Here is a 117,830-nt window from a genome sequence, read left to right on the forward strand (position 1 = left end):
CATGCATAATGCTTTAGGTTAATAGACTATATCAATTAGGCTATGTCTGCTTCAAAAGAAAAAAATCCACAATCCCCCTTTTTTTATAATTACCATTATCCATAAAGGCCATATTTACAGAATCCACAACAAATAAATGTGTAGATTAAATCTTCCAACTGACCTGTTGGCCTCTTTAGCTCCTCTAGAGTAACCATCAGACTCTGCTTTACTCTCTTCATTAGTTTAGGTGGACATCCATGTTTTAATAGCTTGACACCTTTGCTATAGATTTGACAATCTCTCCCTGACCTGTTTTTGCTTTATGTTCTCCAACAAGGTTCTGAGGGAGAAATGGAGCAACCTGCACTGTTATACGCTCACTTTTCATGAAGGGTCTCTTTTAGCAGCTGATGTTCCCAGGGCAGCAACTTTTGCCTTTTTAGCCGATGTGTAATTTATGAAAATCAGTTTCTTGGCTCTGCCTTTGTTCAGAAATGGTGATACAAAGGCATAGTGAAATGGGGGGAGTGGCTTGATGAGTGGAGGTCGTTTTTTTTTTTTAAAGGCAAACATCTTTTTGAAGGGGAAATAATACATACACATGCTTTTTGAAAACGTTGAGATTTGTATTTGAAGAATTATTGTGATCTATTGTGAAATGATCTATCCTATTTTTTTATTTTTTTTGCTATGCTATCAAATAAAATCCTTAATAAAGCAGTCTAAAACAATGTTTAATGTGATAAAACAAAATATTTTTTTAAAAACTACGTGTGCACAGCCTGTATTAAACAAACTGTTTATGATGCCAACTTCATTAGTACCCATAAGGCATGCACCTCATTAATGAATGTCATTACAGCAGGCGGCGAAGCGCTGGGAGGCTGCCAACCAAACAACTGCTGGGTGGCACGCGGTAGAGGCGGCGAACCCCAGTTGGTGCTGAACAGAGTTGCAGCTGCTTCTCCTGCAGCTTGTTCCCCATGAGAACAGGGGGAGGTAAGAAATAAAATGATGAGATGTTGGATTATGTGATGGAGGCTTTTAAGTTTGCCAAAGAGCGATTGTTCCACGTGTCATGGATGCGTGCGCTCGAGGTAAACCCCTGGATGGAGGATGGGCGGCAGCGGATGCCATTTCGTGAAGCGTTGATCCAAGTCGCCATTTTAAAAAATAACTTTAGTTTGAGGTTAGCAAGGCTGAATGGTAAAATGTCAAAAGGTTTTTTCCCCCCATCATTAAACAGCTTGATAGTCTTTTTATGCAAAGAATGTGCTATTAAATCAGTAATGAAACCTATGTCAGCTAACCTTCTCAATACTTTGCTGCCCTTTCAGATTCTGCACTCCCATGTCTTCATGATGCCTATGCATCCTTGCATGTACCCTGTGGTGCGGTGTCTATTGTGGAGCTTACAACTCCTTCCTGCACACCTCACCTACTGAGGAACTCATGCCCTCAAGTAATTAGTGCTAATCAGCTATGCACTGACCATGCGGAGAGCCATATTGATCCCAGAAGGTAATCAAAGAAGGGCTTAATGACAACTTAAGTGCTCAAATGAGTGAATTACACCTGCGATTAAATGCTACAGGGATTCGGTGTAGCAGAAAACGATCTAAAACATGGTATTTTATTAGAAACAAAGCCTCCCTCGCTGTGAGATGAATTAATGAGAGAAAATTAAAGCTTAACCAGGACTACAAACATGATATAATGCAGCTGACATCTTAAACATTTAAAACTTCAATCTTTATTTCTTTAAAATAAGATAAAGAAAACTTTGTTATCAATAATACAACTAAAAAACTGTATCACAGAACACAGAGGAATATACAATAGAGCATGGCAATGACAGGACATTAGATATGCATGACAGGAAAAGATTCTTGGTACATTATGATCAACAGAACAGAAGGTTGTCTGGTCAATGGAAGATAAAACGACAAGAGGACTAAAGGATGTTAAATGATATTTTAAAAGGTGGAATCAAAAAACATGCTTTTCTTTCCAGTTTCGGCCGACAAAATCGCAAATCATCCCCCAATAAATAAGGCACTGAGGAGGACCCAATAAGAGCAGGAAAAACTTTTGAGAGCATGTTGCTGTTACCGTTCCTGAATAAGTGGAAGAAAAGCTGTGAGAAATGTTCACATTTTAAAGCGTGCATAAATACTTTTTTTGTATCTTAAATCACTCTTTAAGATATTCCAACTAAATAATGCTGATGGTTAAAGAGAGTTGACATTTATATTTAACAGGATATGAACATAGAAGAATAAACCCAAAAGACAGGATGTGATGCAGAGAGAGAAAAATCTAAGGCACATCATGTGCTTTACTTCAACCTGTAGCTGTAGTTAGTGTTGGTTGGTTGGTTGAAGGTCAGACATGTTGAGAAAGAGCTCCCCTACTCTCCTCAAACACATTCTGGTTACATAATGATCACCTTAAAACATGATCTTTATCAGTTTTCATGCATATTGGTGTTCTAGATGAAACTGTGCTTCTAATGCTGCACAAAGGCTTACCATTGAAATGAAACAACAAACTTGTTTAACCTATTAAAGCAAATCAGATAACTGGTCAGTTTGGTAGAGAGAAACACTTTGGCACCAAAAATATGAACGATAAGATTTGTAAGACAGGAGAGGAATATAAAAACCAAGCTGCAGCAAAACTTGAAGGCAGAACCCTTTGTTCTCTGTTTGTCATCAATAAGGATATGGTTAAAAAAAAAAGCAATAAACAAAGAGTCCTGGAAGCTGCAGATGATAAAGTCCCTCTGGCAGACTTTACGTTGGACCCCACCTGTGAGATCAGGGCTGGAGTGGAGGGAAGATCAAGATCAAGTCTTGTAGTTGGTGTTTTACTCTACAGACGACGGCCTACATCTCGTGAGCGGTCAGGTGATGTTCGGGGATGCCGTTGGCGTGAGCCACCGCAGTGTTGTTCTCATTGAGGCGCCTCACGCGGTACATCTCATAGTGGATGCTGCTGGTGATGTCCTTAATGTTCTGCATGTGGGTCCTTAGAAAAAAAAAAAAACACATAAAGGCACTAAATAAGAAAAGAAATTAACCATTTATCACCCTCTATACCACAATAAACATATTAACATATAACTGAGGCAACCACAACCTGACATTTAAGGATGACGAATACACTGTTTCCTACTGTATATAGAGAGTAATTTCACTCAAAAAGGTGCTTCCTTGCTTTTCTTTATGGGAGCTGAAAGCCTTGAAAACCTTTGCACGTCATCAGCCTTCAGATCAGCTCAGCTATTCCTGCATCTGCTTTTTTAAAATCTTCTTATTCAAGCAGGATCAATTGTTAAACAATTGCCTGACTAAGAATTAATATTGGTACTAAATATTAAAACCTCCAGGAAATACTCTCTTTACAAAAAAAAAAAAAAAAAATTAAAACCAATCCTTTAATGTCTCCAAAGCTCTTTGTGCTCCTACAGACTCTAAAGCTTTCAATTTATTTCAAGAACATATGTTAAACCTTAGATTTTAAACACAGAGCACTGTGGCTATTTGTATGTTAAAGTGCAGCATATACTGTAATGTTATCCTACACTGTGAATCCTCCTTAATAGGAAAATTACACAAATATATGTTGCATTTCTAAAAAGACTTAAGCCCCTTTTTAAACATTGTCCTCCTTCATGACTTCTTATGTTTCATTTTGTGGTGTACATTTTGCGCACATCAAATCAGCAAAAGGAATAAAAAGATTAGCTCAAAATGACAGTATAGTTCAGGAAAAATATCTGTCAAGTGTATTTTATGAAAACTACTTTCTTTAATATTTTATTTTTTTGTTCACTCCTGGGAATATGGGGTCTTGTTACAATTTTTAAAACTCAAGGCAACAAATAGCTGATGGGAAACAAAGCTCCTTCTGAAGGCATTTTCAAAACTGAAAGATAATTTTGCTCATATTTGAAACAGAAATGTCTAATTCATTATTCCAAAGTAAAATAAATGCTACTGTTATTAAAATACAGTTAATTCAATTTAATCACTTCAGAGTAATATAATAAAGCACATTAAATAAATTTTGTATTAAACTGCTGCAATTCTTTAGAAGGAGTTTGCCATATTATGCAGTTTTGTTTCCAAGTTTAATTTGACAAAATATTCCAAAAAGAAAGTGTAATTTAAAGTAGTGTTGATACTTTTTTTTAACCTTTTGGAAGCTTTTGAAATTGTTTAGCAGTAAAAGACATAGTTCTTCATGGCATATGTGTTATATTTAGATAGAACATAAGTCGGTAAAAGATGCACACAATAAAGAGATATTGTCCTAAATGCTCCTTATGTTTCCCTCAGCAGCTAGAATTTAACTTAAGGAAAGTTATTATTTAAATTCCTGTAAAACAATAAATACATTTTTTTTCCATCTTATCTGAACAAAATCCCTGTCCATGACTGAAAAACAAACATTTTCGAAATGCTGAAAACTGCTACAAATGATACCTTTAAAAGAGAATTTTTTTTTTTTTTTAAACAATGGATAGTCTGGGTTAAGTTGATAACAGGGTTAAACATAGAAGTGCTCATAAATTTTATGTGCACATAAAACTATTCAACATGGAAATAAAAATCATGAAGCAAAAGTATTTGACATAAATTCAAGGTTTCCACCTTTTACCAGCACCTTTCTCTCCAAAAACCCCACTTATATGGAGCCAATTAATGCTCTATAAATAATTTCACCTGGATGACGATTTTTAAATTTAAAAAGGAAATGTACTTAGCTATGCTTCAGTGTTTCTAATATTGAGACAAAATCCACTCACCTGATAAGAAGATCTCGTAAGTAGGCAAACTCACAGTGGGCGATGTTCTCAACTGCATGAGAGAGAATAAAGGAAGACTTCAGCTTTTGGATTAAATGAACCAAACAATAAAGCTAACAAAGAATCAAAACAACATAGAGGGTGTAAAGTTGAGTTCCAGAACAGTCCACTAGGTGGAGAGGTAGATCATGGTGTCATTTTCAATATAGCTACAGTTAGCCATCTCCTATGTACACAGATCTCTGCAGCTATTTAAATCTGAAGAGATAAGAACCACTTTGAGAAACCTCAGAGCAGACATATGCTTGTGTTTCTGCACAGCATGCTGCAGGAAATGAAACTTCCTTAATGAGACATTTGATAAAGAGGCTGAACCTTCTATCTGGAGAGGCTACCTTTGTCTAATATTGTCGCAAAGCTGCAATAAATTTAAAACTGATTGAATCATTTAATACAAAGCAATGTTAATGTAGTATATATCTAGAAAACGGCAACATCCATGTAAAGTCTAAGTCTATGTACAGCTGGCAGTAACAGAAACCTGAAAATAAAATACACCATTTTCAGAAACAAATTTAAAATTTATTTTGTGATCAGCTGTAAATGTGCAGCTTTGATGATTAAATCGTCATAGAAAATCACCTTCAATCGTGCCCCACTTGGTCTTCCTCCCCAGCAACCTTCTTCCGTTCACTTGGTACTCCTGATCACTGCCCACTACTGCGAACGGGATCATCTCCTGCTCCAACCATCAAAGAGCCACAGTGAGTGGATTTACAAAAATCATACCAGCAGCCATTCTTTTGCAAAAGTACTCATGCTTCTAAATCTTTATCAGGTTTTGCTTCTCTACGACTGTCAACTTCAACATATTTTACGTGGTAAGTCAACACAATGTGGACATTCACGAGTGGATGAAAAAAGTTTTTAGGATGTCTTTAAGTACAATTTTAGAAAAGTGAGGCATATAACTATAAGCAACACTTTATAAAACCCTATTGACATCTATTTTTACATTTGCAAGACACATTTGAGCAAAGTAGCTAAATTAATCAAAATAGCAATCAAAATTCTCAAAAAAAAAAACAAAACTATGCCCTCATCTAAACCAATCAAATGTTGCCTAGACAAAAAAATAAAAAAGTATGAAATTTTTTTTCTTTTTTGCAATTCTGTGTTGCTTGTGACAGCTTGAAGCACAACATTCCAGTAAAATTAAGTTTGTGGTAATAATGTAACCAAAACCATAATGTTCATGGAATGCACTACTTGAATGCAAAAAGAAAAGCTCTCACCCTGATCTTTTCATTAATCATTCTGTCCTCTGCATCTTCATCAAATTCTTTCTGGGGGTATACATCAATCCCATTGGCTCGCAGCTCTTCCCTGATCTAGTGAGTGAAAAGGCAAACATGTCAGGACAAACTGTAACCTGTTAAAAATGGGAAATTATAGACTAGAACTTCCTTCATTTTAACCAGATACGTACGTGCACATAAATCTGCACATATTAGTAAAATCAAATGTTCAAACAATATGTTAGATTTTTTTATGTAATTCTAATAAATAAATAAACTTGTTAACATTCTGCTGACTTTTAGAGAGAGGAAGAAATAAAACAAAACCAACATTTAAAGAAAACTGTTACCTTCTTTTTGAAGAAGTCTCTCTCCTCCAGTGTGAGAGTATCTGCCTTAGCAATGACCGGGACGATGTTGACCACCTTACTGAGACGCCTCATAAATTCTACATCAAGGGGCCGCAAACTGAGAGGGAAGGAAATGACAGAGCAAATTCAGAAAACTGCAATAACACATTCAACCAGCAGAGAGCAGTGTTCCCCAGCATCTCTCTCAAACAAAGCATTACATTTTTTTTTTTGCTTTCCTTGAAGCTTCATGTTATTTATGATCTACAACCTCAAAGATTGTTTAAGCTTCTACATATTGTAAGATTCTGTCCAGCCAGACTTCTGCATTTGAAAAGAAAATAAACTGAAGTGCAAAAATGATTGCTTGCACTTAGAAACATACTCCATGTCTTTGCTATTGTTCCTGCAAGCTCACATTAGGCGTTTTCAAAGTGAATTCTGCAGTACTAGATCAACATTAAAGACTGTTTGACTCAGGATGACCCTTTCACAAGCGTCCCCTTCCTGAGCAAAGACAGGCTACGATAAAGAAATATAAATACATAAATTACAGGGATGAGGTGCAGCACTGGAACACGTCTTTATCAAGTGCGCCTTTATAAAGAGTCCACTGTTACATGATCTTTCCCAAGGCACACAGCCAGATTTTCAGAGAATGCAAGAAAACGTGTTCTGAGTCTATCACTAGATGGACACATGAGAATATGTGAAAGCTCCTGCTAATTCCGCCTCTGAGTAAACCCTAGTCCCCAGAGCTGCAGGAACTACAGGCTGAGCCAAGAAAGTAGATTAGTCTGTTTGATAAAAGCCAGATGTTTGCATCTGTAAGAAATCCAGGGGGAGACTTGGCATATTGGGAAGAGCAGCCTGTGTTTGCAAAGCAGTGGAATGGTGTTCTGCAGTATGACGTCTGGTTTTTAAGTGCAATGACAGGACTCTGTGTGTTTTTAAATGATGAAGAGCAACGAAGCTCAGCTTCACGTTTTCAAAGGTGAGAAGAAACTAAATGTCTGGATGAACACATGCAGACACTCATCAGACCGCAGAGCCTGTAACAACAGCCGTCTGTCACTCCGCCACAAGGTCAGCCCTAAATACTAATTACAACAGCCGTCTGTCACTTCGTCACAAGGTCAGCCCTAAATACTAATTATTTAGACTTTCTGTTGTGATGCTTTGCAGGACTTTATTTGTCTTATCTGATGTAAACTGGCCTCATTGAAACATAAAAGTTGCATTTTCTATGGATCTTTTATGTTAAACAATTCACTAATGGCACAGGGGCAATGTCTATTCTCTCTAAAAGAGCTATTTTATTTAATTTCTTTATTCAAGTTAATATTTTGTATAAACCAATTAAAACCTGAAGATTTGCACTTTAAAATACAATTAAAATGCCACCAACAGTGAAAGAATAACATTAAAATCCCCTCATATTCAAATCTCGCTATTTTTCACAATTTTCAATAAGATTTCAATAAGATTTTAGTTGGTGGGGTTACCAGTGACCAGTTGGGGGGATGAAATAAATGCAGCAGTGGACTCTGGAGTCTGGGATCCTTTTCTTCCTGTTGATGTTAATTTCCTCCTGGAGGTATGCTTCATACTGGTCGTTAATAAACTTCATGATGGGCTGCCAGCTATGTTTATGGAAAAACAGGAAAGTCAGTTGAGAAAAAAAAAACCCATGAAAATAAAAGTTTCCAAGATCTTGGTTTGTCTAAACACTCATTGAATACATGTTTGCAGCAGTAGAAAAACTTTTACCAGTTCTCATTGTTGATCTGGTCTCCAAATCCTGGTGTGTCAATGACAGTCAGCTTCATTCGGACTCCTTTCTCCTCAATGTCTGCCCACAAAAAGAGCCATATGGAAATGCAACCTGATTCCCTTTAAAATGTAGCTGCTTCATAAGATGACATGCAATAAAACAACAATAAGGACAGCAGAAAGAAAAAAAAAAAAAAACATACCATGACTGATGGACTTAATTTCTATGGTTTTAGGGATCTTCTCCTGGCCTGTGCCCAGTACAGACTTCCTGCTGACTTTAGACTTGAAGAGAGTGTTCATCAGAGTCGACTTTCCGAGGCCGCTCTGTCCTGTAAGCCAAAGGTAGAAAATGAAAGAAATCTGTTATATTGGCTGCATACTAATACAGTAATAAATCCACACATAATTAAAAAATAACTTTAAAGAAAGTCTGTAAACTTGGATTAAATGAGGACAACGGATCCTGTGCTGCTGAACTTTAAAGAAACAGCAACTCCCTGCTCATTTGCTCACATTACTATACACATTAAAATGAGGAAGGGGCATTACTTTACATAATCTGGCAGCTGAATAATTAGCTACAGCCAGACTTCTACAGAGATATAACCATTAAAAGTTTGAATTCAGGTTAAGTCAACAAGAACTGCTCTGATTTATGGAGCTGACCTCAAAAAAAAAAGTCACCTAAGCAAGCAGGCAGCAGAACATGATTGATGAAGAGGTTTAAAAACTGCACAGCTGGAACTCGTACAAGAAGGTTATATTAATGCCAACAGTGTTTACACCAATTGAAATAATGTTGAAGTGGCGTAATTACATACAACTTTCACAGAAAAAGACTGTTTCCTGATAAAGACTGGTTCAGGGACTAACTATATTGTTTAAAAACAGTTATAAGCAGTAGATTCCAAAAGTTCACATAAGCAATGCAGGTTTTTATATTTCATCATGTTAGAACCTCATTATTTCATTTATGTTTTGATATTTAGGGGGAAAAATGAAAGAGAAAATTATGCAATATAGTATTTTGTGTTACTTTTCTACCTAAGTAATAGAAAGTTTAAACAAAAGTAGTTTGTGTAACAGATTTTATCTTTAAAGCATAGAAGCAAACAAAAGAAAAAATGGAAACCAGATTACTTTTATTTCAAACAACCTTTAAGTCCAATTCTTTTTAACTTTGCATGCAGAAAAAGCAACTTTCACAGAAAAGCTGTTGCGACATCATCCTCACGAGACGCCAATTAGAAGTGGAGAGTTTTATGACGGCGTGGTTACAGCTGAGCTGTGTGTATAATAAACGTGTTTGATCGCAGGACTCAAGAGGAGAGTGTTGGGCTTCCAACAGAGATGGCTGCTTGTTATACATTGAATCTAGCCCTCTTCTTTCAGTCAAGACTAATTAGAGGAAAAGAATGCAATAAAACAGGAAAAAATAAAAAATACAATTTTTTTTTGAGGGATGCATCTTTGTAGAGTGCTGCAATAAGAGTAAAATGTAAAATACCAAAAGCATTTATAATTTACTTTTACATATTATTTGGATTAATATAATGCAAGAGGATACATAATATAAGGAGAGATACGTCAACCATGGCAGAGGTGTATGTTTGTTTTTTAGTCCAAGAATCTCAAAGTTTACGTTTAAAAAAATGCATGCCTTACCTACTACCATGATGTTGAGCTCAAAGCCCTGCTTCATGGCTTTTCTCCTCATCTGCTCCAGAATGGCATCAATGCCCACATAGCTGAAGTCCACCACAGCTCCAGCGGCCTTCTCCCCGTACAGACTGCCCACTGCTGGGGGTACCATGGCGTCGGGCACCACCGCCTCAGACATGGCACTGCTGCTGTTGGTGGGGAACACCTCTGGTCCTACGATGACACAAATAGAGGGAGCAACAAGGTTACAAGGAAGCTGTTCATGTAAAGTCTAAGCGGAAAAAAGGTATGGATGGGAAGGAAAGGGGGGTCGCATGAGGTCAAAAAAATGACCCCCAGCAATGCAGAAAATGTGCAAAACCGGTACGGCATGAAAGATAAGGACGTGGAAAAGATGTACACAGCTGAGCTCTTTTACAAAGCTTCCTCACAGCAAGAATCTCAAGAACTTGAAAAATCTCACAAGGTAAGAGAAAAAACTAATCTTAGAGTGAACTGAAAGGAAGTAAAACAGTTTTATTGAATCCGATGACAACAATCCAAACAGGTTAGTTTGTCAAGCAGCCTAAAGCTTCATAGTCATCTGAATACCTACATGCTGATATCACAGGGGGATAATCATTACAGAGCAAATTAGTCACTGCACTTTGACCTAGACTCTAGAAATGCCCCAACTGGTTGGCAAATGGTAGATAATAAAGTCCAGCATCCAGAATATCACAAATCATTATCCTGACCAACAAAGACTCCCCCAGTCAGGGAGAGTCTTTGTTGAACCTCTTGTTTTCTTTAACACAAATTAAGAATTCCTTTCAGTGACAAACTTTTATATCCTACATTTAATGGAAACAAAACAGGCAAAAATCAAAACAGATGTGGAAAAACCCATAAAAAAGCCTCTCTGTTGTTGTGGTTTCCAGCACAGCTAGTTAGACTTTGCATGCTTAAAGTGGGCCGATATATATGGTAACTTTTAACCAACTCCAGACATCCATTCCACGTGTATAAACCACAGGCAGAGTTCATAAAAACATGCAGGTTAGCTTAACTGGTGTCAGGTCTCTAAATGACCCCTGAGGAGTGAGTGTGTGACTTCATGATGCTTTATCCTTTGTGTTTCCGTCTTTCCCTGTAATGGATGGGTGACCTGTACAGGGCGTGCCCCCTCTCTGGCTACTTTGCAATCGACACAAGAAACAGCCTTTCTTGGCCTCTATAGGCGTGGATACAGACAAGAGGAAGGTGATTATTGGATGGTTTCCTGAACATGAAAAAAAAATCCCAAAAAGAATTATAGGCAGACCAATTTCTAAAAAGTGTTCAGTCTGATTTAAAGCAGAGAGTAAAGAGCATGCCCAGAGGTCACTTTCGGCATCAGTCTGCCATATAAATTATGTATTAAAATTCCAAAACATTAAAGGGATGAAATACTTTAGAAAGCGAGCAGCAGCAAAGCTTTAGGCGTCTTAAATGTCCGCATTTCATTTCCACCCAAATTCTCTTCATATTTAATGGGATCCTTTAATTAGGGGCAAAAGTGATGATCAGACAGATTTGACCATCCCTTCACCAACTCTGTTAAAACAGGGGGAATTTTAAACAGATGTAGCCGTCGTCCCAGTAGACTGAACCTATTAGAAAATATTTGATCTAGTTTTAAAGCACTTCAGGTCTTGGCAGGAAGTCATTGAAACGGTCCGCTCCAATCACTCGATTTCCTTGTGTGGATTAATAAGTTATATATTCAATGTTTAGTCTGTTTATTAAACCCTGAGCATGTAGAAACACGACTGCCCCACTGTAACAGTGTAGCTGTCAGTATAGGTTTGAAATGTTGTGTTTATATCTTTGTTTCTCTGGTGATACAGCCCTACATTAGGCCTCTGTCCTGTTAATGTGAGACGGGAAAAGCAGCTGAAACATGATCTGCTCCCAGCTGGCCTGCCTCACACACACATTTACAGCATAGATATTTGGCTTTGTGCATTGGAGCCCTGTCCTGGCTATGAACCTTTCATGTTTGATCATTCAGCTGACAAGTAGGCACATACGTGGACTTAATGATACAGAATCCTGCAAATAATCCAACATAAAATCTTTACTTGTCTAAATCGGCATGGATCGGCATTACTGCTGGTGGAAACTTGAACAGTTCAAACTGACCTTGTAGTGAGTTATGAAAAGAAAAAAAAAGAAATGAGCAAAGAATAATATCGCAGTGGAAACTCTAAAGTCTAGTCTGACTTCCATAATGTAGCTCATTGTGTGAATCCATGTGTCATAGAGACTCACCTATGGAAGCTGCTCCGGTCTCGTCCACCACTTCCCCATCCTGTTCCAGTCAGTCAGTCAGCAACTTGCTGCGACTCAATGCCCTCCACCTCCCCTCTGTACCAACCTTCCACACATACCTCTGCCTCTGAACTCTTCCTCCCTTTCCTGGCCTTTTATCCCTTCTGTATTTATCTCTTTAAGCATTAATGCAGACGTAAGGGATTAACATGGTCCAATATCCCTAATATCCTTAGAGTTTTTATATCTACATGTTCATATACCCAATAGTTAAATACTTCAAGTTTTAGTTAAAAAATAACAATCAAAAAACAACAAAAATATTAAGATATTTCTGAATATAAAACGTAACATATATGAAAATGTTTGCTACAGTGTATTATTTCAAACACGTAAGAACCGCTGAACAACTTGTGAGCTTTTAAGGTCCAGAAATTAATAGATTTTTTTCAGTGTTCTGCTCTTGATAATATGAGTATTAAGCTAAAAGTGGCTGATTAAGTAGCCATCTCTTTTGATAGCTGGCTGCTTAAAAGCAATACTGTGTAACTTAGAGCAACATGACTCATTCAGTGACAGATACGACCCTGTAAAGGAAGGGTATCAAAGTCTTTATATCGGGCAACCTCAGCATGATCAAAGCTTTAACAGGGTCTTTGTACATTTTAAAAGCCCAGATATGTCTCTACTCAATGACTTTGTATGGTTTTTCTTTTTGGCTACTAGGGGACGGATTAAATGTTGTGGTGGGTCAGCTTCAGCTCGTAGGCCTCAAGTTTCATACATATACTCTAAAGTTACATAGTGGAGTTTTTCATAAGGGAATTCGAAATGAAGCATCAATAAGTCCCAAGTGCTGCATACCAACCTCAACAATCATTTTAATCATATCCCTGAATAAGCAAATACTTGGATTAAAAATAAATTTTCTTAAATCAGACCTTTCAGCAAAAAGTAGGTTACCGTTGTTTAGTGAAAGATGGGGAAGGAGCTACTCTACCTTTCATAAAACAAGTCCTTTCAGACAGCCTGAACAATACGAGATATTTTAAAAGTTTTCTCAAGCGTTAAAGACATTTTCCAATCATGCTGAGCTAATCAGCTATAAAAGTATGATTCATGCAAAAACAATTTCTTCTCCTTTTTTTGATACTTTTCAGCCAATTTATATTCCCATTATTTGTATATTGCCTGTTTTACTGTTTGATTGAAATTAAGCCTTTGACCAATCTGTTATTGCTAGTACAATAAAGATAAATCACAATATTATTGATTTTCAGCTCTTCTCAGATTAAAACAGAGACCAACCACAACTAAGTTTAAAACCCAATCCTGAAAGTTTAGAGTGTGATTCAACATTTTGCAGCCAATCCTGCACAGGGTTTTCTGGTATTTCTGTAATTTATTGACTGATCACATTTGAATTAGGTTGTAAATATTTAGTTTGAAATTTCTTCAATTTAAAAAGTAATCTGTTATTCTAATGGTGCTGCTCACCTCATCAGGCAAGTTTGTAAACAAAGATTTCCACTTCAAACACCATAAGAGCAAAACAGAAAAAACTGCAACACAATGCAAGTCAGCATGTAGCATCTATATAATATGTATAATCTAAAAGCAACTAAAAAAAACTAAAACAACAAGGAAAATCTAAACTGTTACAATGTTGTTTTGCTTAAACTTGTGATCAGTTACTAGATTCATACTATTCAGTTTAAGCCTTTTGGATGCAACTCTACCTCCAGATGGAGTCTCAGCATTATTTACACTTGAGTTGAAAAATATTTATGCAAAAATAAAAATACACTCATTTTTGTTGGGTAACGAAATACGGGATATAATGAACCACTGACCTGCAATGCTTAGAATTATGTAACAGCGACAGATTCTAAAACACACTCATCTCCTTAGGAAATAAAAAAAATAAAAGCGACAGTAAATCAAGGCAAGAAAGGAGCAGTAGTATAAAGCTTTATCCCCTGGTCTTCATAACTGCAACCGGCCCAGATCCGTGTCAGAAACTTAAAAAAAGTCGATCTATGAACACAAAACCACAGCTTTTCCACTTTCAATTAACAAATTGTTTCTTAAGGGTAAACTCAAAATCTCTGATATATTTCATATATAAAGAAAGCTGGGAGATTTAGTAAGATACCTAAATGGAATCAGGCTTTGTATGGCTAAACGTATCTTTTATGCGACTGTTTAGAGACTTTCAGCAGATAACAGGAAGGCTGAACAGAGTAAAGCAGAGTTGCTCAGTTTCGCCCTTTTGCTCTGTTATAGAGCATGGTGTATTTGGTAATATTGGAGGCCTTAATCTTAAAAGTTAAGATGGGGATCAACGTTTAAAGATTTATCAACAAGTCTGCTTTCTCTTCTTCATTTTCTGTAATGTAATTTATTGATAAAATAGTTGATTTGAAGGTTTCAGGAGAAGAGTACTAATCCCAGCGAGTGGAAAACACAAAGAAACTCATTGGACTCATTGCATTTATGTTTTCTATTAGAGTCACTAAAGTTTTTCTTGTTTGCCTCCAGCAGTATCAGATTTCTCTGCTTTTTGCAAATACAGCCGGCGGTCGGCTGAACCACAAAGCTTTTCTTTAAGAGAAGGCAAACAAAGGCAGGGAGGGGGGAGCATGAAGAAAGAAGTATGGGGACGACGGTGAGATCAAGTTAAGAAGAAAAAGGAAGTGGACCTTTAATTCTTGGGGTTGAGGAAGAGAAAGATAAAGGCCAGGGAAGGAGGAGGACACAGGAAAACATTTAAGACAGAGGAGGGGAGCAGAAAAAGGGAAAAGACTGTGGACAGCCATGTTAGTGATTTATTCCACTTTCGGGCCTGAGGCATTCCTCACTAACTAACTACAGACCTCCAAACTGAGATGCAACTTTATTTCAAACAAACATTTCAGCTCACGTCCAAATCTTTTTAAGCTACCAAATACCTGATCAAGCAGTCTCTTCAATATAAGTACAGAGGCAATGCGGATCACCAAGCTGCAATGCAGCTGCTCAGAGTGTTGATCTTGACAGCATAGCAAGCAGGTCAGAGGTCGTGTCCCAGTTTAGGATGGAAAAGAGCCCGCTGAGTTTATTCCCCTTCATGACTAACCAGTGCTCTGACCTGCTCTACAAACTGGCTTGAGTCACAAGAGAGGAATTCAGTGTAAGAAACAGACTGGAAACTTGGAACGCACAGAGATTTTGTAAATCACAGGGTCACCCACTGGATCCTTAAAACTCTCATCCCATAAAGTGTCTGCTTTGTTTGGAAACCTTTACAACAGCAGGATGCAATTTGTGGGCCTCTTAGATTTTATTTAGATGGACATAATGGATCTAAATGTTTTATTCTGAGAACAAAGCAGAGGTTTCATAGAGAGGATGGGTCAGGAAAACGCCTGATTATTTTTGTCCATCAAAAAGTGTCAACATTCCTCAAACATTTCCACATTTTGTCACAGCAAACCCACAGGCCTCAATGGTTTTATTGAGATTCTTTGAGAAAAACAACCCAGTGTGTAATTCTGAGGAGAAAACAGGATCCTTCATGGAGTTAACTGGTTTTACAACAGAAAAGGCATGATTTGTAAAAGGACACAATCAATAGCTGTCCCTCATGTTCTCCCACCTGAGCTGTAGAGCTTTACAGCTCCTGTAGAGACATCGCTGTGCCCCTGAAGGCCTTTTTGATCATTTCTCTGCTTGCATGAAAATGTGCCATATTCTTTCCAATTTTAAATGAAAGACTGACCACATTTTGGTAAAATGTTCTGGGATAAGAATATTTTTAACCAAACTTTTCCCCAACATCATGCTTCTTCTGCTGTGTTCTCTGGTGTATGATAGTGCTGTAGTCCAGTTGTTTTTTTTTAATTAATAGCGTAAACACATTTATCATTAATGAAGACCAGTGAAAACTTTCCTTTGCAATAAAAACATCAAATAATCTGTTATGAGATGATGACGACATGTCCAGGGTGTACTCTTGAGTTTCACCCAATTACTGTGGAAGAAAGGAAGCAGCTCCCCAATAAGACTGCAAAAAGAAGGGGGTGTAGACTATAGATGGATGGATGGATGGATGGATGGATGGATGGATGGATGGATGGATGGATGGATGGATGGATGGATGGATGGATGGATGGATGGATGGATGGATGGATGGAAAATATTCAAAAGTTTAAGGTGAAATAGAATTTTTTCAAGACACTTTTAGAAAAAACAAAAAAGTGTTTTGGGGACACTGCTGTCTAAAAAGATAAGATCTTAAATCGGAAGGGTTTCCTAGTTGAATAAAAAAAAAAAAAAGTAAAAATTACATAAAACGCAAACAAAAATATTTTACAACATATAAAGAATACAATAATTGTATTAACCCTAAATACATGCATCATGGAGCGTTATCACGGATCCTTTCTCCCAGCAGCTCTAAGACTCTATAACCACCACTGTTCCCAACAACCTCAATAAGTTGTTACATTCATGCTGATTCATCAACACATTTCTGCTGTTGCTATTTTCATATATCCAATGCCGTAAAAATGTCCACAGTTGTATATTGATTATTTATCCTCCAGAAACAGAGTGTTTATATTTGAAAAAAACTCTGCATAGTAGAGTATTCTTTTATTTTATTTTTTTAACTGCGTCACTTATTCTGTTATTTCTATTCACTTTAAAGGCACACTATGCAACATTTTTCAGTTAATTAATGTGTTCCATAACGTTATGGATGATTAAATGAGTCATTTCAGGTTGAACAAAGGTATTCTCGGCCGCCCTGGTGGTCTGTGGGGGAAATACTGCACTTGCAACTGCAGGAGCACCGACCCGCACCCACAGGCTCAGAAGTCTCGTGAGAGTCAGTCTTGCTTTACGGCGAGAACTGCTACACGCCCCCAGTTAAAAGCATTCTCGTTGCTGGCACAGTGGCAATCTTTGTGCAGTTATGCTACGTTCACGCAGCAAAATCGCGTCTGCTGCTTCCTTTTTGCTGCTTGTACCAGTTAGTTCTGACACGCGGCTGAAGCAGCTTTGCTGCTCTGGCTGCGCGGTGCAAAAGTGTGTCTGAGGCGCATTGGGCGGAGCTTCACTATATTTGCTGTGATCAGTGGGAATAAAGTAGTTTTAATATGTGTTTAAGTGAGAAAATACACCTGAAAACGTAATCAGTGCAGTCAGTTCATTCAGATTATTATCCTGCCTTCAATATTTTTTCTGTCGGAGCCGCTCAGACCCCCACATACCAGGGATGCGCCGACAGTATGGATCCCTTCATCAGCAGCGGTTCACCGCGGCAGCTGGTAGGTGTTTTTCATCTAAATAATCCAAACTGCATATTCTGCCGGCAGATTTTTGCATTTTAAGTTAATTTAGGCGTCAATAAACTGTTTAAGAGGAGTGATCATCAGCGCTGTGTCTCTCTCCCTGCGTTAAACGCACCCGACGCGCTGCTTCAGCTGCTCAGACGTGCTGCGCCTGCTACTCAAAACGCGCCGCGGGACCTTTTGCTGCGCCTTGACGCGCGTCAACCATTGACTTTGCATGTAAACTCGCTGCTTCTGTCGCGCCAGCTACGTCCAGTGTGAACGCAGCATTAGTCATTCGCTGCTAAGCTCAAAACAACCGCGCCTGGCTTGACGGAGAAACCAGGAGAACAGCTGAGCATATTTACGACAGTGCACTTTTACTTTCGCCCTCTGGGGGGAGCCTCGCTGGAAAATCAACACCGGTTGCATAGTGTACCTTTAAGCTACACAGTGTGTGACCACTTTTGCTATAATCCAATACTGTTTTAACACCACAATTTCCCCATTTTGGGACAGTAAAGGGATTTTCTATTCTATTTTTCTATAACCTAAAACTTTTTTTTCTTATAAGAAATTTTTTTTAAATCCTGTCTAACGGCCATGCCTTTACAGATTGAGCATTGAAAATGTCATCATTTGAATTTATTTGTTAAACTTCTCTTTTATAATGATGATTACAGTGGCATTAGTGGTTGATTTCACTTTTTTCATGCTGTGGACATCTATGTTTCAAAGCTCCATATGGAAGACGACTCATTTATCAACCATTTATCTAGCCACAGATCTTAGTTTGGATGTTTGCTCATTGTCATTCATAACTAAAATTACCTTGGCATAAAGAGAGATACTGGGGGATCTAATCCTCCACAAAATGATGGCCGGGGAGAGCAAATGCATGACTGTAACAATCTCATACTTTCAAAAATAGATGTCATAAAAATTCCTTATATGCATCTTTGACACTTTAGGTTTTCAGCTTTAATCCACTGCTAAAAATAGTTACAATAATCTACACATCAGGTATTCTTCAAACAAGTGACTTCTATTTATTTTGCATATGCATCCATCAATATTTTTAATTTCAAAGAGAGTAACCCAGAAGGATTTTCCACTTATTGTATGGAGCTCTTAGTCAAAAACAAAAGATAACTTATCTGCTAAAATATTTTTTATGTGCCTAATTGAAAACCCTTTGCCTTTTTCCCATTTTCAAACATGACAAAAGAGGACAGTATGAAATCATGGAATGGGTCTGACGAGGATCCCAAAGCTAACCTTGAAAATATAGTGGGCTGCTGTTAATTACGATCAAAGAAAAAAATCCAAAACATTCAAGTTCTGGACTTTTCCTGCACTTCTGATAAAAAGAGAAGCTGCTGCAAACCCAGCAGATGCCCTTATCAGTTTTATACTCCACAACATTGGGTTTAGGACAGGCAAACATGCACACTTAAACACTTTCTATCCTCGACAGTATCTCCTTTAATGAAAGAAGGAAATTGAAGCAGTGATGGTGCAAACAGGGTCTGTTGAGTTATTATAGTCAGTGTGTTTGTGCAGCAAAGCTGAGTTCCCATAGTCCTCATCGTTCAGCACAAGGAAGACATGTCCTCTTTGCCCTGCAGCAGGATCTAAGCCGGACATCATGTCATCCAATACTGGACCCTGGATCACATATAAAATCTGTTTTGTTCTACTTCAATGCATTTCAATTGTAGCTATTTAGCACGCAAACAACTACTGCAATGCTTTAAAAGAGGTGCTAATTTCTGTAATGACAGCTGGATCCTAAAAGTTTGTCTGGACTGCCAGAGGAATGTGTTCGGTCTCCAAACTGTGGTGGTACACAAGAGTTGTTGTCTTTCTAGTCTCCTCAGCTCCCTCTGACATTAAGATGCTCACAAGGAATGGATTTCTCAGCATTTTTTAGGTTTAACGAGCACATTATGAAACTTCAGTAAGCATCAATGTACGAAGCTGCACGAGTGCATGCAGGAACTTCATGGACTGACAAACCAATCCAAAACTTGTTTGTTTAATTTCTATCTCAACATCTATAATTATGGAAAGCAATTCCACTGCAGAACGACATTCCTCACATAAATGCAGTGGAGTGAATTTCTATACTTTGCAAAAGTATGTAACCTAAAGAAATGTTTTAGCAGAATAACTTAAATTGAAGGTTTTCTGATGCTCTTGCAATAAATATAAACCACCATAACATTTTTGTTTACAAAAAACAGTCAAAAGCAGATATAAAGTGAGTCTCATAGCTTTCTAATGATAATTATCCCACTTAAACTATTAAATAACCTTTACATTGTTTTATAACAGAGCTACAAAAAGGGAAGTTTTTGATTTAGCTGTAAATAATAAAACTATGTAAAACATAAAAAAACTTTTTTACAAAAGATAATGAGTTAATGTCTACCAGCTTCTATTTAATTACAGCTGATAAACAGATATTGAGCAAAATATGTTACTAGGAATCTTATTTTTGAAATCCAATTTCTAGGTTTTAAAAGTCTTAGATGCATTAATATTTTTTTCCATGGTAGGCATTCCTTTACATTTACATGCCTCTGGATATTTTGTTCATCATCTCTTTCATCATCGTAAATGTTTTAGTTCTCTTAGTGTTAGCTGAGTATTTTGGGTACCATTTTATGTTGTGACAAAATGAGAAGATTAGATATTGACCTTCAGGCACAGACCATCGAACATGTCTGCTCCGGAAACTGTGTTTTTTCTTAGGAAACTAATGCAAATGTTTAATTTCAAGGTAGTTTCTTTATAAAAATTAAAGGACATTTGAAATTTAACTCAATGAAGTTTTCGGAAACATTAATATCCTGTTAGAAACTTGGGGATTTCTAATGTTATTGACCTTCTTCCTGCCCCAAGCTACTGAAAAGGCAAGTTGCGCTAAACTTCTACTCAAACATCTTTCTTTGTTACCATATATGTAGTTCTGGATGTTTCTGCATTATATCAAAATTGGACTGGCAAAGAGGACTTGAAGACAACTTGATAAAAGTGAAAACACTTTGGCAATTTGAAGTGCTAACAAACTCTTGCAAAGTTTTCATCAAACAAGTACTAAACTCAAACTGTCAGTAAGGCTTCTTTAATGAACACAGGCTTATGAGAGTTTATCTCCAAGACTACTCTTCCCAACACACTAGGCTAGCCTCTGGGAAAAGCGGGTCTGCACATCAACATACAGCAGGTGGTTTGAGGAAGATAAAAGGTACCCTTGGCGTTAACCAAGTTAAGATTTCCTTTACAACATCCAACACAAAAACCTATGCAGGTGTAAAATTATTTTAGTCTCAGTGGTTTTCATTCTAAAAAGCCTTTGAAATTTCAGAGAATCAGATATTATTTTGAGAAATTGCTTTATTAAACAGTTTATTTTGACTAAATTATACAACAGAGGTGGCGAGCTGAAATAAGCAGGATAAGCAAAAAAATATATAATAATTAAAACCCAAAAGCTGGTTTATCCAACATCCCCTGTATGACAAGCTAAATTAAAACAACAGCATGCCAATATCTGATAGTTGCTCAGTGGATGTTATTGTCATTAGCCTGGCTGGGGTAATGTTTATCTTAATAATTGAGTCAAATTGTATTGGTGAAATGGTGGCCTGAGGAAGTATGGATCCATGGGGCCTGGGGGATTAGAAACCTGACCTCTGTCCTCACACACAGCAGACCTCAACTACAGTAAAAGAATGACAAATGCGTCTGCGTGGTGACAGAGTGGCTTTGAACAACTCCATGTAAATGAATGGGAATTAAAATGGAGAAGGCGTTTGTTCTCAAACACTGTTGCGGTGAGGAAGGTGAGGTTAGGTTATTTTAAAGAGCTTCCTAAGAGCTGTTTTTTTCACTAATGTGCACAACAGATAAAACAAAAAAAAAAACAAAAAACAAACAAAAAAAAACCCAAACAGGAATGTGTTTATCAACCTAGGATAGATAACTCAATCACAGCACATACCTTCTAGTTTGTGAACTATGTAATCTGTAAAGTCTCTAGGCTCTGCAGCTCACAACCATCTAGATACGGGAGCCGACGGTTGTTATCAAAGTCCTGTACAGCTAGCAGGACCAGTATTTATGGACTGTGACTGACCCACATGCAAAAGTCAGGAGTGCGTTCAGACAACATCCAGAGTTTTCCAACACAGAGCTATTTATCATGTAAGTCGTATTACTACGCAATTAAACAGAAAAATCTCTGGGTCATCATATGCTGTTCAAATGTTTTTAACCTATTTAGAATCAGATTTGTGCAAATTAAAGTTTCAATCTGGACACCTTGAAAGATGGTATACTATAAAAGGTTTTTTTCAATTTCCAGACCACATCATTTATACTGTACCTAGCATGGGTAATTACTAATAAGTATTCCTGTTATAACACAGAGTACAAACATGGCAGCTTAAGGTTTTATTGTATTTATACAAAACATTCAAAAAAAAAAAAAAAAAAACATAATCTAAATTCTAAGACAAAATAGGAAAAGCATTAAGGATTTCTGCTATTGCTAAATCAAGACTGATTACAGTCATAATCATTATATTGACTTTGATACAAAGCCTGCTAAATGTAGAAATAGTTTAGTAAAAGTAATTTATCATTAAGAATATTAGCCCTTTTAAACGCTTCTGCTCCTTATAGTGAAATAACTAACCTGCTTCAACTTCATAGTTGAAGTAGTAACAGACTGCAGATATGCTGTGCAGCCAGTTTTATTATTATGAATGATGAGCTGTGTGTTCTTTAGTTTCTAAACAATGCCAGTCTATATTTTTCATTTTTTTAAAAGATTTCTTACAGATCGAATCAAATTATTCCTGTAGGCAGAGCTTTCAGCCAGCTGAATAACAGTGTGCAGCAACAAGCAAGGGCTTTGCTGTTCTATGCTTTAAACACAAAATGAATGTGCCAGTCAATCAGTTATTTTGTTTGCCAACTATTAAAAGGGCTTTATTAATTAGATCAATATACCTTTGCATCAAACACCAACCTATGCCTGGTTGACATTGTTTGCATATTTATACATTTGATGCAGTTTTTGATGTACTTTGCTAAAGGTCTGCATCCTAGTCATAACCAAAAACTTTTTTACAGACACGTGACCTATGTTGGTAATGCTACTATACTAATATCTGTATTTCTTAATGCAGTCTTACTATAAAAAAAAAAAAAAAACTGTTTAAATTTCACATAGAACGTACACTGAGAGGACATAAAATCTAAACGTTATCAGTTTATCATTTCAGACTGCAGGTTGTATTCAGGAAATGTTTTGCATTGCTAATTCATGACTAAATTCCAGGAAGGCAGCATTATCCAACTCCACTCACCCACTGTCTTGCTCACAAAGACACAGAAGGTAAAAATCAACCTTTTTCGGGTCCTATTAACTGCTGGTAAAAGGCCACGGTCTGTTCTTGCCTGGCAATGCTTGGAGGCCACAACAGAGCTCCTTTCAACAGTCCTGTGTGTGTAAAAGTGTGCGCACTGCATGCCTTTGAGGCAAAGCAGAGGCTGACGACTCTCTAGAAAGGTTAGGGGCGGTTGGCCTTTTCCAGCGGTTGGATTTTATGACAGGGCCATATTTGAGTAGTGAACAATAAAAGCCTGGGATGACAAAGCTGATGCCCAGAAACCACTGCCACAACAATGGCAGAAAGGTGAGGCAGATAAGCAACAATGAATGTAAAGGGAAACTTAATCTGACAGAGGGTCAACAAATCAACTCAGAACAAAAAATAAAGAAACTGTTTCAACTTTAAAGCAGATACTAGTACTTTTTTCTGTAAGGAAAATATCAATAATTGTCTATTCTTTATTACCATTATTATTATGAAACTAAACTGATCAACTCTGCTGTTTACTTTGCAAAACTGTTTGTAGGAGTTTAAAAAAGAAAGTATAAAGAAGCAAGCCTTAGAAAGGAATATAGATTTGTCCAAGTCTGTTTTTAAAAACAAGTTTTCCCATAAAGCTGATGTGAATGGACCTTAGGGCTGCAGGCATGAAAACTGCCTCAAAAGCCATGTTTCTAAACATGCAAACCAACAGAGAGTCATCAGGAAAGCAGAGGCTGAGATGGCAATGCTTCTAGCAACATTATTAAATCACTCATCACCTGGTAACCAAAACAGACGTCAACTTCAGTGGCAGAAGAAAAACAGAGCAGGAGAAAAACTCAGTTCCAACAGAATTCTTAGAAACCCCCACACACACTCCCATACATGTACACAAGCAATCCCCTGCCAGCGTGTGAAGCACTTACCGTGTGTAAAATGTGTGTGCGCAAGTGTGAGAAAGACTTGTCCCCTGCTGAAGTGAAGAGCAGCAGTGAGAGGCTGGACTCTGCTGTGGCAGATCTCTGCCTGGCCCTCCCACTCAAGTCTGCCATGTGACTCAGCATGCAAAGCATCAAGATCCACCCATTTCCTTCAACCCCCCCTCTCCAGAGAAACAAAAAAATAAATCGGAGTGGACTGAAACAAAGAGTCATTATCTATTTCTCAGGAGCAGAGTCTAGGCAGGAGCAGAGACAATGTAGGTGTGTCTACACAGTCCTGTAATAACTATTATTCCTCTTCTAAACTCTCAGGATTATCCAATACCTTATCTAATATGGTCTGCTTCAGTTTATTCCACTCATTTAATAAACAGATCAAACAATACTGTAAGCTCTGTCACTACCCGATCCGTACTAGAAAGCACGATCTGTACCAAAACTGAGACTATTTCCAATTATTGAAAGCCACTAAACATCCATTAAAAAAAAAAAATTAATGCTTTACTGCATGGGAAAAAAATCAAAGTTGACTTTTTTTTAGAATCGGTGACAAAATTAAGGCCAATGAAAATAAGGTGTGTCCAAATATAAACTTAATTTCACATATGATACCGATATTGCAGCTTTGATTATTGACCAATACTGATATTGACCAGATACAATACCAGCATGAATCATAAAAACTTCACTTATTTTATACTGTGGAATGATAGAAAAGGCTTGTTCAATTGAAATTTCTTGAACAGACAATATTTATGGAGCAAAAAATGTTCTCAATTTTCACCAATACACACATGTGAAGGTGTTTGTGAAATTCTTTTTTGTTATTTTATGCACAAAGTACGACAAAAACCTGACTAAATCGCGAAATAAATTGTCTGTTTGGATGTAAGGAGAGCAGAGACAGAGGAAACTATGTAATGCACATTACTAAGGGTATGCTGGCCTGACGCGGCATGCTGAGCTGACAGAACACCGGATTGGTTGCAAACCATCCCCTGTATAAAAAAAAATGCATTTGTGTATGGAGACACGTCAGCAGAGTCTCAAAAATCCTCAAACAAACGCAGTAAGTTTAAAGACCACTGATACTTTGTAAATTGATTTATTATTGTTTATGGACCAGAAATATTTTGGCGAATCATCTGCTGTGCATGTGTGAATTTAGTATGCTGGCGTGAATCTTGCTGCGTGTCTGCGGAGCTTATCCTGTGCATATATGAATCACATATGTGTATTTGTGAAAATTGAGACCGATTTAGCTCCATAAATGTTAGAAATAAGAACAACTGACTAATTTCTTATCAAAGGCTTACATTAACTTTAAAACAAAGTGAATAGAAACTATATGTTTCTAGGAGCCAATATTGAGGTCAATATATTCCAAAATTTCCAAAAAAAGTCTACATCAGGGGCAACCAAACCGTGGCCCGGGAGCTATAGCACATCCCTGGAATAAGTTTCCCTCAAAATTTAGTAAAATTCAAGAAAAGCTTCTTTCTTGGCTAAACACAAGTATTACTACTAAAGCTTCAAAAGTCCTTTTACTTGCTTCCCATATCCCCAAGAATAGACCAAAAAAACATCTGTTAACCTATAAATCACTTAATGGCTTGCCTCCACAATACATTACAGACTTGTTTTCAATGGATTAACCACCAAGACCTTTCAGGCCATCTGGTTCGAGTCTACTTTCCATGCTCAGAACCAAATATTAGTTCTTTAGATACACTAATCTGGTAGAAATGCTCAGAAATCTGTAAACCCTAAAGCTGGGGTACCACTGGATGTGAAAATGGTGCACAAGTGCCGAGATACGGCTTCACCATGCTTTCCGTCTGGCACCATATTCCACAGGGAGCCTTGTCAGAGTGAAGCAACTCGGTGCGGTTGGACTCGGATCATGTCAGGATCCGAAAAAGCAGAAAAGGGCAAAGCTCTCAATATGGTCATGATATCTGGACCATGCCCAAAAGAACAACCTCCTGGATACAAGTGACTGAAACTAGCATTCTATGCAGGATGGCCCGGCACTTTATTAGACATAGGCTGAGGAACTGGGACATGTCCCTTTGGGAGGAGGCCCAGGGGACAATCCAAGACAGTCTGGAGGGATTATGTCTCTGGGCTGGCCCTAAAATGCTGAAGGCTTTCCGCAGAGGACCTGAAGGAGATGTCTGCTGAGATTGATACCCATACAACCCAGTCCTGGATGAAGCAGAAGACAAGCACAAGGACAAGAATTTCTAATTTTTTTTAATAATTTTAATTATTCCCTTTATTATCTTTAATTATTAATATTTATTAATTATTTAATTACCTTTAAGCCACTGTATTGTATTTCTCTGTGTATGATGAAGTTTCTGTTTTTTGTGAATTTGGGTTGAAAGACTGCCAAAAATCAACAATTGCGATTTATTTTACTTCTTTTTTACTTTGTACTAACCATAAGCATGTCGATTTTTCAATCCAGGTTTACATTGTTTCATGACCTTAAAAGCAGGTCTTTACTGTTACTGTTGTTTGGAAAAATGCTTACTTCTACTCTCATGCATGCTAATTGTCTTGACCTACTCTCAATTAACCTGCTACTATGGATGGAAATTTATGATATGGTATCGTTCTCATGATAAGTTTCTAGTCGTAATAAGAATTCTGATATATTGTCCAAACAAATTAGAATCAATGTTGATTAAAAACTAAAAACTGGGTGAATCTTTATTGCTACTTTTTTCCTGTTCTTCTCATAATTTTTTAATTGGGGATTTAAACTTAAAAACACATGATTACTTGCGGTTACAGTAAGATGTTTAGTGTTAACAATCATAATTCTTTATGCAACTAGTGTCCTGAAGAATCTGATTTGTGATTTCTTTGAAAATATTATTTAATATTGGGGGGCTATGATGGCTGTGGTATGCAGTCACAAGCATACAGATACCTAAGAAAGACCGTGAAGAAGTAATGGGCTTTTTTAAGTATCACTTTTTTCGTAATTATCTTAGTATCACAAAATATTGTGATAAGATTTGGGGTTGAACCGTACTTGCCCCCCAAATGTGCTACATAAATACACCTGCCTTTACTTGCCTTAATCAAGTGAATGCTGTGAATGCTTTCAGGTAGAAGAAAAGAGAGATCAACGGACCTAAATAAGAAAACAGTTTTTTTTTAAAGATCTAATTTGAACTAAAAATACACCCCTGTATTTCAACATGTGCACCACTGCACATTTATAATAGAAAACATTTTGTTGGAAGCAATAATTCAGATTTACAGAAAGAAAACAAGAAAATAAAAAGCTGGGGGAAAAAATTACATGAACTACATACTTTCTGTCATCTAACAGGAACTTTACATTGTTTGAACAAACTATTATATTTCCTTAGGTGCATCTTTGTGTAATTAAAGGTAAGGGAGACATCCGTATACCTCCAAAGTATAATTATACTTCCAACTATGCATAAGTATGAATGTAACCATAGTTCTAAACATGCAGAAACATACATTACAGGGCAGTACTTGCACTGCAAATGGCATGCTCCTGAAAAACAAAAAAAAAAAATAGTTAAAAAGAAGAATGTGCATACCTGTTATAACAAATAAAGCTCCTCTAATCTACATTGAATGCTTGATGTATGCTGTACAGCCCACACAAGTCAACACCAACACAGGTGATTTGTTCCAGGTAAGAAACCTGGAACAGATCACCCGCGGCAACCAGCTCCTGATGTTACACAATATAGAAAACAACTCAATTTTCCCAATAGTGAAGCCTCCCTACTTGAAAAATGTTTTGCTCTCTGTCTTTTAGTCTTTCCTCTTTGAAGTTAAACTTCACCTTAACACAAACACACTAATAAAACATTTAACTGGAGGCACTAAAACTGTAGATGAGACCTGACAGTTTTACAAGTTGCTCTCCTTCTTTTAAGGTTTGAAAAGTGAAGGGGGAAATCCTGTTGGATTTTTAAACCTTGTTCTGACAGAAATTTTTCTGCAGACATGGCTAAATAAGCACTATTCAATTATAAGACTAGTTGCACCTTTTTTTTTGTTAATGAAATTTCTTGCTTTGTGCAATCTTTGTGTGCATGCAAACTATTATCTTAATGCCGATAGTTATCCTAGTTATCTTAATGCCGATATCTACAAAGATTATTTAGATTAATCCAACTAATCCCTCATATGTGCTGCTTTTTTTTTGCCTGATTTCTAAAGGATTTATTGTTTTCTTCTTCCACTTACTTTATTAATATCACAACAGTTTTAGTTAAACCAACAAAAACTATTGCCAAATCAAAACATTAACTATTAAAAGGAAACAGAGCGGTTAAGCATGTGCTTTTTGTGATCACAAGGCATGGCTGTTGAAAGCATGAATGAATCAAAATCAGGTTGCTTATGGTCCCGACTCTAATGTAGACTCTGTTTTAAATACTAGTCTTATATCACAGCCTCAATTTGACCCTGTTGTTAAAGTCACAACAACTCGGTCCAGTTACTTCAGGATTAAACCAAAGCCTGCAAATATTGACAGATTATTTTATTTTCCAAATATGTTCAATTAAACCGTTAAATTGCAGTCTTCTGTGTGAATCTGCATGCATGCAGAGAGAGCGATTTGTCCTTTGTCCAACCCAAAACTTGCGCACTCCTTGTTAAACACTCTTCTGGTGTGAATTTTCTGTTTAAGGACTTAAAATCCCCATTCTGAGGGCAAAAGGATACAGTAACAGAAAGTCAGTGTCATGGGTTGACGAGTTTGGACATGTCTGAGCCAAGATGTTGTCATGTGTAGGCAGGCAGAGCATAGGACTGCCTGGCAGACCCCTAACAGAGCTCATTGCAGTGTTCAAGGCCTTTCACACAAGCAGTTCTGTTTTCCTGTGCAGGAAAATCAAGGCATGTTCTGGCTCTGGCTGTTTTTGTTTATATTTTCAATCCCTAGCAACTCACTTTTCAAATTTTGTCCCTCTAAAATCATACTATATTTATTGTTCTATTTGAGGGTTTTGTTGTAGACCAACATAAATTAGTTCATAAAAGAGACATGGAAATTACATATTAACATTTTCTTCAAAGAAAAAAAAACTGCTACATGCATTTGTATTTATCCAAGGCTAGTCAATAATGTGCAGAGGGAAATTTGTTTGCAATTACATGTACTTTGGGGTAATTCACATCTATGGACTGAAAGCTTTGTTCTTTCCTCTTTGCAAGAATAGCTGATATCCAAATAAATTCAATCAAGAGCTTCTAAATGTGAATTTATTCTAGCTACAGACCATCATTAGGATTTAGCTCCAAACCTAAACTGGGAATCTGTGTTTAAATCCAATCTCATTGTGGTTCTGACTGTAGCTTTTGGGTTGTTTCCCTGCAAGAAGGTGAACCTTCACCCAAATCTATAGACTGTTGGCGCCTCTAACCTTTTTTCGCTTTCAAACCAGTCCAATATTCATCTCCATTTTTATATCAACTCTGACCAGTCGCACTGTCCTTTCAAAAGAAAAGCAATGCTGTGTTATGCTTGAGCCACCTTCATGTTTTATAATAAGATGGTGTAATCAGGATTATTGGCATCAGTTTTTCAACTTGCAACCAAATTAATCTTACCTTCTCCATGTTTGCTTTGTGTTCACAAAATGTGTAGCAGACTGTACTTCTCCCTTTAACACTGGCTCTCTGCTTTCATGAAGGAGAGATTTTTGGTTTGGATTGATCAGCTCTACATAGCATGTTGACATGTTGATTATTGCTATTTTATAGACTATATTATTACTATATTATATTATTACTATATTATATCATTACTAATTATATTATTGACATTGCATTGAGTATATGAGAGGCACATTTTCTAAACAGTTTTACTACATGACACTCATCTCATGGATGTTTTTCTGGGGCTCCCCATGTGAAACCTGTGGGTGGTGATGACAGAGAAACTAAATATTTCCTTTATGTGTGTTATTTTACACTTTTTCTGCCCTGCCCCAGGGGAATAGCTAGCCTCCATTCAGGAAATTAACTGAAATTTAACTGCGCCTGTATCTCAGTGTATTTGTGTGTCTAACCTACCTAACAGCCTAATAAGGCTGAACTTGTTTCTCCTTGAGAAAAAAAAAAGAAAAAAACAGTATCATCCCAAATTAACCAGTTAACTGTTTGGGTTTAAAATTTGGGTAAAACATTTAGAAATTAGTCAAGGTAATGCAGAAGACCAAGTTTCTGTTTGTGTTGTTCTGGAGGCGTTACATGCCTTCATTTCTTGTGAAATTCAAAAGTTCTTCTTCATTTTAGAGTATTTTAAGAGGGACCAGTCAAAAGAAAATGATTGATCAACTTCAAAACTAAAAAAAGGCTATAAACATGAACTAGGTTTCAGAAAGACGATTCCTTTGTCTGTTTTAAACTGTGCATGATTGCCATTGACAAGTTAAATACCCTAAAGGGATCAGAAAAGCGACCTGTGTGAGAGCACCCCCTGCTGACATCTAGAGGAGTTGCTGCAGGGCTGTAAACTGTAAAAGAGGCTGCAAAGAGCTTTATGAATTCCCGCCCACAACGACCTCCCCGTCCCGACTCAAAAACAAATAACACACCAGCCAAACACTACAATCAGTAAAAGTGGGGGAATCGGTAAACTTCAGCATAACGTTGATCTAATCCAATGAGAAGAATGATATTTGAATATCTGATAAAACCATGTGATACATAGTTAATCATTTCAAAGGTCTAAGAGCAAACCTTTGGAAAACACAGGGGCGTGGCTTTAAAGCAGCCCGATCTCCTATCAAAACAAGCAATATTGCCACATTTCCCATTACAGCTTTCATCTAAAACCTAAGATCTGGTTTCATTAGCCAGGAAACAGAAACTCAAGAGGAAGTCACATCAGCTGCACACAAACACAGAGCTCAGACGGAGATCGTAAACAGCCCTGTGCAGGTAAGAGCTCTTATTTTATTAAGGAAAAAAATTTGTTATTTTAGAAGAGGCAATACTCTTAAATACTGTAACTCTAAAGATATACCAAACATTTGATTCCATTGGAATAGCCCGTCCTTTATGGTGTAGATTAAGCAACATTTTGTTTATGTCTAACTGGTAAGTGCAATTTTATGATTTATAAATTGATCTATAGTTGATTGAACTTATTGATCCTTTTGTTAAAAACGAGAATTTTATCTTCTAACAAGAGGCTCTTTCTTTGACAGGGCAAAATTTTTTAAACAAAATGCTGAATTGAAAGAGGAATATTATTGGATTGCATCACTATTTCTGCAAGACACAAAAAAAAAATCCTGTTTTTTTTTCTTCAAATCATCAAGTTTAGAAATTTTTATTTTCAAATACCTATACAATTAACATCTTTTTCTATGCAATTAATGCAAAGAAAAACACATTGAAACTTTGAAAACAGTATTTCTTTTGTCCGAGAAATTTCTTATCTTGTAAGATTACTGTTTACTGTAAGATTACTGTATTTTTTAGATTATATAAATAAAGTAACAGAATAGATACCACTGCTACAGCAAGATCATTTGATTATTTAAATTTGGTTACTTAATCCAGATTCTTAAAAATCTAAATGTTTTCACAGGATGAAGTTCACAGGAGGATTTCAGAGTTCATGTTTGGCTCTACTACTGATCTTGAGCTCGGCATCAGCGGTGCAAGTGCTTCAGAACATCAATGATCTTAAAAAACTCAACTTTGGTTCAACTGTGCCCAAACACAGTCTTTTGCTCCTGCACTGGTTTGCCAATGAAGTCAACATTGACAATAACAACATCATAAGCCTAACCTTCAACCCAGATCAAGGCGATTATGGATCACATCACTATGGAAACTACGAGAGGATGTTGGATCAATTACCTCTTGGAAACATCAGATATCGATATTTCACTGTGGGTAATCTCAATCAAGAGGCGTCGTCTGATCTCCCACCTTATGTGGTTCATCCACGAATTGAATATGAAGGCAGAAACAGGGATCGGATCATATTTAGAGTCAGGGAGCAGAATGTGGGTCGGCAAGTTAGGAACGTAATAGATAGAGTTTACATCACCCAGCATTTTGAGACATCTGATAATCAGGGGACAAGGTATGATCCAGTTAATACATATCAGGTTGCTTCTAGGCTTCTGAGACAGATCCGGCAATTTTCTGTGAATGAAAATGACTTGAACACCCTGACAAACCTCAGAGATCAGTTCAGAAGCAATGCTGATTATTCCCAACTTAGGATGATTAGAAACTCATGGGGTGACCTTGCTTGTCTAGGCTTATTCTTGTTCATTGTAATCCAGGAGAAGTACTCCTCTAACCAGCAACCTGACAACAGACGTCAGCCTTCTACGAAAAGAAACACACAACCTGATTATGTTGTCAATATCCCAGAGGTTAGACCTAACCGACACTCTGAGGTGTCCATTAGAATCCCCCAGATTCAATGTGATGATATAACACTTAAGGTGGTGACAGGTTCAGGAGGAAAAGCCAGAATCATTTGGAAAAAAGCTCCAGTAGATGATTATAGAGGAGGCATGATGATTGCACTTTATAGCAATAATGTAGGGGAGAAACCACTGACTTATAAGTCTACTGGAAATGCAAGATCAGGCTTTTACGATACATCAGTACCGCTGAATGAGGGCCTGCAGGTCCGGCTTCATGAAAGGACAAAACTATGTTGTTTCTGGTCCCGACTTGGTGAGGAGATAAACAGAGGTCCAGAGTTTAAGAACTCCACAGCAGCAGTCAGCATAACAGGCTACAAAGCAAGCCTGCAACTGTTTGTAAAGGACGGCAAGGCTTGTGCTCGCTTATATGTGAAAACCTCTTTCATTGATTGGATGTTGAAATTCAAAGACTCCTGGGTTGGCTTCTACAGCTCTGAAGATAAAGGTACAAGAAACTATGAATGGTGGCAGTGGCAATGGGCACAGAAATTTGAACGAGCAGATTCGCGTGACTGTCCAGATAGTTTTGTTTTTGAGTATCACTCAAGTATGAAGATTGCTCCAGGAGTCCAAGCAAGATTCATATTGAATGGTGATGTAGAGAAAGCACGCACACCATGCTGGAAAGAATAAGACTGCAACAAAAGAGCAAAAGACAATCATATTGCACTGAATTTTTTTTTATACAAAGCTGTTATTTGTGCTGTATTCTGAATCATTTTGTACAGGATAATCATTTACAAGAAGCAGAAATAAAATTTTCTGTAAAGATAATCTCATGCTGTAAAAACATTCACTCACTGATTGCAAAATACTAGTTTAAGTTCTGCATATGCATGTGTGCACAGAAGTGCTGAAGCGCAGTGTGTGGAAGATCCAGCCACAAGATAAGTTACATTTTGTGCAAATATGTGCACATGAACTGGGTTTCATGATTGTCCTTTTTTGTGTGAAGTGCTTTTGTCAACACAGAAATAAAGTCAGAATCTGGTTGAAAAATATATCTTTTGTAACACAAACAAATACCTTCTCTACTATAATACAGAGTTAATTGCTTAATGCATTTGCCCAATTTGAACATAAAAGTAACAAAACATTTCTGAATGTTTTAGGATTTTAACAGAACTCATGATCATACATTAAGAAATGCATGGGCTATGAAACGCTTTGCGTATGGCTGGTATTAAAACATTTTTAATAATTTTAGCAAAGAGCCCACACAAAGAAACAAAGCCACTTTCAAACACCTGATTTTCTGACAAAATTTAAATGAAGCCAAACACCAACACACACATTTTAACAAGGAAAAAAGGCCTAATTCCTGGTTACCACTCCTTTAACTCCAACTCAAACACAACTGTGATGGAAACTCTTTACGTTGTATAAGCAGAAACCTATTATAAAATAGTTTAAACTGCAGAATACTTGTTTGTTGTAGCATAATGGGCAAGTCTAGCAATAAAAATTAAGTAGTATTCATCAAGGTAAAGTATGTTTTGTTACTTTACAGAAAGTCTAAATACCTGGACTCGCATCAACAGATATTTTTTTCATCCACACTTTATTCTATAAAAAAATAAAATCTAAAATTCACATCCTTTTTTGTAAAGCATAGGGTTCAGGTTGTTTTATCAGGGCAGTTTGAGCCTCCTTAGGTTGACCAACCCATTTGCAGGACTGGCTATGCTAATGTTAGCTTCTTTTTTAATATTTGAAAAGATAATACTCCCCAGCATTAATTTACAGAACCTTGCTGCCAGTTTTATGGCCATTAAGTTAGCTATAATTACATTTACTGGAGACAACACCTACAATTCCAGTTTCTTACTCAACCACTTAGAAAAACATGCCAACTATTCATACATACATGTACAGTCAAGTAATCAGATCTCTGAGGAGTCTTATCATAAAATGATAATTTGCAAAAAATCTCTAAGCAGGTATAAGACATACTTTTCAATGAGCCCACATTTTTTCAGTTATTAATTTAAATAATATGCTTAGAGATGCATTACTGAAACAAACTAATGTAATGAAACGTTCTAATTTATCTAATAGGACCTAAAGAACAGAGCAACATTCCTTTCCTGGATGTTGTTTTCCTCTTTAGGTGTTGCGCTGTCCAACCAACCACATTGGCATCTTTAGTTTTCTTTTCTAAGAATGACGTCAAAAATAATGAGACAAACTGCTACAACAAGTATAACAGATACTAACACAGACACATCAGTGATCAGAAAGGAGCTGACTATACAGGTAAACTCCTTTAGTTATTGACTCATTAAGATTTAACACTTTTTCTGATAAATATTATAGTAGATAAACATTTCTTTTATCCTCTCTGTATTGGTTTTAAACAAGCACACGTGTTTATCTGTCAATTAAATTAAGCAGAATTAAGATTTGTACCCAGTCCAGGCAAGGCTATCACCTGGTATTCTAAGGGTTAATAATTTTTCATTGTTGTTTTGCAACATTAAACTTTTTTACATTAATGTTGTTTGCGACATTATTAATAAAAATACATTGGTGTGACACCATATCTGCAATATATTGAACAGCCACAAATTCAAGGGACTATGCATGTAAAGTACAGACACAGACAAACTGAATCTAAACATAAAATGCATGGTGGATGGAAACTAATGTTTTGAATTGTTTTTTTAAAGGCATGAAGATGCTGAAAAAAATCTCAAGCCTTTGTGTAGCCTTGTTGCTCACTCTGAGCTCAGTGTACGCCGTACAAAGAGATTTGAACTCCAGAAGAGAGCTGGAAGAATGTCCCCTCTATGAACAGACAAACATTTTAGCACTGCTTGAATGGTTTGCCAATGCAGGTAACATTCAGAACAACAACATCATAGAGCTGACTTTTGATCCAGAGTCAGACTATGGATCACATCATTATGGAAACTTTGAAAGACTGTTGAAGCCACTGCCTGAAGGATACCAGTACTACACAGTCGGTAACATTAATAAGGAAACTTCAACACCTCTACCATCTTGTGTAGCTGATGACCAGGGATGGAGTCCTCAATGGAATAAAGCTCGGATAATATTTAGAGTCAGAGAAGGCTACAGACAGATTGACCAAGTCTACATCACTCGGCATAATGATAGTAAGGGATCAGCTTATGATCCAGATCATACATATCAAGTGACTGTCAACCTTTTAAGAGATTTAAGGAGGCATTCAACTAATGACATGGACTCTTCTGATGAGAGCACTGGAACAGGACCTTTGGGAAATGCATCGACTCCTTTGCAGATATTTTCTAACAGACAAGGATACAGGCCTCTTAATACTACACATTATTCAAATCAAGATGAATGCAACTGGTGTTTATGTGGTACAGTATGTTGTATTGTTATGTTCTTCCTCATCATCATCATCGCATTAGGAATTTACTTTGGTCATGGTGGAAAATAACCAATGGAGTGAAACACCTGACAACTAATGCAAATTGTAGATATGGGGCTTTACAATGAGGAAAACAAATCCAGCAGGATGATAATTAAAAAATCTTAAAATTATTGATCATAATCTGTCTACTCCTAATCCATCACCCAATAACTTTTCCGCGTTCATAAAATATTTTCAGAACTTTAGAGATTTTGCGTCGACTTACAAATGTCGTGCCTGAAGTGGTCAGATTTACAAATGCAAAAATAAACTAGATGGGTGATGGACCAAAACTATAGACAAGACAGTGATTTGACCTAAAAACTGTAGTAATGCTCATATATAATCTAGAATGCTATGTTTTACTGTATTAAGATTTGTTGTGTGGAAGATGAATAGCTGATATGGTGTTAATTTAAACATTAAAAAGGAAGAAAGTGTGTGCACAGTACTGTTAAGGTAATAGTTAAGTCTCTATGGTTTTATTATTCTTCTTGGGGTGAATGAGGTCTTTATTGATCCATTCTGGATCATTTAAGTTACTGTCTATTGAAATAAACTGATATAAAGAAATAAAAACATTGATTAAATCTTCTAGTTTTTTCCTTTAGCACAATAATGCCGAGAATTGTTACTCATCACATGCAGAAAAAAAAAACTGTCATGATGTTGTTTTATTGTTTGTAGCTATAAAAGCCTGAACTCTAGCTAAAAAAAACCCTTCTAAAAGGTTTATGAGTGTTTTTTGGGGATTTTATAAACCAGTGTGTGCAAATATTCAATCTTCTAGGACATGGCAACCACAAAATAGGTCAATTCTGTTGGCTCTAAGTAAAGCAATCTGTAGTTGAGTGCTGATGTTTTTGAGCCCCTGAAGGTCGATCCTTTTGCATAAAGTCCATTGAGTACTATTGTGTCAGTCTCCAATTGCTTATCTTCTATATATTACCACTTAACGACAAAATTTGCTCTAGAGGTTTCATCCAATCAGTGAATACACTAAGCTCCTAAGCATTACCCAATAATCACACATTTGTAGAGGCAGTCTGCTCCCTGTTTGGTTGATTTTATACAACTGTAGCCATAAAAATGATAGGAATAACTGACATCCTTTCGCAATATATCGTGAAATGATTCATACAAAAAGAGTTAGGTGAACAGTGTGCAAATTTTTACAGATATATGTTTTTTTTTTTTTTTTTTAATTCAAGGTTTTCACACCTTGCAAAAAAAAAAAAATCCTTACTTGGAAAGACAATTACTGAATGGTAAAAAGGAAAACAAAATGGGATAACATTTTGAAAAGAAAATATTAAATTCATTGTTCTTCAAGTCGTTTTGCCTGGTTGACCAAGAGTTACAGGAAATAAGGACAGGCAGAGAGAAGTCCACTGTAAATGAGTTTTATTGCATTTTTATCCTGAACTTTACTCTAAGATTATTTTTTTACAACCGTTATAAGAGGTCAACAGGCTTAGTGGCACTTATGTAGACCAAGTCTAACGTTTTTGCTCTTTAAAATTCTCATTAAAACAGCAGATTAATAAGTTTATCCAGTTTCTCTGACTAAAGGAAGTATTTTTTTTGCAAAGCTATTACCCCACTGGCTGCACGTCACTATAGCTCACTAGGTTTCATTTTGTATGAAACGGAAAGAAGGAAAAAATAGAGAAACTATCACTCTCAGACACCAACTACAGACCTTACGAAAGTTGACTTCGAAGGTAAGCTCTACTGATTTCTGATAAGAAAAGTTTCTTAATACTTCTTCTAGAAGTACAAGTAATCTAGAAATGAAAATCTTTTTTTTTACTATACGTAGTGAAGTTTTAGACCAGCAGTGTTATAAATCAGCATGTTTTCCTTTCTGAAAGTTCCTCTTCCATTATAGATACACTTCTTTGTACTGTAGTCACTTGGTTTAAACAAAGATTAAAATTTCACTTCTGTTTAAGAGCTTTATAACAAATTGCTTTATTCACATATTTATTAAATTAAGGTATTTTGAAATATCTTTTAGTGCACACCATGCAGCAGGTCTTAATCTAAATAAAGAAAATAGTTAACTAAACTAACTGAATACAGCATGGATAAATAATGAGAAATATTTCTCCACAGGAGTAAGGATGTCAAGAATAAACACTTTCTGTGTTGCTGTGTCCTTCATTCTGACCTCGGTGTTTGCTGCACAGAGAAGTCTGAACTCCATCACAGATCTGATTGGCTGCCCCCTCTCTGAGGACACAAATGTTCTGGAGCTGCTATACTGGTTTGCCAATCAAGTTCACATTGATAATCGCATCCTGCTTACCTTCGACCCCAACTCTGATTATGGCTCACATTACTTTGGAAATGGTGAGAATCTGCTGGATTCAGCACCCCAGGGCTACGAGTACTTCACAGTGGGTAATCTTTATAAAGATGGTTCACAATCACTTCCAAACTACGTGAGAAATCCTCGGAGGAGAAATGTAAACCATACCAGAGCTCGGGTCATATTTAGAGTGCATGTGGGCAGCAATAGGCCTCGACATGGACAGACAATAGACCAAGTTTACATCACTCAGCACCCTGTAGAGGGAGGAAAACATTATGATGAAGGCAATACCTACAGAATCACAACAGACCTTCTATTGGAAATCAGGCAGACAAACATGAACGATATCCAATATGTCTTTAGGATCCACCGAGAAAATGAATCTGCTCGTCGACATGGATCCTCCCATCATTTCATCGAACAGTCTCTAAAAAGGCCAAGTACAAACCACAATGGCGACAGTTTTCTGTGGATGATCTGCAAGGCAATTTTTTTTATCATTATTTTTTTTGTTTTGTCTTTTTTAGGTATAATGATAAATATGAAATAAGAACATAAACATGAAAATAACCCCTGTGTTCTAAAATGTGCACACACATTTTACTTTACAATTTTGTTTTAAACTTTCCTTTTTGATACAAGAATCAACACAATCTATGTAAATGAGTTGCAGATGTAATTATGAGCCCTTTATGTTGTAATATCTTTTCAAAATGTGTGATGTTCTCAAAATGTCCACCCTTTCCTTATTTGTACTATATCGAATGAATTCACTGAACCACTAATAAAGGATTAGTGACATTTATAAGAAGTACTGGAGTTGTATGAAGCAAGGTACGTAGAGGCTGCAGACACTGCTCTATTACAGTCAGACGAAAATATTTAAAAGATTAATTGTACTTCACAAAACGAATAATTTCCTTGTGTAAATTATAATGATTTTTCCAAATATTACAATGAACCACATTAAGCAATATCCAGTTAAATCCAGCAGCTAGACAGCTGTGTTTGAACCCTATAAAAACATTGCAGAACAAAACACATAACAGCTAACAGACCAGTGGCGGCCGGCCCATAGGGGGCGCTGGGGCACCGCCCTCCCTGATAAGAAGAGAGAAACGTAAAATATATTTTTAGAAATTAACTCATAAATGTCAGTTTTACTCTCTAGACTGTGTACCTATAAGCAAAACAAATTATATAAACTACATTTCCCTATCTACTGTCATTAATTTGTGGATTTCCACAGACAGACTCCTACCGTCTCTGTTCTGGGGGCTGTGATCAGACTGACCCACATTTGCAGAGAATCTGTAAATCATGTACTATTGCTAGGTGAATTTAATGGCCAATCAGCGTCTCGGAACTTTATGGTCTTGGGGCGCTGAAAATACTGCGCTCTAACAGGCTTGTGAACCCAAGCGCAGGTGCAGACAATTAGAGGGAAGATGGCGAATGTAACGACCGAGATGCAGCTTCCACTAAATTCGGTGAGATCCTTATTTATCTACCCGTTTGCCAGAAGAACATCCCTGTTGTAGGATATGAACATTTCATGTCATGGTTATTGTGACTGTGATGAATCCACCTCGTCGCTTAAAACAACCTCTCTAACTTTGCGCGCCACACACACATTCCTGTTATACTGTGTTTGTGAGGACCAATACACTCGCGCTGAGACCAGTAGCTCCATGAACTTAAAACACACAAGCTGTTCCTGGTTACCTGCTGGCATATTGAGGGTGCACACTTAATATTTCAGTGGGGTTAGCCGTGTGTGTGTGTGTGTGTGTGGGTGTGTGTGTGTGTGGGTGTGTGGGGGGTGTGGGTGTGTACATGTTTATGCTATGGGGACTTGTCATCTTCAGTCTGGCTGCGTCTTTGCTGGGTTCAAACCCAGTTTGGTGTAATTGAATAAGTCAATGAATCTGTGTAAAAGAATTAAGTTGTAAAAATTATTTGTTTTTGTACATCAATTGTTTGTGGAGGTAATATATGGACAAAACTGATTTATGAGAAGAAATCAGAAATAAGAGAGCCTGATGTGAGGGGCTTAAACTATTTAATGAGGGCTGTGGGAAGAAAAGCGGCAATTTTTTTTTTCTGTTTCTTTGTTCCATTGCTGGTAACTGGAGGGAGGCTGAGGCCCAGAGTATCTTGTATATGTTTAGTTTCTTTTGCACCCTGTTTTGAGTTTTTGAGCACAATAAATCACCAACACCGGTAACCCGACTGAGACTGGATTCTTGGAGGCCAAAGAACCCCGTCACAGTGACCCAAATCATCACTGTTACTGTTATTATATAGTAAATTAAATCATTACTGTTAAATTGTATGTATTGTCCAATTGTTTAGTTGAATTCTTATTCCGGATTAGTTGGAGACATACACTAGGCTATATCAGCCCCACCAAAAATATTTTTCACCAGCCGCCACTGTAACAGACGTTTTTGTTTTCTGACCATTTGTTTAACTGTAGTGAAAGTGAACAAAAATAAGAAGGAAGACTACAGACTAAGAAATCACAATTGGCCGACCAAGCTCATATTACATTACATTGTTCATACACCTGTTGCAAAAAGCTATCCCATGTTATGGATCACATTTCCACTTCAATCAACTGAAATCCAGCATCACCTGAAGGACTACTGGAAACGCCCGTTTGTTAGAATGGACGAGTAGACCACATTTGTTACGTTAAAAAATCCTATAATCCTATAATGACTTTTAGATTCCCCATTTAGACTGTAAAATAACAAGTTAAACCAGTTATTGTTCTTGAGTATGACTGATGCCTGTAGTATAGAATAAAGGGTGTGTTTATGAAAACTGATTAAGCAAAGTTACGAGCCATGAATTCATTTAATCTAGTAGGGTTTCAACGGATGACATTTTGCCTAGCTTTAAAGGTACTTAAATATACATTTTGCTGTAATCTATTTACAAAATGGACCTTAAGCATGGTAGCTGTGATATAGTTCATGCACCTCAAACCTCAAAAAGATCAATTGCTCAATCCAGTGGTGTTCAATTACAGAAAGTTATTAACCAGCATTCAGAGTTGTTTTCGTCAACAATGACGATGATGAAATGATTTCCTCAATGTTATTTTTTTTCAAGTCGTCAGAAACCTGATGAGCTAAAGATGAATCTTTGATGACTGAAATATGACTAGTCATGGGTTTAAGTTTTAGTCAAGTTTTTAGTTTAAGACGAGACTGGACAAAAAAAAAGTAGCAGATCGTCGGTCAGACTTTTAAGCTGAATCATTGTGCAGTAATCAGTTAATAAACTTTGTGTGGCTGATAATCCTCTTCCAAGAGTAAATAATCCCTTTAATATCATTGTTTTTTTATTTCAGTCCAGCTCACAAGGGGTGATACTGAACCTTCTTTAATTTCTACCAAAAAGAATCCCTACATTATATTCAAAGCAAATATTTCATTGGATTCTGTTTATTTTTGGATAAAGAGCCAGATGAAAAGGTACATAGACATTTGAATATTTCTCTCCGATTGTTCTCATATCTATTTGAATATGATGTAAAGGTTTCCTTGTATTGCCATTAAAATCTTTTCTCCGTTTCCTTTAAATATGTCAGCATTCTAGTTAGCATATTGATTCAATTTAGGTCTGGATTGCCATGGCATTACAAGGTAATTACGCAGGTTCTCTCTGTATTTTTATATCAAAACCCTGTAAATTCAAATATACTTTGACCCCTGAGCAGCGGTAACAAAGGTGGAATTTCTTTGAAATAAAGCCAAAATGGTCAAAGCAAACAAAATGTTTTTGTTCTTTGCTTCTTCTTTTTTTTTGGAGCAAGGAAGTTTTTATTGATCTGTGTCTAATGCATAATTCATAGTAGATCAAGAAGTATTTGCTTTGGGATGGAAACCTTATATGTCTAAAACATTCCTTAATAGTACATTTTGTTAGCTTGTTTGTTGCTATATTAACCAATATGATGTTTTGAACTACATCTGCTATTTTCACAAGTTTTGTGAGTCACTTTTGTATAAAGTAGGGCATTAATTCTTAAGAAAGTTTATTTGAATTCTATAAATCAGTTTTCTGCCCAACAGCAATGATGAACTGCATGGCAACATTCTATACCCAGCAATTGCAGTATCTAGGCAAGAGCTGTCAGTCTGGTAAAGAATCTGGTTGTTATTCGAAAGTGTAAAGGTTAACTTTTTTTGCAACATAAAACTGACTAAAACCTTTTAAATTTAATTTAAATTTTAACTTTAAACAGATTTGTTTGCTGTCAGATAAAGAATTTAACTATTCCGATCAATCATTAATAGGAACTTATGAGCCTTCCCTTAAAAATATTACAATATGACCAGTGCAAAAAGCAAAGTCCATAAAGATATGGATGGCAGAGTCTGATATGGATGAACTTGACTGGGCCTTCATCACCTTTGGGATGAACTAAAGTGGAGACTGAGAACCAGACCTTCTTGTCCAAAATCTCTGTGTGGCCTCATTTCTCATCAGGAAGCGAGAGTTTCAGAAAGCATACTGTGAGATAACTAAAAGTAGTTGTAAAAATGCCTACAAGCAGGATCTATTCCTCAGCTCAGCTAAATTAAAAGAATAGCCATCTATAAATATCTTCACATTTTGATTTAGTTAATTGACATTACCTAAGTCGATCATCAGATATAATTCTATAGGTACAGTTTTATAAATGCATCATATGATAAACTCTTAGGTCAGATAATTTACCAAGTAAACAAGCTAAACAACTAAAAACAAATAAATGAGTAATAGGTAACAGCCTTGTTATGGTACTTGAATAAGTCTTTGGTTTGTTGATTATTTTCCACAATTTCTTACTTTTCTCAACATCTGCTATGCAGCAGTCAATGGTCAGTGTGCTTGTGAGACATTTACTTGAACAAACGATGCAAAACTGAGACTTAATATAAGTGAGCAAAGATAAACTGTCAACATAAAATAATACATAAAAAATAACATGCTACATGATAACTCAAAGTATATAAAACTTTCGATGATATATGGGACAGGCCATATAATCTCTCCACCAGCTCTTGTAAAAGAGGAACTTAATTTTACACTACCTGTACAAAGCCTTCACACCTTTTACTGAAAATGGATGTTTAAAATTCTTTAAGACAGTTTAGGCACAAACTGAACTCACAACATTCCAGAAAACAAAGACAAAAACATATTCATGCTCCCAAAGTGTACATTTTAGAATTACTACATTTATCTGAAGTCTGACACACTAACTAAATGTAAATGTATCAAGCTTGCAAATGTCAGCAGCCTTGACCAATGGTGTAGCAACTTCCTTCAAACAGATGAGGAAGATTTTTTTTTTTTCTTACGAGTCGGTCCAACCCACCATCACCAAATATGTTTTGTTGCTTTACAAGTTTTCCAGGAAACAAAGCTCTTTTCAGACCATAGCTTAGTCTCACGTACACAGACTGACACAGATCAGCCACCTGGCAGCATCTGACTAATAAGCAGGTAAGCTATTTTAACACCTAACTTAAAGAGGCAGATTTAGTTTCTACTTATACATACAAATGTTTGGAACATGGATATTTGTATTTACGGTATTAACTGCTACTATACATTTCTTCTTTGAAAAGTTCATAATCAATTTCACAAATTACACTTCATCCCATTGAAATTCGTACAGGGAAATATTTAGGATTTACTTTACAGGTGTCATTCATTAGTTGTGTTAGACTTGGAGAACAAGTTTGAATATTAATCTTATCAGGGCCTAACTTGTAGATGCAGGAAAGAAAACATGTTGAAAGTATTGAGCCTAAATGACATCAAACATATTTTCTTTTTTACAGTCATTTTTTTTCTGATCTAAATAGTTTTTCTTTCTCTTTGAAGCATATCTACATAAATCCAAATATTAAGATATAAAAAAAAAAATGATGAAAAAAGGAATTCCACAAGTTCAAAGCCGTCTATTTTAGACTATATCAGTCATACAGAACTACAAGCTAAACCAGTTTGTTGTTTTTAAGTCTTGTGCCTACGGTATAGCTTAAAAAGGTGTGGTATTTCACGATGAAACCAATTAACTGACATGTAACTGCTCTAGGTCATTTACTGGAAGATGCATAGGAAGCACAAATGGAGAAATAACACGCAGCAAGAAATACCAATAACACATCTGAATTGTCTTGACAGGAACCGAAGATGCCAAGAAAAATGCCCGGTTTCTGTGCAGCTCTGCTCTTAACTCTCCTAACCTCAGCGTACGCAGTACGAGAAACTCTCAATTCCATCAACGATGTTAAAAAATCTGTTCCTCAGCCCACCAACATCTTAGAGCTACTACACTGGTTTGCCAATACAGTTAACATCGACAATCATGGTACCATCCAGGTCACCTTTGACCCAGATTCCGATTTTGGTTCTCATCATTACGGCAATTTCGATAACATGTTGGAGCGACCTTCTTGGGGGTACAAATACTACACATTTGGCAACGTTGAAAAAGACTCATTCAGAAGGCTCCCCTCTTATGTAACTAATGCCAGAAGAGGAACCATTGGATGGAACAGAGGTCGGATCATTTTTAGTGCCACTGGAGGGAACGGGGTATGGAATATAGATCAAGTCTACATCACACAGCCTTATAACCAAGCCTACACATTTGAGGTCACCACCAACCTTTTACGACAATTCATAGGACGGCCAATTTCGGAAATCCAACAAAGCATCACATTATCCCCGAGAAACAACTTTAGGAATGCATCTACTATTCAACAAGATAAATTCTTCACAAATTCACTTCAGTCAAGAACAACTGATCGAGCGTTCTACTACAGTAAGGAGAACAACTACATACCTCAACCTCATTTAAGAACAACCAATGAAGATAATTTCTTGGGAAAAGTTTGTATCGTCTTTGCAATACTTGTTATTCTAGCCATGTTTTTTCTCGTTATTGCAGTTAAAAAATAAAATGTGCTGTCATGTTCCCACTAGTGTTGCACTGATACCAGTATCGGCCTGGCCCCGATACTGCACTAAAATAGTGGTATCGGTTTTGGCAAGTACCAAAAAATTGGGCACTGATACCATTTTGAGAACCAAAAGTTTATCCAATATTGTCACCCATTCCAGGTAGGCAATAAAATGTTCTACTGGATTCACTTTTTATTAGTCTTTTTCCTGCTTCACAAAGGCAGGCAGCAGCTTGACGAAGCCTTTATTTACAATTATTTTACATTGAAGTAGTATGCACTTCTTTATATATACACATACACATACATTTTAAACAGATGGTATCGGCCAATACTGCACAGACAGGTATCGGTATTGGGGCCACAAAATGGCATCGGCGCAACATTAGTTCCCAGACACTGTTCAAGGGAAACATAAAAATGGTGCTTTTAAATAGTCGGGGTAAAAACAGTTGAAGGGTGAACAAAATATGGGAAGCATGTATGTATGCTTATGAGTAAATATATTTTCCATTTTAAAAAATGTTATTTGACTCTTTGATGTATTCCTCTGCCTCATAATGGAGCAATACATGTCTGACATTTGATGCAGACTTGAGTCATTTTGGGTGGGATAAACATTACAAGTATTAAGATTGAAATGGTGAATGTTGAAAGTTTGCATTTATTTGTTTTTACTGTGTTGTAATATTCAACACCGTTTTGTTAGTGACTTAGGTGCCCCCCCTCAAATGTAAACTGGATGAAGCTGGATACAATAAATAAAATCAATGTGTCATATGAGCTTTTGCTTGGTGTGTATGCTTTGAGCAATATTCAAACAATCTGTACAAAACACATATTTGACCAACAGCAGACTAGTATTTGCTATGATTTGCTTGACAAACAGTGTCTTGCAAAAGTATTCCTTCGAGCTGATCATTCACACTTTGTCACAATTCAAACATATTCATTAGGGATTGAATTTGACAAATCAAAAGGTAGAAGATAACTGTGTTGAAAGAAGCAAATAGAAAAGGTTAAACAGCATTGTATGCTTTAAAAATTACTGGGATTTTTTAATCCGTCATCTGATAAAATAAACCCATACAAAGACACATTTTAAGTTTCCAAAAAGCTTTGCAAGACATCCAGACTTGAAGTTTTGGTGGGGAGGCAGGTATAAAATATAATGATTCAGAGAAAATGAATAGAAGTTTTTAGATTATCATTTCTGAAAAAAAAAAAAAAAGATTTCAAAAAGTTTTATTTTCCTTCTGCTTCACAATTATGGACTATTTTATGTCCCACTTTCAATTCGATAGAAAATGAAACCAAGTCATGACTAACTCCCTCCCTCCCTCCCTCATGCCGTTCTCCCACACAAACGCAGCGTACAGACCAGGAAGCAGCTAGCCAACTCTTCTATATCGCCTTGTTTATATCTGTTCTAAATAGTTATTAAAAAGGGCAAGATAGCATTTCTGGTTACAGTTCGGTTTTACTTCTTTTTACATAATACACAGATAAAGTTGCTTTTCTATTTAAACATTGCCTCAAATTGTGAATAACATAAGTGAAAGAAATAAGATTGACTTCAAAACTTAAAAGGTTCCCAGTTTAAGGTCAATATCCATAATATCAAAGAATTTGAGATGTTATGAAAATAGTTTAACCTCCCAGGTTTTCATAGATTTTCATGTTTGCTAAGAAAATACGTTTTTAATTGTTCTTTTGTATACCCTAAAACAGGCAATGCCCAAAGTCGCTGCTTGAGGGCCGCTGTCCTGCATGTTTTAGAGGTTTCTCCCCTCCAGCACAGCTGATTTCCATTGATAGCTGATTACCAGGATTTTGCTGAACTGCAATTATCAGAATCAGCTGTGCTAAAGCAGGGAACCCTGTAAAACCTGTAGGACAGCAGCCCTTGAGGACCGACTTTAGGCATGCCTGCCCTAAAACTTGACAACAATAAAAAAAAAAGAAGAAAAAAAACACTTCTTTTTTGTACAAAAAAATCTTTAAACAGCAATGTATAGTAAGAAGGAGCTGAAACTTTTTAAATATCTCTTACAGAGATTAAAGATGTCAACAAACATCAGAGGAGTCTGTGTCGCTCTGCTGCTAACTCTGACCTCAGTGTACGCTGCACGGAGAAGTCTGAACTGCATCAATGACCTGATCAACTGCCACCAGTCTGAGCGCACAAACGTTTTAGAGCTCCTTCACTGGTTTGCTTGTGAAATTGGCATTGATCAGTACAACAACATCCGCCTGACTTTTGATCCAAATTCTGGTGCTTACGGCTCCCATCGATACATAAACCAGGAGGGAGTGCTGGATCAACTGCCTCCGGGGTACCAATACTACACTATTGGTAATATTCATCGAGATAGATCAGGAACACTACCATCCTATGTGGTAAATTCCCAGAGGGAGAACATTGCCTGGAACAGCCCCCGAATCCTAGTTAGAGTGAACGAATACAGTCAGACCACAGACCAAGTCTACATCACTCAGCATTATGACCCATCTGATAACCAGGGCTCTGTCTATGATTCAGACCATACATACAGGATCACTACAAGCTTTTTGAGGCAACTTAAGAAGTATTCGATTAATAAAATCCAACAACTAGCTATTCCCCAACCTGGTCCCTTTAGAAACTCCTCAAGTGATAATTGCCAGGAAGATCACAACCCTGAAGAAAACATCCACATAGAAATGCATTATACCCCAACTACCCAAGGTGACTGTCCAGACTGTCAATCCATTTGTATATGTTTTGTTATTGTCATCATCATCATCATCTTTTTGATCATTTTAGGCTCTTACTTTTATTCAAGGAAATAGCATAATATCGAATAAGTGGAAGGGAAACTTCTCAGATTAACCTAAAAAAATACAGCTAACTATTACTCCATTTACACTAGCCTTTTGAAACGATCCAAACACGGTAACAGAGGTAACTGTAGAGTTTTAATGAACTGGACTGTGCCAGACACAACCGCATCATGCTAAATCTAGTACCAATTCAGCAGTAGGGCTCGGCGCAGTTCAGTTGTGGCTCGATTCACTGGTAACAAAGAGTGTATGAGCAGACATCTCCTATATATATATATATATATATATATATATATATATATATATATATATATATATATATATATATATATATAGATTAAGGGACATGTTTGATAAGAAAATGTTTTTTTTATGTTATAAAAAAATGGAATTAGAAAATGTATTTAAAAAAATGGATAAAGGCTTTTCTTGTGCAATGTCTGTTGGGTCAGTACAGTCAGTGGTGTGTCATTTTTGGTTAAATAAAGGAATTCATTTTCAGATTTGCTGTCTACAAATAAGCCGTCTACTCTATGACAGCTTAGACATTTGACATTCAGGATGATTAACATCATCAATCCTTTTGTAGTGCTTGAATTAAAATAGTTAAGCAAACATTTTTTAACCGAGTATTAAGCTTAATGACACCAGGTACATTTAATAGTGGGGTGTTATTGTGAGAAACTTAGGGTTTATCCAGATGAAGATGAGATCAAGTGTAATTGAAAAGATTTTGTCATTCAAGTTGTGTATCCAAATTTTTTTTTTTGTAGAGTATAAATTATCCTTTTTTTAAAACTGGGTCCCCAAGTAGAAGGCTTAGTGTTTACAAAGGGCCCGGCATTGGAACAGCAGCGTCATCATTGGTGCAGTGAACACTTGTGTCGATGCAACTTTTTTAAGCCGTTTATGAAAATATACTTAGTTCCACTTAACTGTCCAAGCTAAGGTTATTTCCTTTACATAAGAAAAACAAAACAAAAATATCCTACATAGAGCATACAAGGACCAACCCAATCATTGTCTCCTATTCTTATTTATTTTCTGGTTCCTCATCTAACTTCCTCCAATGCCGTCTCATTGTGTCTTCCTTGTCGTGATTGTTTTCCCCTGATGTCTCCATGGTTTCTGGTACCAGTGTGAATTTCATTGGCTTCCTGCTTCCTGTTTGGACCTGTTCACTTCCTGTTTGGATTAACTGAGTGTGCAGCTGTTCAGAGGATCTCCATCTGAAGTTAAGTTATTTTCTCTGTGATATCTCTGTATCTAAGTAACTCTAACTGACTACTTTAAAACATAGCACCTTCTGCTGCACTTTTCTACTGAGCACTTGTCAGTTTCACACGGTTTTATTTCTGATAGCAAGGAGTAGCTAGCCTAGGCTAGCGCTAGCTTAGCATTGCTATGGCTTCTCTCTCTCCCTCCCTTGACTCTTTTCCAACTCTTCCTTCTTCCTCTCCTCTCTCCTGCTCTCTGTGTCAGATGTTCAGTTATTCCTCTGCCTCCTTTAGTGATAATGGGATGTGTAATAAGTGTAGTATTTTTGTAGCTTTGGAGGCGAGGGTGTCAGAGTTAGAATCCAGGCTTCAGGCTGTTGAACATCCAGGAGTTAAAGTAGGCCCCCCACGTAGCTGTCCTCCAAATGTGCCTGAGCAGCCAGGCGATTGGGTAACTGTACGCAGAAAGCGTAGTCGTGGATCTCTGCCCACTGGTCACCACCAACCCGTTCACGTTTCTAACCGGTTTTCCCCACTCAGTGACACACCCACTGAGAAGCCCACTCTGGTGATTGGCAGCTCCATAGTCAGAAACGTGGCATTAGAGACACCAGGGACCATAGTCAAATGTTTGCCGGGGGCCAGAACGGGCGACATCAAATCCTACCTGAAACTACTGGCTAAGGATAAGGTTAAATACAGTAAGATTGTTATTCACGCTGGTGGTAATGACACCCGGTTACGCCGATCGGAGGTCACTAAAATTAGTGTTGCTTCGGTGTGTAAGTTTGCCAAAAAAATGTCGGACTCCGTAATTTTCTCTGGTCCCCTCCCTGATCTGACCAGTGATGACATGTTTAGCCGCATGTCGTCATTCAACCGCTGGTTGTCTAGGTGGTGCCCTGAAAACAACGTGGGCTACATTAATAATTGGCAATCCTTTTGGGGAAAGCCTGGTCTGATTCGGAGAGACGGCATCCATCCCACTTTGGATGGTGCAGCTCTTCTTTCTAGGAATCTGGCCACATTTATTAGTCCTCCAAAACCCTGACCACCCAGGGTGCAGACCAGGAAGCAGAGTTGTAGTTTAACACACATCTCTGCAGCTTCTCTACTGTTACCCACTCTTTACTCCATCCAGACAGTGTCTTGCCCACGACCAAAATCTAATAAATTAGCAAAGATTCCCAAAGGAGTAAATCATGATAATCTAATTAAAATCAAAATAACTCCAATTGGGGAAAAAGTTAAAACAATTAAATGCGGTCTGTTTAACATAAGATCGCTTTCCTCTAAAAGTCTACTAGTTAATGACTTGATTTGTGATAATCACATTGACTTGTTTTGCCTTACAGAAACCTGGCTGCAGCAAGAGGATTATGTGAGCATAAATGAGGCAACTCCTTCAAGCTATTTAGATTTTCACATCCCCAGAAGTTCTGGGCGAGGAGGAGGAGTAGCAACAATCTTCCAGTCTGACTTACTGATTACTCCCAAAACAATTACTACCTACAACTCTTTTGAACATTTAACCCTTAATTTCCCTAATCCAAATTTCAAGGCAAGAAAACCTCTTCTTTTTGTAACTTTGTATCGTCCACCAGGTCCTTACTCTGAATTTTTAGATGAGTTTTCACAGTTCCTTTCTGATTTGGTATTAAATACTGACAGGGTCATCATAGTGGGAGATTTTAACATCCATGCTGACATTGAAGGCGATAGCTTAAGAGCAGCCTTTAATGCTATCTTAGACACTATTGGCTTTGTTCAAAATGTGAATAGTCCCACGCATTCTCATCTTCATACTTTGGATCTTGTGCTGACATACGGCATAGAATGTGAAGAAATAACAGTATTTCCTCACAACCCTGTCCTCTCTGACCACTTTCTAATAACCTTCAGGATTACTTTAACAGAGTTCTCCTCCCCCAAAAGAAGGTTCAATTTTAGTAGATCTTTATCAGATAGTGCAGTTATACATTTTAAAGAATCTGCTTCACTTTCTCTCTCCTCTATGTCACTGAGCAGTGCTGCAGAGTGCAAAAGCTTAGCTTATTCCCCTTCACAGGTTGATGATTTTGTTGATGGGGTTGCTAGTTCTCTGCGTATTGCCTTAGACAACGCAGCTCCTTTGAAAATGAAAACCGTTAAAAATAGAAAGCTTGCTCCTTGGTTTAATGCAGAGCTGCGTACTTTGAAGCAAAATGCTAGGAAACTGGAGAGAAAATATCGCTCCACAGGCCTGCGAGAGTCCTTCCTAGTCTGGAAAAATGGTTTACTGCTGTATAAGAGGACCCTTTGTAAAGCAAGAGCAGCGTACTTCTCCTCATTAATAGAGGAGAATAAGAATAATCCTAGATTTCTTTTTAATACAGTTGCCAAACTCACCCAGAGCCATAGCTCTGTTGAACCGTCCATTCCACCTGCTCTTAGCAGCAATGATTTTATGGGATTCTTTATAAATAAGATTGATCTTATTAAAAATAAGATCATAAGCACTCCTCTATCCGCGATTGTACCTGAGGTAGTCATGGAATCTGAACCGGGTTTAGACTACTTTGATCCAGTTGAACTCTCTGAATTAGCAAAATTATTGTCTTCATCTAAGCCTTCAACTTGTATGTTAGATCCAGTTCCAACCAGGTTATTTAAGGAGGTATTCCCTTTGATCTCCTCCTCCATTTTAGATGTGATTAATCTATCTCTGTTACAGGGATATGTACCTAAAGCTTTTAAGGTTGCTGTAATTAAACCTCTGCTTAAGAAACCGTCTCTTGACCCAGATGACTTGGTCAATTATAGACCTATATCCAATCTTCCTTTCTTATCCAAAATTCTTGAGAAAGTAGTTGCCAAACAAGTTTGTGATCACTTCCACCATAATGAACTTTTTGAAGAGTTTCAGTCTGGCTTTAGAGCTCATCATAGCACTGAAACAGCTCTGGTGAAAGTCACTAATGATATTCTCATGGCCTCAGATAATGGACTTGTATCTGTGCTCGTCCTGTTGGATCTTAGTGCTGCATTTGATACAGTTGACCATAATATTCTTTTAGAAAGACTTGAATATTTTGTTGGAATTAAAGGAACAGCACTAGACTGGTTTAAATCTTATCTATCTGATCGAATTCAGTTTGTTCACGTTAATGATAGATCTTCAACACGCTCAAAGGTTACCTGTGGAGTACCACAGGGATCAGTGCTAGGACCAATTCTCTTTACTTTATACATGCTCCCAATTGGTAGAATTATTAGACAGCATGGGATTAATTTCCAATGTTATGCTGATGATACCCAGCTATATCTGTCTATAAATCCAAATGAAGCTAACCCATTACATGGATTACAGGCATGTCTTGAAGACATAAAAACCTGGATGACTCTTAACTTTCTGCTTCTTAATGCAGACAAAACAGAAGTTATAGTCTTTGGACCAGAGTCTCTGAAAAAGAAACTGATTAGCCAGTCACTTCATTTGGATGGGATTAAACTGATTTCAGATAATAAAGTAAAAAATCTTGGTGTTATTTTTGATCAGGATCTGTCATTTAAATCCCATATCAAAGAGGTTTCTAGAATTTCCTTCTTTCATCTGAGGAACATTGCAAAAATTAGAAATATCCTGTCCAGGGGTGATGCTGAGAAACTAGTCCATGCATTTGTTACTTCAAGGCTGGACTATTGTAATTCTTTACTATCAGGAAGTCCACAAACTGTAGTTAAAAGCCTTCAGCTGATCCAAAATGCTGCAGCCAGAGTTCTAATGAAAATTAAAAAGAGAGATCATATCTCGCCTATCCTGGCTTCTCTTCATTGGCTTCCTGTTAAATCAAGAATAGAATTTAAAATCCTCCTTCTCACATATAAAGCCTTAAATGGCCAAGCTCCATCTTATATCAGAGATCTGATTGTTCCTTATGTTCCTAACAGAGCACTTCGCTCTCAATCTGCAGGTTTACTAGTGGTTCCTAGAATTTCTAAAAGTAGAATGGGAGGCAGATCTTTTAGTTATCAGGCTTCTCTCCTGTGGAACCAACTACCAGTTTTAGTCCGTGAGGCAGACACCCTGTCTACTTTTAAGGCTAGGCTTAAAACTTTCCTTTTTGATAAAGCTTATAGTTAGGGTGGCTCAGGTTATCCTGAGCTATCTCTATAGTTATGCTGCTATAGGCTTAGACTTTTGGAGGACATAGGGACCCCCATTTCATCATTCTGCTTCATTCTCTCTCTGTTCTCCTATTCTGCAGAATCTGTTAGTTCAATCTCTAACCTTCTGCTCTCTCTGCTTTTCCTCAGAGTAGCTTTGCCTCGTCTGTTCCTGTTTGGCTGTGACGTCATCCTGGAAAGAAACATCAGCTGTGCTGCTTCTATCAACACCCTTGTTTATAGATGTTGGAGATCAGCCTGTTTTCCAGTGTGGTCCTGTTTCTCTGACCGTGACTGAGTGGATGTGCTCTCTTCGTCCTCTGGCATGGGAGCTGCCTTGGAGCTCGTCTGCCTGGCTGTGTGTTTCCTGGACGGGGCCGCCTTTTACAGCTGCTTTTTGTATGTCTGCTTCTGTCTCCTTGAACCCCAGTCGGCCTCGGCAGATGGCCGCTCACACTGAGCCTGGTTCTGCTGGAGGTTTCTTCCTGTTAAAAGGGAGTTTTTCCTCTCCACTGTCGCTACAAGCATGCTTAGTGTGGGGGATTGTATTTGAGTCAATGAGTCAATGCAATCAACTGGTTTTCCTTAGATAGAAAACTTTGTATCAATTTGACTGTATGATCTGGTTGAACTGTAAAGTGCCTTGAGATGACATGTGTTGTGAATTTGGCGCTATATAAATAAACTGAATTGAATTTAATTTAATTTAATTAATTAATTATTAATCTATAAGCTGTAACTATTTACCAAAACAAAGTGTACTAGGGTGCTACAAAAAATCTTAATGCTAATATTAAGTAGATTTTCTGTTTTCACGTGGCCGAAGGGAGGAGAGTAGTGATGTCTGAAAAGGTTTTAAAAGCCATTTGCTTTAAAAAACACGAAAATTCTTTGCCATAACCTTAGAGTAATTTTAAATGGTTTCTAAACAACTTACTGCAGGGAGCATAGTTTTCTAAACCTGTATAGAGACAAGAATACAAAAGCTCAGTGTTGATACTAGGCTTCTCCCTTCCTTACCGGTATGATATAGCTAGGAATATTTCCAGTTACAAAAAGCCCAAATAAATGTTACTGATAACACTATTGTACCAATAATAATTAACATGATTCATTTGAATATAGGCTGTAAGGTTGTGTTCTACATTTTGTCATAAATCTGTGGAATAATTACTATGATATGATGCCACTGTAGAGCATCATCTGACCATGACAATACAGGTGCTGGTCATAAAATTAGAATATCATGAAAAAGTAGATTGATTTCAGTAATTCCATTTAAAAAGTGAAACTTGTATATTATATTCATACATTACATACAAACTCATATATTTCAGATGTTTATTTTGTTTAATTTTGATGATTACAAATGACAACAAATGAAAATCTCAAATTCATCATATCAGAAAATTAGAATATTGTGAAAAGGTTCAAAATTGATGGCCCCTGGTGCCACACTCTAATCAGCTAATTAACTCAAACCACCTGCAAAAGCCTTTAAATGGTCTTTCAGTCTAGTTCTATAGGCTACACAATCATGGGGAAGACTGCTGACTTGACAGATTTCCAAAAGACGACCATCGACACCTTGCACAAGGAGGGCAAGACACAAAAGGTCATCGCTAAAGAGGCTGGCTGTTCACAGAGCTCAGTGTCCAAGCACATTAATAGAGAGGCGAAGGGAAGGAAAAGATGTGGTCGAAAAAAGTGTACAAGCAAGAGAGATAACCGCACCCTGGAGAGGATTGTGAAACAAAACCCATTCAAAAATGTGGGGGAGATTCACAAAGAGTGGACTGCAGCTGGAGTGAGTGCTTCAAGAACCACCACACACAGACGTATGAAAGACATGGGTTTCTGCTGTCGCATTCCTTGTGTCAAGCCACTCTTGAACCACAGACAGCGTCAGAAGCGTCTTGCCTGGGCTAAAGAGAAACAGGACTGGACTGCTGGTGAGTGGTCCAAAGTCATGTTCTCTGATGAAAGTAAATTTTGCATTTCCTTTGGAAATCAAGGTCCCAGAGTCTGGAGGAAAAGAAGAGAGGCACTTCATCCACGTTGCTTGAAGTCCAGTGTAAAGTTTCCACAGTCAGTGATGGTTTGGGGTGCCATGTCATCTGCTGGTGTTGGTCCATTGTGTTTTCTGAGGTCCAGGGTCAACGCAGCCACATACCAGGAAGTTTTAGAGCACTTCATGCTTCCTGCAGCTGACCAACTTTTTGGAGATGCAGATTTCATTTTCCAACAGGACTTGGCACCTGCACACAGTGCCAAAGCTACCAGTACCTGGTTGAAGGACCATGGTATCCCTGTTCTTAATTGGCCAGCAAACTCTCCTGACCTTAACCCCATAGAAAATCTATGGGGTATTGTGAAGAAGAAGATGCAATACACCAGACCCAACAATTCAGAAGAGCTAAAAGCCACTATTAGAGCAACCTGGGCTATCATAACACCTGAGCAGTGCCACAGACTGATCGACTCCATGCCACGCCGCATTGCTGCAGTAATACAGGCCAAAGGAGGCCCAACTAAATACTGAGTGCTGTACATGCTCATACTTTTCATGTTCATACTTTTCAGTTGGCCAACATTTCTATAAATCCTTTGTTTTTATTGGTCTTCAGTAATATTCTAATTTTCTGATATGATGAATTTGGGATTTTCATTTGTTGTCATTTGTAATCATCAAAATTAAACAAAATAAACATCTGAAATATATGAGTTTGTATGTAATGTATGAATATAATATACAAGTTTCACTTTTTAAATGGAATTACTGAAATCAATCTACTTTTTCATGATATTCTAATTTTATGACCAGCACCTGTATAATGAAGCCATTGGCAATGCCTTAACAATTCAAATAATTATTAGACCACTTGGGGGCACTCTTGGGCTATATGTAGAGACCGAGTAAAAATAAAGAGAAAATACAAAAGTAAAGAGAAAATACAAAAGGATAATAAAAAGAACAGCAAAAAATAAGCTAACTTTTTCCTTCCATATTTCACACTGGAATATTTTAACCTTACATGCATTTTAAATGACATACACACAAATGGGGTCATATGGGCCAAATGATAGACTTCAGTCCTAGAAATGCTTCTCTAAATGCCCTTTATTTATTTTAATTTGGTTCCTCAAAAAGCATGTTCCAAATATATGCAGCAACCTAGAAATATGAGGCAGTAGATTAAAAATCGTACTAGTTTCATGCATTGGAGTTCTTGTTTGTTGTAGCCAGGACTCTGGATCCAACAATAAGGTCATTATATTTATGTTAAAAACAAACATGGTTGTTCTAAGGGAGAACAAGAGCAGCACTCAGCAGACCGGCATAAGACAGATCATAAGATACAGAGTCTTATTAAACTGTTGCAGGAGTCAGGCTGGAGAGGTAAAAAGATTTCTTTTAGGAAGGAACACCAATCCAAACACCGATACCACATAAACATTTATGTGGGTTTTTTTTTTGTTTTTTTTTGGTAATTTCTTACTAAAGCTTATTGAGCTAATTAGCATAACTGACCATCAGGCAGATAAGAAAAATATGGTTAAGATGAAGACTTCCATGTCTAGAATAAGAAATTTCAGAGTTCCTAGTTGGAAATACTAAAAAATTACCTAAACTTAGTACCTAATATGACTGCCACAAATACCAATGACAGTCAGAGATGCAAGATAAGCTGAATATTTACATTTAAAACCTGTAATGCAGATTCTATTTGCAAGTTCTATTTCAAATCCTGTGTTTTATATCCTTTGATGCATAAAACTGTGAAAAAATAGACTAAAGCCTAGTAAACCAGTACTAGGCGTACATAAGGTGTTTCTTGTTAAAGACAAACACAACAGCTTTTTCCCCCCCGTTTGCATTAAGTTAAGAGCAAAGCCTCCTTAAGGCCGTTCAAACACAGGAGCAGGGCTAAGCAACCCTAACCTGACAACAGCCAGATGCATGTCTCGCTCCGCCTAGCTCCACTCACATACATCTGGGAACCCGCCATAGGAATTGCCTTTACTGAAGGCTGGGCCTTATAAAAACTCCTTGCATATGATTGGATAAGCCACTTGTCTGTCATCTTTATTGACGTGCTATTTCAACCACTCACACCGAAGCTAACCCGTGACGCTGTGAGAGGAGGAGCCATTTGGTAGATCAAGCTCTTGCCAAATCCGGTCGGGAGAAGGGCGAAAACATCGTTTCCACCAACAAAAGCCTTCAAAGCCGTTCTCTGATGTTCTTTTAATTAAACAATATCAGATAGATTGGACAACACAGAAGAAATAGCAGCATCAATGCTAACGCTTGCTTCCTCAATGCGAGCCGCCATTGTTGTTGGAATCTCACGGTCGCTTCTCTACTCCAGGACACACCCACCCTGCGTCCTGATTGGACAGACCATAAATTCGGTTGGGGAAATCACTTTCAATGAGCGGGTTCCCAGATGTACGTATGTGAGTGGAGCTGGGCGGAGCGAGACATGCATCTGGCTGTTGTCAGGTTAAAGCAACCCAGTCTCATGGGAAAATGTACCCCCACTACGTTGGTCCACACTGCAAAACGTAGTGAAGGTACATTAATGGCCATTTTTTTGTGGTACTGTTACTTTTCTTCTACCTATACGCTTTCTATTGTTTTACGTCCTAGTCACGTGACTTTCAAGATTCCAGCTGGGAGAAGAAAAAAATATATATAGATGGCCGACATTCGCTCATTTTTTGTGGAAAGATTAATAACTTGAGTTTGTTTTTGCATTAAAATGAGTTTTGATTACATTTCTAGTGAGAAATGTATAGTTTGTTGCCAGAATATTTACTCAGGGAATGTACATATTCACTTGCTTGTTCGTTTCTTGCAAAGATTTTTCAAGATAATGTGAAACTGTAACATTTTGGTATAAACATGGCTGAGATTTCTCTAACTTTTAGTGGGAAAATCAATAATTTCAATCAGTTTCTGCATTTAAATGGGTTTTGATTACATTTATAGCGAGAAGTGTAGGGTTTATTTACATAATATTTACTTAGTGAACATACATAATCACCCGCTTGCTAGTTTTTGCTACATTTTTCGGATCTCGTCAGGATTATGTGAAATTGCAACGTTTAGGCTGCTACCCATCGCCTAGCATTTAGCTGCTGCCCCGATTCAACATTGAATCCTTTGTGATTTAACTCCATCTGACGGATCAAACCCTCGCCACTGCGTGCGTTGAGTCTGAGGTTGATTTTCAGATCAATGCATTACGTGGTGGCATACGGGAGAAAGTAATTAAACTAGTTAAATAAAGGATCATGGGTTAAGATCGGATGTGTTTTATTTGGAAATCTACCGGATCCTTTGTGCATTTCACTTCCTGTTTGGTGCGATCTCATTGATGGGTTTTGACCAATTTTGACCAAAGAGGAACTAAAAAACAAAATAAAAAACAATTTAAATACACAACCAGCATATCTGGAATCAATGACAGAGAGCATACATAATCACCCGCTTGCTAGTTTTTGCTACGGTTTTTCGGATCTCATCAGGATTATGTGAAATTGCAACGTTTTGGCTGCTACCCATCGCCTAGCATTTAGCTGCCGCCCCGATTCAACATTGAATTCTTTGTGATTTAACTCCATCTGACGGATCAAACCCTCGCCACTGCGTGCGTTGCGTCTGAGGTTGATTTTCAGATCAATGCATTACATCGTGGCATACGGGAGAAACTAATTAAACTAGTTAAAAAAAGGATCATGGGTTAAGATCGGATGTGTTTTATTTGGAAATCTACCGGATCCTTTGTGCAATTAACTTCCTGTTTGGTGCGATCTCATTGATGGGTTTTGACCAGATTTTGACCAAAGAGGAACTAAAAAAAAAAAAAAACAATTTGAATACACAACCAGCATATCTGGAATCAGTGACAGAGAGCGACTGGGACCAAAGGTTTATTAATTTCTCCGCACTGATTTCCATTCAAAATGTTTTCGATCCCACCGGGCTCAAGGGAAGGGGCGGGCATACCGCCACCTACTGTTCATGAGTGTGTAGCAACATTGTTTTACATCTATTAAATTCTATTTTTTAATTTTGTATTCTGAAGATAAATAAATAATGCTTTCCTTAATCTATAAATATCTTTTATATTTCCTTTATTTCCCAATAATCCTTTAAGACTCCATTCTTGGCCTGTCCCCTTTTCAATTTCTTCCTTTCAGGTTCATATGTTTTGCAGTTCATCAATACATCTACATTTTCTATCTCTCCACATCCTTCACATTTATCATTATTTTTCCTCCCTATTAAGTATAAATTGTCATTTAAATAAGTATGACCTACTCTTAATCTGATCATTATTATTTCTTCCCTTCGGTTTCTCTCTTTAATATTTCTATTTAATACTGACTTTTGTACTTTATATAACCTTCTTCCTTTTTATCTTCATTCCACCTTTTTTTGCCATTTTTCAATTTCTTTCCTCTTAATAAATGATTTTCCTTTCCCTAAAGGAATTGTAATTGTTATTGCCTCCTCTAATTGCTAATTTGTCTACTACTACATTTTCCCACTTTGACCTTTTAAGGTTAGCATATTGACCAAAAGCTGACACCAAAAATAAAGCAATCGATTATTTACAACAATATGCTACATTTAATGAAGACTAATACAGATTTTACTCTCTTATAAGAATTAGTTTCAGGTTTTATAGTTGAGAGTTTGTATCGGCAGTCATCTGGGAATCTTTTATGTATTTACTGGTAAAGAACAACCTCTCAACCCATTTAATGTAAATGTTGCCTCGAACCAGAAAGTTATTTGAAGAGCATAGATGCATAAATATATGCATAGCTTTAACAAGGGCCTCATGAAGGTCTGTTCTGTTATTCTCTTTTGGAGAATATAGACTTTGTGGGCATTCATTTCCCTGATAAGCTGGTGAAGATTCTTAGACATTCAGGTCATAATCATTCCAAAAAAAAAAAAAAAAAAAAAACTTTGGACTTCGTTTTTCAAGTTTGAAGACTTCCCATTCAGGATGTTTTTCAATTCAAAATTACAGTAGCCCAACAAATCCTTGTTTTGGCTAAGAAAATATGCAAATTGAACCTGATGCCTGATCCCAATAGCTTGACTCTGAACAGAATTTGATCCCTATTACTTTTTGGCCACATGCACATTATTGTGCTGCCTGGTCAACCCTAAGAAAATGTTCTGGAACTGCCACTGAACTGACATCCAATGCATGGAGGGTAACCCAAAAAGGGCCATTGTTAGAGAAACTGGGTGCCTACAAAGTGCTGTTTTCAAGCTAATTAATGGAAAGTTAGCTGGAATGAAAAGTAGACAAATAACAATTACAATTCCTTTAGGGAAAGGGGAAGGAAAATCATTTATTAAGAGGAAAGAAATTGAAAAATGGCAAAAAAAAAAAAAAGGTGGAATGAAGATAAAAAGGAAGAAGGTTATATAAAGTACAAAAGTCAGTATTAAATAGAAATATTAATGAGAGAAACCGAAGGGAAGATATAATAATGATCAGATTAAGAGTAGGTCATACTTATTTAAATGACAATTTATACTTAATAGGGAGGAAAAATAATGATAAATGTGAAGGATGTGGAGAGATAGAAAATGTAGATGTATTGATGAACTGCAAAACATATGAACCTGAAAGGAAGAAATTGAAAAGAGGACAGGCCAAGAATGGAGTCTTAAAGGATTATTGGGAAATAAAGGAAATATAAAAGATATTTATAGATTAAGGAAAGCATTATTTATTTATCTTCAGAATACAAAATTAAAAAATAGAATTTAATAGATGTAAAACAATGTTGCTACACACTCATAAACAGTAGGTGGCGGTATGCCCGCCCCTTCCCTAGAGCCCGGTGGGATCGAAAACATTTTGAATGGAAATCAGTGGGGAGAAATTAATAAACTTCTGGTCCCAGTCGCTCTCTGTCACTGATTCCAGATATGCTGGTTGTGTATTCAAATTGTTTTTTTTTTTTTTTTAGTTCCTCTTTGGTCAAAATCTGGTTAAAACCCATCAATGAGATCGCACCAAACAGGAAGTTAATTGCACAAAGGATCCGGTAGATTTCCAAATAAAACACATCCGATCTTAACCCATGATCCTTTTTTTTAACTAGTTTAATTAGTTTCTCCCGTATGCCACGATGTAATGCATTGATCTGAAAATCAACCTCAGACGCAACGCACGCAGTGGCAAGGGTTTGATCCGTCAGATGGAGTTAAATCACAAAGAATTCAATGTTGAATCGGGGCAGCAGCTAAATGCTAGGCGATGGGTAGCAGCCAAAACGTTGCAATTTCACATAATCCTGACGAGATCCGAAAAACCGTAGCAAAAACTAGCAAGCGGGTGATTATGTATGCTCTCTGTCATTGATTCCAGATATGCTGGTTGTCTATTTAAATTGTTTTTTTTTTTTTTTTTTTAGTTCCTCTTTGGTCAAAATCTGGTCAAAACCCATCAATGAGATCGCACCAAACAGGAAGTGAAATGCACAAAGGATCCGGTAGATTTCCAAGATTTCCATACTATATTTCCATACAAGATTTCCAGCTAAATGCTAGGCGATGGGTAGCAGCCTAAACGTTGCAATTTCACATAATCCTGACGAGATCCGAAAAACGTAGCAAAAACGAACAAGCAAGTGAATATGTACATTCCCTGAGTAAATATTCTGGCAACAAACTATACATTTCTCACTAGAAATGTAATCAAAACTCATTTTAATGCAAAAACAAACTCAAGTAATTAATCTTTCCACAAAAAAATGAGCGAATGTCGGCCATATATTTATTTTTTTTCTTCTCCCAGCTGGAATCTTGAAAGTCACGTGACTAGGACGTAAAACAATAGAAAGTGTATAGGTAGAAGAAACGTAACAGTACCACAAAAAAATGGCCATTAATGTTCCTCCACTACGTTTTGCAGTGTGGACCAACGTAGTGGGGGTACATTTTCCCATGAGACTGGGTTGGGCTAAGCTAGTTTGTAAAAGGATACTGATAACCAGACTTCTAAGATAGTTTCTTAAGTACTCTGCTCTGGTTTCACTGCTTCGCCTTGTTTTGCCATTTTGAGTTCTGACCAAAACTGTTATTTTGTGCATGAATATTTGCAACAAGTCTTACTATCACTTCACGGCAGGAGTCTTTCATTTAGACAAGAATAATGGTTGGATAGGGTGGATTGACATGCCTAAGAATACGTGTCAATGTAATATATCCCCCAAAAACTCTTTTGTGAATATAATACTTGATGTGTATGTGTGTTATGTTGCTTAAACACAGTGAGCATTTGTTGACTCCTAATTTCTGTTTTCAATTTTCCCAACAAAAAACTGTAAGTAAATCAGAAAGGTGCTGTAGTAAAGTCAAAGCTACATCAACACCAACGCCTAATTACTGGAGGCTAATTTAGGCATCCAATAATAAGCCCTCTAAGCAGACAGTACACCAAGACAGTCATATAAGAGCAGCCATAATTAAATAAATCAGTCAGGGGGAGGATGGGAAACTAGGATGAGCTATATCCACAGTGAATAAATGTCCGTGTGTTTTTCTGTGTGTAAACATGAGCTCACATCCTGAGGAGGCGCTCCGAGGCTGATCCAGCTGTTTATGGTTAAAGTCAACCAATCAACTGTAGCAAAGCGTGTCATTACTGCACCTTGTGCCTGCTCCAAATTCACCATTAAAAAAAAAAAAAAAGTCAAATCACTTATCAGCATGTTCATTAGCCACTACTCCCTTGAGCAAGGCATTCTTGGAATCTATACTCAGGGTACACGTGTACGCACATGAGTGAAGACTGTTATTACCTGGCCGTAGATCGCACACACACTCTTATGCAAACATTTCCCAGACCACACAGACACTAGCCACCAGCTTCCAACCCAATGTCGTGGTGAAGAAGAAATAATATTTCCCATTTTAAATCCTAGATGTCCCAAATAATAAAACAACAAACAAAAAGCTGGACATTATTAGCCCTGATGTTACATAAAGCACTAAGCTTTTTTTTGTGTCTTTTACTCCCAAATGAGTCAAAGGTGCATAAATGTTTGCATTTTCTGAAAAGAAACAGGTGACAAGAAATTCTGCTTTCCAGTCCCCCCCCACGCCTTACAGCTGTCCAAATTATTTTTTTCCTCCCTCTCCTTCTGCCGATGTGTTGTTATTGTCTCTTCCTGGTTCCCTGGCCTCTTCCTCACAGGGCCTCTCTCCACATGCTCAGCTGAGCAGGAAGATTGTAATCTGTGCCAAATGTGGCAGTGTTAAGAGTCCCTACTCTCCCTTTTCCTTTCCGACTTCCGTTCTGCCTACAAGGCCATGCTAAAGACACTCATAAAGCTTGTGTACTCCTCTGAAAACTGTAAAATCCATAGAAAAAGTAGAAAAAACCGAACAAAACAAGCGTCTGCTGAAGCAAAGTCAGGAGAAAGATGAAGGAACAGCCTTTACAGAGCTTTAGAAAGAGCAAATTGGACTCTATTTTTGAGCAAACCCTTTTATGACCTCCAGACTTGGAAAACTAAACCTCCCTGTCGCCCATAAGTGGATACTACTTAACCAGAGAAGGAAAAATATAAGCACAGCCGTCTCCAGAGAGCAGAGGAGCACAAACACACACGTTTGGTCTTTTGACTAAAACAAAAACCCTCAAGGTAATGAAAAGCAGCACAAAAAAGCACAGGTAAACATGTTTTTATCTTGTATATGGTTCAATTAAAGCTTTCACACAAACAAAAAATAAATAACAGCAGAAAGCCCTTATGGTCTTCAGTAAAAGAAGTCTGGGATGATATCTTTAATAAAGACATCGAGAAACTTTCTCAATACAGCGCCATAAAAAATAAAAAAGTTCATTGTTTCCAGATTTCATGAAATCATCAACAGCTTTGCTGAACTTTTTTGGGACCCAAGACGGACTAGGATTGTGAAGTGAAATAACAGTAATTCTCACAAATAAAATCTTAAAAGTGTGAAAAACATCTGCATTCAGTCTCCTGTAATCGTATAACCCCCAAAACAAAACTCAGGGCATCAATCTGCCTTTTTAGATATCAACGATGACTAAATAGTGCCCATTGTGTGTAGGTTTGTATCACATGTGCAGTAATATAATATAGTAATATAATAAATATATTGTTGTTTTTGTAGAAGCCTAATAGAATGGTTCAAAGCCAGTGAAGAGTACTAGTTATCATTCCACTACTAAGAAACGCAGTACAATAATTAAGAAGAGCAATCAAAACGGAGTATTAAAGTTAGGAAAAAATGGAAAGCAAATCCATATTTTTCAAATAAATCCTAACAGAAAAGGGCCTGATGTCTCGATTAAAGGTTCTAATGTTTAAAGGGAAAAAAAAAAATCAGAAACACATTCTATTACTAATACTACTGGTGTGTGTGAAGACAGAAAGAAAAACACCCTAAATAATTAGCCTTCAATTTTAAAACACATCTTAGCTAAAATAAAACATCCAACCTTCTGAAACCTACAGATAGACTGTGAGCAAAGGAAACCAGTTGTGACTTTATAAACTCAACATTTGTTTTCTACATTTAATTATCTGCTCCAGCAGCATTTTCTTTAAAGTCCTGCTTTTCTCATCAACTACTACACTGACCTACATTTACAGACAGTATAATCAGACAGAGATTCTTAGTTAATCTCATTTTTTCGACTGCATCGTTATTTCACAGATGGCCTCCCTCTACAATATGCTAAGATTTTAAAATCCTGACATCTTTACAGAGAGCAACCTATATTATGCACAAGGTTGCAACATAACATACTATTGTAGTTCAACTTCCTCTAAGTAATCACAGAAACAAGGAAATTTGGCCTAAAAGATGATTTATCAGGGTTGCAAGTCATTTGCAGCTTGTTGAAAAGCCAAAACGACAATAAAGAATTTGTTTTAGTTAAAAAAAAAACAGATTTAGCTAAAGGTTTACTCACTGTCTGTTGGTCGAGTTGTTGGCTGCTCTGTGACAGGTGACTGCACCTTTTCCACCCGTGGCTCTGTCAGGGGGGCTGTAGATGCAGGCGGTGGGTGGTTGTTGTTCTCTATAGTGCTGCTGGACACTGAGCCGTCTGCTTGTCTGAAGACGGGTATCTCTGGTCTCCTGGAGACGCCTTCAATTAAACTCAGGTTGGGAGATGGAGGCTCTGCTCTTCTCTGGGGGGGCTCAGGGATCCTAGAGACCGGCGTAGAGGACAGCTGCGTGTCCATCCTCCTGGGAGGGGCAGGGGGCTCTTGGGACCTGGTCATGTTGAGCTCTGCTCGCCGGTTTGTGATGCTGGAGATGGAGTTTGAGGTGCCATCTAGGGCATTGCTGCGACTGCTCAGACTCACCTCTGGCCGCTTGAGGCCGAAGCGGGTGATGCCGGCGCTGGGCGAGCTGTCGATCTGTTTGGAGGAGACCTCGATGGACATCTCTGCCCGGCGGGAAGCAGCTGAATCAGGGTTCCTCCCTCCTGACAACTCGATGCGCCTCATGCCGGTCTTTGGGGAACGTAAATTGGAGGACTCGGACGCAGTGGACCTGGAGGAGGAGGAGGAGTAGTCCGAGTTGCGTGAACCTAGGTCGTAGCTCCGTTGGCTGGATGAGGAGGACATGGAGGAACGGAGGGGGTTGGTAGTGCGGCGGGACAGCGGTGAAGGGTGTGTGGTTGTATCCGTGTCCTCCACCTCAAACGACCGTTTCAGCGCTGTAAGAAACACATACCAATGGTTAGGTATAAAAATAAAGGTGCTCAGGATGCCAACATCTTTTTCCATGTCAAAGTTTCACACTTTTCCAACCTTGAACTGGTTGAGTTCAGATTGATGAATGGATTAATTGATGGCTTTAATTTTGATGGACATTAAATAGGTGTGGGAGTAAATAGACATTTGGATGGATGATTGGTAAATGATGAAAATCACATTTAGGGAATAAGAAAGGGAATAAAGTGTTGCGATACACTTGTTTTTGAACACACTCTTTCCAGTTTAATTTTTTTAATCAATATATTTTTAATTAAAAACTAGACAGAAACTTTTAAATAGCCTAAAGTGGTAAATTCCAACTTTATATACCATAAGGCAATGGGCGTTTTAATAATATTACATATAGGTCTAAAAAGTAAAATACTGAAATAAATTAAAATAAATATTTTATTTTGGGTTGAACTGAGAATATGGTATATTTTAACAGACATTAAGTCCAAAATGAAGCAGAGCTGCAGGACCTAAACCGACAGAGTAAATAACAATAATAATATTAGTTAAGTATTGTTAATGTAATATAGTTACGAAATGTTAAGTAGGACAGGTTACAAACATGTATCGGTGAGAGAAGTAAACGCTTGATCCTCCTACTCCTTTTACGCGCGCGCGCTTACCTGACTTCACGCGCTTCACGTAGCTCTTCAGCATGACGCTAAAAAAATAAACCAAAATACCGTCAAAGTACCGGAAACGCTTAAATCCAAGAAACCAACAGCAAGAAGAACACCTTCATAATTACAGTCAACCACAGATATTCATGCCGTCGCCACGGCCATCTGCATGGACCTGACGCGCACCTGTTCACACCTGAACTGACCACTTCACGCGATACCTTTAATGACACGAAAAGTAGAAGATATTATAAATTTTTTTTTGTATAACTATCGGCATGACACTGCGAAGAAGTATTTGCATAAAATTTTTTATATTATTATTGTTATTATTTGAAAGCTTTTATTGCTAACATTTTAACGTGAAGTGAAGGTACTTTAACAAAAGTGTCCCACATATCCTTTCAATACAACATAGATGCACTAGTCCATATAAAGTAAAAATTTTACTCGTGTAGATACATTTGGATATATTAAATTTTACAGTTTGTAAAAAAAAAATATATATATACCGGTATATATATATAATACGGAAGAGGATTAGGGCCACTGAAAAAAAAATGTTAACTGATTTTTATTTTATTTTATTTCAGTATAGTATGGGGAAAAAAGTCAGAATTCTGACTTTAATCTCAGAATTCTGACTTTTTTCTCAGAATTCTGACTTTTTTTCTCAGAATTCTGACTTTAATCTCAGAATTCTGACTGAGTTCTGACAATAAAAAAAGTCAAAATTCTGAGAAAAAAGTCAGAATTCTGAGATTAAAGTCAGAATTCTGAGAAAAAAGTCAGAATTCTGAGATTAAAGTCAGAATTCTGACTTTTTTCCCATGTTAAACTGAAATAAAATTTAAAAATAAGTTAACTTTTTTTTTTCAGTGGCCCTAATCCTCTTCCGTATATATATATATATATATATATATATATATATATATATATATATATATATATATATATATATATATATATATATATATATATATATATATATATATTTTTTTTTTTTTTTTTTTTTTTTTTTGCAGTTTTGCAGTTTTGCATTTTTGCGTGTGAGCTGGATGATCATTCAGCCCCACAAACATCGGACAGTAGGAGGGTTTCATAATTTATTATATGTCTTTCATTGTACTATTGATTAAATATTTGTACTTTGTCTAATTTGAATTGGTAGTTTTATTACACAAACATCTGGACATGGAGCAATCCAACGCTCTACAGAAATTATTATTTTTTTTTCTAACTTATTCCAGAATCAAACTAAACCTTTTCTACTTCATTCAGAATTGATAAAACCCTTTATTTGTGTATAAATATCCAGCCTTTATAATACTGTGTCCTTAAAATACTTTAAAATTTAGACAACATTCTTTCCGTATTTCTTTCCTTCTTTCTTCTTCTTCTTCTTTTTTTTTATTACACTTTTTTCTGACAGCAAAATGCAGTGTGTTGTTGGGGTCATGTTTCGGGTGTCTATAAGTTGTCAGCAACTCCACCAAAGACTGGCTTTTCTTTCCAAACTTCTCACATGGTTTCATTTTCAATAAATGTGCAAACAATCCAGTGATCTCACTCAAAAAAACATGAAAAAGATTAAAGTCTAAAACTAAAAAGTGAAAACAGATTTGTGTGTCAGTATTTTTTTCCTTTCCCTTGACATTCCCAATATGGCCACACCAGAAGCCCTTAACACGGATCTTTGGATAAAACTGTAAGAGAGTAGTTTAAATATTTAACATGCAGTGACTGCTTTTGCAACAATTTCATTCAACCAGAGAGGGAAAATCACCATAACACACTGCAGTGCTTCCATACTTTTACACACTGAGTGATTCTGCAGAAACTTTTATGTTGATAGTGATACCTTCCAAAGATGAAATGCTTCTCTGAAGCATTCACATACTTATTTTGAAAGTTTTTTTTTGGTCATAATTTTATGAAAACACAAAAAGAAAAATAATAACTGGAACCTTTAACATTTGGCAAATCTTCTCAGAAACGTCTCAACTGATGACACTGTGGCTTGTCGTTAACTTGATGATGTTGCTTCTCCAACAACTGTTCATATTCATGTCAGATGTGAGGGTGACTCCTGGCTCACCTTTGCTAGGCGAAGGGACCAGAGCAGCTACAAAAGCTGAAGCAACAACATGGCTCCCATCCCAAAGCTCTGCACGGAGATCTGGCCCACTTTAGAGCTGCAGAGCCAAGCACCAGCATGTGAAGAACATCTTTTTCCGAGTCAGTGTATTCACATGCTTCCTTTGCTCCCGCAAATCTTGGGAGTTTGACAGTAAAGGATGCTGTTGTGCAGAAAACAGACATGACTCTTGCTTCTGTGCATCTTCGAAACCTCTTTCCTACCTCTGTGCCAATCAGGTGATTTGGAGCTTACTTTTGAAACTCATAAACACATATTGATTGATTACTATGATCAATATGTCTCAAGTTTCTAAGCTTCATGTAACAACATTAAAGGCAACGACAGAGCTAATGGAGGCATAGGGAGCAGAGCCAACATTCACAGTATTTCTACAAATATAGGACAAAAGACAAGTGACAGGGAAAAGCGTTAGAACTAATCTAAATTCTAAACTCACTATTAAAGGAAGAAAGTACTTTTTTTCCAGTAAAGCGGGTAAATTAAGCTAAGTTTATGTTCTGCTGCTTTTTAATAGTTTCCAAGCATGGCAATCATTGCAAAAGCATTCATGCACCCTGACTCTTAAAAATGTTTTCAGATTTTATGTGCATAAAGTAGTGCATAGTTATCAGGCCTGATTATGAAACACTATGACCACAGCTGCCCTGGGACACTCTGACCAGCCTTGTTTCTGTAAGTGTCCCCCAGGACAGCTTTGGCGTGAATGTATCGTACCACCATCATATGTAAAAAGCACTCTGGAGTCACCAGTCGTCAAAAGGTGCTTTATAAGCACAGGCCTTAACTCAAAACATAAACCATTTTTGTTGCAATAGAAGAAAAAAGATGTTAACTTAAAAAAAATATATGTGACAGACACTGTCTTTTCTCTACAGGATAAAAATTATCATGTTTACCCTTACTTGATGGATGTTATTTGCCATCTTCTCAGATGTGTGAACTGTATAGCTGAGCCATGACAGACATGGAGGCACATATACAGCACGATACTTCAGACGGTTAGGTTGATATATTATGAACTGTTTCCAATAAAACCATGCTCTGTGACCGGTGACAGAAGACCTAAGCAGTGACGTCTTAACAGACACAGTGGAGACTGAGATCTTGTCAGAAATGTTACTCTCCTCCTCTGGATTTATCTGTGTGTGTGTGTGTGTGTGTGTGTGTGTGTGTGTGTGTGTGTGTGTGTGTGTGTGTGTGTGTGTGTGTGTGTGTGTGTGTGTGTGTGTGTGTGTGTGGGTGTGTGTGTGTGTGTGTGTGTGTGTGTGTGTGTGTGTGTGTGTGTGTGTGTGTGTGTGTATGGATGTACCTTTTAGGAATCAGAGCGAGGACCAATTATTTTTTTCAAACTTCACCATCACAATGAGGACCAGTTGTAAAGTGAGGACATTTTGCTTGTCCTCACATGCTATTTTACTTATAGTAAGGTTTAGGGCTAAGATGTCATTTGGGTTAGGGTTAGGGTTAGGGTGAGGTATGCATTTGTAATGGTTAGGTTTACGGTCAGGGCATAGAAAGGGTTGAAAATTATTTAAAATCAATGGAAGTCAATAGGAGTGAACACATGGTCCTCACTACATATAGCACAACAGACATGTGTGTGGGTGTGTGTGTGTATGCTTGTTGAGAGCCAGCTGGAGAGAAGAGCAAACACATGGGTGTTTTCTTTTCCAGCTTGGGCCAAACCCTTTGCCTTTGCTGACGTCACTGCATCATGAGACAGTCCTATATGAGGAATACAGTAAGTGTTAACGTCAACTAGTCTTTATCAATTCATGCAGGTATTGTCTATAACCCTTTAATCTCTGGCATTTTTACCTTAAATGCACAGTTAATTTGGATGACAGGGTTTTTTTAAGAGCACAAAGCTCAAATTTAGTGGAAGTCTCCAGATTACTATAATGGTAGGACACATAATCTGCTCTTTAAACTAAGTACAGATATCCCTAAAAATGTCCCCTTACTAAATTCCCATTGACTCAACCTGCTCTTAGCTGCTCATTTGACCTGGAACTGAAGTCAGTTTTTCAACCCAATTAATCTTCAACTCTAAACAATATGCAGGGAACCGAATGTGCACCAAATAAGGCAGGCACAGAGCAAAGCGCAATGGTTTTAAACTAACACTTGCAGTGGCAATAGATGAATCTGTGTGTTGAATTGAAACAGAGTCAAACTGCCAAAGAGAATCACATGATGTGGCCGCTGCAAGTGTAGCATGCACTGGCCCAGCAGAACATTCTCCTTGCCTTTCTGAGCATGACAGAGGAGGAGGCCTAATTAATCTTCTGTAGTTCTTCTGAACAAGGATCATGTAAAACCATCAGTTAGTTCAAAAGAGATACACTTTTTCTATTAAAATATAGTCACTCTTTTTGTAGCATGTCTACGTGTTGAAGACCAAATCCCCTCACATGGATGAAGAACTTCCAATGACTGCTGATTTAATTTCATAATGCCAAGCCTTACGGTTAATGCAGTATTGGGTTACTCTAAAGAAAAACCTAACATTTCATACTGCAGCTGCTTCACATTAAAATCATTTAGCTGATAAAATACAGGGCAGCCTTTTTTGTGACGTTATCTGAAATCAATCATTGAGAATGTGTCACTTCAATCCTTAGCGGTTTCTTTGCTGTCAAGTCATTTTTCAGATGTTTTGAAAATATGGCTAAAAGGAACATGCATGAATATGGCCAAGATTTGAAGCAAATTATTTGCATAGGGTGATCACAATAATGCAGAAATGTGTGCATGTAAAATTGGCTTTTAAATAAACGAATGATGTTGTTCAACAGAACCTCAAAGCAACAGAAGAATGTATTCAACTTTCCACGCACAATAGAAAGCTGAAAGAAGTCTGCATTATTTTACAAACTGGGCAAACTATTGTTAAGCATTGTTTCATGACAGCTTGAACTGGTTTGTCCTTCAAAGTGGAGTTTGTCTCTTGTCTCTGTTTCAGTTTGTTTTGCAGAACAACAAAAAAAGAACAAAAATGGCTTTAATGAAGAAACTTGGTGGTTCTGAGTATTTGTCTGAAAAGTGATTAAAACATCAATATTTAACTTCCATACCAACTCAAAGATGGCATAAGACTTTGATTAAAATAAAACAGTTGCTGGTAAAAGGACTGTAATTGTGTCGGACATTCATATATTCAAAATTAGCCTGTTCATTATACTTGATATTTCATATGAGATAATTGTTCTTTATACGTACAATCTACAGCAAACAATAATAAAAGATACGCAATGCCACATTCAATTTGAAGTGAAAAATCCTTGATATTTTAAAAGAAAATCAGAATAAAGAGTAAGCTGAAAAAACACTGCTTAGAGAAAAATCATTCACAAACTAAGCTCCTGCAGCCTCAAAGTTTTACCCTAAACCTTCCTTAAAGGTATAGTGGAGGATTTTCACGAATTTTTGAAGAGACTTGCCCTCTCCACTTACAAAAAAAAATGAACATGTACAACCCTGTACCCGCTCCCAATAAGGACCATCTATTAAAGGCGTGCGAGAGCGTGCACAAGCCCATTTCTCCTCATGCACGCTCTGTTTATAAGTTGCTGTATGCATTGCTCATACAAACTTTCTTTCCAAAAGATAATTTGCAATTTCTCCCCTATGTCAGACTCACCACCATTAAATGAAAATGGGGACGAGCACGTAGAACGGCCTTACATAAACATATCACCAAGATGATAGACAATTAGGAGAACCACCACTTATTTAGATTATCCACCCAGAAAAAGAACATCCTCCACTATACCTTTAAGAAAGCTTTGCCTGTGATCTGATTTAAATAAAATAATAAACTAATTCTCAGGTTTTTTACCAAGGCCCTAAAAACTGCAATTATCAAACCGGTGATGAAAAGAGCAACTTTGGACAAACTTCTAATGCAGAACCACAGGCCTCTCCCAAACCTCCCCTTCATCGATGGGATTACTGCAAAAGTTGTGTTTTAACAGCTAAACACCTTCCTAATAATGAGCAGCTTTCCCAACATCTTCCAGTCAGGGTTCCTGTGCTCAACACACTACAGAGACTGCCCTTGTCCAGTTATTCAACAACATCCTTAGAAATGCAGACTGTGGAAGAATCACACTGGTGGTATTATTAGTGCAGCATTCAACATTGTTGATCACTTCATTTTATTAGAGCGCCTGGAAAACTGGCTCTGCTTTTCTGGTGCAGCACTGGACTGGTTTATATTCTACTAGAAGGACATGGACTTTATTGTTTCAGTAAGTCACTTTACACAAAAATCTCATGTGGCGTTCCATAAGGCCCCTCCATTCAATATTGACAGGCTCACTCTAACAGATCTTAATGAAAAATGTAGGTTACCATAACTATGCAGGCAACACATAGCTGTACATTAAAAATGTCACCTAGTTACTAGGAATTCCAGCACTCTGTAAATGCATGGAAGAAATCACCACAAGGATATCCCAAAATTGTCTTTAGTCGAATCAAAACAAAACTGAAGAAATTGATTTTGGGCCAAAATAAAATTAGCAAAGATCAGTTAATACAGCTAAGAACCACCAATTATGCTCCAAATCTGGTTGTAGTGATGGACTCAGCCCTGGACCTTCAAGAGCCGCATAGCACAATAATAAAGTCAGCCTTCTATCACCTAAAGAACATCTCCAGGATTACCATACTTCCAGACTATAGAGCGCACCTCACTATAAGCTGCAACCACTAGGTTTTGGAAAAAACTGGAAACGAAAAACCAAACCTGTAGGGTGAGCTCTAGATATCACATGAACAGATATACATCCCGGTGTCCATAAATAATTTAATTATGGTACTTAAAATTACTTATTTCTACCCTTAAATCACTAAAGAATGCTAATACACATCTTTAAAAAATGTTTTATGACTTTTGTGAGACAATTTTGACGCTTTTTACATTTTCTTTGTCTGACGTCATCATGGGACATGCTCAGAGCAGTCCGGCAATTTATGATTTATCTGCATTTTAGTTGTTTCTTTGTTTAGATTACACACTATATACCCTAATTTTAGCATGAAAAGATAAGATACAATTAAAAAAGAATAGATTTATGTTTAAATCCAAAGCCGACAAAGTTAGTTCCTGGAAGAAGCGTAGGATCCAATTTTGGTGCAGATCGGTTAGAGACGACTGATAAAACAGAAAGGATTTTAAAGCATTTATTTTCTTAGGAAATACATTATTAACCTTTAACACATTTTAGGTTAGTACGCGTACTATTTTTGGAGAGGAAAAACGTTATTTAGGTCTTTTTAACAAATAAAATCGAGGGAGACCCGGATGTGAATACTAGCATTAGCTGATGGCACAAGTAGGACAGATCTTGCTTCCAGGATGGGTCGGATTGTGTCAGGGGGCTTTGTCATCTCTTTACTTCAGATCTGCAGGAGTTGAGCCCAGTCTACTTTGCGGTTCAGCAGCTTTAATTTGGCGAAAAAATGTCAAAATGTGTGAAATCAAAACATGTGTTCTCCATTTGGCCTGCTGCTAAGGATGCTCTTGTGCTAAAGAAAATTACTCCCCCTATTCTTTTAATTCCAACTTTGACTTTCCCCTCTGCTGATTAGGAAAAATCCACAGAAAAGCTGCACCTTCCTATAAGCTGCATGGTTCAAAGCGTGGGGGAAAAGTAGCTGCTTATAGTCCAAAAATACAGTAAATGACTAACGTCTCAACAGGAGAAAATAATTCATGTGTTTATCTTTAATATAACTGATTACGTTAACAGTGTTCTTGCAGGTCTGCCTTAAAAAGACCAAGAAGCTTGAAATCATTAAACCAGCTCCCCGTAGCCCAAAGAAAAAGCTTATTTCTGTTATATGTCTATTAGTCTGTTAGAATGTTTCAGCACCAAAAGAATCTACAGACTTGCTGTCAGGTCTTCTGGGTCAAATCAACTCTGCATATCCAGAACCAAACATGGAGAAGCAGCGTTCAATTTTATGCTCCACTAATCTGAAATAAACTCCCACAAGGCTGTAAAATGCTGAAGTGATCAGTTGCTTTAAATCGAGATGGGAAACTTATTTGTTTTGAGAGGCCTTTGACTGTCCAACTTTCCTGTTTTTAATAATCATCCTATTAGAAAAAAGATTTACATTAAGTCTTTTAATTATTTGAATTGTTTCTATGCCTCTGTAACGTAATTTTCTTTTTCTTAGGTAAAGCACTTTGACATGGGTAGAGGAGATTTGGTCTGTAAAAGATATTTTCCATTCCAAACAGAAATTAAAAACAACTCTTTACACAGGGTAAGAGAGAAAATATTTTATCACCAAGTAGTTGCTCTGAATTAATTATCGAGATTACTTTCCTTTGACTGTCTTCTGCACACACTTTAGTCAGCTCCACCAGTAAAAGCACCACAAAGCGCTGCTGTGTTTGCTGTGCAGAGTGACCTCGGGTACTTCCCTGAAGCACCGCTGTTTGTTGCGTCATTAGCAGGAAGTCCGTCCTTGCTGTCGGGCCTACAGGAGTCTGATTGAGGCGATAGGGAGGTAGAATCCTGAGAAATATCTTCAGTGTAAAACTACTTCCTCCAAGTCTGAAAGCTGCTGCCTAGAGTTGGAAACATTTCAGCCATATACTGTAAAGGCTTGTTGCACCTAAAACAAATCGTGAAAGAAAAACCCTGTAGTTAAGAGGATGTTAGTTTAAAGAAAAACTTTTTCATTCTTAAAAGCATATTTTAGTATATATAAATATCTCTCTCTATATATAGACTTATCTAAATATATATTAATTCAGTGACTTCAGACTCCTAAAACATTAGTGTGAGGTATGTTTGTTCCTTCTCAACAGAAGGTTTTGTTGTTTCTTAATAATTTGTACATTTTTTAACACTGAGGCCCCATCTGAGGTGATTAACCTCCTGGGTAAGAAAGCCCTGTTTTCTGTTCATCTCAGCTTCAACAGCAAAGGAAATGACTTTCTGCATTCTTACCACAGGCAACATACGAATGTACATGCATTTTCTGTCTCATGCGGTGTCATTTATTTTACAAATAAGTCTCCATCTGAATAATTATAATATGTAACGTGACATTGGATTACAATTACTGAACAGATAATGAAACACATGCTGTAAAACGACACGGCAAACGTCATGGCCAGGCTTTGATTTCCTTTCAAAGCTACACAACCACCCCTACTTGCTGGGCTAATATGAATCATTGCAGCAGCATGGCATGTGATTCCTCCAACCTCCTTTGATAAAATGATACTTGATTATTTGCACTGTCTTGTATAACTGGCAAAGATTCAACAGGAAATGTGACACTCTGTGTCACATTTGCATGTCTAGAAGGAAGACTTGAAGTTGAAGTTGATGTAATAAGGACAAAAATATAAATCGACAGCCAAAACATAAAAGTTTGACTATCAGTTTTAATTCTAATCACTGCTCTTTATTTGTAGATGCCATTTAACCGTTTCTATGTGTGCTACTAGTAGAAGAAAACCTTGTTTTAAAACAGACCCTGTTGATACGATTGCTCACAGTATGAGTATGATCACCATTAAAAATATGACAAAGTATAACGATGCGCCACCTACAGTGAATTAAAAAAGCTATAGGACCTGCTCTACACACCTACTTAAGAGTAACTAAACCCTGAGTCATTTGGCTCTTTTGCAGATAAAGTGTATACCTTATGCCTTAAGGTTGTTGTCTTCATTTTACTTTGCAAATGTTGACATTTTCTGTAAACCTGTTTAATTCTGCAATATTTCTCCTAAAACCACCCTGGTGCAGCCTTCTAGGGGTTGAAGAGTGGCAACTATATTGAATTTTCCTAATGCTTATAATGTTACATGTTAATATAGCTGAGTAGATGTCTACGCCATCACCCTGAGTTCAGGTATGATTCTGAGGTGATACTGTTCCAGTTTCCTGCTTGTGGCCACTGCGGCTACTGTTACAACCATAATGGTGACAGGAATGTTGTTCTACTTTTTCACAATTTCAAGTACAAATGGAATACACTGAGACACCTTTCTACCGCAGCAGTCAGGAGTTGGAATTGCGAACACAGCGAGCTTTGATAGGATGCAGTTTACATGATTGGTCAGAATAGTGTTTTATTTCATGCTACAAATGTTGAGTCATGTTCACCCCCACACCTGGCCATCCCCTTCGTCTTTCTTTGCACTACCCCTTGGTGGCAGATGCTTTACATTCATGGCTTCTGAGCCATGCATGTAGAATCATCTCATGCATCTATTTTGCTTCAAAGACCACGGTCATGCAATAAACAGATTCATATTTTGGGCACATCTGAAGAATTGAGACTTGGGGTTTGATGGTGTTGGTGTTTGGTCTAAAGCGGTCATTGGACGACAAGCGGTGAACACATTGGAGACATCCCAAGTCCATCAAAGGGAAACCGAAAGACAGATTATCCATTCAAAATTGTCTATGTTGGTGAAACTGAGGTATTGCTAAACAATAAGGCCAACTACACCACAACAGCGGCCTGTTATTCTGGTGTTCCACATGATTGAAGAGCATCTGAAAACAAGACTTCAAGCCGCAGGCACACTCCTTCATCCTCCCAAAGCCTGTGTTTGTTGTACACCACTTCTGTTTCTGCATGGCTTAACTTTATAATTCACACAAGTTTAAAGACGCAGATAGGAGGAGAGGTGGAGAGTTTCCCTGCGCATACCGCCTTCACACTGGTGTTGAGAGACCAGCAGCCCCGGACATGTGCAGATGTGTTCCTAATTGCTATATGTTTGTGGAGGACAGACAGAAAGACAGGTTAGGGTGAGAGGTGTCAACCTGTCAGCCTCCCCCGCCCACCCTATCTTCTCCTGATATCCGCCGCCAATGACACGCCAAAGGGGGGCTGTGGATGGACGAGGCGCTGAGGGAGGAGAAGTGGAAGCACAGCCAGAGGATGAACGGTGGGGCAGGAGGGATGACAGGGGGAATCCGAGAGATGAAAAAGAAGTGGTCCAGGTGTTCACCTCACAGCTGTATGTTTAATTGCAGCACACATTATACAGCATTTTTTCTCTCTCTTTGAAATACACATTTTTCACAGATTGAACTGTTTCAACTCCATGGAGACCTTAACAGCAACCCCACTGTTATCGACACCCAAAAAGTGTTAAAGGGCTCTGAAAAAACAACATTTTAAGCACAATTTGCCTTTCAAAACACCACACCTCAGTGCAGACATCAACAAGCCATCTTCATTTTCCAGATCTGCCTGGTTTCAAACATGTGGAAGCTATCTATAGTGTCCTCATGGCAGGGTTAAAGAGAGAGCCTTACTGGATGAGAGGCAGAGGAAAAAAGAGGAACAAGAAAGACACTGACCTTCGAAGTCTGATATGATCCCTTCCAAGTGAGCGTTGACAGTTGAATCTGACATTTTTGGGAAGAAGATATTTGTGTGTGTGTGTGTGTGAAAAGGAGAGAGAGAGAGGGATCAGGGTTCCCTTTTACCCCAGCAAGGAAAAGTCTTCCAGAGCCGCAGTCCCGCTTTTAAACAAATCCCAAATTAGGAGCCTGTGCAGCTGAGAGGAGGGGAGGCTCAACGGAAAAAGGAAAAAAAAAAAAAACAACAACCAGAGTTGATCTCCCTCTATCTCCCTTCTCTGTTTCTAAAGCAGCAACTTATTTTTCCTCTTCTCCTCCTTCTTCTCAACTTCCAGAGCTTGGAATGACACCCACCACCTTCAACCACCCTCCTCCCTCTTGCTCTTTCCCTCTTCTAACTCACTGCCTTCCCTCCCCCCTGGTCTCTCCTTCCCTCCATATCTCCCTCCCCTTCTTCAGGCCCCCTTCTTTCTGAAAAAAACACCCTTTTTCGAGCAATCTCAAATCATTTGCGGCGTATCAAGATCCCATGACTAAGCATGGTGTTGCAAAGCCTTTTTTTTTTTGCATCCTACAGACACACATTAGAAGGATTCTCTTATTATTTTTCTGATGTTAGACTGACAGAAAACCTGTATCTAGTAGCCTACACAGTCAGGGCACGCTCACACAGGCGGTTAGTGGACACTCTGGAGGCAGACATCAATAAATGAGTCCCTAATGACTTAATGACTCCATGAATGAGTGTCTGTGTATGGGGGAGGAGGAGGAATGAAGTGGACAGTATGTGTATGTGTGTGAAAAACGGTGGATGCTAGGGGATGTTTGCATGTATGTTTGTCAATGAATGTATTTGAAGAATGCAGCGTGATTATTTGAAGCTCTCAAATGAGTTTAGCGGACACAATGATGCACAACCATCTCTAGTTCGGTTTTCTCATCGGAAATGACTCTGAGTTATTCACAAACCTCATGCTGATTCACCAGACTCAGTGAAAACACAACTGAGCTCTTCATTACTCATGGTGGTAAAAGCTGATGGTGAAGGGTTGACCCCTTCAGCAACAACCACTCCAGACGTGTCTATCATAAAACTCATATGTAGAAAAGCATGGTGGAAGCCTGTGATGCTGTGAGGCAATTTCTCTTCCAATGGTAGAACACGAGAAACAAAACTATAAATAAATGCTCCATCATACACACTTTATTAAATTCAGGACAGGGGAACACATTCATCCACTGAGAATACAATATTCAAAAGTTATATGCAGTGAAGGGAGTTGTTTTATTTTAAAAGCTTTAAGACTCATTTATATTCTATAGTGTATGGATCTAGTTTTGTGTTTTCAATTGTCATAATGGTAATAATAAACAGTTTTGTAAAACAAAAAACATAGATTAAGGTGACTTTTTCTTAACACAAAATAAATAAATTAATTAAAAAAGTTTCTTCTTTTTGTTATTTGGCTCCTGCAACAAAAAAACATGCTTTTTATAAGACAGGCTGTTACAAATGTCTGCCATTGAAAGCCAGTAGATGTGCATGGGGCGAATAAATCCTAAAATATACCCTAATGGAAGAAATAAAATATGCAAATGGTTGGATAATTGAAATTATTTGGATTTGAAGTTGCAGTTCACCTCTTTTTCTTCTCTCGAACGAGCAGATGAAGTGTATCATCCTTGCACGAAATCTATCTTTGCTTGCTGGAGATTTTAGGAGTATAAAACTCTCCCTTTAAACGTGTTCTTTATAACAGAATCAAAGTTCATACATTTTGTTGACATAGGCATGCTCACTGATCTGTTGATTCTTATCATAGATAAAAGCTTTTACTGTACAAATACATAACTGTGAGATTAATGTTACACTACATTACAGCTGAACCTGGCAAAGAATGAAATCTAAAAAAACGTATCATCGGCTGCCACATGTGGCAGACACTGATATCACATGAGAAGTCAGACCCAGATGCTACACAAAGCGTTTGAAAAGATCATGTCTTTCATTCTTTTAGATTAAAGGCATTGACTTAACGCTGCTTCTCTGAGCCATATCTCCCCTCATTCAGATGGAAAATAAACATTCATAGCAATTAAATATGTTCTCCCTCTCTCACTAAACCTAAGTTCCACCAGCAGAGGTCAGTGTTATACTTAAAATATTACCCGCCTCCCTCTGAGCATGTAGTGCAGGTGGAAGCAGTGTCACTACTGTACTGTTATCCAATCTGCAGCTAGCTGAAGATGGAAACATGAGGAGAACGTTATCCAGACACACCCTGGACCCAAACAGCACGTCATGTCAAACACGTGTGTGTGTGAGATTCCTTTACCATGCCACAAACACTCAGAGACAAACACATCCAGATACACAACATCCAGGAGTGATCAAACTTCCTAAACGACAAATTCAGTTTCTTTTACTGGTACTTTTATGACCAACATTAAGCTCTTTATTGTTTTACAGCTGAAGGACAAGCTGTCCTGTGGGGTATACCTCCACCACTTCTGCACATGTAGAAATTAATGTAGGGAAACCAAATCTAACAACAGAACAACACGTTTCAGCTTGTTCTTTGTCAATAAAGCTGGATTCTTAGTATTTTAAGTGTTGTTGGAGTCTTAATCTCACTAGCTCTTTCTGTGCACCTTAGAAGGAGAAACTGTGTCATAGAACAAATAATGACTACATTTTTATGTCTTTTTGGTCATTGAGACTTTTGGTAAACATTAATTTCCAACTCCTACTACATCTTCCCGATTAGTTTTCAGACTGAACTTCAGTTTTGTCATTTACAAATATAAATATAATTAGCTTAAAACCAGTCCTTCTTGATGGCATTTTTTTACAACAGTTTTGAGTCTTTAGAAGCTTCAAAAAGTTTTTATCTGGACTCCACCCAATCATTGTTCCCACCACATCTGTTCAGTATCACTATTCACGGTGGAGAAAGTTTCCCCACAGCATGATGCTACCACCAACTTCTTCCACCATAGGAATGCTTTATCCCGGCTTATTTGAAGTTCTGGTTTCCTGCTAGACCAGGCATCCCCAAAGCGGGTCCTCGAGGGCCGCTGTCCTGCAGGTTTTAGAGGTTTCCTTGCTGCAGCACAGCTGATTTTAACTGAAACTTGATTAACAGGCTTTTGCTCAACTGCAAACATCATCAGCTGTGATAAAGTAGGGAAGCCTCTAAAACCTGCAGGACAGCAGTCCTCGTGGACTGACTTTGGGGATTCCTGTGCTAGATTGAAGAGTGTGTAAAACAAGTAAAAAAAAAACACTTAAAGTCGTAGGGAAATCATATTTATATGTCAAATCATCCTGGAAAATGGAGCAAATGTCAAATGCAATTATCTATCTACCTAGCAAAATAATCCTGCTTGACAAGATTTCTGGAATTGAAGGGGCTATAACATACTAAATCAAAAATTTCGAGCTTTTAACTTTGTCAAAGTATTAACACACATGATTCAGGTCCAATTCGATCCCACCCAAGTCATGGCACTAAGAGCTTAAGGATATTGGATGGGGCTGGTCAGACTGCAACTGTTTTTGTGTAGCTCCACCAAAGGTAGACCCGTGGTCTATGTTAGTGGGACCTACACAGCAATTCAGCTGCATTGTTTTCTCTGACAGCAATAGCGACATGGTGGCAAACTTACCTCTTGCTAACACTTCTAAATCATGTTTTTGTTTTATATAACTTGGTAAGAATCAAATAATTTGCAGAGTACTATTTTGCAGGAACAGCAGAATCAGTTGTTGTCTAATCTGACCAAAGTGCTTTCTTCCACAGGTTTGATGTTCCTCACGGTGTCAGGTAAGCTGCTAATGGGATTTTATTTTAAACAATCGCATTCTTTCTTTCCATGTTCTCCTAACAGTCAGATTTTTGCAGTGAACAACTAATAATGGTCTTGTCAACAAATTCCTCTACATGAGTTATGAATCGACAGTACTCCTCCAGAGTTACCTTACAGGCCTGAAAACTTCTCTAAATAATATTCTCCTTGCTTAATCGGTTTAGGACCTCATGTTTCATCAGTTAATCCTACTCTAAGCTCCTCAGCTTCATCAGCATACCTTTTGCTGTGTTCCTTAATCATGATACTTTTCTTTTTCTATTGTCTTATGCATACCTCTGAGATGGTTACATAGGGATTTCTAAAGATTGGATTTTTTTGTGGTATCAGAGTAAAGGGGGGGGGGGGGGGTGAATAAAGAGTGCAGAAAAAGTTTGAACAAAATAAAATGTGAAGAGTTCAAGTTGCATCAATGCTTTTGTAAGGCATATATTCAATATTCAAAATGGGTCATCGGCCTGTTAAATGCTTGCAGAAAAACCTGTATGACTAAAGCTCACAAAAACCCTTTTTATTCAAAGAAAAAATAAACCAATCAAACTTCAGTCTCAGCTTAATTGTAATCTACTCTGGATTCATAACTGAGCTCTTAAAGAGCATCAAAGCATTTGGTTTTATATCACCCAATTTGGCCCCACAAATATACCAGGAGATATTTTCCCACTCACCAAGAGCAATTTGTATTTATCTCTGCTACATATCTTTGCAGGCCCTAGCAAGCCCACAGAGTGTTAGTCCAAACTTCCGTAACAACTATCACAGTGTGAGAAGGCTGGATGTGTTCCACCCAGAAAGGAAATGGATTCATATAACCACATGCATGGAATACATTCATGCCTTGATGTGAATATGTGTGACATCAGCAACAAGAACATGCATCAACATTTTCTTTATTATATTAATCTATGATTAATTTCTAAATTGGTTGAAAACGTGGGGATGAATTGTTTTTTTTTTTTTCCCATGTTCTGCAATAGGCAGCTGCTGGTTTTAAGTTGCACAGAAGCATATAGATGAAGAGAGACAGAGACAGCCGCCTGCTGCTTAATGTAACCTAGAGAGCTAGCAGCAGCAGAGTGGGCCTTGGCCTTCCAGGAGGTGAAAAATGAGAGGAGCTGCAGAGGTCGGAGAAGAGGATAACTTCTATAAATGGATGCCAGGCTGGTGTGGCAGTTGTTAGGGCAATGCCAGGGCAACAAATTACAAATGTCAACAGTTGATCCCCGGAGACATAACAAGAGCAAAGACCTACAAATGAAAAGCAGGAGCAGGTCCAAGTGCCGGAAGGCAAGGTGGCTACAGTACCCCCCAGGTAGTACTGTCTGTGCCTTTTAACAGACATCCTGCAAACTACTGTAAAAGGGTCTACTTCTTGTAAACAATATAGATGCAAACATGGGGAAAACACAAAATTCTTATATACTGTTTTATACAGATATTTCCATTTTATGCTATTGGTATATTAAGTAATTGACATAAAGTAGCAAACAACTGGTAAGTTTAAGAGAAAATGTGCAAAGCTTCAAATAAAACCTTGCAAATAAAAATCTAGAATGTCATGAATAAATGTAAAGCATCAAGCCGAGACTATTGACTGAAAACCAGAAACACTATTAGCAGTTTGTCATGTGTGGAAAAGAAATATGTGGAGAAACTTGTCTTAACAGATACGTCCACAATCAAATGTTTTGGTCTACATGGTGGTGGCAGCATCATGCTGTGGTGACGACATTCTTCAACTGTGACAGTGAAACTGATCAGGGATGAGGAGATGGAGGAGCTGAAAACTGGGCAATATAGACAATTAGAAGATTAGACATGTTTGAGTGGCCTAGTCAAAGTTCTGTGGTAAATCAAATAGATTTATGGACCCAGCAATAAACATTCAAATATGCTCCATCCAATCTGACTTGAGGTCATCAGCAAGACAGAGAGCAAAATGTTCAGTCAATAGATTACACCTGACATAGACCCAAATGACTTAATAGTGCAATTGCAGAGGAAGGTGATTCCACAAGTCATTGACAAAATTTTTCTTAATAAAAACACAGATGATAATTTAACTGTAAAAGATAGATAAGTAAATTGATAAATACATCAAACCCACGTATCAGCTTTCTTTCAGTATCAAATAAAACCTCCATTTTAGAGATCGAGCTTCAGATTGAAGCTAGTGACAAAATTCAAAAAAGTAAAAAAGGGAAATGAAAACTTTACCACTTTATGAAAATCTCAGTTTCTTTAAAAAGAAAAAAAGATTGATGAAGTGTAACACTGACTTATTAAGTGAGCTGTCGCTTAACACAAAGAGGACGGTAATCAATTGGTGTCCATAGTTTTAATTGGATGTTTTTATCTTGTGGTAGTAATTAATAGCAAGTATCCCGGCATAAACAGTTGTTTTTGATTTTACAATCATGTAAGATTCATTGACCAGCCCCTCATTCTCAGTCAGCAGCACCAGCAACAGAGGAAACTCCAGCTTCCTGCTGTGTTAATCCAAAAACAACAAAAGCTTTGTTGGCCTCAAAGCGGAAAACTCACCCATGAGTCACTCTTTACCAAGCAGCCCCATCTGGAGTCAGTATAAACTGATGGTGAGAGCATTATAGTTATCGCAATCTGTGCTTATGTGCAGATGCATGTATAAATTTGATTTTATCAGCTATTATCTCAGTTTACATGGTAACCCCCATAATAAAGAGACCTGGGGAGGCAGTCAGAAAGGATGGAGGAGTGCAGATGTCTCCCCAGGTGTACTTAAAGAGAGGTGACGGTGCTTCTTTAATAGAAACCTGGAGGAATATGTGCACGCTGTGTGAGAAAGACACACAAGGAGCGAGCATGACTAATGAGAGAAGCAGCACCACCAGTTTAAACCCCAGAAGAGAAATATCTGGCTTTTAATTCAGTGCAGCAGTGTGTTCCTGAATGTGGGAATGAACCAAAGAGATATCCCCTCAGTGAGGATCTGCAGCGTCTAATGAAAAGCAGTTACACGGACAAGATAGAGGAACCAAATTGTAACAATAGAAGAAGCATTCAATGGCTGTAAATGCTGTAAAATATCCACATGCAAACTGAAAAAAATCCCCTCCTGAGGCTTTAGAACCCACACAGCCAAGTAGCTTTATCTAAAGTACAGTCACAGCTGTGAAGAAAGCAGCTGCTCAAAACAAATGTTAAACATCAGCAACCAGCCAGGCTTTATCGGATGGTAACACCTGTTGGAAACTGAGTGTCTGCACCATGTGCACACATACACACACATACACAATGGCATATCGTTCAACAGCTTTATGCTCTGTTGTTGCATATTGGTGATGCATGCACACAGATGCTGCAGCCCTGCACGTGTGCATCCCAAGTAAAGACTTGGATGGAATACTGAGCACAGCTGCCCATGACCAGAAATGAATTCCACTTGGCTTTAATTTCTCTCACCATCTTCCCTATTTCTCTCACGGGTAAAAATGTTGGCTTAAACTATGAAGCCAACATTTTTGTTGTCTTTCCTGTTCTTGCCAATGCAGATGCTCACTAGTGCATTTCTCCATTATTGAAAAGCACCAATGACACAAAAAGAATAAATGCACCTAATGTTTAAGCAGTCACAATCCTGACAGAAGCATCACCCTTAATGCTTTATTGAAAAGGATTGCAGGTGAAAAGGGTTGTTTTGCAAAGAGAAGAGATAAAGGGGACTTTTTTAACTCAGCATCTCCACCTACTGGATAAAGAATATATTACATCTAAAAGCTAGAGACTTCTCTCAGTGACTTTCTAAAAGTCTGCAGCTGCTCTAACAACCATAGCCATGACATTTGGAGGAGGCTCTGACTGTCATATGAAATGGTCAGCTGACCCTATTGACACGGGCAATTAATGAGACACATCAGCCCCTTTATGGTCTGTTCAGAGTCACAGTGGTTTCTGCTGAGTTCTACTGAAAAACACAATCGTCGTTGATTCATGTTAGGGAAAAATGTGAAGAGGACACAAATGTGGGCTTGCAAGAGCATAACTGATTAGCATGAGGAGGACTGATTTAGGCAAGGCAGATGGTAGATAGGAGTAATAATGAAACATGACCATGGAAAATGAAACATGTAATAACAGAGCTAGAAGCATCAATTAATTGTGAGGTGGTCAGAAATGGTCAGATTTAATATGTTTTTATGAACATTAAAATACTGTATTTACCAAAGACTGGGAGGTTCATTATTGTTCATGTATATTGTCCATCTGGTGTTCAAATAAACATATTGTTTAAAGCTATGCAGTGCTTTTCATTCTATTTCTTTTAAATAATTTGTGTTAAATGCTTAAATTCTGCTGGGATTTTCAAAAGTATTCACACCTCTTTTACATTTAATTAACTTTATTTGGAATCGCTGAGCTTATTAGTGCAAAGCTGTGACAAAAGAAGAAAAAAAACTGTTTTTTTTGGACATTTTTCCTCTTAAAACTCAAACTTTAATAACTCATATAAGAAGAAGCGCTGCAGAAAACAGTGTTTAGTTAATATAATCATAAAAGCATAATTTCAGTTCTGAGAAGGCTTTTTTTTTTACATCACTTTGTTGAAGAGAGAGCTGACAGGTAAAGGATACTGTTGCAGAGTAGTTTAAAGCTGGGTTAGATAATTAAAGAAAATTTAAAGCTTTAAACATCTAACTGTCTAGCTCATGTAATGCAAAACAGTTGAGCTACCAGGATACTGTATGACTTTCATGCTAAACTTAAGAAACATGTAAGGGGAGCATTGATCAGAAGAAAAAAAAAACAACTGCAAAGATCCAACGCTTACATTCAAATACCTGTTTACAGTTTTTATAAAAAGGCAACAAAACAAAAACCATTATTAAGAGAAACTTCTGAAAGTTTGCCCAAAGTCTTGTAGGGGACACAGTAATATATAGAAGAGGCTTCAAATGTTACCTGTTTTTTACATTTAATGTTAAACTTGCACATTCCATATCAACCTACATGTAAACACAGCATCCTTAGCTCAAAAAATGGAGGATGTGTCATGCTGTGGGATGCTTTTCTTTAGCAGGGCTGGTCAAACACTTTGGTGGTAAGGTGTGAGGTGTTAATATAGGAAGATCCACGAAACACCTAGTTAAGACGGTTAAAAGACTTGAGATGAAGAAAACAAGTTGAGCTAAAATCGAGTGGTTTAGATCCAGTCAAATTCAGGTTATAAATCCTATTTAAAATCTGACCACATGGTAAAATCTGTGAAATAACAGGAAGAAACTAAAAAGACAAATTGATGAGGAGAATACTAACTCATGGGCAGTGTTTGGAAATTTGTTTGGAAAGAGCTTTAATTAAAAAAGTAAAAATGTTTATCTTTTACTTTACAGTTGATCTCCATTTCATGTAGAAAAACAAAACACAATGTAGTTTGTGGATGTAACAAAACTAAATATGAAAAAGTTGAGGAAAAGTTGTAGCTTTGTATCAGACCAGGTGAAAAAGTTAGGCATATAAGTAGATCATTTGAAATTATCTACTTCAGTGGATGTAAAAATGGAAATAAAGAAGCTGTGGTTGAAAACATTTATATTGGAAGAATGCCATTTACCTGAATGAAAGCTGTACACAGCTGACTGAATAAGAGAAATAATTACTTGGATCAATATCATAGAGAAAAAAATGTACCTCTGACAAAAGAGAAACTAAACTAATCAGAGATCGATGGTATTCAAGATTTTTTTGGGGACATCAGATGGTTTTATCTAGAATTTAAATACCTTTGCTTACTTTGCACAAAGCAGACATGCATTTGGAGCTGAAATGTCACAGAAGTGTCTTCCATAATAAACAACACTATGAAGTCCTTCCCATAGATAACATACAGTAGATGACATTTTACAGGGCTTACTCCCTGCAACATGTCCATTACACCACCTGTTGTTAACAGGCTCTGCATTCCTGATTTCTTTACTCTAACCCCTTCGTCTGCTGTGTCCCGTCTGCCCACATACACTCAAATCATAGCAAATACTGACACATACATGTCTCCAATACATCCATTATATATCTGGACATCAGAACCTTATCCTTTATGATCCTTTACTTTGGTTGTCAAGGGACCACAGTTTAAACATCAAAGGGGTTCAAGGATCAGTAAACAGCTTGCTTTACCTCTAGCCTTAAAATTACAGATCCCATCTAAGTGAAAACCCATGCTTTGCCTCACATTTCCAAGCAAACAAGAGAAATTATAGGGTACAGGAGAAGTACAGTGGGAGAACATGCCATACTTGTGTTAAAAAGACATGTGCTGCCTGCAGACCAAAGAGGTTTACTTTAAATTAACTAAAACACAATTTTATTAGTAAATTCTGTAAAAACTACTGCATAAATTTGTACACATTTAAATGCACCAAGACCAACCCAGAAAACCAGGTTCATTATGTGTTGGAAAATACATAATGAATGCATTAGTAAGCATTCAAAGCCTGCTAATGAAAGATTAATAAAACTGTAATGGCTTGCTACAGACCCTTGGAGAGAACCTGGAAGTGCAGGGCCACATTTCATAAAACCTAAAAGTTCTGCAAGCTGTTAGGTCACTAGTGAAACCCCTCTGATGACTTCAGCACAATAAACAGCACCTATACACACAAACAGACTTCTGAGAGTTTTTAATTCAGAGTGAGAGCTTTTATTTGCTGATCTCTAACCCTTTGTTAACTAAAGGAAAGTCTGAATGAGGATCAAAGTAGATTAAGCCACACGGGACAAGAGTAGTACTCTTTCCTGTTTTCATCCTAGTAAGAATATGGGGGAAGCAGAAATGTCTGGATAGAAAGTGATGGTTTGTGTCACTTCAGACGAGTTAGGTTTTCCAAAATCTAAAATAAGAAAAATATATATAATTCTAAGAGGAAATTATTGTCAGTTGTCCCTAAAGAAAGATTGTAAGGTAAGAGAAGAGACAAAAAAGGTAGCAAATCTGACAGTTACTGTCCAAAAGCTGCAACAAAAGGTCTGCAGAGCTCCCAGCTACTAACCCCCCAAAAAACATGCAGTCAGCAAACAGGCCAGAATGAGCAAGTGGAAAATACCACAGAGGGGGGAAAACAGAATGCAGTAGAAAAGTGTCTCGGTTGCAGAAAAGCAGCAGATCTAAGTACAGAGGGGAGAAGTTACAGCTCCTCTCAGCTGAGAGGTCCACAGTTTGTCTTACCTGAAAATTTGTCCCCCTCCATGACGGGATAGCTCCCTCCACAGCCACATGTAGTTTCTACTCTTTCGCTCCTCTCTCTCTCTCCCCCCCCTCTTCCCTCCCAACTTTTTTTAGACTTCCCTCCTCTCCAGTCAGCGGCTCCCTCTCTCCTTCCCTTGCTTCCTCTTCCTCCTCCTCTCGCTCTCTTTTTCCTTCCAGCCTCTTGATTCTTCTTCTCTCTCCCGGCTTTGTTCCTGTCCCTGCTAATGAACTCGGAATTACGACACCCCCATGATCATATGTTGCATTTTCAGCCTTTGCTTTCTTCTTTCCTCCACTTACTTAAAAAAAAATCTCTCCTAAGACTGAAGCTGCATTGTACATTGAAAATAGAAACCATTAGCTTTGCCATGTGACATGAACAGACTCTTGTTGGATGAAAAATAACCTGCAGAACAAGAAAACTCTTCAGCTCCTTGTGTTAGAGTGCTGTGATTCATCTGATACCAACTGTAATCTTCTTGAGTCCAAAAGTATGTCTTGGTTTCCTCATGCTGTAAATGATACAACTCTGTAATGAAAAGTGATAGCCTGCTGAAATAATGCTGAAGTCCCATAAAAATAATGAAAATTAAAAACGGGAAATCTTGCCAGAAATGTTTGAAAAGTCAACAGAGAGCAGTAAGGCATTCATGTTCCCAGCGAGGATGAAAGAAACAAGGAAAGAAAGAGTTTGAGAGATTTGAACTGTGAAACGTCAGCCCTTCACTCCGAAATGTGTGTTCAGGAAACTGAGATGACCTCTGACCATTGGCACGTCTCTCATACTGCGCCCGGGGTCATAGGTCACATGGAGAGCGTCTGAGCTCTGATAGAGAGCTCAAACATACTCAGACATGTCAGTCTGCTGTCTTGCGCAACCTCCCATCAACCCACTGACCTGCATTCGGCTAAATGTTTATGGCAAAAATGTTTTTGCACTTTTATTTATCTTCACTTTCAGACATTTAGAATATGTGGATGGTTTAACTGAAAGTTTGTTTAAGCATAAAGGGCCACGCACTGTTATTTATAATGTTTTTAAATTATGAAGGTGGACTATTAATTAGTTCTATAGATAATAGGGTTGTCACGATACTAAACTTTTCAACTCGATACCGATACTAAGGAAAATATTCGATACTCTATACCATTTTCGATACCACAAGGATAAAATTTCAACAGAAATATTTTCATTAATAATTAAAATACAATAAATAAATACAATAAACAATAAGAACAACATTTTGAGGTTGTTTGCTGTGCACAGTATTTAGCAAGCTTGATAAAAAACTTACAAAATTAAAATTAAGTTTTCCTTACTTGGCTATGCTTTGCACACATAACAATGACACTAGCCAAACCGGTTAAGAAACAAAAATAATTCTCAGCAGCTGCAACTGTTACAAAAAAAGTCTGAAACTGAAAAGTGCACCGAATTATTCAATCACACAGTGTTCAGAAAGTGCATTTTCCTCTATTCTGCACTTTAGATGAATGACTGTTTAGGTGCAACTGGTACTCGATACTTTTGAAAATGAGTATTGTATCCGGATACAACATTTCAGTATCGATACTTTTTTGAGTATCGATACTTTTGACAACCCTAATAGATAAGTATACCATATCATTTAGAGTAATCAAAGAAAAAATAGAACACATTATAAAAAAAGCTTTAAAGAATGAAAACCAAGGCAGGTATCAGTTTGCACAACACCTGTAGATGTCCGAGAATACGAGAATAAGTCGTCCTTTACTCCAAATTTAATCCATCAGTTGGCCTTGATTTATAAAGCATCTTACAGAAAACCAAATATCAGACAAGGCACATTTTTTTCAAGTAAAAGATAGTAACATGCATAAAGAATCACAATACAAGTCCTTTTCAATATCCCACGATAATAGTAATTATGGGGGGCTGCACAGTGGAACGGTGGGTAGCTCTGTTGCATTGCAGCAAGAAGGTTCTGGGTCCGATTCCTAGCCCGGTGTCTTTCTGCACGGAGTTTGCATGTTCTCCCTGTGCATGCATGGGTTCTCTCCGAGTACTCTGGCGTTCTTCCACAGTCCAAAAACATAACTTTTATGTTAATTGGCTTCTCTAAATTCTCCTTAGGTGTGAGTGTGTGAACGCTATTAGAAAAACTTTCTAAAAGTAATGTAAGCTTTTAAAACCAGTAGTTTCAGTAGCAGAATTTGGATACAAATTATCACAAGGCTCTTTGATTCATCACAGGATGTAAAAAGGTTACTCTGCATCACACTTTACAGTCTGTGGTTAACTACCCTTCACTTTGCAGACTTAGACTATTGCTTTGGTTTATTTTCTTTTATGAATCAGTAATAACTGGTGCGTCTAACTTCCTATCCTGGCAGAGCAGCTGCAGGCTCTGCTCTCTGGTATTTATAACAGTTGCTTTAGTCCAAACAGAGGTTAGGGAGAATGAACATTATTACAATCATTTTTCTACTTGGAAATACCTCTTTCTACTCTGTAAAAAAAAAAAAAAAAAAGCATCACTGGATGGCTGTTCTAGTTCTTAATGTTTCATTTCCACCGGGTTTGTTTTTTCTGTGATCTTTTTCAGTTCATTGTTCAATAACTTTGTCCTGAATACAGTTTTTTCACATATTGGTATTCTAACTGTATGTAAAATAAAATATTCTGTTAAAAACAACCTATATTGTCACAATATGATTTTAGTGAGAAAGGCTGAAATAAAAATAAATACCAGTAATAATGAATGAATAAGGATAAAAACAGTTTGTCAGAAGATTTATGGTAGAATAAATTTTTCTTATATAGTTTACTCACATATTTGCTCATTTTAATGGACTGTCATATTAGCACCCCCCAATGGTCAAAATGTGGAACTATTTTAAGTCACGCCAAACACCAAACGTGTCAGTGAGAAAGCAAAACCTGTCAGTTCTTCACATGTTGCTTCTAAATTATAATTAATGTGGTTTAATCAATATTTCTGTCAGGATACAGAACAGTGTCTCCTTAAGTGGATAAGGAAAGGAGCTAGTGCAGAACAAAAAAAAAAAAAATTAGGATAATAAATCTATTGACAGCAGATCTGATGGTGCCACCTGCTTAAGGAAATAGGAAACAATGTGGAGTAAAGATCTTGGACAGAATCATCACTGTAATCAAGTTTTTATTTAATGTGTTAATGTAAGTTATCCTGTTGGTTTTAAATTTGCATATTAGATTTGTCAACTTGTGTTATATTTTCTATTTTTCTTTTTCTATCAACAGTCTTATAAAATCAGCTAATCACTTGGTATTTTCATAGTCTTGGTACTGATGGCTGGCTTAATCGTTTACTCTTTTCACCTGTCTAATTGGCCAAGTGGGTCATTCACAGTTCATCTTGTCCACCTGGTTCCTGCTGCTATTTATGCTGCCGGTTTCCCTGCCATCGGAGCAGATTATTCTAGCTGTTGGTGAGACTAACTCTATGTTATTCCCATTCTCTGATCCTGACCTATTTCTGCTTGTTGGACTTCCAAGTTTTTGCTTTGCCCCTGTTTGCTCTGTAAATTTGATCTGTTCTGATTGATTCCTGGATTCTGCTGGTTAACTGAACTGGGGCCCGTGTTCTGACCTCAGCTAGGATTCTCCTTTGGTACCTCCTCAGCTCTCTGATCTTATGGTCTAGTAACCTGGTTATGCTTCCACTAGGGCTTTGGATTTCCCCTCACGGATACTGCTGCTCCACACCGTCGGCTGGCGTCAGCTCTGCTCATCACTCTGAACTCTGGGACAAATCTCCCGTTAGGATTCTACCAGTGGCGGCCGGCCCATAGGGGGCGCTGGGGCACCGCCCTCCCTGATAAGAAGAGAGAAACGTAAAATATATTTTTAGAAATTAACTCATAAATGTCAGTTTTACTCTCTAGAGTGTGTACCTATAAGCAAAACAAATTATATAAACTACATTTCCCTATCTACTGTCATTAATTTGTGGATTTCCACAGACAGACTCCTACCGTCTCTGTTCTGGGGGCTGTGATCAGACAGCCCCACATTTGCAGAGAATCTGTCAATCATGTACTATTGCTAGGTGAATTTAATGGCCAATCAGCGTCTCGGAACTTTATGGTCTTGGGGCTCTGAAAATACTGCGCTTTAACAGGCTTCTGAACCCAAGCGCAGGTGCAGACAGTTAGAGGGAAGATGGCGAATGTATCGAACGAGATGCAGCTTCCACCAAATTCGGTGAGATCCTTATTTATCTACCCGTTTGCCAGAAGAACATCCCTGTTGTAGGATATGAACATTTCATGTCATGGTTATTGTGACTGTGAGGAATCCACCTCGTCGCTTAAAACAACCTCTCTAACTTTGCGCGCCACACACACATTCCTGTTATACTGTGTTTGTGAGGACCAATACACTCGCGCTGAGCCAAGTAGCTCCATGAACTTAAAACACACAAGCTGTTCCTGGTTACCTGCTGGCGTATTGAGGGTGCACACTTAATATTTCAGTGGGGTTAGCCGTGTGTGTGTGTGTGTGTGTGTGTACGTGTTTATGCTATGGGGACTTGTCATCTTCAGTCTGGCTGCGTCTTTGCTGGGTTCAAACCCAGTTTGGTGTAATTGAATAAGTCAATGAATCTGTGTAAAAGAATTAAGTTGTAAAAATTATTTGTTTTTGTACATCAATTGTTTGTGGAGGTAATATATGGACAAAACTGATTTATGAGAAGAAATCAGAAATAAGAGAGCCTGTAGGGGCTTAAACTATTTAATGAGGGCTGTGGGAAGAAAAGCGGCAATTTTTGTTTTCTGTTTCTTTGTTACATTGCTGGTAACTGGAGGGAGGCTGAGGCCCAGAGTATCTTGTACATGTTTAGTTTCTTTTGCACCCTGTTTTGAGTTTTTGAGCACAATAAATCACCAACACCGGTAACCCGACTGAGCCTGGATTCTTGGAGGCCAAAGAACCCCGTCACAGTGACCCAAATCATTCCTGTTACTGTTATTATATAGTAAATTAAATCATTACTGTTAAATTGTATGTATTGTCCAAATGTTTATTTGAATTCTTATTCCGGATTAGTTGGAGACATACACTAGGCTATATCAGCCCCACCAAAAATATTTTTCACCAGCCGCCACTGGATTCTACTTCTTTCTCCGGGATCGAACTGAACTCAGAACCAGGTTAGAGACTTTAGCTCATAGTTGTGGCCAGACTTAGATTCTAAGTCACTAACCTGAGTTTCTCTTTCTATGGAGTATCCTGTGTATTCGCCCTGATCCTGATCTGTCTGCTTAAATATTGGGTCCACAGTTCCAAGTTTCTGACAGGTATAGCACATATGCATTGTGAGGACGGCTTTAAAATTAACATTAGTGACTGCATAGTAAATTATGTTTGTTTAGCTTTCAGTCTTTAATCTGAGCCGATAAACATAAAGAGTGAATCTTTATTAGCGCAATCAGAGGTTTCCTATGGCATAGCTTGGATATATGAATCATTATTAAGTAATTGATCTGTGCTGTATCTCTAAATTGGAACACTCATGTCACTAATATCTTTTAACTGCCACCTCTAATTTCTGGGCATCTTTAAACAATTAAAGAAATATGGTCTGTAAAAAAAATAAATAAAAAAAACTATTTATGCTGCAGTATCAGAAGTACAGAAGGGTGGTGCTGGTGAGTTATTAACTTTAAGCAGTGTATCTCTCTGTAGGGCAAAGAAAGACAAGGCAGATCCCCAACAGCGTCCTAAGTTGTCTGCTTTGTGTAACACAGTTCAGCAGCCATTCATTGTTTGAATGATTCATTGGTCAGGGCTAAGTGCCCAAACAACCAAAAAAAAAAAGCATTCCTCTCAAATCAGTCAAGCAGTGGAATGAAAAGAAGAGAAAACGAAGGAAGAAAAGAAAAGACACACACACACAATAAAAAATAAAAATGGAAGAGATATTGCTCAAGAACACTTTAAAGGTTACAAGGAGGTCTGGCTCCTTGGAAGTACATTATGAGGAAATGAGGGATGACTCAAGACAGAGCACTGTAAATTATGGACTATATTACAGGGCAGTGTTGATATGTAATCTAAATATGGAGATTATGTAATCGGCCTTTGCTTCAACTGCAAACTCTACTTGCTTCCTGTATTTACAATTATATTGTTATTTCTATTTTAAAATAAACTCTAATGTCACTATCAGCATACATCGCATAGCAACTTATGTCCAGCTATAAATATAGAGCTTAAAAGACTCTGTATGTTCAGCTAAGCTTGACCTGCTGAGACGAGTGTCACAATCAAAAGAGGCAGAATGCTCAGCAGCTTTCTGTTTGTATGGACTCTACTTGCAGTTATGAATATTAACAAACATGTGCTTGTGGGCTCCTAAATTTGCTACGTTGACAGAAGTTTTGCATGCAGGAATCTCCCTAAACCATGCTAACAATCCCACAGGAACACAGACAGATACAGTGGTAACGTCAGGGAGTTCTGCTGACAGAGAGCTTTATAAACAGCTTTTAGCTCATTCTAAGGGCTTGGTTTTTATAGGGTGCATATGCACCTAAGCCTTCCAGTTAGATGCCTCATTTACTTTAGTTCACTCTTGAGGGATCAAAGCCTTTTTAGTTATACCCAAGTAGAAACCTGAACGTTTGTTCTCTTTAAGCACACTTAAATCCTTGGAATAACCTCAGCCAGCAACACATCTTACATCAGTAGTGACTTGGGTAAGCCTTAATCTTTGTTTTCCCATCAATATTACACCTTGGCCCATATAAAACCAAAAAACTTGATCACTGGTAAAAAAAAAAAAAAAAAAAAAAAGCAAACAGCCAGAACCATTATGAACCAGATATATCAAATCAGAGAGCAGCTTTGGAGACATTAGCCGCCATTTAGACATGAACAAACACTGTTGCAATGCCTAATCCCCATTGACTGGAATTATTAAAAAAAGCAATAGATAATGTATTCAGGGTGTCAATGACATAACTTTTCCTTTTGCATCTGTTCCCTATGCCCTGGATAGTACACCACTTTCAGGTATTCATCCCAAAGTGTTTCCTTTTTTTTTAACATTTGGAAAATATGATAGTGCCTATTTTACTTGTTCTATTTTACTTGTTCTTTTGTACTTCCTATAGTAATTTTAAGAAATTACATTTTTGGAAATTTTTATATTTGTAGCTGTTTTTACTGTATGTTTTTAATGTGGACCCCAGGAAGACTAGCTGTTTGCCATGGCAACAGCTAATGGGGATCCTTAATAAAATTACAAAATTACAAATTACTCATACTTGGCTACTATCATTTATCACATGGGTCAGATATCAAAATACTGTTCTAGCGTCAAAGTATGCAAATAATTGGTGCTGCTCATTTTTTCCACTTCGATAAATAAAAACACGCATCCGTGCATATATTTTAAAGAACAAATGTAGCTAATGCAATGGTGTTTAAATTAGAGGTATGTTCTGCACATGTGCAGACAAATCAAGAAAAACAACCAGAGTAATTTTAGCTGCATCTGTTTTGACACTTATCTTTTGTCTTTTACTCTCTTTGGTACATCCTGAGGGTCATTTTACAGTTCAGCTTTTGTGAGGGCTGCTTACACACAGGCTGCAAACGACTTACAGAGCACTGGCTTGCAAGATTCAGCTTGCATGCTTCAAATATTGTGAAAGCCCTCTGACAAAAGCTCACATAAAAATCCCTCTGTGTGGTAGCTTTAAAAAAAAGGATTTTGTTCTTTAGAGCTCACTTTATCTTAACCCGCCTGCAGCATTTAAACAAATAAGGTCAGTATTGTGATGCTAATATAAAAGCTGTTTCCTTACATGTAGTATTAGCTCTAAATAACACACTGTACAGTCAACGAGAAAAACCTTTTAGAAGTGAAGTAAATCAAAGCTAAGTAAGCTCAGGTGTATCAACACAGTTCCAAAATGTTGTCTGGTCTCACTCTGTGCTTTTATAAGTGAATCAGTTCTCTGCTGCCCCCCAATTATTATCTGCTACCTGGAGAGGAAAGAGCTCACTTAAAAACTGCACACTTAAAATAAACTTGCCTAACATAGAAGTGACTAATGACTGCACTCCCTGCATGCTATGTTTTCTCAACAATCACTTTCTGCATAGGTAATGATCTGTCTCTCTGACCTCTGCAGCATGTTGACTAAAAACAGCAAGAATAAAGTAGGAAGGTTTGTTGTATTCCTTGAACAGGAATTAATCTAAACTTTAAACTCTAAATAACAACAATGACCATAGGTTCTAAAAAATAGAGAAATAAGAAGTGAAAAAAAACAAAAAGGAACTGAAAGTCATCCCTGTTTGAAATTGTTTAAATTGGGAAAAAAATATGTTTTGAATCATTAATTTTTTTTGTACTAGTTTCATTGCTTGTTTTCTGTTTTAATGTGTGTATTTGTTTACTTAATTTGGCTTATCTATCAGATGTAATGAATGTTTTCTTTCTTTTTTTATTAGTGTATTTAATAATAGTAAAAAAATGTAATCTAATTTTTAGTCTCTAACAATTTTTAGTGTAAAACCTCCCTCAAGGATTTAACAAATACATGACAAACCAGTACTTGCAACAAGGCAATATTAAAATGGAGTTTGAACAGAAATGAACAGGGGTGCAGTTGACTTACTGGGACTGGTGATGCCAGATACTTCCCTTTCTGTTCTTCTTACTCGAGCGCTGACTGATCGCACTGAAAAACAAAAACGACCAATTAATAAAATCAGATCAATTTGAAAAAAAATTGATATTCATATGGAATTTAAGAAAATATCTTCTCCAGTTTATTTAAGAGAATCACATGCACACAAGGTCCAGACATGCAAAAGATGATTCAGACACCCAACACAAATCGGTTTAAACATGCACAGAGAAATGTATTTAGTCAGTCAATGACTGTGAAAAGAGGTCTGTCATTTTCATCATAGATACACTGCAACTCAGAGACACGAAACAAAAACAAAAAAATCCAGGATGTGTAACTTTTAGCGGAAAATACAGTAAGTGTTTAGTCAATAACAAATGTTTGACTTAGTGGGTGGTAGTATAACCTTTGTTGGCAATGATTCATCCTCAGCCGGTTTGCACAAACTGTAGTTGGTATTTTGGCCCATTCCTCTATGCAAATCACATAAAAAGCAGTGGTTCAAACTAATTCGAAAGGACCCACCGACCCCTATGTTTTAGGTATTTCCCTGCCTCCACACACCTGACTTAGATAAATGGGTGACTGGCAGACCCCAATGCAGGACAGTGTTTCCAGAAGACCTAGTTTGAAAACCACCGATATACAGCAGTAATCCTTTTCGGGCTATTGCTGTGCAACACAGACTTTCAACTCCCTACAGTAATTGTCAATGTGCTTGAGGTCTAGAGACTGGCTAGGCCACTCAAAGACCTTAAAAGGCTTTTTATAGAGCCACCTATGTTGCAAAGAGCTGTGTTTGGGATCATTTTCAGGCTGGAAGACTGAGCAATGTTCTACTTTCAGTGTTCTCACTGATGGACATGGCTCTCCTTTAAACATGGATAGGCTGCCCTGTCCCCTTTGCAGAAAAATGCCCACACCATATACTGTGACTGGAAAAGCCCATGCATGATGTTTGAACCCACATGCATCTCAGTAGGTATGACGCTCTTTGAAATAAACTTAGTATTTGTCTTTCTCCAAACACAACAAGTTGAGTTTGTGCCGGAAACTTTTCTTTTGCACCTCCTCTCAGTGCAGTTCTAAATTTTTTTCTGGTCTCCTTCAACAGCCCTTTGGTCTTGAATAATGTTGAGCTTGGAGTCTGTGGACGTGTCTTTTATACAGATTAGCTTAGCAGGTGCAATTATTACAGGCAACCAGTGGCAAGCAGAAGAGCTTCTTAAAGTCACAGAACCAATCAGATATCTCCCTTGTTTCAGCCAAACATAAGAACGTACCACATGTGGTCAGTTATTAACTTTCAAGCCAGTCGCATGAATGCATTCAGAATGATCTATACATCTATATAATGGGTGCAGGCAGTTCCTTAGAGGTTAAGCTGCTGAAGCTGCAACAAGGCTACTGGCAATGACAGTGGAGCAGTTTGTCCTTTGTCAGGTGATGTCCGGAGATGTTTCCAGTTTGGTTAGTACCAACACCAATTCTAAGGGCCGCAGCTGAATGATGATCACTTCCAGCAGTTCCATCTGTCAAAGACTGAGGATTAGTACCTACTCTTCCACGTCAGGGGATGGACCACTTTAATAAATGAAAAAGATCTTTATCTTCTTCACCCTACATCACAACCAGATCCGGTCGCTGATTGATTAACTCAACATCATATTGACAGAAAGGTTTAGAATGTTGAACTCATTCATTCATAGCTTTGCATCGCTCTGTTTGCCCGATTCGCACCAACCGCTTTGATCAAAACACACCCTTTGCTTTGCCAACCATTAAGTTGCTTCTGATCGCACCATTACACAGAAATAACACGTATATCAATCCCTCCATTCACATTGTTCTCTGTGTGAATGTACCTCAATACACTTTGTAGGTATGTGTAAGAAAATTCTAGATTAAAGTGTGTATGATGTTTGGTTGTCTTTGTACAGGTGAATAGTTGTGTTTTTATGACTATATGCAAGTATGTAAAAGCAATAGTAAATTTGGTCATATGGGGCCTTTTATAAACATATTTGTGAATATCGAGACTGTTAGCTTCATATCAGGATAGCTTGAGTCTTTTGCAAAAATTATGAAATGTTATTTCATGCAAATCCATGTTAGCCTTAAAGCAATATTTTCAGAGTTATTGTCATATTGGACAAAGGGGGAAAAGGCAGAGCAAACTTGGAATGTACAGCTCATGCTATGTTGACACATTTACAATTTTCTTAAAATAATATTGAACTTCGTTATTAGATAAAATATCTAAAATGGCAGCACAAGGCTGAATGTGTCTCTAATTCAACGGAGATAAAGCATTGTAAACTGACAGACCAGGATAGCTGGTTCCTTTAAGAGTAGATGATTTAAGAGTCATGCAAACTCCCCTCCTCCTGACTCTTACTTTACTGTAATATGCATTTTCATTGTTTCTGTGAGTGTCTTCTAGTATTTAAATCTGGTAAATCTCGGATTGTGTTTGCATTTACTTAAAAGACATCTACAATCTATATTAATTCAATATATTAAATGACTTATGGAGCCAATGTCATGATGGGTTATGGAATCTAGCCCATATGCAGAACAACTCGGAGGCAGAGAAAAAGTTCAAAGGTTTATTTACAAAGATGTATATTAATGAGGACAGGACCAAGGCGGGGAGACTGGTCAGGAATTGGTTCACCGCTGATCTGGAGAGGAGCAGAGCTGCAGAGAGGGGGGAACCTTGTGGGTCCAGAGGCAGTTGACAGGCCGAGGGCTGAGGGCTAGCAGAGCTGAGTGCAGTCAGGAGGAGAACAGAGAACTTGGCAGAGGCGGTCTGAGTGCCGGCAGGCAGGTTCCAGGTTGAGAGCAGAGTGCAGACAGGAGGAGGGCTGAGAGCTGGGCAGAGGCAGCCTGAGTGCTGGCGGGCAGGTTCCAGGTTGGGAACACATTGCAGGCAGGAGGAGAGCTGAGAGCTAGGCTGAGGCAGCCTGAGTGCAGGCAGGCAGGTTCCAGGTTGGGAACACATTGCAGGCAGGAGGAGAGCTGAGAGCTAGGCTGAGGCAGTCTGAGTGCTGGCGGGCAGGTTCCAGGTTGGGAACACATTGCAGGCAGGAGGAGAGCTGAGAGCTAGGCTGAGGCAGCCTGAGTGCAGGCAGGCAGGTTCCAGGTTGGGAACACATTGCAGGCAGGAGGAGAGCTGAGAGCTAGGCTGAGGCAGTCTGAGTGCTGGCGGGCAGGTTCCAGGTTGGGAACACATTGCAGGCAGGAGGAGAGCTGAGAGCTAGGCTGAGGCAGTCTGAGTGCTGGCGGGCAGGTTCCAGGTTGGGAACACAGTGCAGGCAGGAGGAGAGCTGAGAGCTGGGCAGAGGCAGTCTGAGTGCAGGTTGGCTGATTCCTGATGAGCTCTCTCTCTCTCTCTACTGAGAGCTGGGTTGAGACGGTCAGGGTGCAGGCTGGCAGACTCCTGGTTTGGTTCTCTCTCTCTCTCTCTTGAGAGCTGGGGTGAGACGGTCAGAGTGCAGGGCCTTCTGTGTGCTTGCAGGCAGATCACAGACAGAGTCTCTCTCCTAATTTTCCTCTGAGGGCGGGCAGGCAGAGGCTGACAGAGGAAGCCCTCCAGAGTTCAACAGAGAGCAGGTAGACAGATCACCGGCAGAGAAACTCTCCAGAGTTTCAGGTTAACAGGTAGGTTAAACCGTAACTGGCAAACACTCTGGCGTTGGAGTGTTAGTCTCCTCCTCCTTAAGTAGGCCCAAGGCTGATGAGGAGATGAAAGACAGGTGTTGCAGGTGAGCACAAGCCCTCAGGAAGGGATCCTTGGCGCCCTCTGGTGGGCAGGCCTCTGGATCCCAACAGACAGCAGAAACCCTCTGGAAGGGATCCTCGGCGCCCTCCGGTGGGCAAACCTCCGGATCCCAATGGACCCCAATACTCTATGGTAACTAGACCAGCACTGCTTTTTGCCTTAGTAACTTGAACAAAACCCATTAAAAACTGGTGAGCAACAGCGGATAACTGTAATCTATGAATTGTGAAAAAGGCTGATAGCTAATTAGATGATCTATAAATACAGTGAAAATACAGTTCACACCTCCACTGTGTGACTAACAATATTAATTTGTTTAGAAAAAAAAGGAACAACCCTTAGACAGTTTTGCTAAACACCATGTATGTCGTATTATAAAAGGTACCTGTTTATGCAGAGAACTGAACAGAAGCATTAAATTGTCCTTGGCGTGTTTTATTTATATAGAGCATGCTGAAACAGATTTATTACGTGACTAAAATTCTCCCCACTGTAAGAGTGAATGTATTTGATGCTTACACAAGAGATCCCACAGATCTATGACAATGTTTTACTCTGATGTTCCAAGAACAGAAGATGGCCTGTTGACAAGATGCTGCAGGTCGACCACAGTAAGCTGCAACTCTTCTCTGCTGCTTCCTGTCCTCTCTACACTGACGGAAGCTAAGATGAACTAACTTCATCTAACACCTGATGAGTCAGAAGTTCCCATCCTGTTTTGAGCTTCTTAGAAATTCTTCTTGATCAACAAGTCAACAGGGGACATTCAGTGCCTGCTCATCCGACCAGCAAACCCAGCAGTTTCCATCAGTTTTATATAAACTACAGATGTTTTCTCTGAGACAGGAGAGTTTAATGTATCACCATATACTGTGACTGGAAGATTTAAGTAAAGCAACTTCTTTGTGAGGACGGTAATTCTCACAAGAAGTGTACAAATGAAAAAAGACTAAGTGTTCAGTATGTGCACTCTATGCACGTCCCTGAATCTCTGTCTTAACTGCTATCAAAGGAATAAATTTCATGGTTGCATTTAATGGCAAAATAATGAGTCTGAGCTTCATTTATACTCCAGAGTTGAATTTTAAAGTTGCAAGTGGGAAAAAGTAAAAAAAAAAATAACTTTTTTATTTGTGCTTTGTCTCAAGACTTTAAAATACAACATGGCTGCCATGTGCAAAGATCATATCAATCCCTGCACTAATAAGATGTGTATTTGCTAATCTTACAGTTTCTATCATAGTTTTTTTTCTTTTAACATTCTCCTGCAGTGTTTAAAAGCAACTAATGTAGTAAAAAAAAAATTATATTAACTAATAATGCAAATAGTAGTTTTTCTATATTTGTTTCAACGTAAGCTCCATCCAGGACACCATTCGTTTTGGGGACATAATTCCCAGTGCTGGACTTTGCAAAGTTGGGACATATTTGATCACAATTTACATGAACTAAAGCAGTAGATTTTTGGTACTTGGACGATTATCCAGCTTCTGAACTGCCTGGCAGATATGCATGGTTGACTGTTTAAAACTATGTCAGGATAAACCATTTTATCATGATTTCTGTACATTCAATAAAAATATGCTGAATATGATTGATGGATGGATCAATTAGCAGAATGTCCCCTTTTAAATCTACAAAAAAAAAATCAGAGTTATTAAGCTGATGAGGTGAAAGTCTGTCATTTGATTAACCAAATTAATTAAGTTTTAGCCAGTTGATGACACACTCAGTTGTGTTTGCATGTGCACAAAACAAAAGTAATGCTATACCTTAACCTGGAATGCACTTGATAACCGGAAGATCATTTGTTTTTATTTTCATTATAGTCTTTTTATGTGAAAACAATAAATAGATGACTATGACTAATCCCTACCGCTTTAATCTTCAACCTGTTTCTCCAACAACTTTCTTTTGTTTTGATCTAGGGGAGCTAAACCGCAGAAATTCACAGTTCAGAATGAGGGAATCTTTTAACATGTAAACTATTTCTATTACTGTTGTACTCAAATTATCTGGCGTTCATCTGTGGCAAGAAGATAATAATTACTGAAAAGCTGCCAGAGTGGTGTCAATTTGGGAACATGGCAAACATAGAGAAGGCATTTATTCTTGCCAGGTTTTGGCCTTAAGGAGAAAAGTGGCAGAAAAGTAACAAGGCTCTACATCTTCAACCGAAAGTCAACATTCAAACATGGTTATGATAATTATGCTGTGGGAATACCTCTTCAAGGACAACAAATCTGCTTAGTGGAAGAAATATTGAGCTCAAAGCTGGGTATTTGTGAAAGAAAGCATGTTAAAAAGTGTGAAGAATGGTGCAGTCAAAGTCCAGACCTAAATTTAACAGAAAAAAAATCTGTTACTGAAGTTAATAATCACTTGCTTGAAAGGTTCAGTTTAGGCAACAAGATGTGAAGTTTTGCAGTGTTGCAGCCGCAGTTTTAGCCCAAGTCTTTTCTACAAAATGCAGTCTCAAGGGAGTGGAGTGGAAATGCATGCTGAGCTTTTCACATTTCTAGTAATACTCACATACATTTTAACGTTGCAAATTCTGTCTGTACACACAGATTGTGGAAAATACACAAGTAGTCAATACAAGCTGTTAAGCCTTGCAGCTAAAAACATGTCTATTCCATAAACTCTTTAAAAGGAGAATAAAGTCGGAAAAGAAAATGAACATGCTCAACAGGTAGACGCCCTTCTGGAACATAAAGTGCTTCAAACAGGTAAAGTTTACTACTGCAATAAAGAAACAGCATGAGGAAGGAGCTGCACCTTGATGTTACTTATCTAGAAGTGACATAACTGTGAAGTTGGCAGCTGTGTGGTTTAACATGAGAGGAAACCTCTGACTAATAATAAGCGAACATGCACAACCTAATTCAGTAATGAGAATTAAAGCCACAAGAATGACAGCTGCAATGTATTGGTGCAAAAGTGAGTTAGTCTATAGTAGGATAGGAACAAACTCATCTGCTCAGTCTGGTTTGAGGGCTATATAAAAACACCCCGTCTATGCCTTGTTTCCTTTGAAAGCTTAGTGGTCTTCTTTCGTCATATTTTGCTCCATACTAGTGCTACATGCAGTAAGGGCAACCACATTTACGTGATAAACGACATTAGGACTTGATGTGATCACTGAGGGATATTTCCTGTTCTGAGGGATGCGTCATGTGATAATATAAGCAAAAATAAAAATAAGGATGCCTGCATGGTTGCATCAAAACATAGCTGATACAGTAGATGACATTGGTGTTGTTTAAAGAGGTTCTTGTGCCTGGGAATGTGTGTGTTTGAAATGGCCACTAATGCACGACCATGCATGCATCGATGCACCAATTGGTTGTTCAGTGTCAAATGACAGGAGAAAAAAAATTATTGGAGGGTAAGCAACACTTTGAACGATTTAAATATATACAAACTACCATATATTATACAGAGAATCCTATAAATATAGTCCTCTGAACATCAGTCTGCCCTTAAGAGAGACCCTTCGTCCATGTGTGCAAAAGACGACAGAATTACTTGCGAAATGTTCAAGTATGCCGTGTCTTTTTAGAGCCTCCGGAGATTTTTGTGTTTGCTCAAGGAGGCCACATGGCTTGTGTTTGAGCAGGAAGGCAGGAAGACAGAGGAGATGAAGTGTCTTCCCACTTCACCACGTCCCTCCTTTTTTTCCTTCTGACCCATTTTAAGGAACTCCCTTTCCTTAAGAGTGAAGCGGCAGTTTGTTTGACATATAAATCAGTGTAGCTGGATGTAGACATTGCTGAAGCAAAGTTACACTTCTCTCTCACAACATAGGGAGTTATATTTCATGTGTAATGACAGGTATTCATTTTAGTCAATTATCTCATTCTGCCTTTGGCCTTGAAAGACTCTTTACTGTCTTACTAAACTGAGAAGTTTATATACACTTCAGTGACGTGCGGTCAGGGGAGGCAGGTGAGGCAGTGCCTCACCAGCCATCATGGAAAGAAAGAAAATATATAATCATAAAGTAATTTAAATTGTTATATTCATCCGGTGGTTTGTACTAAAAAATATTCATTTTTCATGTAGCTTCACCAATTTCGATTTTTATTTGTTCAAAATCGCTGAATTTTCTTATTTTCCCATTCAAATGCTTGGAAGCGATGCCGGTGAGGCAGCAGCGAGCTCTGCCTCACCTTGGATTGCGCAACCCCTGGCTCTGCGCTGGCTGCAAAGCGGAGAGAGCATGTTGCTGTACGGCGTCAATAAAATGGTTTAAACAAATGTAATATGTGAACTTATTTCTAATAATTTGGCTTATGTATATAATGTACAGAGCTTTTTGTCACCAACTGTGTTTGTGTAACGTGTTTCGTGTAATGAGCGATTATAAACGGCAGAGAACAAGTTCGAGGTGAGGCAGGCAGTTCTCTTGCCTCATGGCAGGGGGTGCTCAAGAGACTGAAAACATAAGGCAGGAACAGGACGGATCAAGGAAGGCTTTCTTCCCTGGCAGTGATCTCCATTGAGACAGAGAGACTTTTAAAACTGAAGGAAGATAAGGAGGACTTCTATTCATTTATAAGTAAAGGTAAGACAGTAATAACATTTATTTTGTTTTGTTTTTTAAGGAAATGTGTGTTTTGTGAGCTACAGTTTGTATGTGTAAGGATGCAGAAGTGAAACATAACCTGTAAACTGCTGTCAATCTATGCATCTATTTGCAAATCTGATTCTGATGACGTCAGTGCCTCACCAGCTATGAACCTCACCGCACGTCACTGATACACTTATAGAGCGAACCTTCAAACCAATTTTAGGTTTCTAAAGACACATTTGAGCAGTTTTTTTCCAGAGTGGTATAATTATACAACAAAAAGCTTCAAAGATTGTGTAAGACACACCAATAAGACGCGCCGAGTTTATATAAAGCAATTAATTCCCGGTTTTTAAGCCTAGTTCACAAGTTTTAAAGAAGAGCTTATACTATAGAAGCCCTGAAGTTGAAACCAGTTTAGGAGATTGCTTCAGGCCATTGTCCTGCTGGGAGACCACACCACAGAAACACTAATGCCACTTTTCAGAATGATGACTTTAACATCACCAAAAAGCTAGACAGTCAAAAGAATGTCGAAAGAAGCTAATCTCTAAAGTAGATGCTTTGAATCACGGCTGAACTTATTATCTACCTACAAGGATGAGTAAAATGCATTTAAGGAAAATGTTGAGCTGTTTTGTCACAATGGCAAGAAGAATGTTTGAAGATGAGGCGTTTAAATCCATAAACAATGAGCCAACTAATTGCAACTTCCATCTGATCGCCTACATAGAAACTATAGAAACCTGTATTTCAATTCTAAACCTTTATTATTTTTGTAGCGTTGCTATTATTTGTTTTTTGAGAAGTCAAGCATGGTGGTGGTAGTATGCTGAGGGCCCTTATTTGCTAAAAGAGGGGACTACTTTCAAATGTATCCAAGTGACCACAAACATATAGTTAAGTTGTTGAAATTGGAAAACAAATTTGGGTTTTGAAAAAACAACCATTCCAAACATATCATGAGAAGTTGTTTTTCTGACACACTGTCAAGGTTGAGTTGAGGTTTTTGAGGACCCAACAGCAGAGATGAGGCAGAGGGGAGTTTGCAGATGTAATGCTATTCCCAAAGGCAACAGAAGCAGAGTCCATAAAACAAAAATACTGAACCCCCCCAAAAAAAATCAAGGAAATGCCAGGGAAAAACACACGCAGGGAGCCAAGTAACAACAAAGCCACAAAACAACAAGAAACCAGTGAAGAGGAACTTCAGAGGTGGTGTATATATGGGAAACAGAACAAAGGATGGGCTAACGAGCTGATATAGAGCGGATGTGAATAGGACTAAGCATAAGGGAGCCAAGAGGAAAGGAAACAAGCACAAGGGATCAACTAAAGAAATACAAAACTGACAGAAAAAAACTACAAGGATAGAAGAACAAGGAAACTTAAAACCTTACTTAAACAGAGCAGAACCCTGACACACACATAAAAAACCTACCAAATTAATAGGCTGGACTGTGTTTAAAACCCAGATGAATGTGTGACAAAACAGAGGATAAAAAAAAAAAAAACAGCTACCTACGAAAAGAAGAATGACACAATTTCCCATCCGAGATGAAAGTTTGGGATTTCCAACTTGCCAAAGACCATTTGGCTATTTGTTAGGGATGAAGATTGGATCAATGGATCCATCTATGTGAATCTATTACATGTAATTTAAACTTGCATTAAGATGTTATTCATGCAGAGGATGAGTGTATGTAAACATCCAGCCTTAATCCACCCAATCCACAATGTATTGCAGTGTTACAGCTTATGTTGTGACTTTCTTTTTGAATAATCAGCACCAATTTGGTTGGTTTATATCAACCTTTATACAAGTTTAATATCCAACTAAAATAAACTAATTTACCAACTTCAGGATTATGCATATATCTATTCTAACTTAGTCACTTCTACTTGCTTTATATCTTTCTCTAAGGAGAAGACATCTGTTAAATCTCTCAGGCATGTTTCAGCAACATTTCTGACTTTTTAAATGTATTTTCTCTCATTTAGTTTAGGTCGTTTTTCATAGACTTTTCTTTTCTGTCTACTAATGTACTTTACCTATCAAGGGCAGGTGTGGACAATTTTCTTGCAATCATAATTTGTGAAGTTGAACTTGAGCATGCAAAAAGGTTCAATGTCAATAAACTCCATCCTGCTTCCGGCTTTTCAATCTTCCTCCTTTGTGTTTTTATGGCCCTCTTTATCCATGTTAATGGCACGCGGCAAACAAGGTTTCACAATTCTGGGGAGTTGACAAGGAGGAATGATTAAGAATGAAAAGAAAGAAATTGAGACTGGGGGAAAGGTAGAAAAAGATTAGTGTTTTGCAGCATGGCTAATGTCAAATTAAGTCTCACAGAGAACACACCCTCGCAGGTGTGTTGTCTCACATAGACATGGGTGTCAGACTTTGACCATGATCCGCTTTCCTCCTGAGTTCTGAGGCGACAGAACAGAAAAACTTCCCAGTTCTAGATCGCTCACCCATTCTCTTCACAATGCTCACTCATAGTTTGTGACATGAGCTAATCAGGATACTGCGCCAGTCCATAAAACAATGTGAATGTTCAAGATAGGAATCAGATAAAGTTGTTAAAGCCCAAGAGAGCCGTTCAAGTGGCTCATATAGCTTTATGAGATGTGACCTCCCCTGAGAAATATGCACTTACTGTAAGTCAAAGGTGAACAACTTAACAACTGAGTACATTCATTAAGAAGATTGTCAGGACGACCCAGGCTTTGACAAAGGTTTCAGAATTTGTGAGTTTGTTCAGATTTTCATGTGTGGATGGAGGAATTAAGAAGAGGCAGCTAAACAAACATCGTCATTCCATCTTAACAATGATGCGTGCAGCATCATGAGCCTGACCCACGGTCTCTGCACAAATGTTTGCACAATGTAAGAGCATGTACAGAGAAGCACATTATAAATGCCATGGCAGTGGACTTTTGGTATTGGTAATCCTACCTCACAGATTTCTTTTGTCCATGTGTCACAGATAAATGGAGCACATAAATCGGTTTTCAAGTGATTATTTGATTGATTAAAAGTAATAATAATAAAAAAAAGCCAAACTAGCAGGGCTGTGTCATTACTTAATCAAATCCTGATTTAACTTTGATCAATGAAAGTAATTGGACAGCTGGGTTCAATTTGACTTGTTACATCCAGGCTGGATTGCTAAAGAAATTACTTAGAGTTTAAAAGACAAAATGGAGAAAATGGAGAGATCTCAAAAGCAATATAATGGCCAAGAAAGAAATTCATGAGAAATGTTGGAAAAAAAAAAACAAGAAACAAAGCCAATGACATTTTTCAGTTTGCAAAGGGTTGCAAGCCACTTCTATGGGTTTTTAACCGTTAACCTTCGGAAGGTGTGTCCAGTCAACCATAATCATTTCAAGAGTGCTTCAACGACATATCCAAGAGCTACGAAAGAACCAATAACAATGAAAGCAAAGGATTTAGAGTGGCCTAAGGAAAAGCCTTAAATCAGGCTGAAATGCTTTGGTTTGACCTTAAATAGATAAATCATGATTAAAAACTGTCCAATGTGACCAAATTAAATCAATTCTGCTAAAATATGTGCTACTATTTCTAGACAAAGATTATTTACATTTACAAAAACCTTTATTGGCAATTATCTCACAGGGCGGTAGTGTCTTTCACTTGAAACAAATTAAATGATTCAAAACTGCCATTTTGTTTTTACTCAACTTCCTTTTCATATTATAATACCCTTTTAATCTAACGGGGCATCATTGCACTTGCTGGTAGTTCACATACATTTTAAAGATACCTCAACAGATGTTTGTCACCCCAACATGTTCAGAGAACAGATATGACTAACCATTTAACTGATTGCTTCAAACATTAAAATATTTACTCATGTCTTGACAGGAGAAGGATGCTTCTGCCAAACCGTTGTTACCATTTTCTACCTGAACTCTGGCTCTCGGCCCTGCTAAACACGACAGGCTTTTCATTTGTCCTCTAATAAATATTTCAACAAGTGTGTTAGTTAATCTGATAACAGTGCACAGCTACCACATCTGAAATACTTAAACACACTCATATCTCCTCTAATAGCCACTTCTGGAAACCTGTGATGTGCACACACTTCGACCATGCATCAGAACCTCTCTGAGTCTGCCATTATCATTTGACAGGCTTTCTCAAAGGCCCCAAGGCATGCAGTACAACAGTAGACGTCTGTTGTATCAGCTGACAGTTTTCACAGCTGATTATGTTTCCATTCCCCCCAAAAAGAGGATATAGTAGTTGGGCTTATATGGTTAGTCCACATTCTGATATAGATAGAATTTCTTTAAAAAATAAAAGGAAAACAGTGAAGAAATAAGGAATTAAAACCAGTAAGGGTGTCCCCCTTATAATATCAGATATCAGACCGAATTAATCCCAAAAACTAATATTGGATTAAGTCGGTCTACATCTAAAATCTCGGTTATTGTCATGCCAATAGAAACTGTCCACTTCTGTTCAATTCTCAAAGCTGCAATATCGGTATCAGAAATTAAAAAATTGTACTGGGACATCCATAAAAACAGCGGATTTATCACTAATTTTAAATCTGATTAAAACTGTGGGCGTTTCTCAATTCACGAGAACGCGAGTACGTACTCGCGTTCTCGTCAAGTCCGTTCTTGGCGAGAACGCAGGAAGATCGGACTTGACGAGAACGCGAGCACGCAAGCACGTATGTGTATTGGAACAGAAGCGTACTCGTGACGTCATCACATGCAAAGTTCTTTAGCATTTCTTTAACAGTCAAAACTATTTATTCCCTACACAAAACATTTTGAAAACAATATTTTTAATTTCTAAAGCTTAAAAAACATTAAAAAAATTACAGAACCGCAAAAAACCGCCATCAGAACGAGCGGTAGTTCATACATAACTAGACCGAGAGAATTTCACTACAGACGGGGTAAATTTAGCCCTGGCTGCGGTTACCCTCGGAGGTCTGCTGGTCACTCTGGTACGCTCAACGTCGGACTTTTTTTTTAAATTTCGCACTAACTCTGTAAACAGACCACACAGGGAGGCTTCAATGTATAATGTTATCGCCTCAAACGATTTCAAAACTTACTTTTGAAGAACAACAGCAGCAGAAAAGGGAATGTTTAACTTAACACTATGAGCGCTGTCTCGAATCAAGCTGCGGCCACGGGGCATTCTGGGGAAGCGGTCAGTCTGAAGAACGCACAAGTCTGCTCTGATGCATGCTCGATAAAGAGGGCGGGGTGAGAACAACATCCGGGGATTAGTTGCGTTCTCGATCTGGCGTTCTCGAGAATTGGAACGGTACTCAGGCTGAGGCTGATGACGTGTCACGAGTACACGAGCACACAAGAACGCTCAAGAACGCATATTGAGAAACGCCCTGTCTTTAGGTCGACCTTGAAAAATGGCTTCTGCTCAAACATCTCACTACCATTGGTTTTAAGAAAACACATTAAATAACCTAAAAAAATTATGTTTTCCACCACAGTAAATAAAATGTGTAAGAGATCTGCACAGTGCTGCAGTAGTGCAGTGCAGTGTAGTCCTTGCCTCTCCCTGCAGCTGTCTTTGCAAATCAATACAGCATTGTGATTTTCTGATGAGCCTGGTTCATTCTACAGATCAGGGGTCTGCAACCATGTCTCTCTGGACCTTCCACAATGGCTCTTCATAACATTAACTAAAAATGATGAATAACCAAATAAAAAACTTAAAAATCTATAATAACAAAAAGTTTTTAACAGTTTGTTTTTTCAGCAATTGCATGACACTGCAGGAACCAATAGTATTTTAAAGGGTTTCTAAAAAAGGCTACTATGTGCTTTTCTATGCAAATCCTTTTACACAAATATGAACTTCCCATAGTAAGAAATCTAGACTGGGCTGCATGGGGGAGAAGTTTGTAATACAGTTGCCTTGCAGCAAGAAGGTTCTGGGTATGATTCCCGACCCAGGGTCTTTTTCATGGAATGTTCATGTTGTCCTATGCTTGTGTGGGTTCTCTGCATACATGCATGACTTTCTTCCTCAGACAGTCCTAAAACATTACTGTTAGGTTAATTGGCATCTCCAAATTGTCCTCAGGTGTGTGTACATGCTTGTATGTCTTTGTGTGTTTCTGTGTTGCCCTACGAAAGACTGGCGACCTGTCCAGGGTGTACCCTGCCTCTCACCCATAGACTGCTGGAAATAGGCACCGGCCCCACGTGACCTTGATGGAATATGCGGGAGAAGATGGATGGATATTTTCACCTTGCGTTTTATTCAGCGAAACTGAAGGGAAAATGTGGCCCTGGATGGTTGTTTGTTTTTCCATTAATCCAAAAATAAGTATATCTTACACAGAGAAACTACCAAGAAAGTACAGCCTTTTCATTTCTCATAATCATTCATATTTTCTCTGGTCTTACACTCCCAAGTTTTCCTGAGCTTAAACCGGAATACAGTAAAATTACTCACATATCACAGCAAACCACAGCACTGTGCTTGCATGTCCACATGTTCCACTACCTTAATAGTCTATTATTCACAGTTGTGTAGCTTTTAAATTGAAGGTTAGACCATCTTCAGCATACCCTTCTAGATGACAGGGCAAATATGTCTCAACACAGTTTATAGCTCCACTTTTAAGTTACCATCTAACAATTGCTCCAGGCTCTGAATCAAAGCCTTGCTCTCCCTCCAGTATAAACAGTCTAAAAGCCGTAATACAGCACAGAGTGAGGTATCCGTCACACAGGCAGGAGTAGATTAGGAGTTTATGCATTTTTTTTTTTAGTAGGACATGAAAGCACATACCATAAGGTGTGTACTTGGAAAATAACAACTGTGTTGTTGTGTTCATACAGGTTACTCATTGATCCAGGTGACTTAAGGGAGTGGTGTTTAATGCAGGGATCAGCTCTTCAGGCGCAAGAGGCTGCATGGGTGAACAGATATACATGCATTCACAACCAACCATAAACTCTGTTTTAGTATGTTAATAAAAATTTGAATGAGTAACCTTTAAAACCTGCTTATGTATGAGAGGGGTTTTCTTTTCTCCAACAAGAGAGGCACACATGCCCACACACAGGTCAGACCCCCAGTACTAATGCTACACCTCCGCATCCCGGATGCTTGTCCAAATACCTCTTCACACTGAAGAGAAAGGACCTTTCACAACACATCCACACAGCAGACTTAATGTGTACTTTGTTATTAGACTATTCTCCAAGTGGAAGCTCTGACAAAGAATGAGGCAACTTCACACAGAGAGAGCTCTCTCTGTCTCTTTCTCTCTGACACACACACACACAATCACAGACAGAGCCGAAGAGGAGGCGGCATAGCAGCATGACCCAACATGCGCTTGGCTCCAATGGAAAGCTGTCAGACGCTCCATCGCACCTAAGGACTCTGGGAAGAGGAGTCGGGAAAGTTGGCATTCTACAGGCAGAATCCGATGTGGGAGATTTTGAGAAGCAACAAGGGGGGAGGAGGAGAGTTTAAGAGCTCTGAATGTAGATATAAGTGAGATAGCAGGCTGTGAAGGCAGAAAGTAAAAGAAGGATGCTACCAAGAAGAAAAGCTGGAGACAACAGAGATAAAGAGGCCTTGAGTGAATGTGATATGCTCACCAGTTTTTAAGCCTTATTCTCAAAAATGTGAAAATAAAATAAAACAGTTTATTAGTCAATAAGAATGACCTGGTTACAATAATAAGATCCTGTATTTGAGTTGTATTAGCCTGGCCAGCCGGACTGATACAACTCTTACATGGCGTATTAGTCTGGCTGATACATCTCGATTTAAAAGTTCAAACCAATCAGATAAGTACGGATGTGACACAAAATTCCAAGTGATGTTCTCTGTTTTTGTACCTTTGTTGTCTGTACAAAAAATGTCAGGACATTGAAGAAACTAATTTTGGCACTGAGCGTCACACACTGCAAAGTCCCACCTCCTTTGCTGTGATTGGTCAAGCCAGATCTGGCCAGAGTAAACAGTGGGTCTGATGCACGTTGGGCAGAGCTACCCTATCCTTTGTTTTCCTGAAACAATGGCCACTGTGATCAGTGGACAAAAAGTAGTTTGAATCTATTTTGAACTGAGAAAGTCCACCTGAAGTTCAGTGTAGTCAGTTCCTTCAGTTAATTCAGATTACCATCCTGCCTTCAAATATTATTTCTGTCAGAGCCGCTAAAACCCTTGTATACCAGCGGTGTGCTGTCACTGGGATTCCCATTCAACAGCAGCCTCTGGCCCCGTCGTTTCTTCGCCGCTTGCCGCAGCGGTAATCCAAACTGCAGGCACCAGGATAATAACAACGAACATGTTTTGCCGGCAGATTTGGGCATTTTAAAATAATTTAGGCATTAATAAACTGTTTCAGAGGAGTGATCATAGCGCTCTGCATCATCAGTGCTGTGCCTGTCTCCCTTCCAGCTGCTCAGACGCACTGCTCCTGTTGCTCTAGACCCGTGGCTGGACCTTCTGCTGCACCGTGATGCGCGTCAACCATTGACTTTGCATGTAAACTAGCTGCTTTTGCTGCCTCTGCTGCTTTAGCTGTGAACATGGCATTATGTTGTTGTTAGCTCGTGTCACGAGCACTCGGTCTCGGCTTGTTTCGTTCTCGATCTCATCTGAAAATCCTCAAAAGAACGCATGCGTGTTCATGTGTTTTGAAGGCGTGGTTTCGAGGGTTGGTCTGAAGGGAGAGGCGCGATTGTGTATGTTCAAAAATATAGATCTCCTACAGCACGTTTAATTGTATTTTTAAAACTACTGGTGTATTTTCCTTGATCTAGTCATTTTCTTCTTCCTTTACACATCTCCACTGGGGAAATACTGAAATGCTTAGTTCAATTCCTTATTGCATGCATTGGAATATTACATCTTTGCTCATACGGTCGTGTTGATGTAGAAATGAACTGCCACAGTGCACACTGTGGTAGTTCAGTGCTGAGTGTGTAGTAGGAGGAATGAGAATCAGCTCCTCCAAGTACAAGGACATAGTTCTTGACCAGAAAAATGGACTTGTCCCCTTCAAGTTGGAGAAGAGTTCCTGCCTCAAGCCGACGAGTTCAAATATCTTGGGATCCTGTACACAGGTGAGGGGAATATAGACCAGGTGATCGATAGATGAATCAGTGCAGCTGCTGCTATAAAGCTCACCCTGCACAGAAGTAGTTCAATTTGAATTCTACACAGTACCCATCTAGAAAGGCTCCTCTAGAAAGTGTTTGCAAAAGGGACACTCAGTGCAATTTTTCCAGCTGACCGCATAAAACACAAAGTGGCACTTGCCTCCAACATCAAGCTTTTAGCCAATCCCATCAGCTGTGACATATCACATGCTTGATTTGATACCCAACCAGCGGAGTTAAATGAAATATCACTCCTACCGAGCATCCAAACATCTTTCCCATCCTCAAAGGCATAAATAGTTCCCTTTTGCTAATTTTCAAAAAAGAAATAGAGGCCTCATCAATGCTTGTTTTGCTTCCGCCTTCCACATTTGGTTGACATGCTGATATCATAAACGTCACACATGTACTGGCTTCTGGCAAGATGTATTTCCTGGAGTTTGTGAGTATGTCTTGCTTGCAAGCTGTTTTGGTGTAGAGGGAGCTGACCCCAAAAAGCAAAGCTCTAAATTTACTGTTCAGTCTATGTTCCGACCTTTACTTATGCTCATGAAATCTGAATGGTGACTGAATGAAGAGATCTAGGATACAAGCAGTTAAAATTAGCTTTCTGCAGGGTGGTCAGACACTCCTATAGAGATAGGGTGAGGAGTTTGGTGACGCTTGGAGTAGAGCCGCTTCTCCTCCACATCAAGGAGTCCACTGAGATGACTCTGAAATCTATTCCAGTTTAATAATACTCTTACATATAAAAGATTCAAAGGTTCTGGGTTCGATTCCCGACCCGTGGTCTTTCTGCATGGAGTTTGCATGTTCTCCCTTAGCATGCGTGGGTTCTCTCTGGGTACTCCGGCTTCCTCCCACAGTCCAAAAACATGACTATTAGGTTATTTGGCTTCTCTAAAGTCCCCTTAGGTGTGAGTGTATGTGTGAATGGTTATTTGTCCTGTTTGTCTCTGTGTTGCCCTGCAATGGACTGGCGTCCTGTCCAGAGTGTACCCCTCCTCTCCCCCCATAGACAGCTGGAGAGAGACACCAGCACACCTCGCGACCAGCTTGGGATAAGAGTGTAAGAAAATGGATGGATGGATGGATGGATGGATGGATGGATGGATGGATGGATGGATGGATGGATGGATGGATGGATGGATGGATGGATGGATGGATGGATGGATGGATAAAAGATTCAATCTATTAGGTAGATCCACCTAGTATCACATTGTTCTCTATAAGTTATTAGTTTTACAGTTAAATATTCATTATAATCTGATTTTTAATATATCTGTTCTCCCTCCTAACAACGTGCTTCTCGATTGAACAAAGAGAGCTATTAGTAGTGAGGATAATCTTTCTATTTTTCAGTTGCTTGGGTGTCTTTTCCAGCACATTTCCTTCGCTGCTTTCTCACAGCAGTCCGACATATAAAAAAAACAGCAGCAACAGAAGTTCTCATAGATTGAATCTATTTGTTGATGTGATTCTTCATGATGGAAAAAGGTGACTGTCTTTCTGTGTCACCTTTCTGTCATGATGTCACAGCCTGTTTATGCGACTCTGAGCGGAGGAATTGATCAAAAAACCACACCCACAGATCCAGTGCAGCGTGGGGCCTTTTGCAAGAGTGGGATTTTATAAATGCACAGATCTGTGGAGGCGCAGCGCAAAAAAAAAAAAAAAAAGAAATAGGCTTCTCACTGTAAAAAAAAATGTTAACTTTGTTTTTACAAATTGAAAAAAGAAACGAGAGTGTTGTCCCGATGAAAGATTAAAAAAAAAAAAAAGCTTAAACTTATCTCACCTGGATTTGAGGATTTCTTCATGGCTGCAGATGTGTATTCCCTTCGTAGTACTTTGATTAATAAAAGAGTAAAATATCAAACTGTTATTTATAACCGTGGATTCCCCAGTTTGTTTCCCCAAATCTTGGTGCGCCTCAGCCTCCTTCTGTATCACCTTTGGACGGATCAGTCTTCAAACTCGCCCTTATTCCCTGAACTCCCTAAAACTCGTCTTCCAGTCTTTTATTCCCTCCACGATCGGCTGATGGAAACGGTTTGTGCTGGATATTCAAATAATCTCACCTGCGCTCCTGACGCACGCCCTATCCCAGGAGCGGGAGTGGTTTACAGTAACTGTGCTGTGGAGGAATAAACACTGCTGTCTTACCTGTGCGCTCTGGCAGCTATAGAGTGGATATAATTGATCACCGTCCCTCTCTGATCCTTTGCTTTAAGGTCAAAATGGCATCAAACTAAAATGTGCTTTTGTTCAAATCTGTATTATTGTATACACATAACATTCCACGTATCCAATGCTGACAGGCTGCTGTGTGTTTTGTGTGCAGGCTGTGTTTGGATTGTAAACTTTGAGTTAAGTTGAGGCCACGTGTGGCAGCTAAATGTGGCATTCAATGATGCAAACCACTTTTTACCTTTCAAATTCTCCAAAGC

At 38.0% G+C, this 117,830-nt stretch overlaps 3 protein-coding genes across 9 annotated transcripts; 2 read left to right on the forward strand and 1 right to left on the reverse strand.

The window, feature by feature from the left end:
• Window positions 1-1,712: 1,712 nt before the first annotated feature.
• sept9b (septin 9b) lies at window positions 1,713-117,453 on the reverse strand. Of its 6 annotated transcripts, XM_038276663.1 has the most exons (12): window positions 117,179-117,453; window positions 97,859-97,921; window positions 65,164-65,916; window positions 9,885-10,094; window positions 8,420-8,548; window positions 8,214-8,295; window positions 7,949-8,086; window positions 6,444-6,561; window positions 6,091-6,186; window positions 5,438-5,534; window positions 4,796-4,847; window positions 1,713-3,012 (listed from the first exon to the last, which is right to left on the reverse strand). In XM_038276663.1, the coding sequence occupies exons 1-12, from the start codon at window positions 117,198-117,200 to the stop codon at window positions 2,871-2,873; spliced, it is 1,902 nt and encodes a 633-aa protein (XP_038132591.1). In that variant the 5' UTR covers window positions 117,201-117,453; the 3' UTR covers window positions 1,713-2,870. The 6 variants fall into 6 exon arrangements, with proteins under 6 accessions (XP_038132591.1, XP_038132594.1, XP_038132592.1 ...); XM_038276666.1 differs by lacking the exons at window positions 97,859-97,921; window positions 117,179-117,453 and adding an exon at window positions 89,183-89,330; XM_038276664.1 differs by lacking the exons at window positions 97,859-97,921; window positions 117,179-117,453 and adding an exon at window positions 78,106-78,386.
• LOC119777682 lies at window positions 30,416-33,292 on the forward strand. Of its 2 annotated transcripts, none has more exons than XM_038276671.1 (2): window positions 30,416-30,773; window positions 31,429-33,292. In XM_038276671.1, exon 2 carries the CDS (start codon window positions 31,430-31,432, stop codon window positions 32,921-32,923), a length of 1,494 nt encoding a protein of 497 aa, XP_038132599.1. In that variant the 5' UTR covers window positions 30,416-30,773; window position 31,429; the 3' UTR covers window positions 32,924-33,292. The 2 variants fall into 2 exon arrangements, with proteins under 2 accessions (XP_038132599.1, XP_038132598.1); XM_038276670.1 differs by lacking the exon at window positions 30,416-30,773 and adding an exon at window positions 30,786-30,932.
• Window positions 46,854-47,901, forward strand: LOC119777683. Its single transcript, XM_038276672.1, has one exon. The coding sequence runs from the start codon at window positions 46,995-46,997 to the stop codon at window positions 47,814-47,816; it is 822 nt and encodes a 273-aa protein (XP_038132600.1). The 5' UTR covers window positions 46,854-46,994; the 3' UTR covers window positions 47,817-47,901.
• Window positions 117,454-117,830: the final 377 nt, after the last annotated feature.

This window comes from Cyprinodon tularosa, unplaced genomic scaffold, assembly GCF_016077235.1.
Source record: "Cyprinodon tularosa strain WSP-4 unplaced genomic scaffold, ASM1607723v1 ctg126, whole genome shotgun sequence".
Classification (NCBI taxonomy): domain Eukaryota; kingdom Metazoa; phylum Chordata; class Actinopteri; order Cyprinodontiformes; family Cyprinodontidae; genus Cyprinodon; species Cyprinodon tularosa.

Coding starts and splice junctions, on each gene's coding strand:
- LOC119777683 (XM_038276672.1), top strand. CDS start 46,995: ATGTATAGTAAGAAGGAGCTGAAACTTTTTAAATATCTCTTACAGAGA.
- sept9b (XM_038276663.1), bottom strand. CDS start 117,200: ATGAAGAAATCCTCAAATCCAG. Junction 4,848..5,437: donor CAAGTGGGGCACGATTGAAG/GTGATTTTCTAT, acceptor TCTCTCATGCAG/TTGAGAACATCGCCCACTGT. Junction 3,013..4,795: donor TTACGAGATCTTCTTATCAG/GTGAGTGGATTT, acceptor TTTTTTTCTAAG/GACCCACATGCAGAACATTA.